General features: G+C 42.4%; 7 protein-coding genes across 13 annotated transcripts in view; 4 read left to right on the forward strand and 3 right to left on the reverse strand.

The window, feature by feature from the left end:
- Positions 1-4455: 4455 nt before the first annotated feature.
- tmem86a (transmembrane protein 86A) lies at positions 4456-20015 on the reverse strand. Of its 3 annotated transcripts, none has more exons than XR_015100745.1 (4): positions 19877-20015; positions 11601-11865; positions 7462-8171; positions 4456-7182 (listed from the first exon to the last, which is right to left on the reverse strand). XR_015100745.1 is itself a non-coding variant. In XM_086109587.1 (3 exons), the coding sequence occupies exons 1-3, from the start codon at positions 19895-19897 to the stop codon at positions 7744-7746; spliced, it is 714 nt and encodes a 237-aa protein (XP_085965713.1). In that variant the 5' UTR covers positions 19898-20015; the 3' UTR covers positions 4456-7743. The 3 variants fall into 3 exon arrangements, 1 of the variants encoding a protein (XP_085965713.1); XR_015100746.1 differs by having other exon boundaries at positions 4456-6973; positions 7057-8171; XM_086109587.1 differs by having other exon boundaries at positions 4456-8171.
- A 1573-nt stretch (positions 20016-21588) lies between these two features.
- On the forward strand, positions 21589-26916 carry spty2d1 (SPT2 chromatin protein domain containing 1). The gene is made up of 6 exons (XM_086110132.1): positions 21589-22068; positions 23000-23114; positions 23500-24948; positions 25597-25753; positions 25850-25927; positions 26017-26916. Exons 1-6 carry the CDS (start codon positions 22006-22008, stop codon positions 26108-26110), a joined length of 1956 nt encoding a protein of 651 aa, XP_085966258.1. The 5' UTR covers positions 21589-22005; the 3' UTR covers positions 26111-26916.
- A 346-nt stretch (positions 26917-27262) lies between these two features.
- uevld (UEV and lactate/malate dehyrogenase domains) lies at positions 27263-33907 on the forward strand. The gene is made up of 12 exons (XM_086109018.1): positions 27263-27387; positions 28966-29050; positions 29148-29213; positions 29287-29450; positions 29516-29654; positions 29729-29823; positions 30780-30885; positions 31249-31419; positions 31917-32081; positions 32230-32314; positions 32414-32537; positions 33289-33907. The coding sequence occupies exons 1-12, from the start codon at positions 27346-27348 to the stop codon at positions 33451-33453; spliced, it is 1407 nt and encodes a 468-aa protein (XP_085965144.1). The 5' UTR covers positions 27263-27345; the 3' UTR covers positions 33454-33907.
- Positions 33908-34428: 521 nt separating this feature from the next.
- Positions 34429-54177, reverse strand: LOC147205880 (uncharacterized). 2 transcript variants are annotated; one of them, XM_086109017.1, is made up of 14 exons: positions 53945-54177; positions 45062-45129; positions 44797-44856; positions 44602-44641; positions 44424-44504; positions 43940-44047; positions 43728-43837; positions 41849-41897; positions 40322-40442; positions 39758-39852; positions 39513-39578; positions 38673-38772; positions 37449-37601; positions 34429-37130 (listed from the first exon to the last, which is right to left on the reverse strand). In XM_086109017.1, exons 2-14 carry the CDS (start codon positions 45067-45069, stop codon positions 35914-35916), a joined length of 2208 nt encoding a protein of 735 aa, XP_085965143.1. In that variant the 5' UTR covers positions 45070-45129; positions 53945-54177; the 3' UTR covers positions 34429-35913. The 2 variants fall into 2 exon arrangements, with proteins under 2 accessions (XP_085965143.1, XP_085965142.1); XM_086109016.1 differs by having other exon boundaries at positions 44771-44856.
- Positions 54178-57716: 3539 nt separating this feature from the next.
- Positions 57717-76353, forward strand: cpt1ab (carnitine palmitoyltransferase 1Ab (liver)). 3 transcript variants are annotated; one of them, XM_086108210.1, is made up of 19 exons: positions 57717-57855; positions 62508-62672; positions 63113-63255; positions 63741-63912; positions 64219-64320; positions 64579-64716; positions 64825-64902; positions 65239-65346; positions 65934-66021; positions 71039-71234; positions 71611-71799; positions 71893-71998; positions 72108-72224; positions 72876-73040; positions 73462-73593; positions 73699-73851; positions 74496-74609; positions 74720-74812; positions 74897-76353. In XM_086108210.1, the coding sequence occupies exons 2-19, from the start codon at positions 62532-62534 to the stop codon at positions 74981-74983; spliced, it is 2322 nt and encodes a 773-aa protein (XP_085964336.1). In that variant the 5' UTR covers positions 57717-57855; positions 62508-62531; the 3' UTR covers positions 74984-76353. The 3 variants fall into 3 exon arrangements, with proteins under 3 accessions (XP_085964336.1, XP_085964338.1, XP_085964337.1); XM_086108212.1 differs by lacking the exon at positions 65934-66021 and adding an exon at positions 66492-66576; XM_086108211.1 differs by lacking the exon at positions 57717-57855 and adding an exon at positions 58231-58797.
- A 1802-nt stretch (positions 76354-78155) lies between these two features.
- Positions 78156-113406, reverse strand: LOC147205882 (SITS-binding protein). Of its 2 annotated transcripts, XM_086109937.1 has the most exons (11): positions 113387-113406; positions 112672-113122; positions 111119-111290; positions 98832-99039; positions 97804-97954; positions 93850-94047; positions 93472-93740; positions 93261-93397; positions 88698-88819; positions 82775-82954; positions 78156-82670 (listed from the first exon to the last, which is right to left on the reverse strand). In XM_086109937.1, the coding sequence occupies exons 1-11, from the start codon at positions 113389-113391 to the stop codon at positions 82497-82499; spliced, it is 2067 nt and encodes a 688-aa protein (XP_085966063.1). In that variant the 5' UTR covers positions 113392-113406; the 3' UTR covers positions 78156-82496. The 2 variants fall into 2 exon arrangements, with proteins under 2 accessions (XP_085966063.1, XP_085966062.1); XM_086109936.1 differs by lacking the exon at positions 113387-113406 and having other exon boundaries at positions 112672-113142.
- A 7019-nt stretch (positions 113407-120425) lies between these two features.
- Positions 120426-144179, forward strand: part of mrpl23 (mitochondrial ribosomal protein L23) — a 63624-nt gene continuing 39870 nt past the window's right edge. Inside the window, exons 1-4 of the mRNA XM_086109632.1 lie at positions 120426-120556; positions 124430-124552; positions 134879-134961; positions 141894-141967. Of these exons, the coding sequence (XP_085965758.1) occupies positions 120537-120556; positions 124430-124552; positions 134879-134961; positions 141894-141967 (300 nt within the window). The 5' untranslated portion in view covers positions 120426-120536. The remainder of the gene's footprint in view (positions 120557-124429; positions 124553-134878; positions 134962-141893; positions 141968-144179) is intronic.

The following is a 144179-nucleotide window of genomic DNA, read 5'->3' on the forward strand; positions in this document are numbered from 1 at the left end:
AAGAAGGGCAGCAATACGTGGCTTCCGGTTAATAAAAAGTTGACCACAGGTAAGTCTTTTAACCTTTTTTTAAAGTCCATTTTCAACAGAAGTATAAGCCATAAGATAGCAGTTGTGGTCAAAACGCTAATTTCTGCACGAGGCAGGGCAGCTGCAGTGCAACTAGTGGGAAATGTGTCCCTCCATTTTAAATAAATAAAATAAATTAATGCTTATGATGTGAGGTTTGGTGCAGCAGAGCAGGCCTGTCTTACTTTTCTGACGTTCTTGTTTTGACTCTCAGCTCCGGCCCAAAGTTAGCTAGAAGAGGCTCGGAAAATTGGGTGGATTCATGGGAGTTATAGATTTGTTTTGGTTTTGTTGTTGTTGTTGTTGTTGTTGTTGCTTTTGTTGTGACCGAATGAAGCATTGGTAGGAGTGAGGCTGTTGCCATATTGTATTGTGTGAGGCCACTGTGGGGGCTCAGCAAAAACCACTAGCTTTGCCTTTCTCAAAACCACTTTTTCTTCCTGGTGGGGCCACTTGTCACATTTGTTTTAATAGCTGTCACAATTCTTAACCGAGTGCAGCTTTCAAGTTATATTTCAACAGGATGCCCAAACATAAAAAATGCACAAATGTTGTTAGCATCTCTTCATCCAAACACTTGCATCTGCTCGATTGTTTGGTCGCAATTTGCAGGACGACAGTCTGACGCTGGCAACGCTATAAATGGACGCTAGAGGTCAGTCTCTTACTTTTTTTAAAAAGCAACTGTCCACATGGCCCCGTGTATATGCAGTCCAACATGTCCAGACCAGTACAGTTAAGAGGAGGGGAATAAATTGCAAAATTGTCAAAGAAAAAAAATTCCAATACGAAATAATAATGAGTTAGTATTTTAAGAATTTTAAGAGCCAAAATCTAGAACTAAAGGGCTAAGGTAGGATACTAGTGGCATACTAGACGTGGTTAAACCAAACACCAGTGTGAAGAAATCAGTCTTAATCCAAGATTTTAATATTTCTACAGAGGTAGCAGCACTAATTCCCAAGGGTAGAACATTCCAGAGTACTGGAGCCCAAATATAGAATACTTGGACCTGCTAATTTTCTTGTGGCTCTCTGAGTCACCTGAAAAGCAGCATGTTGTAGGTTCCAGATGCAAAAGGTACTTCGCCAGCAAGACGGGAAGGTGCTAAGCCATGTAATATTTTAAGTAAAATTAGATTTCATGTGGACCGTGACCCAGTGCAAGTTGACCAGTATAGGGTTAATTTGATCAAACTCTTTACCCAGTCAAAGGTCTTGCTGCAGCAATTTGTATCAATAACAGGCCTTTGAAAGTAGACATGGCACGACCAGAAACTAGAAATGTACAATCGTCGAGGTGAAAAATAACAAAGGCGTGCACTGTCATCTCTGCATCACTTGTGGATAGAATGGGTCTTATCCTAGCAATGTTGCAACCATTTTTAAAAAGCAAGTTCAGTGCTTTTGGCACAACTTACTGCCTAACAAGGAAGTGGACGGCAAAAAACAGGCGTCTGCACAATTAATGGATTTCCAAGGACGTCCACTTCAAGTTTTCTGAGACTCTTCTAGCTGCTGATGATGACATGATAAGTTCAGTTGCCGCTTGACTCTGGGAATGTTCTGTTTGAAGCTTTGCATTGGTGAGGTAGAGTGGATCAATTGTTAGGTGTTATCTTGGTCGCATGATGTCCAAATGTGAACAGCATGATGAAGAGGACTCTTTCAATGCCTATTCCAATTGAACTAGGTCATGTATGGGTTGATTCATGAATAAACAGTTGTTGTGTTCAGCTACTTATGAGAGAACAGCAAATTGTACCTATCACAAACCTTTTGTGAGTAGTGGATCTAGTGCCTTAATGAATTAATGGAATGGTTCTCGGACACGCGAGTAATGGAAACTGCAAAATGTTTTGTGGCACTGACAGCAGTGTGTGACAGCTTGTGTTAGGTCAGCCCAGTCCTGACAGCTGAGGTGCATGACACTGTGTGTGTGAGGGTTGCTCGAGTGTGTTCTGGTTACCAGCTTCCATTAAGTCCGAGGGGAGCTGAAACTGATCTCCGGACGTCGTCGTGCTGGCTCACACAAATGCGGAGTCAATAGACGCAAGTGTCAGGTTGCCAAGTTCCAATCAATTGAGCGCCGAAGGGCTGCAAAGTGATGTCATCGCTTCCTTTACTCCTGACTTAAATGACAATAAACTGGAAGTGGGGTCCAAGCCCGAACAGCCAATCTCACAGAACGTAATTGAAAACGAAGGCCGCTGCTCCAAAGTGGTGCAGCATTTCTGATTAGTTTGCGTTGCTTGAGTGCACCGCGTTCAAGTGACTCAATTGCACGTCATCCTTTTGAACGCAGAGAAAAACTACAGAAAATTCCAAAAGGCTCAACTAGTATTCAGTGTGACCGTGTCTTATATTTCACAGTAAGTTCTTCCGTACCTGCACATGCATTAAGTAGCCCGCATGCCGGTTTACCCATCACGGGACATTGTGAATTCTGAGGAACACTGTAAAAGTGAGTTCATATCTTGTAGAGGCTATCTCAGAGTCTTTAATTGAATTTTTTAATGCAGTTTGAATAGCAAACTAATGAAGCGCAGCAGTGTTATACAGCTAAGTCAATGGCTGCTGATTTCCCTTCATGGATTTGAGGTTTTCTGCTGACGTTTTTCAAAAGGGCGAGTGCACAGACGCTTCTTTTTAGCAGAAGAAAGGAGCTCTTTGATGGGACGAGCTTGGCAGTGAATGAATGACAGTCATTTGCAGAAAAAAAGGCCAGTTTTGTGTGTATTGAAAAAGCAATAAGCGAGGGAAAAATCAAAGGGGTAAGAGGGAGATTCGTCGCAGTCTGGGGGGCCTTCCACAGGGTTCCCCACCACAGCCAGACAACAAAATGTAGCAATCACTGTAACAGATCAGTGTGTGCAGTTCCTTCCACCGTAACTACACTAAAAGCTGCTGGGGGCCTGTTGACATAATAAACAGTTATAAATATGAGCTGACATTTTGGAGTCTGGCACTTTATCGCTGAAACACCAAGAAAGAGACTTTTTTTTTTGTAAGTTGCATTGCAATTGCATTTATTCCTCCAATAGATATTCACATTCATTGGAGTTTCACTACAGCAAAGGAACTATTTTGTCTATACAGTCTTGAAAGAAATAACAAATCACAAGTGAAAACCAAGGACAATAAGGGATAATAGACAGTATCATAGCGTAGAAATACAAGGACATTGTTTTTCCATTAAATAAAGTTAAATTATACATGGCCGTCTAAAGTGGGAAAGAGCATGCTTTCAGAAGAAGAGAACACTGATGGGTTGGAGAAACGCTTTCAAAACAAAAAATGCCTTGGTCTAAAAATCCTCACTTCCACATTGCTCTCTTGTGCTTCAACAATCATCGGTAAAACATTCTTTTCCTTTTCATGTCGTTGCTACAAGGGGGTTACATCATAATAGCAGCACAAACCGTGGATTCGTTTTAACATTTGATTGCATCGTTTTTACATCAAGTGAAGCCGGCTGAGTTTTTAGTGAAAGTGAATTGATATCGTCTGGCTAGAAATGACACAAGAAAGTAGAACCTTTTCTTGTTAAAGTCGCCCAATCTTCAACAATTTTGACAAAATACACTTTTGACTTTACTCAAACTTTAAAAAGTGATTCTACTAGCCTCTCACATAGCTACTTAAACAATGGATATGCATTAATTGCCATTATTTTTTTTAATTTGTGTCAAATATAAATAAAAATAAAATATCTTAACACAATAGCTTTCTCCTTTTCATCTCCAGCTCAAAGTGTTCAACAAGTACATGTGGCCAGCATCATCATTTTTGTTTGAACCTCACCGCACGTTTTACCTTCAAAGGGATGTTGGAAGTCTGTCAGTCTTACAATGAAAAACAAAAACAAAATAACACACAAACACAAGGTCTGCACTTCATCATTGAAGATGAGTGTTGACAGTGTGGATTCATTTCAGCCAATATTGTCATGCACGTGTGGAAGACACAGAGTGATGTTCTGAAGGTCAGTGTGATCAAGAGACGGAAGATGCAAGGGTCGCAAAATGAAAAACACAGGAGAGAAACAGCAAAGTGCACGTTGAAACCTCGACCTCTGTACTACACTAGCTACTGGCTCTGCATCGTTACGACAGTTGTGCACAGACCCAAAAGGCCTCCTGCGTCTCTCACAGGTTCTTTTTGTCCGCTTGCCCAAAGCTCAGAACAATCAGACCAGTGACAGCCTGAGGTGAAGCGGCCTTCCTAACTGTCTAACAGGCTGATGGACAGGGAGTATTCCACCACATTTAATTCCAGCGACATGATCATCAGTCGACGTCAACTTCCTTCCCATTTGGAAAGGCAGCAGGACACTAGCAGCACAGGAAAATGTCATCATAGAAGTGGAGCGGTTTGCTTTGGTTAATTGTGTCCAAGTCTAATCCAAACAGCAGTTTGGTAGGAATCAATAACTTTCAGCGCACACGACTTTACTACAGCGTGGGTTGCCGAAACAAAAATAACTAACGACTGTTCATCTTGTCTTACGCATTGAAGCCAAGAGGACGGGAGAAGACGAATCCTCATGCCTTTTTTTGGACAAAGGGCAAAAGGGCCGCTTACATAAATTGCCCACAGATGACTAAGAGCGCTTGACTCAATCTTCTTATTCCCGACATGGTTCGATCGCAGCTCAAGACTAAACAAGGAGAAAAACGCATGGATGAGCAAGAATCCCAAGTGGGACTCAGCCACAATGCTGGGTGGACAGATTAAAAAGTCATGGCCACGCTGATGAAACTGACTGACAAAGTGATTACCGGCAACCATGCTGACAGGCCAAAAGCAGATTGAGGAACTATCCAGCGAAACAACAGCCACAAATATAGTCTTGACTTAGTTTTCCAATCCTGTTGATGTCAGAAAAGTGAAAAACAAGCAAAGGCATCACTATGCTCTCGCTGCAGATTCCTTCTGGTGGAATGGAAACAAGTGTGTGTAAACATTTCTTGCCCGTGTGTGGGTGATTAAGTCCATGGGTCATTGACCAAGAAGAAACCCCAAATCCAGGTCAGATTCTTTCCTATTCCAGTTTGTTTTGTATGCTACAGTACATATCAGTTCGCTATCAAACGGACTAAACATACTATACTACTTACTCCAACCAGTGTAAATTTGCAGGGACAGTGATTCTCTTTTTATAAAACATTACATCATTAGTGTTATTAATCATAATGTATGAGTTCTGAGGAGGCATTTGCAACAAATATAGTGGAAACTCCTAAGTTGAATGCCTCTGAAGGGATACAATTTGGAATGGCGCCCATAAACACGCTGCTTCGCTGCCACAAAAGTTTAAAACCACTGTCATCATGCATAACGTCAAGAGAGACATCACTGTATCATGTGAGGCCTCGGTTTGATTTATTTATTTTGCGGGGGGGGGGGGGGGTTGTAGCAATGATTTCAAGATGGGTCAGTCTCAGTAAGATGTGTTGAAAGAGCCACATACACGCCTTCTATGCTTTTCACTCAATGAGTGGTTTGGTTCTTGTTGTATGTATGGCCCGTATTCTCTTGAAGTCTTCTTTAAATACTGAATGGTGAGACCTGTACACCTGCCCTTTGGAGGTTGGCAGGGATGTCACTGACTGTTGTCTTTGGACATTTCTTCACAGCTCCCACAAGCTTTCCTTTGGCTGACCTGTTCGATGTCTGTTGCTCAGTACACCGGTAATTTTGTTATTCAAATCGTTGTATTGGCAATGCCCAGTGTTTGCGCAATAGCTTTGATCTACTTTTTCCCTCTTCTGTCAGCTTCAAAATGGTTTGCTTTTTTCCGTAGAAACCTCTCTGGTCCCCACGTTTGCTTAACAGCAAATGCAGTTTTCATAGGCGAAGCCCAAAAGCCAAAAACATGCACTATCTAATGTTTAAGCAATCAATCTTGAAGGCAACGCCTGAGCAACTCGAAACACCAATCAGTCAAACAATTTTACTCACTTGAAAAGTGTGGGGCTTCAAACAGAAGAAGCTCTTTCCTGAGTTGTTTGCCATCTACTTGTAAATATGATGAAATAAAGATGGAATTCTGAACTATTGGTTCTTACTCATCTTTTGATCTGAAACATGAAAGTCTTCAGTGTATAACAGAAACAAAGGAATTCAACTTGCCGTTCTAATACATTTGGAGGAAATATTATTTCATCTTCCTTGGCCTTAGTTTTGGGGAAATAGGTCACGGCATTGTTTCTGTTTATTTGTGCAACCTATACGAATCAGCTCCGTAGATTCGTAGCATCAAAGCGGAAAATTTCCTCCTAGCATGACAAGACTGGTGCCTTTTTGGTTGAAGAAAAGGCCTCTGAGAATCCAGATACAGTAGATTAAGAAAACACTTTCATTGTATTCAACGTGACACAATTGCAGGCCATTAAAATAACTTTCCTTTCATAATGCACAACGCCAATATTTACAGCTCAGTGTTGCCTGTATCATACCTTTCGGAGGAGAGCTGGAGTGAATCTCAGATCAAGTTGGCGTAAAACGGACTCCACCTTAGACAGGTCATACGACTTATGATGATGACAACCATACACAAAATGATCACTGCGCTTAACCTGCTCAACAAAGGAATGCCACACAAAAGGGGATTGAGTTAAGAATCCTAATACAGCAAGACTGGGTGTGTTGCTGAGTTTTATAAGGGGAACGAAATGCAAAAATTAACAAGAGTATGTGGTATGTGTCCCAACTACTCTAAGCAATGTATTCTGACCAATATTGCATTACTTTACAAGGCTCACCTATTTTCTGGATGTGGTCACGTGACATTCACAATGCAAGCCTGAGGACAGTTGTGACGTCATTTTCAGTCGACAGCAGTGGGCGGTATAATGTGAAAATGGCAGCCCCTTGAAGCGGATGAAAACTGATGGATTAATCTGTTGAAGTTAATTAGGCTAGTTACAGGGCACATACAAAATATTCTTGCTAAGATAATTATTACCCTTAAAAAAAATAGCACCTTCAATTCCGTTAAAGATGAATCAGATAACGTTTGGAGTCCAATATGGGCAAGTCAGTAGGATATCCCTTTTTTAGACAGCTACAGCTACATCACAGTTGCCTTTGATCCGGGGATCACTTTGACCTGGTTACACAGATGTGGTAAAGTTACACATAAACTTACTGAAAAATTATATAAAATGTCATAAATATTGAATTGCATTTCTGGACCAAGTTAAGTTGATTTTTAAGTGTCTTGAGTCTGGAGATGATGTATTGCTAAAGTATAGGTGAGGTATAGGACCTGAATAAAGTAAATCCAGGACCCCCCCCCCCCCCCTCCAACACATTCCTTAAAGGTCCCCAATGGCATGCTCCCCTGAAACCAAATAAAATAGAACTAATGCTTGATCAGGTATGTTACCTATACCGTGCACATATCCACGGTCATCAGGTAGCAGGAGGCATTCCATTCAGGGATCAGAAGAAGCAGGGAGGACTGCAGTTGGGAGAGGATGAAGGTAATACTACCACAGCATCATAGTGAGGAAGAGGTGTGAGACTATCAGACGAGACTGTGGGGGTCCAGTTGCCATGGCAACAATGGAGCTGAGTGCTGAGGCCAGGTGATGTAGTCGTGAAATGTGTGTCCATGATCACGCGGGGAGCAGCTACCACCTTGCTGTCACATAGACAGAGAGGCCCCTCATATTCTCTTCCGCGCAACCTCCACATCCTGGCATTCCACGGCTGACAGAGCGATCAGCATCTGGGCAGCGTAGTAGGTCGCCATGATGATAGCACGCGAGTGGGGCACGGGGAAACAGAACTTGTTGACGGCTATCGTGAGGTCAGACACCATGAACAGGACAGCGCCCAGACAGGCTGACAGCTTGGTCCAGGTCCACAGGTCATTGGCTAACTGCAAGCCCGCAATGGCCCTCCAGCCCATGAAGCCAATCAGAGCGATGTAGACAGCCACCAAGTAGGTAAAAGGGCCTGACAGGTAAGGGTAGAGAAGCATGTAGCTCACACTGGACACAGCTGTGATCACCAGGCCTGCGCGCACATTGATGGGCTTCATTCCAAAGGCAGATGAGTAGAGGATGTGGGTGATGGCAAACATCAGCAGACCTGTGAAATAATTAAAACATCAGTCTTAATGTAGACCTACAGAACTAGCCAACAAAGTACGGGAATAGCTGGAGTGCACTGCATTATACAATATATATGCGGAATTAAATCTGTCCATCGTACGTAACATTCATTCATTCATTTTCCGAACTGCTTTATCCTCATTAGGGTCGTGTGGGGTGCTGGAGCCTATCAGAGCTGTCTTCGGGCAGTAGGCGAACCGGTTGCCAGCCAATCGCAGGGCACACAGTGACGAACAACCATCCGCGCTCACACTCACAGCGTGAGCATGTGGGAGGAAAGTGGAGGACCCGGAGAAAACACATGCAAGCACGGGGAGAACATGCAAACTCCACACAGGAAGGCCCGAGCAGGAATTGAACCCGGTACCTCTGCACTGTGAAGTCGACGCGCTAACACTCGACTACCTGGCCACCCTCGTTTTGCGTTTATAATTTCGGACAGCACACTCTGTCCTCTGGGAGAGGCTAACACCAATTGCTGCAGTGTGCTGAAATGACCTAGACATTGGAAGGAGTATTTTCATCAATAATATAACATGACTCCTTCTTGTGACTGGCTCCATTTCAGGCCTAAGATCCTTCAGAAGATTGCATTATTATGGGTAGATATGATGCGACAAATGTTGCTTCTGACATTTCAAATAAAATGATTACGCGAGACGAAAAGATTGGTTTTCCTTATTGCCTAATTTTGCGATGTGTCTCCCGTTCGTCAAAGCAACCACTGTCATCATGGACAACATTACCAATTTGCACATGCCTTTCAGATGCTGTATTTCAAGATGCAAAATCAAACTTAGCAATTTGTCTTAGGTTTGACAAATCACATTGCCTGAGTAAATTATTCTATTTGACTTTACTCCTCCCAGATTGCACAGTTCAACTGCGTAACAATTTTGCCCAGCATAATCACAGATGCACCTGGTTTGAAGATCAGCTTCCACATCTGGTCGCATGAGCAACCAAGTTCAGAACATTTTTTTCACAAACTAACCTTTACTCAGGCCCTTGGTGTTCTCACAATAAATCTATATGGGTTGAGTCTTTAGGTAAACGATGAAGTCTCAATGTTGGGCTGAATCGTTACATAATCTATAAAGTCTTAACGTTCAATGCTATGGACATCTAGCAGACAAATAAGCAAGACTGCACATGACATTTGGCCTATAAATTATACAGACCAAATGTCAGGTTGTATAGACCAGTATGTCATGGGCAGTGTGGCTTTGTTTTGCTGTCTGCAGTATAAACTCCCAACTTCAATCTTACCCTCTCTCAATTTGCAGCCTGGAACAATGAAATTGGCTTCCAGTAACTATTTGTTTCCTTATGTTGCTAATGTCCATTGAGCCAGAGTATAAACCTATAATTAAACTCCAAAGACATGCACTAAGCCCCATCATTCATGTGGTAAGTGGTTCCGTTTTAGGAATAGTGGTGGTTGCATCATCTACGTAAATATCAAGTGAAATACCAGATGACGGTGTGAGTGGGATTGGATTTTTCTTTTGAGACTTTTATTAAAGGACTCACAAATGTGTGCCCTTCTGTAGGGTCTACTTCTATTTTAAATCGATTTCACCCATATTTTATATATCTTATCCTGTTCAAAGGCGTTTCATTTTCTTCCATTTCCAGCCCTGTTTTCAAACAGAAGTGACAATTCTCTGTTGACCATTCAACAGAACCCTTGTGTTTAGGTTCAACACCGATGAAAGAGTGCTAAAGGGCACAGGCTTGTTTGCTTTCACAACAATGAAAATGGAAAAATCAAGCAAAAAACACTGCTCGGTGAAAATACCGCCTGGGGCAACAAAGGTACAGGTACCGTGTATTCCCAGGCTGTCACAATAACCTTTAGAGCTCTATTTCCCTCGGCATGAAAACTAGTCCATTTTGATTTTTGTGCCGGGGCAATCTAATTTACCGTGTTTGGGAATTTGGCAGACCATGCTGCGCCATGATTGCCGTTCCGGCAGATTTTTTCAGCCTTTTCTTTTCCACAGCCTCAGAGCGCCTGCCTATTTGGTGACTGAAAGTAGACTAGACCTTAGACCAGCTCAGAGAAGGTCTAAATTCTAGGCAACAGGACACGAACGATCGAGGTGGAAGGGAGTCTCCAAGTGGCCACTTCACATTGATCTGTGATCACCCTGGCCCATTTTACATGATCCACCCATAAAGGTCTGCTTGCAGTTCCACTCAAACCTTGCGTTTTTTGTTGTTTTTGTCTTTTGTTTTGTCACATGGTGTTGTTACGTCTTGTGGACCTGATGTGGATTGTTTTCAGCATTTTTGGCCATGTCATTCGTCAAAGAAGAAGAATCTGTGCTTGGTGGTTGCGCCTTCTTGGCAGCACACGTGTACCAGCACTGATTTTTTGATTGGGAGGAATGTCGGCCCCATCTGACTGTCGTTGCTGGACAGCCGAGGCACTTGTGTTTTTTGCGCCTGAAATAGGCAGCATTTTTCACAGCCCCGCTTTGTTCAGCGGAAAGGTCGATGCTGTTGGACTGTCTGTGGCTGGATGGATGCATGGCTTGAGGAGCCGACGATGAGAAGAAAGGAGCGTCAGCGTAGAGCGCCGATGCGTATGTGGAACTGGGAGTCGCGGCTTGGAATTGAAGCGGATTTACATGGGACAGGAGATGAGAGCCAATCTCTTTTTCGTTAATGGACACTAGAGCTTCTTGTTTGCTTTCAAACTTAGCTTGTAGCAGAACACTTTGATTCGCTCCTCTTTAATCTATAATTGCTTCAAACAACAAAGTGTATGTAGGAAAAGTGGTTAACGATTGTACGACTGTCTGTGTCTTATGTGTTGTGTTGTATTATTTTGTCATTTTATGTTAACTGTTCTGTTGATGGTGGCACGGGCACCCGCAGCGGCTCCTCTTGTTGTTTTGTTGTCTGGTTGAGAGGGAGGAAATTTCATCTGTGCTGTATGTATGTTGAACATCGAGTGCATTTGACAATAAAATTGTACTTGACTTGACTTGACTTCAGTGAGTCTAATTTTGCTTCCACAATGTCAAAGACTCTGCGCTGAATTTAAAGAGGATGAGGGGAGTTGCTTCCATTGGCCAGGAAACTAGTCAGTTGTGTTCACTTCCACCATGCCGAAAACACCAAAAGAGATAAGACTCTACTGAAGCGCTCAGTTAGACCGCGCTTTGCACTAAACTTGTGTTGGGCATGAAAATAGGGCAATGAGAATACATCTCCAGTGACAACCCGATTCTTACTATGATGACACTCAAGTAACGAACACAATTTCGGACCATTTCTGTTGGATTTCCCTGCTTTTTAAGATAAAATTACAACAATACATTGAAAACAGAATTGTCGGTTAAAGAGTCTAATTCATTGCCATCTGCGCAACTCAGCATGCAACATTTTTTCTCACCATGAACGAAGTAGCCTTGCTCCTGCCAGATGAGGAAAGCGTCACCCAGCGCAGAAAAGATAAGGCCGGCGAGGATCTTGCGGGCACTGGAGTGAGCCCCCAAGAAGCTGAAGCCATGCGCCAGCAGAAACACCCAGAGACAGAAGATGGGCAGACATTTGATAAGTGCGCTAAACCAGGATGGACTTGAGGTTGGCAGCCAGAGGACGAAGTAAACACAGGTTGACTTGAAGAATGGCACCAACTTGGGGCCTTCACTCTTGACCTGAAAGCAGATTAAATATGGAGATTCACCATTAGAGTCTTAATGTGATGTTCTTGTGTCTCTGATTTTTATGATGTTCTTTGTCTCTATTATTTATTAATGTCCATCAAAATAATACAGGAAACAACGTCTAGACAACCGGTAGTTCAAAGGAGAGTACTTCTCATTATGTGCAAGAGTGGTTTGTGTTCGGACAAGAAAAGCCTGTCCTCCTTGTGGTCTCCACACAGATATGCACATGATTGAGTACTAAAGAAAAAGACTGCACATCTGAACATCTATGTCTATGGAATCGTATGACTCCCAATAACCTTCTCTCTTCCTCTTTTTGGACAAACCAGACATCTTGTTTTTTCTTTCCTCTCGTCTTCCCACTACTTCTCCTATACTTGAGGCTCGTGCCCTTGACTACCCCTGACTATGCAAACAGTCCTGCTTGTTTCTGTTAAAATGCACGAGGCTCAAGTACATTGTGTTACACACCGGAAAAAAAAGAAATCAAAGCACTGTTTCCTAGCACCTGGAGAACCCACATCCACCCGCGGTTCGTCCAAAGGCAGAAAGCGATGGGTGGTCCGTGTCGATGAAGGTTGTTGATTTCAGTGTGAAAGTTGAGAAAGATGAGATGAGTGGGAAACAAAGGAGGAAAGGGGGCCATAGAGCAGGGGAAAACAAGGAGATATTGCAAGACCAGCAACTTCAAGTCCCTCTCCCAAACCATGCAGTGGGAACATTGTGTGACAAAGCAAAAGCGACACTTTGCACTGCTCACAAAAGAATAAGTGGGTCAGAAGAGAGGAAGCAGGAGCATGCATGAGGAATGGCTACTCTGAAGTAGGAGAAATAGGATTTAGCAAATGGTCAAGTGATGTGGCTCAGAGTTTAGGAACAAAAGCCCCTTTCATGGTGCCCATTTGTGTCACCTTTTTCACAGTTTTTTTTCCCAGACCTGCGGTAAGTTAAGACTTGAGTGTAAGTTACCAATGCGACATTGTGGGGTTAAACACTTAGACTGACAAAACACCACCAACGACTGACAAAACACCACCAACCATGAGTGGGAAGTCTCACACTCAAGATTCATCTCCCGCCACAGTTGTCACTGACCCAGAAACCGGCAAAATCATTATTTGGAAGACAGTGGTATCGACACTTACGAGCGCCCCAATTTACGAGTAGGTGTCAGAACCTTCTAACTTTGTATTTCGGTGAGTTAAACACAAATACGAAATGGAGAAAACTCACAGGGAGCACGGAAAAGACACTGAACAAACCGCGTGGGCAACCGTCCTACAAATCACAGAAACATTACATTATGTTTGTGACCTTCTGCCAAGCTGTCATTGGAAAAACATTTCATGTGTACAAAATATATCATAAGTCGATTAAGAACATTTTTCGTTTTCAATAGAAATGCAAAGAACCACAAGAAAAAAGGAAATATGACAAGTGTTGGAGCTTGTGTGTGTGTGTGTGTGTGTGTGTGTGTGTGTGTGTGTGTGTGTGTGTGTGTGTGTGTGTGTGTGTGTGTGTGTGTGCGAGCGCGAGTGCGAGCGTGTGTGTGCAGTGGATGAAGTCCACCCAAACATGCACACACCAGGATTAGATTAAGACCTAGAAACAGGATATGGAATGCACAATATTTTCTGATTTGCTTTACACTTAAAACTTGGAAATGTGCAGTAATAATCATAAAAAAGTTGATAATACTTTCAAAAAGTGAAACTTGTGTAATGCACACATCCATTCCATATAGACTGAGACATTTCAAGCGTTAGATAAGATATCCGTTATCTAAATTTAGATGATTACATATGAAAATGAATTTTTTAAAAAACGAATTCACTCTCTCAGGAAATTAGAATATTGTGAATCTTGTATGCGAGACATGCATTTCAGATGTTGCTGTGTGGTCCAAAGTCATGTTCTCTGAAGAAAGCAAATTTTGCATTTCCTTTGGAAACCAGGGTCCCAGAGTCTGGATGTAAGCGAGGGGAGTCATAGAATCCACGTTGCTTGACGTCCAGGGTCAAATTTCCAGTCAGTCATGAATTGGTGGCGCCATGTCATCTGCTAATGTTGGTCCTTTGTTGTTTTCCTGAAGTCCAAGGTCAACACAGCCAGACAGCTACCAGGAAATTTTAGAGCACCTGATCAGTTTTACAGAGATGCAGATTTGATTTTCCAACAGGACTTGGTGCCTGCACACAGTGCCAAAGCTATCAGGACCTGGTGTAAGGAAGGACCATGGCATTCCTATTCTTGACTGACCAGCAACTCGCCTGACCTTAACCCTATCGAAAATGGGGTGTTGTGAAGAGGAAGATGCGATACGCCAGACCCAGCAATGCAGAAGAGCAACATGGGCTCTCATAACACCTGAGCAGTGCCACACACTGATCGACTCCATGCCATGTCGCACTGCTGCAGTAATTCAGGCAAAAGGAGCCCCAATGAAGCATTGAGTGTTGTACATGTACATACTCTTCATGTTTATACTTTTGCGTTGGCCAACATTTCTCAAACTCCTCTTTGTATAGACTTAAGTATTAATCTAATTTTCTATTATTAGTTTTCAGATATAATCATCTAAATTAAAATGAATTTACACTTGAAATGTATCAGCCTCAGTGGAATGAATGTAAGCATTGCACAAGTTTCACTTTTGGAGTAGTATTACTGAACTAAGTCAACTTTTTCATAATTCCTTGACGAGCACCTGTATGTATCGCCTCTCTCACCAACAATCAACAATGGGTTTGCACCCCAAAATATTGTAGAATGTAGGATTATATTGCTATAATATTAGCTTGTTTTTTTTTTGTACTGAGTTTACGATATTTTAGTATATTATTTGAGATGTATGCCAATCCTAATTCGTCCTTCCCACGAGGACACGTCTGGTACTTTCTGGCAGGAGAGACTAACAACAGACATCAGCCGTGTGATGCTCATAATAGTGTACTATACTTACATTTTTTGGCATGATTCAAATGTTCATGAATGAAAACTGTTCCTTATTAACAAGTAAAATGCTCGTAGCTTGAAAGACAAAGTGCAAAACGTCCGTCGCGAAAGTAGCTGCCTTAGTGATCTACAGATGGTAACTTGTTCATAGTAACATCACCAAAGACTCTAATCATGCATTTTGGTGCAAAGACAAGGAACGGTTAATGCTAACAAGGCCCTAAAAGTGTGCTTGTGTGTTGCTACTCCCTTTGTCATTGACGCACACAGCCAAATAAAACTTCAAATCTCGTACCGAGTCTACCGACTGAGTGGCCACCACTGCTTCTCGTCACCATGATGTCAATGCCCACACACAATACATGCTGATTTATATAGCGCTTTCACATCAGCGGCAGCTGTAACAAAGCGCTTAACAAAACAGTTAACATAAAGTAAAATAATAAACACAACACATAACATAAAACACGGACAGTCGTGCAGTCACACAAGCCACATGAAGTGGAATGCTCGGATAACAAATATACAAATGTGAACAAAAGTAATAAATGCTTTTCAGGCACCTCCATTTTAGAGATTTTCCCCAACAATGAAAAGCTTTTGGGTCATTTCTTCAGGTTGCCTGTGTATCGTTGGCATATACACGTGCTGCCCCAGCCAAAATACCCTGAGAAGGAAAATATTTTCCACTCTGGGAGCGCATGCTTTGAAGCAGGCGCTACGGTCATGCACAGCAAACCTCACATACACAATAAATGGCTTGGTTGACTTGCTGCGCAAAATAAAGGGTGCCTTAAGGCCATACCAGTGCCCCGGAGAATGCGCCATTTCATCTGATCTTGGAAAGGGCTGTAACAGTTCAGGGACCACAAACTGGTGTACGGCGGGCCGGATGTGGCCCGGGGGTCACCTTTTGAGTACCCCCGTTCTAGCACTACCTATACCTGAGCTAATTAACTGCACAAAGCAGTAATGGTTAACTTCTCAGAGATAACGGTAAAAATGCCCATCAAGAGTTTATTTATAGTCTTGGGAGCAAGCGACAGACATCAATGTCCTTCACACTTGTGTGCTATTGTGTGTCCACATCAGCAGTTCTTGCGTCCTTCCTCTGCCAGTCAGATCGGTTTCGACCTGTCCTTCCTCCTCCACAACACCATTGCTTTACTCCATCAACAAAACACACTTCCCTTACATCGGCGTGTACATTTTGGGAGCTCAAGGCGTCACCGACTGAATTGTTTAATGTCGTCAAAAAACAAATTTCCCCACTGATTTCTACATGTGGCACAATTTCAAAATATACAGCTACCAATCAAATGAGGTGGGTACAGTTGTCCTCTTAAGTTCAAATACACTGGCAGAATTGGGCAATTTGGAATATTGGCAATCATTTTAGAAAATCTGAATGAAAATTGACAAGCTCAATTTCTTTATTGTTATGTTTTGTTTAATGACTGTGCTATTTTGAAATAGGGCGGCCCGGTAGTCGAGTGGTTAGCACGTCGACTTCACAGTGCAGAGGTACCGGGTTCGATTCCAGCTCCGGCCTCCCTGTGTGGAGTTTGCATGTTCTCCCTGTGCTTGCGTGGGTTTTCTCCGGGTCCTCCGGTTTCCTCCCACATTCCAAAAACATGCAGGGCAGGCTGATTGAACACTCCAAATTGTCCCTAGGTGTGGGTGTGGGCGCGAATGGTTGTTCGTTTCTGTGTGCCCTGCAATTGGCTGGCAACTGGTTCAGGGTGTCTCCCGCCTACTGCCCGAAGACGGCTGGGATAGGCTCCAGCACCCCCCGCAACCCTAGTGAGGATAAAAGCGGTTCGGAAAATGAATGAATGAATGAATGAATATTCTGAAATACCTTATCATGTGGCTTGAATTGAATCCTTTGAAACAATAAAATGTGTTTGGCCCGATCACTCATGTTTTCTCTGAAGAATGGCACACATCTTACAAATTCGGCCAGGTTGTGTCAACGTTAGAACACCGCTGTAAACTTGACACCGACTTTTAACGAGGAAGAACACTATCTGAACTGATGCAATTTTCTCTGCTTGTAATTGTTGTAAAAGTTGTAATTCAACTTGCAAATCAGACAGTCTTTCTTATTAACTACATATCCCCATGAGTCACAGTATAAGAAATACTGTAACGTCTGGCCCAATGATGCAGTGAGGGAATTGAGTAACTTTGGTCTAATTTATGCTGTGTTATAAGGTTATCTTCCTTTCTATTGTTTGTGTCGGGTAAACCTACAAAACGAACTGAGGCAGCACTGCATCAAGCATAAAAAGGCTTCATGCCTTGTAATAGAAACATGGAGAAGACCAACAGTGGCTCACGAAATAGAGACAATGCTTCAAACCAAGTCATTACTGGGTCATTAATTGCATACATGGGCTAAGCGCCTTCAGTCTTTTTTATTATTGCTTCAGTTTATTATCATCGATTATGCCACTCCACAGTTAAGTTAGAGCTCAGCATCATATTCAAATGTCGTTGAGAAATGTAGCTGACTCCTCTCAGTCTGAGTGACACTTCAACTTTGTCCGCGGGAATAGGCGTCAAGAATTCAGTGTATGCAGCAGAAAATAATGACATCAATTCTGAGAAAAATAAAAGTCATAGCTACTGATAATCAAATACTTATATTTTATATATTTTGTCACTATTTTCCTCTTTACCAAACAAAAGCTTGTCGTGGGATGAACAGTTCACAAAAAAACTAACGAAACAAAAAAATGCAAACGCATCAGGAATAAATGAGAACATCCTTGAGCCACAAAGAACACAAAATAATAAAAGCAAATAGTACAGCATTACATACACACAATTCATTTTCTGTGAATCCAATAACATTAGAGCATAGCAAGACAGGTTGTGGTACAGTAGACAAAACGTGAATACAGTGTCCTGAAAAGGTGTCACACTCCATCGGATTCATCATATACGAGGCATGGTTGCCAGCTAATTTCAACAATAAAACCCAGGTAACGCACTGAATGACATCCCTTAAGTAAGACATTCATTATTCAGTCTGACTCATGTCGCTCACGTGTCAGAAACATGATACAGAGAAACAGAAACCACCTGTAAATGCCTGTATAAATAGAAATGTGGAACTTAAGCATGGCCTTGGCAGACAAATGGAACAAGGGTCATATCATAAAGTAATTCCCATGTAACATCACGTTACTTCCTGATATAATATGTTAATTCAAAGTTGCTGACAATTTGAAATGCAGTTTTGGAAGCAAGCAAGACTGAGAAGAACATGCATGATTGTGAAGTAGGCTTGGGTAATTCAAGCTATCATTCAAAGTTGAGTTATGTAGGACCATGTGGGATGGTGTCAAAGTCCTCGAGGGCCACTATTCTGCATGTTTTAAATGTTTCCCTCCTCCAACACACCTGGTTTAAATGATCAGGTCATCGGCAAGCTCTGTAGGTGTCTGATAACGATCCTGATCGGTTGAATCGGGTGAACTGCGGGGGGGGGGGGGGGGGGGTCCTTCTAAAACCTGCAGGATAGTGGCCCTCGAGGCTCAGAGTTTGACACCTGTGGATCATAAGCCATCACAATATGGCTAACTTGTGAGGTGGCACAAAACTTTGAACTCAGCAGTATTTTTAACATGGTGTTAGTGGGGGTCTGTCTCTGCTGCAAACACTATCAGAAACACTTACCTACAGGTACATTTACAACCTAAATTCTAGCGATTGTTTCATGAAACTGCATTCATTTACTCCCTATTCTGTACTATTTATCTTGGCTGTATTACTTCCAGAAACGGAACTGCTCCGAGGCGGTGTGTTACATTATGCTTCGTATAGTTTTGATGGTTTCTATCACTGCAACCCGATACTGGTGGTATTAAGAGGTGGATTAAGTTAAGTTCCCACTGAAGGCCAAGGTACCAAATGCATGGCCAACAACCGCTTGTATACCTATTTTACGTTTTTAAAGAATGGTGCTTTGTAAAATACAGAATGTTGTGGTAAGTGATTGCCAGTACTTTTACTCTTGTGCTGTCTTGACATAAAGCGTTGCCCTTAGGTGAACTTGAGCCGGTGCCTCTACTTCAGACAGCGCATAACTCTATTTTCCATCTCATTGAAATCCTGGGGCTATGGCTGGGTCTAAATTAATTTAACAAATTCACACTGCCTGGGCAGCATCACCGTCGCTATGGGAACAAGTCTGCCTGGCACGCATTCCTTCACACAGGCTGCCCTCACCAGTAATCACAGGCTTCACATGAGGGTTTACTTGCAAGGGTCCAAGTTACGACACACCATCCATCCTATAATGGCCCCTGCAAAGGAACTATAGCCTTTCATATCGCTGCTCAGTTGGTGATGTTGGGGACAAGTTGAATTGAATTGGGTAAAATGATCATCTTCCCTCACTTGGGGCAATATGTTAAGGCATTAGGACGCTTCGGCTACGCTATAGAAAACAATGCTCACTAGTCCGTACAGCTGTGGCATTATTAGACCTAAAAGCATAGTTTCGTATGGCACCAACGTCATAGGAAGCGCAGAAAGAAAACACGCCCACAAACACAGACACACACAAAAGGTTGTCACGGACTTTTTCCCTTTAGTTGGTGGCGGCCTTTGGATATTGGTAGAAATGTCTCGATTGTACACTTGCTGTTGGAACTTGCCAAATAGCGTTGACGCAAATATCGTTTAAAACAACACCGATGTATGTCATCGTATACAAAGGGGAAACGACGAGATACACAACCTGGTTAATGTGCTGGAAGAATATTATCGTAACGATAAACTACCATAAACTGTTAATTACATTGTCCCCAAAAGAGATCACGTTGTAGCCTCCGACGGATCCATGTATGATATGACATGCAAGGGTGATGGCGCAAAAATACGTATGCTTTACCGGTGATTCGACAATGACAACACATACAAGCGTTGATAAGCATGCAGCGATCTGTTACGGGGCGATTGTGCTAATCAAACTAGCAATCACCAACAACACCGATCTTTGTGTCAACGCTAGTTTGAACGTGGGACTCACCACAGTGACCGGGGAAACCATGTCGAGGACGTTGGTGGGGACGTTGTGTCGGGAGATTTTGGTTATGTTCTCTTGTTTATGTTCTTCAGCGAGAGAGATGCCGATTGTTTTTGTCCTCTCTCCCAGGGGCAGGCAGACATCCTAGAGGTGAGCGGCTTGTCTCTGTTGACCAATAGCAGGGGACGCTGTATCTTAGTAGGCGGGACAAATGTAAGAGACGCCTAAATGGGAAGGACCAATCTCATGTTTACATCTGGGAGCAGATGGCCTTTTATTTACAATTGACGGAGTACTTGAGCTTGTTAGGTGCATTCGTCTGCAGGACTGTATCTATTGATGTCGTCATTATTGTGTCGTAAATATTACCCCGATATCAACGTGCTACTCTATTTAATTTGTGTCAGTAAAAATCAAATTATAAAAACGGCAAATCTCAGTCTTCTAATCAACATAATATGATATGTCGAGGCTCTTATAACACATCAATACTTTAACACAGCGCAGTATTCCATGCATTTGCTGATATACATAAAAATGTACGTTAAAATGGAACATGTAATGAATGACACAGTTAGCATAATGTGTTGCATATACTTATGTTTTATTAGAATCTGCTAGTCAAATAGTTTCAGATGAGAGACTATTCAAAAATAAGAAACTCGTCAAGTTGTACGTGTATCAATATAGTATTAAATAAAATACACGTCATACGTTCAGCTGTACAGTCCGACGTTTGAATGGGGAATAGCACAATAGTGCCACTAGAGGGAGACATCTAAAATCAACTTTGTTTCTTGGGAACTTTGACCATTGTGAGGATAAGAGAATCAGATAATGGAGTTATGGATTTAAAATCACTTTGTCATTAAATAATTCAACCCTTTGCAAGGGTATAGGAAAATAAATTCATATAGGTGCAGCAATCTATTTTCTTTACCGGGGTAAACACACACTCACACGGTCAGTAAATAATAAATACATTCATCTTATTGTATCCATACATGAGATGAATCACTTATCTTCCCAAATGAAACAAATAAATAAATAATGTTAAGAAGCTCAGTAGCTATCTTCATATAATTATCTATAGATTTCTTCTTTCTATTTCAAACCAAGGCTATGGATTTATAATTTGAGTTGAATAAAAATAATAATAAGAAAAGTTGGTTTTGAAGCCAGTTTTTTTTATTTATTCCTTTTTTGTTTGCCATTGAATAACAGTCTAAATGAAAGAAAATTATTTGCGAAATGCGGAAGTCAATATTTATAGTTTAAATGACATGTCCACAAAATTTACGAGAACGTCCAAAAGTCTAGAGATGGCCGACCTTGCAGGATATATTTTGCGAAGAATTTTAGGATTCATTGCTTTTACATGGTACCTGAAATGAATACAATATGTGAGGCAAAATAGGAGAAGGCAGAAAACCAGGACAGGGGAATTCCAGGTACCGAGAATGGCGTATGCTTAATGTTATAGCGCCCTCGAGTGGTGGAGACATGTCAATGCTATAGGCGGAAGTGCTTTTTAACTTGCTTAACTGTTCAACTGTTAATTCTAAGATCTCGTTCGTTTTTTAACACTGCGCTTGTAACACTGAATTGTGAAAATAAAAAAAATAATGTAATTGAAATGACATCCCGTTATCTTTCGAATTCATGGCGATTTCAAACACGGAAGTACGTCTCATTGAGCATGTCATTTCCGCAGAATTGCCTTCGAGTTCTTTGATATTTCCCTTCGCAATCGTCGACCAAACACCAGTCGCCTAATGTGTTTTGAGTTATTTATGGTTTATTTCAGAATTACTGAATTTGACTGAAGTGCTTCTAATAGTCTTATGTATCGGCCTGCTCACATCCAAAGCTTCTTGGTTACCCCTGACGTAGGCTTAGCTAACTTTGCTTCTCATTGCTAGCATAGGCTCGGGACGCAAAGTAGTTTTGCACATCACTGTTTGCCACAAAGTTGACTAAATAAATTTCTAATAAGACATACGTAGCGTTTACGTGTATCACGCCAAATCCAGTGTGACAGCTGTGTGAGCTGTTGGGAACGCTAACATCAATCTCCCCAGTGTTGGAGTTTTGGCCATCGAAAAAGACAGCTGATACTATATGCTGCTAAAATGATGGACTTTGACAACGTGCTGTCAATCGCCACTCAAAATCAGGGCGGCGGCAGCGTACAGGTAAGTAAAATGAGCAAAGATCTTGTGTTGAATTTCGAGAAAAGTAGGCTTTCGTGTCCGATCGCGTGGGCACACAAATGCCACCTCATCTTGGCTGCCAATGAGTTTCCGAATGGAGCATTAGCAAACTTGTTGTGAACGTTCACCTGTCTGAGCACGTATATGGTTACTGTGAATACGACGATTAAAATACCATGTATTCACGAAGTAATGTTCACGCAATTTATTGTCATGCACGCATAAACAGACCATAGACAGTCTATTCTCAAGCTAAAAACAATAAAGAAAAATAAACAGCATTACTAATCCTCCATGTGCATCTTATTTTTCGACATAACCTGTTTTACAACAACTTGAGGGGTATTTTCCACTAAAGATTTTGGCCGTATTTCAAATTGTACGTCACGTGGAGCGTTTGTACTCTTAGGTCCCACTGTACTTGAATATGTGTCTTGTCACCCCAGTGTACGTGAATATGTGTCTGTCACTACTCCCGCCCCTTATGTCATCCATCAATTTGCAGGTTAACGTTCAACTTGATAATAACTGAAAGCAGGGGCCATCATGTGACGTTTCAACTTTTAAAGTTGTAACTGGACCAACCTTAACTCAGAGTGTGCGATAAACAGGAGTTACACATCCCTTTTGGGCCGGTGAACTTTCTGTATGTTGTTTTGGGGATAATAAAAAGGCTCTTAATATTATATGCAAGTCTTGAGTTGTTGATTCAGCGGCTATTCTGGAGGATTTATTAGCTGTACAAAAAAACCTTGTAACTTAATTTAGGTTTGGACTGAACTTATGGGATAAGAATAAAATGTTCACATTGCTGACTTTCACTTGACTTCAGCTAGTAGCCTGTTTCCGTGTCAGATGCTGACCGGAGAAGATTCTTTCTAATTATTTTTTGTTATCCTCTTTTTCTCAACAGAAAAGGTATAGTTTACAAGCTGGTCCCCCTAAAAGGGACCCGAAATCAAAAGGGGTAAATCCTGCTGCTGTGCAGGCACTGCTGAAGAAGCGACAAAATGAGACCAGAATCAAAGGTAAGAAATGCAAGTTGTTTTGCATACATTGTGAATTAAGATAAGATAAGAAAACCTTTATTAGTCTCGCAATGGAGAAATTCCCGATTCGCAGCAGCAAAGTTATGAAAGGAAGAAGTAGAACAACAAAATATAGGAGCTGCTGGAAAGGCAGCCACTCACGCGGCGCCATTTTGAAGTCAAAATAACAAAAATAACACAACACATAGGACACAGACAGTCGTGCAATCTTCACCACTTTTCTGCATATACTTTGTTGTCTGAAGCAGTTATAGATGAAAGAGGAGAGGATCAAAGTGTCCTTTCACCAGTGGATCAGAGACGTCATGCTGAAAATGTTTTAATGTTGTTTTAATGATTACATTTATGTACTGTATGTTTTCAGAAAATGAATTGAAGAAACAGAAGGAGGACCTTCTGGCAAAAAGGGTTGAGCTGAAGTCTGATCGTAAAGCGAGAGCCATGGCGTCCAGAACGAAGGACAATTTCAGAGGTTACAACGGCATCCCAGTGGTGGATGTTCCAAAGAAGAGGAGGTCAAAGCAGGAAATTGAGAGGGAAAAAAATGAGAGTGAAGAAAAATTTAGAAATTACTCAGTTAACCCAGAGGATGATGAAGACAATTATGAGTATGAGCAGACAGATTCTGAGCCCGATCAAGATCCAGAACCTCTAAGACCCGGCAAAGACTCAGGTTTTGGTGGAAGCAGTAGTGGCTCCAGAGCTTCTCCTAAAAAACCAAGCAGTGCTCCCAAGCCTGCCGCATCCAGCATGAACTTTGCAGACTTGCTCAAATTGGCTGAGAAGAAGCAGTATGAGCCAGTCGAGCTAAAAGCAAAAGTGGTGAAGGAAGAAAAGCTCCGCACAGCCGAAGAGTTAAAGGAGCTCGAGATGGAACGCAGAGCAAAGAGCCGCAACAAAACTTTGAAGACAGAGAAGGAACACAAGCCTCAGTCTAGTTCTAATACCGTGAGAAAAAAGGTGTCTGAAAAAGAGACAAAGAATTATAACCCGTCAAGGAGTTTATCAGAAAGGCCAAATCAGTCCAATGGGATAGTGAAAAAGTCTGTAGCAACACCTTCGAAGGTCACCAGTGGTGAGAGAGAAAGAGAAAGACCCAAGATCCCAATTACTTCGAAAGCCACTTCTCAGGTTCCAGCCAAAAAGGGGGTCCCTAAGCCTTCATCTAGTCATGCATCTAGCATTTCCAGTGACCTTCGATTAAAAAAAGACAGCACCTTATCTTTTCAAGGAAGACCTTCAGGCATACCTCAGTCCAAGCCTCATGCTACATCTGTCAGAGAACTCAAGCCTTCAAATAGCAACCCACAAAAAAACAGACCTACTCAGGGTAGCTCAGCAAAGCAGGAGCGGCCAGTTTTCGGAACGGGAGGACCACCGAGGTGTGCAAGCAGTTCTGCAGTAAAATCAAGTGGTCATTCCACAGTCAGACCTTCGTCAAGTGGCCGTCCTAAAGAAGGGAACCAACCTCAGGCAAGGCCAGGGGTAACACCGCAGCCAAAGGCTAGTGGGCGTGGCTTACAGCCTCACCTTGCTAGTAGAGGGGGCCGGCCACCGGGTTTTGTACAGGGTCGAACCTCTAGCGGAGGACCAGCCATCGGACCAGGTCGAGCTCCTAGCGGAGGACCACAACCCTCAGGCAGCTTTGGATCAGGACCTGGGAGACCCAAGTGCACTGTGGTGTCTGAGACCATCTCATCCAAAAATGTCAGTGGAGCCAGACCAGGTTTTCCCCCTCGGCCAGGCATATCACAAAGACCCGGCATGTGCCGTAGACCAGAAGGGCCAACCAGACCTTTGAACAGACCACCAGGTAAAATATAAACAAGACTTGACTGTAGTTATCATTCATTTTGCATTGGTAAGTGGTAAATATTAGGGTTTTTTAAATTTGTTTTAAACTTTTTTTTTCTGGCAGTGCAGAAAATGTACAAATGTAAATTGATTATGATTCAGTTACTCGCTTGATCTGCAACATGTCATCAAATAGCATAAATATTGATCAAAATAAAAGCACATTGTTTGTAAATGTTTTATTTTAAATCAATCCAAAGATAACGAATCTGCTTTCATGGAGGGCAAATGGAGGAAATCTGAGAATATTTACTGTTGAGAGGCGGAAATTTTGAGGATCTGGACAATTTTAAATTAAAGTTTCTAAACCATTAATCCAATGTAATTATCGATGAATTTAAGAATTGATTAGCTGTCAATTATTTGATTCATCATTGTATCTCTACGTGTAATCAAGGTCGCACTTTGAGTTATGAAAGCTATTAAAAATTTTAAAAACTACAAATAATCGATAGTCCAACTGCAGGTATAGAGAATGTGTACAATTAATTGGATGCCCGGTGAGATGCAGTATGTTCTTGCCGACAATGCATTTCAAGTTCGATCAGTAAACACTACTTTATTATAACATCCGTACTTGATTCCTTTTTCTTCATCTATTATCTAGGTACAACTCTACCACCCATCACTATAGCATACAAGAGAAAATATGAAGAGGAAGACGAGTATGATTCCGAAATGGATGACTTTATCGATGATGGAGATGATCAGCAGGCAGAGGTTTCCAAACACATCAAGGAAATCTTTGGTTATGACCGAACCAAGTATGGGTTGCTAATATCCTTCTGTATTATTCTATCATGTGAATGATCGTATGCTTATATTTATTCTTTTTTTCCTTTTTAAACTATCCCACACAGATACAAAGAGGAAAGTGATTATGCTCTCAAATTCATGGAGAGCAGCTGGCGAGATATGCAGAAAGAAGAAGCAAAGAGGTAACTAAATGGATTACTTTGATTTTGCATTTTCCATCCTTTGAGCTGCCTTTACTGACTGTCATTTTTTTTTGTCTTGCCTGTCTTAGTCTAAAATTGGCTGTGCAAGAAGATTTGGAGGAGGAGAGAAAAGAGCAAGAGGCGATGAAAGGGATGAATACCAAGAGGAAAAAAATGAACTGAATCACTTGAAATTATTGTAACGGACAAGAAAGACTCCAGTTGCCTGGCAATAGGACATTGCTTTTGATATTACTTCATGTAAAGCACACTGGCACACCGTTATTTTCACTTTTCTCCTCTTGTTTTTACCAACACTGAAAGAAGTGATCATGACATTGAAACAGGAAAGGACCTTGAAGGATACATGATTTTGGTTAAAGTCAATCAAGAAATAACTTGTAAAAGCAAAATATGCACAGATGTCTCTGGTGTTAGATACATGTGGCATTCCCCCCTTATTTCTCCCCATTATTTATTTCCTTCCATCAAAAGTAGAGTCATTTTAAAAAAAAAGAAGAAATTGTTTAAAAAGTAACATTTGAGCGTGAACGTGTTTTTGTTGAAAGCTGGCATACAATGCCTGCGATACCTCTTTTTGAATCATCGACCGTATTTCACATAATTTGGATTGGTAATACACAAAACGTGTAACGATTGTTTGTAAAAGATTTCGAAACAGGTGGGGCTTGAAGAGTCGTGTCTTCTCAAAATTTGATGTGTAAAGACGAGGTGGACTAGTTATAAACAGGTCCAAAAATATGCATGATGGGTTACTTTAAAGATTCCATAATTGTTCCTATATGTGAATTTTGGTGTCAACGGTGGTTTCACTTTGTGTGCCCTGCATGGTAATCAGTTAAGAGTGTACCCCGAATCTATCCCAATGTCAACTGGGATATGCTCCAGCTCACCTAAGACCCTTACAACATTCAAGTGCTGCTTAAATAGATGACTGGAGTATGAAGACATTGATGTGAGAAAATGGAGTTTGTTTGTTTGTTTGTTTATTGAACATAAAACATATATACAGTAATAATTTGACAGAAAATAAGGTAGTTCGTCAAGACTGTCACGAAATTGGGGTACAGTAATTTTATGCCTGCTGTCAAAACATGATAGGAAAAAAAACAATGTATTTACAAACTTACCTATGCAAAAGCGGGGTGGAGATTTAAAGTCCACACAAGAAGTCCAGAGCCGACATTTTTATAGCTGTCAAACATTTTCCTAACTTTATTCGCAATAAATGTCAAGAAGCAAGATCAATATGTTCGTCACGAGCCACCGTACTTGACTAGGAGAGGGGAGGTGCTTGATATTACCTTAGCTACTCGAGGACGTTTGCGGAAGTTAGTGAAGTTTATCAGGAAGCAAGAACCTAGAGGGAGCTCTCTGTAAACGAAATCATTCCATAGATGGACCTCCGATCGGAGAAAATACAGCGGGTCATATCCAAGGTGAGTCATAAACGCCCTCCAAAATATGGGACTTTGATAGTAAAACTATGACCTACGATGTAAATTGCCGGCCGGCAAGCACAGCCTCATCACATAAGTTTACCGCTGTCAACTGGCTCTACCAGTTCCGTGACTCAGTCTTTCCTAAATTAACACGGAAGCGTTGGATCATTTTGAAAACAATGTATTTTATGTATTCTGTGTTAGATTTCCCAAGAAGATTTAACAATACCTGATTCCTTTAACATTCACTTGAATGCTAACGCAGGTGGTTCTGTCGTTGGTCATCTAGTACACCCGTACTAAATTACGACACAAATAAAAATAGCTAAACTCATTTTCACACGTTTGTAGCGCTTAAACATATCTGGCTATCTATCCATCGACCCACCCACCCATCCATCCTAAATACAGTGCTGTGAAAAAGTATTTAGCCCCTTCCTGATTTCTGTGTTCTTTGTATATTTATCACACACAAATGTTTCATTCATCAAATGAATTTTAATATCACACAGAGACAACCCAAGGAAATCCAAACATGTAGTTTCTAAATGCCAATTTAATTGATTAAGGCACCAAAAAATCCCAAACTAGCTCCCTGTATATGAAAAGGTAACCCACCCTTTGAAAATCACAAAGTAACTGTGACTAACGACAGTTTAGTTCAATTTCAAAGGCAACACCCTTGCACCACATTTGTTGAATCAAGAAATCACGTCAATAGAATCTGTCAGAAAAAGTGAAGTTGGCTACAAGATCTTAAGAAACAAACTCATCATGCCGCGATCCAAAGAAGTTCAAGAAGAAATTAGGAAAAAAAGTTATTGCTTGATGGGACAATGAATTCTGCTGTCTCCCGGAAAATCCTGAAGGAGAAAGTCTGATCATCAGTTTGCACCCTCAAATACAAGCGCTCTTAGATCTTGCAGTTGCAGTTCATGCGAGAAAACCCTCCAGTATGGCAGAGTAGAAGCAATTCTGTGAAGAAGAGTGGGCCAAAATTCCTCCACAGCGATGTGAAAGACTCCACCAATTATCACAAACGCTTGATTTCACTTATTGCTGTCAAGAGTGGCACAACTCATTAGTAGGTTCAGGGAGCAATTACTTTTTCACAGAGGGAAGAGTAGGTTTTGATTTTATTTTTCGTGCCTCAAATTAAATTGGCATTTAGAAACTGCATTTTGTATTTCCTTGGGTTGTCTCTGTGTGACATTAAAATTGGTTTGAGATTAACTGAAAACTTTGTTTGAGATAAATATGCAAACAACACAGAAATCAGGAGGGGACGAAGTGGTTCTTCAGCCTTTAAGGAGGCACACCTCTACAGCTGACTCTAGGTGAAAGGCAGGTACACTCCAGACAATCTTGCTCAGGGTCACAGGTGCCCCGGGATGCAACTCGCAACTTTTGGATTGAGAGACAACCGCTCTATCACCCTAGTCATGCTGCCTCACCTGAGCCAGGCCAGAGGAAGCACAACACAAGCGCCAAAACAAACAAGATTAAATCTGATAACAGCCAATAGGAAGAAGAAACAATTGAATTGATTCTATCTGCACATGTGTCTAACTTCAGTACAAGTTCCACGATGTTGCTCTCGAAGAGTTGGACAAAATTGAGAGCACCTTTCCTGGGATGATCCCTACTGTAGGCAGATATAGTGAGTTTTCTGCATGTGCACTACTCTCTCTCACACTCACACACACACATGTACACAGGGACTGCAATGTCCCACTAACCTTTGTTTCATAATGCAGCATTCAACGATGGCTCCCAGAAAGAGCTCCTCAAATTGAATGGCAACCTTCCAGTCAAGTATGAAGGTAAGATTTATATTTGAGAACGTCTGGTTGCTTGTTGTGTGATGAAGCACATCAATGTCATATCCTCTCCTAGGACGCTCCTACAACTTCCCCATCCAGCTGTGGCTGATGGACTCTTTCCCAGTCACTCCTCCCATTTGCCTCCTCAGGCCCACATCAGACATGATGATCAGGGAGGGCAAACACGTGGACGCCCGAGGACGCATCTATCTGCCCATGTTGCACAACTGGGATCACGTATGTTGTTCTTGTCTGTAAATGTTCAGCGTGACTTGATCTCATGAGCTCTTTCCCCGATGCAGCCCAAGTCATCAGTAATACAGCTTCTGGAGGAGATGATTTCCAAGTTTCAAGAGGATCCCCCCCTGTCCTCTACCATCACAGGACAGAAAGATCCACAGGAGCTCCTGGCGTTTGTCAATAATCTCCAGATCAATGAAAGTATGTCACTTGAAACTGCTCTGTTTATGCTAACCACTTGCCATTCAACAGCCTTTTCCTTTTTTCAATTTCAGGTACTGTCAGACACCACGATCAGCCGGTCCACAAAGTCTCTGTTATCGGAGGAGGGGATCTGGGAATGGCTGCAGTGATGAGCATTTTGGCAAAGGTTTTCAAGTTAATTAAGTACCATGCAAAAGTGTACGCACAAACACCATTAGAAGTACACAAAACCTAATTTTCCCAAAGCTGTGTAAGCCGAAGAAGGACCGTTACATTTTGGCACTGATCAAGATAAAGGAACAGATATATGAATTTATTTTCAACATTTAAGTCACAATGGTAGAGAATGATGTTAGCACGTTTCTGGGTTTCAATCTCCTCTCTGGTTTTCAAGTGTGGCATTTGTACATTATGTTCCCCCTTTTTGAACTTCCCACTTAATGTACTTCAAAGACTGTTAACCAGTAGTGTATTTGATTTGAAAATGCTTGTTTTGATGTAAATGGTTTTAGAGTATATATTTTTGCATTTGAACACACAATACGTACCTTGATTTCGTTTTAAGTCTTGCCCACAAGAAATACACATTTATAAAAAATACTGTATAGCAAAACTAAAAAAAAAAAAAAGACCCCTCACCCCCCCCCCCCAAAAACTAATAAAATAAAACAAACTTGCTCTGAAAGCTCATCAAAACTAAAAAAAACAACAACAGCAAAAAAAGTCAAACCTAACTATAATGCAAATTCCCAAACTAGTCTAACAATGCGGCTACAAGGGGGGAGAAAGGGAGAAGTTAGTGACACAGCATCTACAGCATCTTAAAATGGATGAGTTGTCACAGTAAAATAGAAAAAAAATCAATTGTTCATCATTACAAATGAAACTATGCCTAAGGGGCTTAATGTCACATCTTCCACGATGCTGAAAGGAGACTGCAGCAAACCTTTCGTTAACTTTTTGTCAACAGTCCAGAAGTTTGCATCAGCCCAGCGAATCATGGTTCTATGAGGTCATAATAGTTTACTGATGACGAGGAGTTTTGCGCAGTCACCGTCCTTCCTGTCATACATTTGAATTGATTCAAAGAGACAGTTCATCCCTTCTTCTGTTCTCCTGCAGTGTAAAGTTGATAAACTTGTCTTCATTGATGTTGCTGAGAGTTCCACTAAGGGTGGCAGCACAGATCTGGAGATATTCAGGCTGCCAAAGGTGGAAGTTTCCAGAGGTATGTAGTTCTTCACGCAGCCACACAAAATGTACACACTAAACCAGGGGCAGGCAAACTCTGTTCTATAATTTGCCTCACCAATTACATACATGATCAAGAATCCTATTATTCATTCAGAAAAATAATATACTTTATACAGTTTTTCCTTTTACCTCATGGACAAATGACCTGAAGTATCTGTGTTTTCAAAGTCAGTTTGGCCCTTGAGCACAAAATACCCCTGCACTAAATAACTTGATTATATTCCATTTACATAGAGGAATTGTGCTGGCAAGGAATTCCCCACATTCTTCATCTGCTTGGTGCTTTCCGTCTGCAACACAGCAGCCATTTTTGACATTCTGACTCCGCTCTTGTCAGATTTGTCTGCCTCCAGGGGCTCCAGGGTCATCGTGGTGACCGCCAATGCATGGAGTGGCGATCAGTCGTACGTAAGCGTGGTCCAAACAAACGTCGACTTGTTCAGAGGGATCATTCCAAAGTTGGCGCATCTCAACCCCAGCGCGGTCATGATCATCGCTTCTCAGCCAGGTGAGTGGATCCCCCGCTGACTGTTGTCGACAATGTTTTTGGGACATTAGGAAATTCTTACATCTACTGCTCTTGAGCAAGAAAGGGCAGTTTGTGTGCTTGGAGTTTACTGATGTAGGGTGAGAGGGCCAGTTGTAGTTCATGTCAGAGGTGCTCGATTGGGTTGAGGTCAGGGATCTGTACAAGCTCTTCCACAGCAAAAGCGTTGGACGCATTTCATTTAAAGGACCTTGCTTTGTGCACTGGTGGCCCAGTCATACTCAAACTGTTCTCATACATCCTGTAGTTGCAAACAAAGAGCTGTGTAATATTTTATCGGTGTGAGCAGAATATTAGGTACAGCTCTCTTGATGAGGTAGTACTGTTCTACACCGCTGCAAACAACAACTATGGAAATAAACGTATTCTTTAATTAAGGGCGAACGAAGGGCCAAATTAATTCAATAGATTGAGACTGTCCAAAATGTCATCTTGTTGTCTTTCAACCTTCTCTCCAGTGGACGTGATGACCCACATTGCATGGCGACAGAGCGGCCTCCCGCCAACACAAGTCATCGGGGCAGGCTGTAATCTGGACTCTGAGCGTCTTGGTCACATTCTGGATATTTCCTTGAATACTCACAAACAAGCCTGGGTCATTGGAGAGCACTCGGACAATAAAGGTGAATGTGAAACACTCAGTGAGCTGTTTGCATGCTTTTGATTCTTGGCGTGAGTTCACTTGTATTGACTTAACCAGCTATGCTGCTCTACCTGCTAGTTTTGTCCTGCTTCCCATTGAAACTAACTTATCAGCACGTTGTCACACAGTCCCTGTCATGAGTAACAATGAGCCGGGCTCCAAAAAGGGGCTGGAAATCCCAGGATCGGAGTCCACCAAACCACTGCTCAGCAGGTTAGATCCTCAGTTATTAATTTCATTCCAGCATGGTATTCAAGAAAGGACTTTTGAAAATAGTTGAATAATTGACATGCCTGTGTTGTGTTCCTCCAGAGCCTTTGATATCATGAAGAATCGAGGTCAGCGTTCATGGTCTGTCGGTTTATCTATTGCTGACATCACAAACAGCATCCTAACAGATACGAAGAAAGTCCACTCCATTACCACTCTTGCCCAGGTGACACATTATGCTAAAAACACATACTCTCACCACCAGCACCACAACTGAGAAATCTTTGTTTTATAATCAACCTCTCTGGTCCCTTTTATGGGGTAAAAGGGCGCACACATTAACCTTCCTCGAGCAGGGATGTCCTTGCTGTGCTGGTGGCCATTTGTGGCCTGTTGCATGTTTTTCATTGTTCCGCTATATATTCTGAGAACGAAGTTAAACGCATTAAGTAAAAATTTTGGAAGAGAGTAAGTAAAAACAATCCAATTTAAATGTGACAAGACATCATAAAAAAATAAATACATAGTTCAAATTGTCACACTAAATTTGAAATTATAAATGGATTTGATTGTTACCCAATGTCAATGTTGCTTATTAAAAAAAAAAAGTGGAATGTTAAGATATCATACAATTTCATCATATATTCTCCATGGCTTATCTGGGTCGTGGGGGCATTAGCATTAGCTTTAGCAGGGAAGCCCAGACTTCCTTCTCCCCAGCCACTTCTTCCAGCTCTTCCAAGGGGATCCCAACGCATTCCCTGGCAAGCCAGGAGACAGTCTCTCCAGTGTTTCTTGGGTCATCCCCGAGGCCTCCTGCTGGTGGGACATGCGCAGAACACCTCACCAGGGAGTATTTTGGAGAGTTAACTGTGCGAATATTTCTTTATATGTAGGCCCACAATGTGTGCTTAATATCTTAAGTGTGTTCAAATGAGAGCTATTTAATGGGTGATTCATGTGCACGGTTTGTCTAGGGCTGGAGCGGCATAGGAGCAGAGGTGTTCTTCAGCTTACCGTGCCTTCTGGGGTCGAGCGGGTCCATGCGCCTGGCTGGTGTGTCACTGGGGAAGGAGGAAGACTCTAAGCTGAAGGAGAGCATTAGCTCGCTCACGAACCTCATGAGTCAGCTGAGAATATGAAGGATAGTGATTGTATTGTATTTCAGTGAAAGTTGCTGCATTGATCAGTCGGAGGAGTGGCTTGTTACTTGTTGGCCTTCAATCACAAATTTGTACAAATTCTATATTTATACGAAACACGTGGAAATATTTTGTGACAGAAATTGTCATTTGTTACATTTTACATTAAGCTATGCATATTTACAGTGACTGCAAAACACTTATTTCTGCTTAGAATCATTTTCAAGGAATTATAAGTTTGATGTGATTTTTTTTCCCAACCTCATAAAGGTGGCAATGGGGCAAGAAGTCATTGGGTGAAGTGCAACCAAGTTATTTCAGTTTTGTTTTGTTTTTTAATTATTGAACAGAACTTGCTCTTTGCACAGCTGGGCCATAAACAGGACATGTACATGTTTGTGGGAGTGCAATAAACCAAATAATCACCCAGGTGCCTGAGTGACAAGGAAGAAAACATGCACAATTTCTGTGTTTCTAAAACTTATTGCTGCACAACAAAAAGCGACTGGACATCACCAAATTCCCACTCAGTGACTATGAATGTTAATGTCTCCGTGTTTGACTGGGGACCACCAGTCCAAGAGGTTATCTGCCTTTATGCAGATGTCAGCTGGGCTCGGCTCCAGCACCAGCAACCCTCATCAAGATGACCCATAAAGAACATTTATGGATACAATTTTTCATTGGTCAGAAAATGAAAATAAAACTCAAAGCGAAAGTACATCACCTTTCACTGGACAGTGACAAATACTGGTGAAGAACACGGAGCCTCCATTTGGGCTGTGGTCAGCTATCCACCACAATGGATTGTAATACAACCATGTAAAGTTCCATATTGCAAGTCTTGAAGAATACAGAATTGTCAAATCTGCCGCATAGGAGTGAAAACATATAGAAACCAGTTTAGCAGCACCAAAGAAGGGCAGTTTTTTGTGCTGTTTGTGGGTCATAAAAAAAAATAGCACTCACTTAAGATATTTTTTTGATATGTCAATTAATTTAACAGGCAATACAATATTTACAGCAATAACGTACAGTATATATTGTGGGATTTAGGATCAACCCTGATAAATAGTGGGCTCCACTTCAATCTCTGACTGCCTTTCAAATAAGAGTAAGGCTTAAATTCCACATCTCCAGAACATTTGCAATGAGCCATTACCATAGCTTTAAAATGACCTAACCTCAGACTATGCATAGACATAAAAGATATTAAATATGTCTTCATATTCTCACAAGGGTCTCTGAAATGCCTTCATAGAGAAAAATAACTATGCCCATACGGCATGTCATTTTATAAGCATCATCCCTGAACATGCAATACAGAATGTAACAGACAAAAAGACTACCACTAGAGGGAGATGTTCATAAGCGATCATTTTCTACTTCATGACATGTTTGCATTTTACTTCATTTTACAGAATGTCATTTTCTACTTTGACATGTTTGCATTTTACTTCATATTACAGAATGTGGGATTACTAATTTACACACTGTAACAATTAAAATTACAACAACAACAAATGGTAACAGCTTTGTAATCACTGCTTCGTGCCTGTTGATATGGTTTTCAATAACAAGAACAAAATGCAGGTACGTCAATGCACGAGCAATATGCATGGTAAGGCAAACAGCAGTTTTAAGTACAAAATTTAAAAAAGACCTTCTAAAAAAAGGTTCCGTCGTAGAAATGTGGGCATATTGATAACAAAACACAAACACCCTTGGAACCACTATGGCAAGTTGTTCGAGCATTTATTCAATGTCTCACTTGTGTGCTGAATTGTCTTGTGTGCTGTCTCTGCAAGAGGAAGACAACATATTTCCACTACTGTGTGACATGACTGCACACTTGTAGAATGTATGGGGCACGCTAATCGAACAACTACATGTGCACTGCTTAACAACTCTGTGCTACTAGTGACAATATAACATTCTTCAGTGAATATTTAGCGCTTCACAAGTGGAACTAAAAGCACGCAGATATTAAGTTGTGCAGTTCTGCCTCACTAGTAACATGACTGATCTACTTTTGTGCCATAGTTGATCTACTAGTGTGTGGTAATGTGATACAAGAATGAAAAGTGTGTTCCTATTAAAACAGTCATTCTACTGGTGCGTTGTATTTGTTCTACAAGTGTGCAGATATGTCAGACAGTAGTGGTGAAAAATGTTACTAATTAAATGGTTGCTCTACTGATGCACCCCAGTTGTTTCACTAGTGGACAGAAATATTATTCAGTGGTGGAAAAACACCACAAGGAAGACATTGTACTATAATGCACTGAATTGTCTTACGAGTGAGGACAGAGGGTGTAGTAGTACATGGAAACTTCCGTGCACTAGTACAATTTGTGATAAAAGCTCAAACGACTTGTCATGGAGGCCCACTAAATACCTACTGGCCTTTTAAGTCAAATGCTTTAAACTGGTATGATCAGTCAATATGTGAATTCCACTTCAAAAGGTGATCGACTTTGGAAGCTGCTGTCGAGCAGGAGGAATCCTGCAAAAGTCTGGGCTGGATTGAACCTCCGGCACCCCCAACTGTCCCGAGAAACTGGGGTGACCCGGGGGAGACCTGGTGTACAGGAGTGGTGCCGGGAAGGCAGAACGGTCCCTGGGGCCTCGAGAGAAAGGCTTGGAGTAAGCGGTGGGCGAGGTGGCTCTGTGACAGCGCTGGGGAGACAGTCTGTCGGCAAAGTTGGGCGGAGGAGGGGGGATGATGATGGAGTCCTCCACCCAGTGGTCCTCTCCTTCATATTCTGGTTCCTGAGGTAAACTGGGAAGAGCAGAGTGCAAGGGTGGGAGAGGAGAAGCTGATGGAGGGATGAAAATGGGAGGTGGAGACAGCGGATAGTGAGCGGGGTCATAGTCTCTGTTCAAAGGAACCTCCTCGGGGGTGGAGCCCAGCAACCTCTCCGGGCAGCGATCGTCGTCATCTGCTTCGGACAGGTTATCATACTGGGAGGTGTTGGAAGGTCGCCTGTTGGCTGAAGACGCCGGAACATACAGGGACACGGGGAATTTGGTGGGTTTGAGGGGAGGGAGCTTGAGAGAGGAAGATGTTGTGAAGCCGCGGGGCGAAGACACCAGCGACTTGGGGGGCACATCTGGACATGGCTTTAAAGTTGCCACAGATCGGGGAGAGGAGCGGTGCTGGGCCAGTGGACTAACTTTTTGCTCCTCTTCTGTAGAGTAAAACAATGGTGGAGGTGGCAGATCTGGAAGGTCCAATATCTCTGTATTTATGCTAAGATCATCCAGAGGAGGCGCTTCATAAGGTGGGGGCCAATACATTGGCTCCTCCTGGGCATCTGGGGCGGCACACATTTTCCCTTCTTGTGCTTTTTCAGGCACAAGTTCTTTCACAACACTGACATTATTTACCACAGCACAGGATTTTGCTGGTTTGGGAGGTAATGGCGGTGCTCTACAAGGCACCAAGGTAGATAATGTCGCTTTCGCGAGCAATGCAGTCGGGTCAGGTAATCGCAACGAGGGTGTGCTCGACCTGCTGGGGCTTTTTGAATCCTGAGGCTTGATGCTCTCCTTATTAGACTGGCTGAAGGGCTGCTGATCACTCTTCATCTCGTGAGGCGATGCAGGCTGCAGAGGGAGTAGGAGAATCGGCCTCTCTTGACCGAGGGGCTTCTTTGGTAGCTCCTCTGACTTTGCTTTAAAAAAAAAAAAAAAAAGGAAACACAAAAAGTCAGCAAGGGCAAAAAAAAAATGCATATGGGGCCCCTCGGTTTTCTAACCCCGATTTATAGGTAAAGCGAGGGACATGCATCATGATAATCCGGCCAAATTTGGGGCTTTTTCTCTCCCTTGCGATCTAAAGTCAGCAAATGCCTGATTCTCAGATAGCTCCAAAAGATTTTCCAAATCACTTACCCTGTGGTGTGTGGGAATGTTTAAAGTGCTATCTCCCCACCGATCTGTACTGAAAATGGTTACATATCTTAATATATTAAGGTGGGCAAAGAATGTACCGGGAGGAGGTTGGTCCAACTTTTTACTGCGTAGCTCAGACATGGCAGCCTGCAGTTGCTCCACCACTATGTCATCTGGAAGAAGGAACGAAGCAGCCAGCTGCTCCTGAAGAAACTCCCTCAGGTCCTCCAACTGAAACTTCAGCAAACGCTCTGATTGGACACAAAGAATAGGGACATTAAGTTAAAGGGGGGCTACAAATCAGATGCATTATTATTATTAGGTTTTAATAGTATGATGATGATGATTGTTTATTATTATTATTATTAATAATAAATCACTGGAGGAGCCATTTCATTTATGTATATGTAAGTCACCAAGTTACATGTCACCATTGTATTTATTTGCAAGTTCATAAACCTATTTAAGTTGGAGGCATTTATGAGTTGGCAGGTTTGCAAATAGACATAGGGAGCAATACAGCTTTTGGACTGTCATTACTGGACCAATGTTGGGTTACCGGTAATTATTTTGTAGCATTTGATTCTACTTGTCAGATCAATAACGTTTGTAATTAAAATATATTTTCATAGGACTTATTTCGCCAGGTGTTTCAAACACTTCGGGTCGAGTCACCCTCAGTGGCTGAAAGATGGACGTAGCCACGACAATAACGATAGAGCACAGGTGTCAAACACAAGGCGCAGGTGCCAGATCCGTTCCGCTGCATCACTTGGTGTGGCCCACTACAGCAAATAAAGCGTCTATGTCATATTTCCACATTTTCTGTGATTTCTGATGGGAAGTCAATTTTTATGTACAGATACATATACAAATCAATTTTGGGGGCAATTGTGCATATTGCAATAACATGAAGTGACTATACGTTGACTATATTTTCTGAAAGCCAAAATGGACCTCTAAGGGAAAACCAAACTACAATATGGCATGCGACAACAATTAGATTGTGACCCCTGCTACCCCAGCTATAGAACAACAGCAATTCATTATTGTGTTCAAGGTGGGAGTTTCACAACAGGTTTGTTAAAGTATCGACTGTAGAATCAAACTGTAGAAGCAATCAATGATAAATCTGCCTTCCAATTTTCTCCACAGTAACCACTTGCATTATGTAAGCCATCCGGTGAAGAGGCAGCCAACCAGAGGGCTGCGTGCGGTAGTATAGCAACAGCAGCCATGTTGAGTTCAAAAAGCTTTGTATCCTGTGTCCAACACATACAGAGACAAGTCACAGAAGACCAGCCGATGGGTCTCATACTCACTCTTGTGTAACTTGAGGGTTGTGTAAGCCATGGCAGTCAGCATCTTCTCCCCCTCCAGAATATAGATGTCCCATAAGCGTAGGGTGAGGGTGAAGGGGCTCTGTTATGTAACAAGACAGGACAGAGACCATTTGATTAAAAACAATGATTTCATATGCTGTGAGAAGGGACTTCCATGAATTATTTATACCAAATTATTTCATCAGTAAAAAAAAAAAAGTCTAAAAAATGTACCGGTACTCATTTTCAAGATTTTTAAATGTTCATTTCTTGACATGGTGGTTGGTATGATATGAGTTGAGGGAAAGCAGGGCCCATAGGTGGTGTAATGGTTCACATAGCCAAGTCACCAGCTGGAATATGTTACAGCAATGGTTCTCAACTGATGAGTCGGGGTCCCAGAAGTTGGCCACAGGCCAATTTTGAGTGAGTCGGAGACAGCTAGTAGAAATGTTGCACATTCAGGGGTGGAGCTCCCTGCGTTCACACACGGAATATATTTGGAAAGTGGCAAGAAATGTTACTTCCTTGTGCTCTAGCGACTGGTTTACTCTGTAAACAAATACAGTGCTACTCTGCTTCTGGCTGGCGGACGTCATTGCTAACAATAGGCTTTAGGTGGTACACCAAAATCAATTAAAACAACGTTTTGAAACTATCACGTAACATGCATGTGTTTTCACAGGCTATTTAAACCCCCAAAATGTTCTTTGAGTCATAACAATGGGAAACAGGGAGACAACAGTTGAGAACCACTGGCCTACCGAACCCCTGCAATTGTGCACAGGGCAAGGCGAATAGGAAAACGGACGGAATGGGAAATCGAAGCAAAACACTCACTCTGTCAATAAAGCACTGGAGGAACCACTTGGTGGTGTAAACCCCACATGACATCTGCTCCTTGTCCTGTAAAGTAGGAGTTCATGAAGAAAAGGCTAGTTAAAATTTTCAGTCCAAATGAAGATACATCGTAACCTTGACAAAAATGAAAGCACTGGTGCAAGCCCCTGAAAGATGTCTCTTAGTCCTCCGAGATTGAGAGAAAGAGGAAAATAGACGATTGATCTGAATGTGCTGCCACTCACCAGGTGCTTCCTCAGTTTCGGCAGCATTTTGGAGAGTATCCGCTCATGGTGGGCCTGGAAACGCTGCAGTTTGGGAAATCCCGGGATGAAGAAACCTGGCGCAGTGGAAAAACACGCATCAGCAGACCATACATGGTGGCTGGGAGAGACATCGTATTTTAAATGAAACAATCTTACACTAACTGCGCTGAAGAGCACGGTTATATCCTTAACAAATGTGTTTTCACGGGTTGAAAACCTAAAGCTACTGTAAACTCCTGCACAAAGTATTGGAGCAAAGCATTTCGAAAATATTTTCCTGGCTTCTAAAAGGAAAAAATATATATATATACACAGATATACCTATCTATCTATCTATATCTAGATATAGATATAAAATTTGACGAGATTTCCTCCTGTATACATATGCAGGGTCAGAAGTTACAGTATTACATGACCGGATCTGATGTAGATTTTACTTTTGAAAGATTGCGTTTCAATATTGACTAACTGAACGCAGATTGTAAATACCAAAATGCTAGTGTTGGTCCAGTCATTTTTCAGCTCAAATTTGTGTTGTCTCACCATGCATGGCATGTTTGCTGTTGGTGAGCAGCTGGGAGAGAGCCCAGAAGGCGTCCTCCTCATTCAGGTACATGAGCAGGATAGCAGCGATCTGACTCATCCCCTGACAGTAGCTCACCTCCTGGGAACGGGGCAGAAGAGACAGTTCTACTCTACTGGCAAATAAGAGGAATAATTCATAATTTATCAGAGCACGCACAAGAGCGAGAGACGAGGTTTTAAGAGCATACTGAATGCATGATGGGGACTTGTGGCGGCTTTGTTTTGTTTTTTTTGCACTTAGACCACACAGACCTCCTCTATGTGCTGCAGTAATATAAACATTTACACTAAGGTTGTTCAAATATTTACTGTAGAGTCAACACTTCCACAACTGTCATGTTTTCATCTTGAATTTCTACCACCTTGAACCGACATGAACGAAACTGCCCTTGTCCATATTTGGGCCTAGGAATTGCCCATTCACAGTACCCTTGAAAGGATAAAAGTAAATGTGATTGCACTGAGGTTACACAACATTCTCCACATTCTTCTCTGCTGTCACATAGGCGAAAGGACCCCCTCTCCCCCCACCACCATCACCAACAGGACCCTTCCTCCAATTTTCGCTCCCGTGCTCTCTAACTGACCCACTTTCTTTTGAGCAGTTTGTGAGTGGAGGGAAACAGGGAAAAGGGAATTAGCACATGCCCATTTCCTATGACTCAAACACCTCTTCCACACAGGAACTGCAAGCATCCCTGTGAGGGAAAAAAAACTGCACTGGATGGTGAAAAATATGTCATCCCACTTCAAATGACAGCCGGCTACGCGTTACACACACTATATTGTAGTCTGATTTGGTTGTCTTTAATTGAGTTTATTTGTTGATTGTTCACTGCAGTTGAGCTGATATGTTTAAAATCCTTACGAATAATAGCAACGTGGTATACGTCTATGGAAAATATGCAGTGATACGTAATGGCCTTTTCAAATGCAGTCCACGCAAGGAATTACAATGCGCCGATACATCTGTTTCTAAGATTTTGTGAATACACGTTATTCAACTTTATACAGTCTGTGTAAATGTACATAAACTGCCTCGAACAAATTGGATAACTGTTGTGCCAATTGCTTCATTTGATTTGACATGTCATATGGCTCGCATGAAGCTGATGAAGGGGTTGGTGTAAAAGACTCCTGCATGCATATTCAATTGATTGTTGCATTGTATTTACTGTACATACAGTACTTTGAAGTGAAATTCATAAATCACATGTTGCACCAAAAGATTACCAACTCGACAAAAAGAGATGACTTTGCGGTGACTGTTCTTTTTTGCAATACTCACACTATTTGTAATAACATTTCTTGTACATATTTATTCGTAAACCATAGTAATGACTTGTAACTGCAGCACCGCTGAGGCGTTTTTTTTGGTAGGTTTTTTTTTTTTTTTTTTTGCTTGCCTCTGTATCAATGCACATGAGACGGCATGATGTGATGTCATGCACTTGAGAACGTGGAGGCTGATCTACTTTATCTTACCGTGTTGTAGACAGAGTAGGCTGCGAGTACATGAAAGAGTGCCTGTTGCCTGAAAAAAGAGAACATGGAAACCCACAATTACTGTGAGAAATATGACTGGTTTACAATTAGCGAAGCTGAAATACCACTGCTGGTTTCATAGTGTCACGTAAATCAAGATGAAATGAGCATATCCCCAAATTAAAGCCGCCGGCCAGCACATTGACACATTAAAATAGCTGTAAGAATCACTTGAGAGAAACGGACAACACCTGGATGCAGTCTCGCGTTAACAATTGTGTTCGATTAAATTAAAATGGAATTTTATAAAAACGAGAAGAGACCCAGCAGCATCATAAAGTGCTTCACAGAATACGCTTGATGTTTTATGATTCATGAAAAGTGAATTCACCTAAACTGGAGCCAGGGATACATGCAAATATCTAGAATTCAATTGTGTTAGAAATATGAATGTGATTATTTATTTATTTTGGGAGGGCGTAAAACTTATTTTTTTCTGATGCCAAAAAAAAAAAATCTTCATTAACAATCAAATTTTGGTCAGAGTTTCTACATAATGAAGGATTAACCATCAACGAATACAAAAGATATGTTGGTAATTATTAGTTTCGGGCATATACAGCATATACAGTTCTAGTTGTAGCATGTAGGCTACTACTATCGGGGAGAACTTCCCCTTCCTTGTCTGTTTTTTCAGTTCCCCATTCAGATGAAAAGGACCTAGAGGGGACGTAATACATTGACCAGTCAATCACCCAGTGAATCAATCAATCTCTTTCTTACAGCCTGTTAACCACATTAACTCAACCTCATAAGGATAAGGAATTGATGCATTGTGCTGATTGCGCTCTGTACAGGTCAAGATATAAAACCCGTCATCAAGTCTGAGCATGTGTGTGTGTGTGTGCGCGTGCAAACACGTGTGTGGAGTTAACAAATACTGTACGAACAACAGAGGATATCTCCCCTCCAGAGCCCCATAGAATATACACATCTCACAGACATTGACTGAGACAGGAAAGGACCTTTAAATAGTAGCCGGTGTTGATGCGCGCATGTGTGGAGGTGTCTATGCATGCGTGTATGCCTGCATTTGTGTGCAGGTGTGTGTATGCAAGTGGTTGGCCGTGTGTGTGGGGGAGAGCTGTTGACTTGTAGGGAAAGAGTGGGCAACAAAGCAGGATGGAGCTGTTTTGGTCTCAACTGTGGGGGAGAACACTGTGACGCATGCGGTGCTCGATCAACCAAACCCACCAAGCAAATGACAAAAGCCAAGTATTAAAGCCAGGCATGAAATCTCATGCGTAAGTTTTCTTCCATAGCCAAGTCTATGTGATGTCAAATTATTAGGCGGTTGGAGATGTGACTGTTCTGTATGAGCGCATTTGTGAATAAATGTCATTTCCTGTGGGGCTTTGTGCACTCACAGGAAGGCTAATAAAACAGAGAGAAGAGGAAACTGGTGCTTTAGTCTGTGTGCCCGTGTGCGCGCGCATGTGTGTGTGTGTGTGTGTGCATGTGTGTGTGTGTGTGTGTTGGGCATCTCCCAACACACACACAAGCCAAAGGTCACGCCCAAACGGACACCAGCATGAACAAACCCGAACTTGTGATGTGGAAGGAAACAAAAACAAGAACTCTGGATGGTACTGGATATAACCAAAGACATTTGTGATGAACATTTTTAGCTCTGTCACTCCCTTTGAAAGGACAGTAAAAAAAAAAGGTTTGAATGTAATGATATAAATCTGCAGTGAATTCAAGATTTTTATAGTGCCCTCACAGCTCTGCGTATCTAATTTGAGGCAATTATCAAACAATACTTTTTGACGGTTCAAATAAAAGAGGCTCCTCATAACCTTGTGAACGAATGACTCACATGACTCCAAAGCGTTCCATGAACATAATGTGGTTCCGGAAGGTTCTATTGACATCCAAGTCAATCTGTTTGATCTCTGTGGAGAAGTTGCGAGCCTGCAGCTTCATTTTCTAAAAAAAAAAAAAAAAAAAAAAAAAAAAGGACAAATGCCATAGGACAGACAGGCTGGTGGGAACGAATGCATGACAGAGCTACTCTAGTATCATTCATACCTCATATTTTCCCTCGTTGTCCTTTTTCACCTTCTCTACGTCCAGAAGTAAGGCCCAGGCCTGGCCTCTTAGCTGGAGGGGGATTCCTTTATAAACACGCTTCACCAACTGAAACGTCGAAAACAGTGACAAACAGAAATAAGGACATTTTTAATGTGAGAGAAGAGCGTGGCTTAAATAGACAGCTCTTGAAGATTCCATTGCAAATCAGCCTTAGACAATTCTGGATAAGACAATTAGACACAAATGAGTGAACATTTAACATCTGACAAGTACTTAGCCAGCAGTGGCCAGGTTGTCGCGGTAAATGAGAAATAGTTCTCAGCTGACCTACCCGGTTAAATCAATAGAGTTAGAGATTAACTGATTGTACATGTACCGTATTAATCCTCACTCACGCTCATGCGGTACAATATTAAAAGTGTGTTCGCAATTTGCACCAGGGGTAGGTGAAGAAAATTCAATGGCATGTCTAAAGGGGCACCTTGTCGCTGTTCTTATACTTGCTCCAGTTCTTCACCATCTTTAGCCACTTCTCCACACGCTCAATCTCCTGCAGCTTTTGCTGGAGTTAGAAAACATGGACAATGCAAAAATGCCAGGACATACAGACAGTGGCATATGCGGCGGCGTAATGGTTAGAGTTCCATTTTAATAAATACCTTTTCTTCAAGCACGCTGGGTGTCGGTAACTCTTTCTCACTAAAACAAAGATCAAGACATAAAGAGCATTACAAAATAAACCATAGGTGGCATGAATTAACAAGAAACGGCAGTAGGAAAACAGGAATACGGTGCAAGGAAAAGCAAAGTTACAGCGGGTTAACTTACTGCAGGAAGCCAAAGCGGTCCATCACCTTATAGATGCTGTAGTCAGCATCCTCCCAAGGGTCAATACTGACACCGTCTTGCCTGCCCTGAAACAAAAACATGCCATAAACATGAAAAGAAAATGTTGTGGTTAGAATAAAAGGTTCAGGTGCCAAAGAAACTGATACAGTATTTTCAAATCCATTACAACCCTTTACTTGGGCTTCACGGCCACTAAACCTCAAGTTTAACATTGCAGGAAATTGCCGACATAGTTAGACGCAACAGTTTATGCGTTTGTGTTTCTCTCACCTTGTCATATTTGGAAATGATGTCAGCACGTTCCTCTGCTATCAGCGTGTCTATGTCCTTCTTCATGGCTACAACAAAAGAAATGGTCGCGAGAGCTTATTATTTGGGATACCAAAAAATACCAGTCATCTTATTAACAAATTGACAGAGAAATAGTTACAGATCAACAAAGACAAGTAGTTGTCCACTCAGATGCTTTCTGGATCAACATATCCAACTACCGGGTATGAAAAAAACAACGGTGCTAAGAAAAAGCGTCATTAACTTTCTCTTTTACACTCTGCATGTAGACAATGGCCGTGTGTCTCTACAACTAAACACTGATGTTTACCGGCATGTGTTACCAGCTACGACCTCAGGCAATTTGCATGTTGCAAAGGAACAGGTGTCAACACACCTGTCAAACACACAAAGACCTTTTACTTGTGTCTATGAACCATGTTCGACAACTGAATGCGCTTCCTGCAACACGAAGGTTCATCATCAAAGTGGGCACTGAGCAGGAGCAAAATAAAAGAGTAAAAATAGACAACATTAAATGTAGGAGTAGGGAGCAAGAGGCGACCGTAATTTTCACGACCACGGGATAAACAGTTGAACACAACAGCTAACCCTCTTGTCCAACAGGTGGGCAGTTTAACAAGATGACTCAACAAAAGTATTTTGCTGTTCTATGCTTTCCGTCAAGCAGCTCTCCTTTTCTCGGCTGTCTGTGACCGGGCAATTTTCTGTTGTTTTTGAGTGTGTGTGTGTGTGTGTGTGGGGGGGGGGGGGGGGGGGGGGGTGCGTGTGCGTGTGTGTGTCCGCAACGTATGACTGTGTCATCATTTGCGCTGCCATCAAGCATGTGCTGAAGAACTGAAAGGCAAACAACAGCAGGGGTGGGCAAAGTATGGCCTGGGCGCCATTCTGTTCTCTAATTTATTATCAAGAGTACTGCAATTTGGTGCATTAATGTAGCCATTTTTTTGTGATGGGCTGAAATACATCATTTCATTTACGGTAGTTTTTATTACCGGTAATTAATTAGTTCTTAAATTATTTAATTAAATTATTCCAATTTGATTATTTGATTATTATATTGAACCTGGACTCACCACGACTCACCCATTTTTTTAATATGCTTATATTTTATATTTATATTTATTTATATACTTTTTGTCTTCTACATTGTCCATTTCATAATTTTGCTGCTGTAATTTGGCAATTTTTCCATTGTGAGACAATTTTTCTTATCTGATCGTATTTGTTACATGTTAAATTGTAGTTAATAAAACAAGTAGAATAAATAATTTTACATTTATATTTAACTTTAATTTAACTTTGATTAGATTTTTAATTGGTTAAATGTTGCTAACTGAATGCATTGTAAATACAACAACTAAACACTATCAGCAGCTCAATGTTGTAGCGGGTAACATGTCTGCCTCACGGTTCCGAGGCAAAATTAACTGCGGCTTCCTTCTGAGTTTCCATGCACAGGGAGGACACTGAGACGCAACACAGAAAGGCCGCAACTCTGATTCGGACCCCAAACAATTCTGCAGAGGCTGAGACAGTGCAGTCAACTTCTTACTTTAGCTGCTAGCAAGCTAGCTGTCGAATTCTTCGCTCATTGGCACGTGTTATCACAGGTCAATTGTCTTACTGTTTTAACATGTTCCCATTACAAGCGGTAAACTTTTTTGCATTCGTATTATTTGTCATTCAAAACATTGCCTGCACGGTAAAGAAAAATTCTATGATGACAAAAGTATGACTGTGGAATTACTCTTTGCCCCCAATTTCTATTATTTCCTATGGGGCAAGATTTGTGAGAAAAAGCTGACAACAACGGAAGCCGTTTTCATTCAATTCTAAAGAAGTTGATATGAAAACATGATCCATGGTATGTAATTTATGGGGTTTCCAAGGGCTGTTTTGATTCACCATATAGGTTGAAGCATTTTACTTCCCGTGTTGGGTCTTCTGACTGCAGATAGTATTGTTTAGGGGTCAGGAAGAAAAGGAAACCAGTGACTGCCACTCCTTCAACAACAGGTTGATCACGAACTGCACAATGTGTGAAACAAAACCTTCAGCTGAATAAAGCCTCAAATTACCACTTCACATTTTTGCTTTTGTTATTTTGCCTGTACTACTGAAACATTTCAAACTTCCAGATGTTGAAATGTGAACGCAAGTTAAGAAAGACTTAAGACTAACTTGTGTTTGAAGAACATTGTGTCAGACAGGAGGAAACTCCAGAAAACACAGAGACGAAGCATTTCACAAGGTCACTGAGTAGAATATCAAGCATCACACCTAGAGTTGTATTGTGGCAACTGCAGTTATTGGCAGTGCATTGTGACAAAGATGCATTTTTAATTAGCACACAAATACAATCTGCAAACAAAAGAAAGTGTGTGTCAAAAGAAAGTGAGGGGAATGTGAAGTTGTGAGCAAGTGGTATAGCTTTTTTTTAAAAAAGAAATTAAAGGACCTTGAGTATCCAAGCAACAATTGTTCTCTGTTAACTAGATGGTGAGAACCTGGTTGCTTCAAGGACACAGGACTTTGAGACAGCGGCCTGAGTGACATCATGTCCTGTTATGACATAAAGTTCCAAATCTAACTTGTTCTCAGCTCATATCTGTAACCACAAACAGTTTGCAAAGTATTCTGAATTCTGGCTTACTCATGATGTGGCTTAAAGACAACATGTGGTCAGATGTCCTTAAAAAAGAGAGAAAACAGCAAAAGTTTGTGGAGCTCAGAGCAGGTGGTTGGACTGGCATTTGTCAAAATGTCTTTAATTGATTGAGGGAATAGAATGACGGATTATCTGATTAAGTGGTGTTTCTGGAAGAGTAGTGAGAGTACTGTATTCCCATAAATGTTGTCTTGTTGTAGTGCACAGCATTTTGCACCAGACTCAGTTAATCAGTACAAATCAATTAAACTGTTTTGCTTAGTCCTAGGAACAGGGCTATTAATGCATGACATCTCAAAAATGCTTCCTCTTTAAGGAGAAAGCTAATGCTCTTAAAAAGAGAGGGAGAGAGAGCGAGAGCGAGCGAGCGAGAGAAAAAAAGCCTAATCCGTATACTGAGTCAATGTGCACCATCCTAGTTTGTAAACACAAAAATGTCTATTGACTAATCCAAAATGTAAGTCATCATTGCACCTCTCTACGTTTCCTTCATCCCCCGATCATCTATTTTCGTGTCTATCATCAAACTTTATCTGATTTGGGATTTACAACAGAGGATTACATTCGGGGGAAATGAAAATCATAGATTAAGAGTCTGGCATTCGTAAAGTAACTGAAAGACCTGAGAAGACCTTTTTGCCACGGGATGATAAATCAATCCTCAGCGGCCGTCCAAACGCTGTCAGCCATTAACCACACATGTGCAGACTTGCCTCGGTGTGAGCGCTTTAGTTCCAGCACAGGAAGGATTTGTATCTCTATTACAAGAGGTCCACCCATTTGAAGGTTGGATTTGAGGGTATTTCCAGAGATACACCACATTCTTCACAACAAAAGCTCTCCAATCGTCACAAAAAGCCACATTTGCTTTAAAGGACAGTAGGAGTCGTCACCATCTGGTCTAATCAAGCCCAAAAGCTTTTGTCTGGATGGTGTCGTTCACTCTGCTGTAAACCAAAAATAAAACGGGACCAGTTCTGTCTGTCTGTCTCAGATCAGAGAGGCCGCATAGTTACATCTGATTTTAATCAATGTCAGAGACAAAAGGGTGCACACTTGTTTTGAGGAAGCATAAAAATTAAGGACAAGATGGTGATAAAAGAGATGGGGGGGAAAGGGGGATGGCCCATTTCAGATTGTGTGTGCTTCGTCTTGCTCCACTGTAGAGATGATGGGCAGGAAGCTGGCCTCAAGCTCTTAAATACAATAGTTCCTGTGCATGTTGTTCATGTGAGCAAATTGTTTTTCGGCATGACAAGCAGCCTATATTTACTCATAGGTTCTGGTTATGTTATCATCGTGGCACAACACAGACTAAGTACACTTAAAGTTGCACAGCACAGTGGCTTGTGATCAGCACATCTGCCCCATTTTTCTGAGGTTGGCAGTTGTCATTATTTCTCGTTTGTATTATGTCCAGAAGAGAATCTCCGCAACAACTAATGTAGAAATTGCAGAGATGCTAGTTTGTTTCTTGACTACTGCTGAGATGCCCGAACAAAGGCACCGACTTCCACCCTTCAAGCTTAAGAGGTGCAGAGCAATGTTCGCTTTCTCCTTCACTCTGACATCTCTTCTTGCATGCCCGTATGTGTGAGATATGGTCCTTTTTGTTGTCTGTAAAACAATGCAAATCCAATTCCAATGACGTGACGTCGTCATATTAAGCATTAAAAAAAAAAAAAACAGAATACGGAGATTTGTTCATTGAATTGAATACACTACAAAAACACTTGCTTACTTACCACTGTGTTCGATCACCGTTTCTTTTAACATTCAATAAGCGTTTGGGAACAGAGGACACTAATTGTTGAAACGTGTTAGGTAAAATTATTTCCCATTGTTGCTTGACGTACAGTTTGAGCTGTTCAACAGTCCAGGGTCTTCATTGTCATATTTTAAGATTCATACTGTGCCCCACATTTTCAGTGGGAGACAGGTCTGGACTGGCTCACTCTTATTACGAAGTCACACTTTTGTAACGCGTGCAGAATGTGTTTTGCCATTGTCTTGGTAAAATAAGCAGGAGTGTCCATGAAAAAGTTGTTGCTTGGATGGCAGCATATGTTTCTCCAAAATGTGTTTGTACCTTTCAGCATTAATGCTGCCTTCACGTATGTGTAAGTTACCCATGCCATTGGCACGAACACGGACCCATACCATCAGAGATGCTGGCTTTTGAACTTTGCGTCCATAACAGTCCGGGTAGTTCTTTTGTTTGGGCCAGGAGGACACGACGTACACAATTTCTAAAAACACTTTGAAGTGTGAATTTGTCAGACGACACTTTGCATCAGGCCATCTTCCATGAGCTCGGACCCAGAGAAACCGACGACGTTTCTAGGTGTTGTTGATAAATGGCTATTGCTTGGCACAATACAGTTTTAAGTTGCACTTACCGATGTAGTGCCAACCTTGATTTATTGACATTGGTTTTCTAAAGTGTTCCTGAGCCCAGGAGGTGATATCCTTTCCAGAGGTGTTTTTTTATTTATTTTATTTAATTTTTTTGCAGTGCCGCCTGAGGGATCGAAGGTCACGGCATTTAATGTTGGTTTTCAGCCTTGCCACTTACATGCAGATTCTCTGAACCTTTTGAAGGCATCATGGATCGTAAATGATGAAATCCCCAAATTCCTTGCAATTGTACATTGAGGAACATTATCCTTAAGCTGTTCGACTGGATAAACCTCTGGAGATTGCACTACTTGCACGCTAAGCTCTACTGGAACACATTTTTTAATTATTATTTTTGCTTTCTCCCTTTATATGGTAAAAGCTTTTTTTGTTTTCGTATTGAAAATAGCAGCAACATAGGCATTGTGTGACCCAAGGGTGAACCATCCAAAGGGTGTCAGTGGAAAAAGAAAAAGGCTCAGAATAGCTTGTGGTCCCTAAAGGAGAAGAGCCACCACTGTGGCAAAGGCCTTATCATTCTTCCAAAGCTGATAACATAGCAAGCTCAGACTCACCAACACCACCCGAAACCTACCCAACAATTTCCACATATTAAGGTTTCTATGGTGACACTCATGGCGGGCTCTTTCACTTCACGTTGCATATGCGTTAGGCCAGAACACCCGTGGTCCTGTCCTTGCTTCCCTATCATTACCTTGGGGAGGGGGTGGGTTGTCTAAATATAACAATGACCACTAAGTTATAGCCACTGGAACGGCTGGCCAGCCAGTTGTTTCCCAGACGAGAAGAATATTTTAGTGGGGTGGTATGAGAGGGACAGGAATGTCAAGGGAACATTATTCTTAAAACCACAAGATTGTATTCAAGACGTCAGACTCTCATAAATGAAGCATCTTCTCTTCCTGCCAATGATACAGTCACGCTAATACAATAAATAAATAAATAAATAAGAAACAGAGAAGTGAACAAAAAGCTATCATCTGCGATTAAATGACTGGTGCAATGTCAATCTAGACCACCTTAAAAATATTCTTGTAAACTGGCCGGTCTTTCTAAAGCAATCCCGGGCCATAGACAAGCACAAAAAAAAAAATGGTGAACCACACACGCGATTGTCTTACAATGCCAAACAGACTAAATAATTCATAGAGCAAGGGAACCATAGTTAATATGAAGTCAATCACTTCCACCATCAGCAGGTTAAGTCAAAAGCTTTTTTTTTTTTCTGCTGATGAGTTTTCATGTACAGTGATGTTTGCAAGCACAGAGGGGAGATTGCGGTACTATAAATGAGAAGGGACATTCCTACACTGGAGGAGAATGCATGATCCTTCTCAACATGATGTATTCCCTAGCAGAACCAAACATAAGAGTGGAAACAATCACAGGGATTTTTCCAAATCGCCTAATATAGCATTCATATAAACACAAACAGCTATTTTGGACTTCATGTCACGAACCATTGGGTCTTCTCAGTAGAGCATGGTTGAATTTCAAATGTGAGTTCTCATTTTGACTCATTTAAAAATACATTCTGAAATTCTGTGGTGTTTTGTTGCTGAGGAAAATTACAACCAATTAAAGTGGCAGCATGCCCACAACACAGCTTGTTTGTTACAAGGTGGCACACGTCGTGCTAAAAATAGGCTGATTGTTGCTAATTCAATTCCGTTTTTTTCAACGTGACAACATTTTCAGAAGAGCTGCATTTCCATTGTTCTGTTGACTGGGTGGTTAATAAGTCATACAATCTATTTAGTCATTTGTGTTTTACCGATAGAACAATTGTGAAATTGTGCAAGGATGACTGTGATGTAATAAAAGTGTCATATTTTCTCTTTATGATGTGGATTATATTCAAGTAATAATGTTATCTTTTCAGATCAATAATGCTGTGGGTGTCTGTTCACTGGCCATTATAATTACTGATCCTAAACATCACCATCCTTAGGTGATGAGGATGGCAATAACTTCATAAATAACTCATTCATAAATAATCAGTGATCTCAAAAGAGCACCTCCTTATAGCTATTAATGAGAGAATCCGATGACATGGAATGTGATCCTGCGATTAGTTTGTCATTCTAAGAAACTTGAGTCAGTCAAACACCGATTAGCGTTACTCTTTGAATACCAGGAAAATTGCACCGTTGGAACAACAAGAAATCGTCCGGGCCTAACTGAGGAAAACGACTGAACTTGTTCCTTCACCTTGATCAAAAGTGAGCCTCTTACACAAGCTATGCAGAAACCTATGATGCAGCACACGTCTGTGTGAGCGGGTACAGTGGATCGTGACAAATAAAACAGCCTCCAGGTCATATGGTTGGAAAGTAACCAAAAGAGGTTAACTGCTATCATGCAAGATGTCAGCATAGCGTGAAAGACTTCGCCGTCTTCCGTGGAGAATTCAGCTCAAGGATTAACTACAAGTGTAGTTTGCTTCTGCTTCTTGCACGGAAAGAAAGGTAATGAAGGCAAAGAGTAAAGCTTGATGACTGACCGGAAACTTAACTGTGATGTCCCAACTATGGCCAAAAGCAATTTGGTGACATGATAAATGATATAAGAATGGAATGTGCAGTATCAAATCCCCTGGATTCCTGTTCATACGAGGAGACTCACTTCACAGGAAAAGTAATGCTTCCTCCACATCAATGCATAAAGGTGACTCACTTTCAGCAAGCTCCCTTTTCCACTCAAAACACTACACCTGTTACATTTCATCATCTGGTGAGTACTTTTATTTTACTGTTTTCCAGAGATGAACTTCTTACACTCATGTGACAATTAAATTGGAAATGTCAAAATGTTTAAATGTCACTTTGGCTTTACAGGTTAAGACGACAAACGAATCAGATGCTGTCCAGTGTGACAGAACCAGTCAGCTCTTGGCCTTCTGTCACTCTTGTGATCGTTACAACAGTGCGTCTCTGTGAACTGTTACAGTGCAGGGAGAGGCATACACATCTGCTACGTCACACTGAAGACCAAAACACACAAAATAAACAACAACATCTGGCATGGGATGGAGGACGAGCGCTGTCCTCCAGGAGATTTCCAATTCAAATGGTCTGTGGCTGCCCCCCTCCCCCTATATGAACCAGTTAGACGCCCAGTACATTCTAAAGAGGACTGTGCACGGATGAAGTAGCACAGCAAAAAAAAGCCACTGGCCTACTTGTAATGCTGAAGCATTGGTGGTCAGTGCAAAACGGTTATCAGCCCACATACGAGAGTCTGACTGGGAAAAGATCTGCACACATTCATGCCAGCACAACTCCTCTATGTAAAGTAAGCACTTAAATGATGCCCAAGATTGTGTGTTTTTTTTTACTTCTCTACCTCTACATCACTGTAAATAGATATTGTAGGTAAAACAGGAGTTGGCTATCAATGACGTTTGCGTGCAATTCAATCCGTGGGAACGTCTGACTAGACAGTGTCTCAAACTACACAGGGGAAACGAATTAACCTCTAATCTTCACGTTTAATTGTACATTTTTAACTTACTATATTGTACATCCCAATCGAAGTGTTTCCTCGGAGCGTTAACAACAACTGACAAGTGTTAAGAACTCAAACCCCTTTCCTGGTTTCGTTTATTTTCAAGAAAAACAATCGAAAAGGGGGATGAAGCGCTACCTGGTCGGGGACATCAACTACACTAGGTGGCCACCCAAACACGAGCTTTAGCAGTCCTGCTGTCAGATATTTATCAAACGAAATGATTCACATTTACAGTTCGAACGCTAACGCCTACTTCCGCTTACCTTTGGAGTGAGTTCTCTTTTGCGCTGTACCTCCGAGTGGAAACAAAATCCGATATTCTCATTCTCTCCTTCGCCGTCCAATAAAGCCGCTCATGTCACCGTTCGTATGCTCGCTCACTACCCACCCCACAAAAAAGCAGCCTCCAAATCGAAGCTGTGGTCAGACTTAATTCCCCTCCCCTGCTCAAGTCAAGTCATCTGCACATGCCACGAGCTGGCAGGCAACAGCTGTTAGGCACGCTGAGAGGCTCTTTGGTGACAGTTGCGGCGCACGCGCGCGCTCGACGGAGGCGCGCTCCACTCACGCGCACAGCGGTTTGGTTTGATGTCAGTTCACTTCCGTCTCAACAAAAGGCTTCTTCGCGTAATTTACTCCCCATTATGTATTTACAGTAGTTCTTCTAAGCACGACTAACCAAATACCGTACCAAGATGAAGCCAATTTATTCATTTCTTTATGTTTTTATTTTCACGTGTATTTGTATGAACAACATTAGTGTTGTTTTGTTGTTCAAATTGATGTTCCACGATTAAGTGAAGTCAAATGTCATTCATCCGTTGCAGCCCGCTTAAGACTTCACAATTTTGTGCAACATGTTTGTAATAGATAATGTATTGTAAAATATAAATGGAAACAAATAAGAGAGCATGCAAAGAAAATGAACTGGTTTTATAAAGTGTAATCAAACAGAAAGACATCCACCAAACAAGTGACGTTTTTCAGTGTACTTTGAACTTGAACTCAACACAACTCTTTCATCCTCTTTCATCTATTGTTTCAAACAACAAAGTGTATGCAGAAAAGGGGTTAAGATTGCACGACTGCCTGTGTCTTATGTGTTGTGTTGTATTATTTGTCATTTTATGTTAACTGTTTTTTGAATGGCGGCGCGGTCACCCGCAGCTGCTCCTCTCTCCCCTGAGGAAAGAAATTTCATCTGTGCTGTATGTTACACATGTAGCACATTTGACAATAAAGTTGGCATGAACATGAACTTTATTTAGAGAGCACTTTAACGAGCTGTAACAAAGTGCCGTTCACATTGAAAATAAAACATAAAAAACAAATAATAATAATATGACATTTAAAATTAAAATATTCAAAAAGAGTTCCATTTATCTTTAGCATAAAATAGGTCCAGGGATTCATTCCTTCTTGTTGCACAGCCTACATTTAGTGTAAGGGAAAAAAAGCCTGCTAGAAAATAGAGAACATCTGAAATGCATTTGGGGTTGATCAGAGGCACTTTAAATTCGTGGCAAATGTGTGCTGACTCACATTTAACAAAAGTTTAATTGTGATTACATAATTCTGAGCACACCATTATTAAGCGAGTGTCTGAAGATTGACTACGTAGAAAGAGCTTCAATCCTCACACAAATGAATACACTTTGTAAATCACATGTATTTGTCTCGTCTTGAATTTATTGTGTCGGCACCAATTTATGACGCCCCCTAGTGATGATTTATTGAACGTGTGCATCGTGAGTACATCTCATCCATCCATTTTCAACACCGCTCATCCTGAACAGCGTTGCGGGAGGGTGCTGGAAACCCATCCCAGCTGACCTCGGGTAAAAGGCGGCCTACACCCTGAGCTGGTCGCCAGTCAGTTGCGAGGCACATATAGAGACAAATAACCATTCACACCCACATTCACACCGTCACTGGGAACTGAGCCCACACTGCCCGCACACATATTAGGCGAGTGTACCACTCAGTGAACTGTACATCTCAATTAATTTGAATACTTGAAAACTACATACCGTATCACTAGTTCAGTGTAAATAGCGAAACTCATGTTGTACACTGTACATTGAGACAATATTATTTTTCATAATATGGGTTGAACTAATGAAATAAATCAACTCTTCTATGATATTCTACAAAGTAAACTACTGAAATGCATTTATCCTTTGCAATTATTCATGTATTTACTTATTTGCTTATTTATTTATTTACTGTACCTGTTTACCTGAAGTTGTTCTCTTGCCACTTATCACAGATCGGCTGCAAGTGTATGGGACCTTTTGATTGTATATTATTATACTTATTATATTAATTATTATTATTATTATTATTATTATTATTATTATTATTATAGGGCAGACTGGTAGTCGACTGGTTAGCGCGTCGGCCTCACAGTGCGGAGGTGCAGGGTTCGATTCCGGCCTTCTTGTGTGGAGTTTGCGTGTTCTTCCCGTGCCTGTGTGGGTTTTCTCTGGGTCCTTCGGTTTCCTCCCACATTCCAAAAACATGCGCGGCAGGCTGATTGAACGCCCTAAATTGTCCCTAAGTGTGAGTGCGGATGGTTGTTCGTCTCGGTGTGCCCTGCGATTGGCTGGCAGCCGGTTCAGGGTGTACGCCACCTGCTGCCCAAAGACAGTTGGGATAGCCTCCAGCACGCCCCGCGACCCTTGTGAGGATAAGTGGGATGGATGGATGGATTATTATTATATTACTTAGAGCTGCCAAAGCAAAAGTGAATAAAGCCATAAACCAAGTGGCTCTGTGACCACCTTGGAGCCCCAAACATTCATTAACATTCAAAAGTGCCTGATGTAGTCTTTTTTTTCCTTTTTGTCCACCTTGTTTCAGATACCTCTGTTTAGTTACATCATAATTTAAGTATCTGCTTGTGATATTATTTTTATTATATTTAATTCAATGCTCTCTTTTGTACATGTACTGTATATACAATATATCCTAATGATTTTATTGGACTGCCCGAAGACAGCTGGGATAGGCTCTAGCACCCCCCGCGACCCTAGTGGGGATCAAGCGGTTCGGAAAATGAATGAATGAATAATTTTATTGGTTCTTGCACTTAATTGTTGTTCTTGCTGTGACAGTTCAAAGCCGAGAAGATATTTGGTATCCCACTCAGTCCTTTATGACTTGGAAACGACACATACTAAGCACAATAAAAATCTGATGGCCCCCCATAAAAGTGTATTTAATACAGTGAATCCCTGTCAAATTGTGTTTTGCAACTCATTAATTCGTTATTTTATTATTGTATGAATGACAGTGTGGTTCTGGGAGTGCAGAGCAGCAGACAGGAGAGCCCTGCAGAGGATCGTCAATAGTGCCCAAAGGATAATTGGCCACTTTCTACCCTCTTTGGACACCATGGCCAGCTCTCGCTGCCTCAGCAGCGGATAGGGAAATTAAATTTCTAGCCAGGTTGCAAAATGTTGCAGTAATTTATCAGGGCAAATTATCATTTGAAGTAACCAGGAAGTAGGATTACCAATTTCTGTTGGGAATAGAAATATATCATACATATCTTCCTTAATTTGCTGGCAGAGAAAATCGGACATTTAAATTGCTAGTGAAATTTATTAATATTTCCATACAGATTTGAAATATTGAGGTCTTGTGGCACAAACAATTCTTTACTTACATAATCATACTAACGCAAGTTAACCACACATATTATACTATTTTCCTTTTTCTTCCTAAAAGTGCTTTGCTGAGGTTTTTGGGACAACAACAGCAAACCTGTTCAAATCAAATGTAGGACATTTTTAGATTATACAGTTGCCCATATGTGATCATGGGGGGCTCCTTTTTGCCTGTGACCCCTAGGTGGACTAGAAGCCCCCCTGGTGATCCACGGTGTTTAATTGTCAAGAAAGTGGAGTAGAGTCGAGTGCACAAAAAAGAGCTCACGACGCTCAAGAAAAATCCTGACGTCACTTTTTAGTGTCCTCACTTACCTCTTACAGTACCTTATACCGGGACGGTCCTCCACGTGGCGCTGTTTCACTCGGAACGAACGTGACGTAGCAAAAGAAAAGGCGGTGTTCACAAGCTCTCATTCACGTAGCTTTTGTCAACGTTTGCGGTCCACATTCTTCAGCAGCCGAACGGTGTCACATTGTGTCCAGATCCATAGGAAGGCTCGGTGAGTAAAAGCTTTCCATGTAATCGCATCTTTCCATGGTCTTGTCTTGCCCACGGTGCGGTGAAAGGACGCACTCATGAAATATGGCTGCGACGTATTTGACAACACAAACGCTTTCAGATAAATGTGGCGAAATATGGTCCAAATTGTTTTACGATGCCGTCCATTCGAATATTTGAGTTGAGTTGTCAGTGCAGTGAGCCACTCGTGTGGCCCTTTAAATGCGTAGGGGAAAGACTCCCAACTTTTGTGCCAGGAAAGAAAAACACATTAAAGCTGTTCAGAGTAGAACATGTTTGACTCAGTTTAGCACGCACTCGTCATTCTACCACATGTTGTTGAATTCGGTCGTCAGAACCGTTGGTGTACCTATTCCTTTTATAACACTCCTTGGTCATTGATGAATTAAAACCATGCGTTACATTGTCCAGGTAGTGGGCAGTATCGCTAGGTAAGATGTCCTCCACAACACTTAGGTAGGCAATGGTGCAAATAGAGGTCATTCATTGTCATGGACACACACAGGGCACTTTGTCGTTCGGTCATAATGCATTGCATTAGATCTAAGCATCACAGTGGGGCGTGATGCAAACAAATAAGTCACAAACTAGGAATTAATTCCATTATGCGTTCGCCTGATTGTTAAACTCTGAAAAAGGCCAGTAGCGTTGCATTTCGGACTTGTGTATCAACACGTAAGAGACATGATGCACCGGAAGGCTTTCTTATCTTCCTGAAGGCTGCAGTGCATTATTGCATGCAAAACACACAATTTGGTTATTTACACCGGGCTACAAGCGAGTGACCCAGTTTTTGATGGACCACATGCTCTCGCTGCTCCTCCCATACCGCCCCATCAATGGCAGACACGTATGGTGTGTGTCTTTGCCGATAAAATTGTGTGTTTCTGGAGAAGTTTGGTTGTGACGGCACCTTTGAATTGTGAGTAGTTGATGACTGTGGGGGTGGTTACCATCGAGGGAAATGTTTAAAAACATGGACAATTTGACTAAAATGATGTATCTCTAAAATGGAAGCAGCACAGCATGTACGCTTATAGGTCTGCATAGGACGGGTTGTTCGTGTTGTTTCCAGCTTTTACTCGGTATCCAAGCGAGTAGCACTGCTCGGCGACCTTTCGCCCAGTTTCCGCAGTGGAGGCTGTATCACGTGATTAAGAGGGGGAGGGGCGGTCTGCGGAGACACTGCTTTCTTGGTTGATTGAAAATGCCCACGCGACGTGTCCTTAAACCCGGACTTTCCCTCTGTTGGTGTCAGCGTGAGCTTTCCACAACAGTGATAAGCTCTTTTGTAATTACACGTCCAAACGTAAAATGATTGTTCAAATGCATTTTTTTTTTGCACCGGGCAGCCGTAAAGCATGGGGATCCATAGCCTAAGGCCTACTAAGACAGTGCTGTCGTACATATGGTTATCATCCAACATGATTATACCAGCTACTAACTAGCGCTAAACTAACCTGGGTATTTACATATGTCATCTCCCATCCTAGGAGCGCCTCATGATCAGTAAATGTATTTCATAGTTTATTTGACCTTTGATGTTTTGCATTTTATGCAAATGTTATGATCGGCTGTAACGTCCTAATCCGCTGTCACTGATTGGATCGGTAAATTAAGACACGCTTGGCAACACAAGTTGGTTTATTATGGGGAAGTTCTGCACCCCCGTGCATATATTTAAATCCCAAAACTATCTGTGCATATATTTTTGAAATAACTGTGTCACATGTCTTGTGATGTCACACATACGGTCCATGACAGCCAATAAAGTTTTCTGTTTAATCTTGTCTGTGAAAAAACAAGTTGGTTGTGTGGGACTTCTTTGCGTTATTTGCATTCTGTGCAACATTGCAGGACTTTGTGGGAGAGCATTTACAACAGGGGTGCCCAAGTCCTGTCCACAAGAGCCCCTTTCCAGCCGGGTTTAGATGTGTGTCTCTCTCCTCCAAAACACACAATTCAACTGATTAATTCGTGACCATTTCAATCAGGTGTGTTGGAGTACAAAGACATCTCAAAGAGGCTGTATGGAGGCTCTCAAGGACCGTGCTTGTGCATCCCGATCCTCAAAATGGTTCCACCAATATAAATTGAATCTGTCACCTGCATATGGAACACAAGGAAGACCTTGCAAAATTCAAGAAATGCAGCATGGAAAAAAAAATAATCAAATAACAAAGTGGACACTAAAGCGAACGGCGTTAGATATTGCCCGTCTGTCTAGCCATGACAGCAAGAAGGTAATAGTTTGTGCTGGGAGTTTATACATTTAAATGGTTTTGCAGTTAACCAATCCTCTGAGGGCAATTTATTATTATTATTTTTTGTCCTGTCAGATTTCAGCGTTGATGTGGTATCGTCCACATACTTTTTCCCAATGCCTCAACCACACGCACCCACACTTTTTTTTTTCTCTATTTGGTGTACATTATTTTGTGATGGCGGTCCGGTGGTCGAGTAGTTAGCGCGCCAACCTCACAGTGCAGAGTTTGATCCCGGCCCTGGCCTTCCTGTGTGGGGTTTGCATGTTTTCCCTGTGCTTGCGTGGGTTTTCTCCAGGTACTCCGGTTTCCTCCCACATTCCAAAAACATGTATGGCAGGTTGATTGAACACTCTAAATTGTCCATAGATGTGAGTGCGGATGGTTGTTTGTCTCTGTGTACCCTGCGATTGGCTGGAAACCAGTTCAGGGTGTCCCCCGCCTACTGCTCGAAGACAGCTGCGATAGGCTCCAGCACCCCCCTTGACATTTGTGAAGATCAAGCTGATTGGAAAATGGGTGAATGGATATTTTGTGATGTGATGGCGTTGAGGAATGGATTAGGTCACTAAATGTCCATCGAAGGCCCAGGTTTGAAACTCACCGCTCGCCAACGGCTCTTCCAGTTGTTTCCAACCAAGAACTTTGATAATGTAGCAGGAAGTTAACCACCTTTACCCTAACTAACTACCATGGAATCTCAATCAGGGGTAGCAATCATTTTCATCCCTGGCCACTAGAGTTACGGTTTCCCTCGGAGGATCGGTTAACTGTGAAACAATTTAAATGTAAAAACTCCTTGTCATATTATTACATAGTAACTTTGCTAATGCATTAATTATTTTTTTAAAATAATTTATTTCCACCAACAAACTGATGAGTAAAGTGTTTATGAAGAAATATGTCAAGAAATATAGTGGCAAACATACTAACATTTACAACTCCTGTATAATTTATTAACACTTGGTTTAGAGTAGACAAAATCCAATGGAAGTATGAATTGGCTAAAAAAAAAATACAGGGTTGAAAATTTTTTGAAGCCATTCTCATCTGAACCACAACGTTGAGCCGAAACAACTGCATTGGTTTGTTTGTGGTAGTTTTGGAATAAAAGCAGGCAATGAATGCAATTTTACAGGTCATTTTTGAAGGCTTTAAGAGCTATGTAAATTTATGGGGCAAGTTTGTGTGTGTGTGTGTGTGTGTGTGTGTGTGTGTGTGTGTGTGTGTCCTTGTTTGGCTGACTTTTCACTGCACTGCCCTCTCAACATGTTTCCTTTAAAGCGGTAACAATGATGAGACAGTCAGCCAAACTTGTTTTCATGAGCCAGAAAGATGAGTGTCTTTGCTCCTTTAACTTCCACATGTTGTCAACCAAGAATTGGAGTACCATCCAAACAGGAAAGTTGGTAATAGAAAATGGCTCACACGTGATTACAATCTAAATTTAGCAACGGGGCTAATTTCCGATTGTCACTTCGTGCTCCTATATTTGTATTTTACTGGCAAACAACGCCAAATCAAACATGTATAGAACAAATTAACATACAGCGATGCACTACTCGATCATTGCGTTGTGAAGGGACCACATTAGCCAGTGAAAACAAATGAGTACGCAGCAATGTTGTGTTATTTTTGTTATTTTGACTTCAAAATGGCGCCGCGAGAGTGGCTGCCTTTCCAGCAGCTCCTATATTTTGTTGTTCTACTTCTTCCTTTCATAACTTTGCTGCTGTGAATTGGGAATTTCTCCATTGCGAAACTAATAAAGGTTTTCTTAATCTTAATACCAAACAGTTTCAAACAACAAAGTGCATGCAGGAAAAGTGGTTAAGATTGCACGAATGTCTGTGTCTTACGTGTTGTGTTGTATTATTTTGTCATTTCATGTTAACTGTTCTTTTGATTGCAGCGCGGGCACCCGCAGTGGCTCCTCTTGTTGTCTGGATGTGAGGGAAGACATTTCGTATGTGCTGTATGTTGCACATACAGCGCATTTGACAATAAAGTTGTACTTGGCAATCACTGATTTATATGATGTGGGCTTCTTCCTGATTTTACTGTGCCTCTGCCTTCTATGAGTCTGCTTGCTACTTTCAAAGCTTAATAACAAGGTTCACTTTCACCAAGGCAATGGCCATAAAGGTCCTATCAGTAACTTAACATTAACAACAATAACACATGATGCATCAATCACGTCAAAGGTGTAACAACTTCCATTATGCAATGCATCCATTTCATCACTCTTGCCTTCCACCTCGGTGATTATCTATTATAAGGTGAAACTAAAATGCGCAAGGTATGCACCTGCATCTCAGTGTTTTCTTGCGTCATGAGGGCATTCTTTCTCTTTGTGCTTCCTTCACAGTGACTTTGCACAGAAACAGCCACCATGGCAGAAGCTCACCAGGCAGTGGCCTTTCAGTTCACTGTCACCCCAGATGGCATCGACTTGCAGCTGTGCCACGAGGCTCTGCGCCAAATCTACCTCTCTGGTCTTCACTCATGGAAGAAAAGATTCATTCGCTTCAAGGTGAGCGGCGCTCTGTTGGCTTCAATGTGGCGTAGTCAGACTCTTGAACCAATTGGGGCCATTTCAAATGCACTTACTGAACTCGTGCAACCTATTATTAAAATACTGTATATTAGTCTTTTGTTTGGGCAACAAATTGCTCCATGAAAGCTCTTTCTCAGCAATGTTTGACAACATTGTTCTTTATAATTGTGCGGATTGTTGTAGATTACCGAGCTTCCGATAGGTCACACATTCTCAAATAGCATGCCTGACATTTCTCTCTGTTACACCTTTGTCGACTTGGCTTTTTACACACACCACTCTCCGAAATCACTCAAACATAATAAACTGATAACATTCTCTTCATAATCAGCTACCCGACTTTGATAAATAAATCAATGTCAATCTTTGTTTCCTGGCTTGACTTCACCTTGTTTGTCCTTTCTAACCTTTCACAGAATGGCGTTATGACTGGTGTGTACCCAGGCAGCCCTGCTGGCTTCATGGTTGTGGTCGTGTCTTACATGTCGTACAATAAATACAACCAGCTGGATCCATCTCATGGCTTGTTTGCCAAACTGGGACAACACATGCCTATTAGGTAAGCCCTGTAGTAACTGCATTCAAAACAACAACAGAACAGAACCAGGGTAGCATTGTTGCCAATGGTAGAATCTTGGTTGGTTATTGCACCTTTTGGTGCGATAAATAGTAGATCCGTGTTACATGCTAAACTAGCGAGCAAGTCGGGAAGATGGCCCCTTCATTTAAAAGCATGTGAAATTATGTTTTTATTCGGGCTGTGTTTGACTCAGTGGTGACTCAAATTAAGCTATTAAAATCTTGTAAACAAGAACCATATTTGGAAAGGCACCTGTTATAACCCCCCCCCCCCCCCCCCAAAAAAAAGCCAAGATCGAAGATTACTTAATTTGTTTATGCTCTATGAATTGATGCTCTAGCCAATTTATTTTCAGAACAGGAATTATGATTGTGTTAAAAGAGAGTTGATATACCTGATACAAGGTGCTGGTAGCTGAATGCTGGTATGGCCTTTGTGTCACTTTTTCTTCTCCTCCTCTGCAGTAAATATATGTCCACAGACAGTCAGAAGATTGTTGGTGGGGTATTGGTGGGCACAGGTCTATGGGTGACCATAATCATGATCATGAGGAATGTCCTCAAGTGCCTGTTGTCGTGGCACGGTTGGATGTACGCACGCCACGGCTCAGTATCCTGGTCGACGCGGTTGTGGATGGTGAGGCACACTGATTGCGCAATGTTCTCGTACGAGCTGTCTCCATATACTCAAGAATGCAGACATTTTGGAAGAAAATTGGTCAATTTCAAACCTGTTATTTCGTTCTGATTCTTCAAAAATGGCCATCTCTTTAACCCACTCTCCAATTATTTTTCTTATAAGTTTATTATACTTTAATGATTAATTTGCAGAATCAGTGAGACCTGATATGTGAGCTGTCTTTTAACAAGATGAATGAGTTTTGTTGACTTTTCTGTTTGACGCCACCGCATTCCAATGAACAATACTGCTTTTCTTTTTCAGCTGTTAGTTAAGGTGTTCTCTGGAAGGAAACCAATGCTCTATAGTTTCCAGAACTCCTTGCCACGGCTGCCTGTTCCATCTGTTAAGGATACCTGCAGAAGGGTATGTTCTGACAGGGGGAGAAAGGGTTCTTGTTTCCTTTGATAAATTTTCATCAGAGCAATGACAGGAGATCCAAGTTCATCCCTTCTGTTGTATCTATTTCAATTGTTATAATATGTATGCTCAGACGAAGGTTATGTCATCAACACGCTTTTTTTTGTACCTTAGCAATTAAATAACACTGTAGCTCTACTTGTTTTCCTGACTTACTATTTACACTTAACTGTTACCTTTTCCCCTGCATCTTTTAACTCTCAGTACCTTGAATCAGTCCGCCCACTCATGGATGATGAACAGTTTAAACGGATGAAGGGACTGGCTAAGGACTTCGAGTTGAATCTGGGTCCTAGACTGCAGTGGTACCTAAAACTGAAGTCATGGTGGGCCTCCAATTATGTGAGTCACAAAGATTTATTTTACCCCTTCAAATTGTTGTGGAAAGAACGTTCTCTCGCAATATTACCTAATGTTCATCTCTGCCATTCTTCACATGCACCATCACAGGTCAGTGACTGGTGGGAAGAGTACATTTACCTTCGAGGTCGAGGGCCCATCATGGTGAACAGCAACTACTATGCCATGGTACTAAATCTCGCCCAGTTATTTATTTGTAGAGAAGTATAGGCCTGAATAGAGAATTTCATTCTGTCTGTTTCACTCACAAATCAGACCTCGTACGCTTTCGAATTTGGAAATATTCTGTGTCAGCAAGGTGGCTTTAACTACACAAATGAGTTGACCATGCAGTGCCGACCTTAAACCATTGATAATTTTGGGAATCTGCACAGCAGTCCAACTTTCCCATCGTGAATGCAAGACTTCAATAGCAACATAATTTGATTCGCTCTCTCTCTCTCTCTCTCTGTAATGACGTTGGCACATCTTGTACCAAGTGTATGATTCCTCTTCTGTCTGCAGGACTTTCTGTATGTGTTCCCCACCTCAATTCAGGCCGCCAGAGCAGGTAATGCTATTCATGCCATCATGCTCTACAGAAGGAAGCTGGACCGAGCCCAGATCAAGCCCGTGAGTATGGAACACCATTAGAGTTCTCGCATCCCCCCCCCCCCCCTCTATTACGTACAAATGCTTTGTCAAAATGATTCATTCGTCCAATCAATTCAGTGGTACTTTGTATGTGTTCACAATGCGCAACACTTCGAGCCGTAACTGTAAACTGAGTGATTGTGGAGAGTGTTGTTGGCTCACAGTTTTTGCTTGTTTGAATCGAGATGGTGTCCTGATTACTGACAAAGCGAGATGATCAGTGTATTTTTAACCTGTCCTTCTGCTTCTTCAGAGTGCAGTTGAAAGAATTGAAATGAATTTCCTGATGGCCAAATGTACTGCCAGCTTGACCTCCACCCCTTTCTTTCCTCCCTTCCCCCTCCAACCCGCATGATGCCCACATGCAAATTTCTAGTGTCCTAATGGAGTCTTGGCACATTTTCTGCAGTATATTGCGTGAACTCACACTGGCCCCAGCTACAAAGACTCGCTGTCTGTATGAATCTGTACAAATCCCCACGCATGGGCTTGCGATGTTAAACACTCACATTCAGTTGTCTCTGTCTTACTGTCTTGTCCTTTCGCTGTGCCGGATGCTGCGTTAGATATACTTGCTGGCAAACAAGGTTCCTCTGTGTTCGGCTCAGTGGGAGCGGATGTTTAACACTACCCGCATCCCCGGTTTGGAGACAGGTAAGATGAGGGGACCTGTGCTGTACCCTCTGAACCATACCCTTCCCTCTGACCCGAGCCATCACAATGGCAGCAGCCATTGGAAACCCCTGCCTCCTTGATTCTTTCTCGACAGCAAAGCCCTGAAACAATACAACCTCTGATTGGCTGCCATATATACGAGTTTGAAAATGAATGCAAGTAGTTCGTGATGTATTTCTGAAAAGTCTCCACATTGGCAATCTCGGCTTTGCCGTTGGCATTGAAAGGGTTGGTCATTGGTTTCTGGTTCCTGTTTAAATCCCTCTCCCCTGGCAGCCTTCTGAGGTTCCTCCTGCTGCCTATCAAACCAATCGTCATCATTTCCTCTCCACCTCATCCATGCTTCTGTCCCTGTAGGTGTGTGTGTGTGTGTGTCTGCTGCTTTATCTGGATTATGGCGATTTAGAATGTCCTCTCGATTTGTTTGACTCTCCCCTCTTGCTTTTCAGCTCATGCTCCTAAACACTATTCCCATGTGTTCCGCCCAATACGAGCGTATGTTCAACACCACTCGTGTTCCAGGTGTAGACACAGGTAGAGTCTGCAGTGTTGCCTCCTCCTCGCTACTCTGACTGTAATTGTCATTGGGAAATGTTGTCTCTCTGTGGGGGGGGGAATCGGACCCAGTAGATTTCGTAATACTGTACTCATGTGTTCTGCTCCTTGCACATGTGGTGAATAATTTGCATGTGGCTGAAGTCCAGGTTCATTGTAAAAAAAAATGGTGGGTGAGATCTACAAGACCAACTAACCTGACCTGGCATGATTACGGTGTTGAATGCTAATGGCTTAATTGTAAATGTACAGCCAACGTATGAGTTATTTATTGCATATACCTACTTGGAAGCGGTTGTGCATTTGGAAGGGGTTTAATTTGTCGTGTTCAGAAATTAGTCAGGGGGTGTGTTTTGTTTCATATTGAGTGGCATGCAACACTTGTTGGCAATTAGTTGACTGGGCCATATCCCAGAGGCCATATCTGTTATATTGGATTGAGCTGTGTTTAAGGTGGAGGCCATTTTCGTGTAGTTTTGCTGTGGCCTTGAAATAATGCTGCATGAAACCCAAACTGAGGCTGAAGAATGACCTACTAACAACACCATGAGACAAAACTGTCGATGTGGTGCAGCACTGAGCCGTTTTTGATACTGCAACCTCAGTTTCCTGTTCTAAGCTGACACGGTTGTTCTCTGGTTTGTTCTTTTCCTGCTGTTGCTCCTCTTCCTCATCTATTAATGCATTGCGTGTTCAGAGATGCCCTTTTGTTTATGTCAGTAGTTGACTTAGCGGCACTGTCTTTTTGTCAGCTCTAACGAGACTTACCAGGCACCTCCGATACGGATGGTGGGTTTTCCTCCCTGATTTTCTCTGAACAATAGAGAAAGAAGTATGCTTCCCAGTGACAACTCTGCTACGAGGTGACATGAACCTCTGTTGGTTCCTCGTCATTGTCTTTGTCATCTTCATTATCAGCGTTTGACAACATACAGCTAGGAGTAGCAAAAAACACTTAACATCCTCTGGAGTAAAATTCGTCGACTTCCATGGCCAAACCAGAGACCTCGTTCTGCTCCGTGGGCGTCTCATCTGATTGCCGTGTTCAGTATGGAAAACTCACTGCTGATTGCCCCATTCTGAAGCAATTACAGTGCTGTAGTGAAATACGGCCTGTGAAAAGAAAGTGGATGAGCAGTGTCTGAAGTGCGCGCTACCAATTCCACAATGATTCCTTTCAGGTCACTTGAACTGCCTTGAATACTTATTTGAACCTCATCAGTTTGGCCATGTGCCCAAATCTATTTTGTGACTGCAGGTTGATTGACTTATCATGACATATTTGCATTGACAAGAAGGGACATAGGTATACCTTTATAAAGTAGCTGCAGAGTGTATATTCGATAGTGAACACTTTTTACCTCAGGGCTGTGTTAGGTATCTGAGAGGGCACAAATAATTTGCACTATAGATTAGATCGTGGTTGTCACAATCATACAAACTCCAATTCCAATCAAGTTGGAATGTTGTGTAACACCTAAATAAAAAAGCATACCATGATTTGCAAATCCTTTTCCATCTATATCGAATTGGATACAATACCAAGACAAAATGTACCGGTGTGTAACACGTTTCCAAAAAGGGGCGGCCCGGTAGTCGAGTGGTTAGTATGTCGACTTCACAGTGAAGAGGTGCCGGGTTTAATTCTAGCTCTGGCCTCCCTGTGTGGAGTTTGCATGTTCTCCCCATGCTTGCGTGGGTTTTCCTCCCACATTACAAAACCATGCATGGCAGGTTGTTCGTTTCTGTGTGCCCTGCCATTGGCTGGCAACCAGTTCAGGGTGCCCTCTGCCTACTGCCCAAAGACAGCTGGGATAGGCTCCAGCCCCCCTCGTAAAAGCAGTTTGGAAAATGGATGGATGGATGTTCCCAAAAAGGTCGCATGAGCAGCAAAAGACTGGGAAAGTTGTGATGATGATTGCTCAAAAAAAAGCCACCCAACCAAAAAAAACAAAAACAAAACTGGAACATTCCCCACCTGAACAGGTTAATTTAAAACAGGTGACTGATACAATTGGGTATAAAAGGAGCATCCCCAAAGCACTCAGTTTTTCACAAGAAAAAATGGAGTGAGATTTACCACAGCTGCATGAGCAAATAGTCCAACAGTTTAAATAGATTTCTCAACCTATCGTTGCAAGGAATTTAGGGACTTTCATCATCTACGGTCCATAATATCTTCAAAGGATCTGGATACATCTGGATCTGCCTGTTAGCTTCGATTCCCTCAGGTGGCACTGCATCAAAAACCGACATCAATTTGGAAAGGATATCACCACTTGGGCTCAGGACCACTTCAGAAAACCATTGTCAATCAACACAGGTTGTGACAACATCTAGGGATGGAAGGAAATTAAAACATTAGCTTGCAAAGCAAAAGCCATATACATATCAACAACACTCAGAAACGCAGCCGGCATCTTTTGGGCCCGTGTACATCTGAGATGGCCAGATGAAAAGTGGAGAAATGCTGTGGTCTGAGTCCATATTTCAGATTGTTTTGGGAAATATTGGGTGTTGGGTCCTCCTAGCCAGAAAGAAAAAGGACTGTCCAGATTGTTACCGAAAGTTAGCATCTATGCGGTGTGTTCGTGCCCATGGCATCTATGAAGGCACCATTGATGCTGAAAGGTACATCCACGATTTGCTGCCATCGAAGCAATGTGTCTCTCAGGCACATTCCTGCTTATTGCAGCAAGACAATGCCAAGCCATTTTCTGCACTTGCTTCAACAGTATGGCTCCTTAGTAAAAGAGTCTGAGTACACATCTGGCCTGCCAGCTGTCCAGACCAAACACATTGGTAAACACACCCATGTCCCATCTCTTTTACAAAGTTGCTCGCATCAAATTTCAATTGAGTGGATATTTGAAATAGTTGACCTAAAGTTGAAAAGGGTTTGCAAATAATTGTATTCTGCTTTTATGTACATTTCACGCAATGTCCCAATTTCATTGGAATTGTGGTTTGTAATGTACTTTTAACATGAACTTCTAATGCAGGGGTCACCAACTCCAGTCCTCGAAAGCCTCTATCCTGCAGTTTTTTTCGATGTTTGCCCCCACCACCCCACCTGCTTCAAATGATCAGGATCATTATCAGGCTTCTGCAGAGCTTGCAGATGACCTGATCATTTGAATCAGGTGTGTTTGAGGAGGGAAACATCTCAATCGTATCTAATCTGAATTATTTTGAAATTGAAATGCACAAGGAACAGTTTGTATTACCTGTTTGAATTTGAATTAATGTGAGGATTTAATGGTTTTATGGTTGAGCATTGATAGCTTGTGTAGGTACATTTTAGAAAAGAAGACGGGAGTCGATAAATTGTAGAAAACACTTACTGTGCAATAACATTTTCCTTGATGGAAGTGAAGAAAGCAGAGCAGACTAACTATAATATGCATGTGTAGTACTTGGTGTTTTGGGGTCTATTCTTAGTATATGCGCACCCTTGTGTTGCCTGTAACAAAGTTAATTGCTGTTTGAACACTACAAGCATCACTGAGGCAATATGATTATTTACTTTGCATTGAACATACCAAAGCTACTTTGTCTCATATCTACACGGTACTGTTCAAACATGCATGCATCAAACTCTTCCATGTTACATCCTCCTCCTTGCATGTCCTTCATTTCAAGCTCCCTTTTACTACACCCAGGTACACCTTTCCGTTTCTCGCAATGACCTTGTTTTACATCGTTGTTTCACATGTGACATTAATAAATGCCACATCTACATTTTGAAATAATCGCCGTAAATGTTCCATCCAAACATGGACAGCTGTATTTTTGCGTCGGATCATATTTACTGTTTGGTGCACTCAGAAAGGATTCTGATCCCCCTTGAATTTTTCCACAATTACGTTTTGGATGAAATTGATGCCCTGAGGGTTCCATAAAAGATGTACTTTTTCAGACAGTTATAACACCATAATGAAAACAAAACTCTATTTGATGTAATTGGAGCACCTTAATGGGAGTTAAATTAACATTAATTGTTTGATGCCTCAGGACAGTAACCCAACCCTGAAAAAGCAACTCGGTAAAAAAGGTGACGTCAAAAGTTCTGTGCATCGTTTAACAAATGTGGAGCAGAATTTGTGCCTTTCAATATTCCTGGATGAGTTTCCAGAATGTTCGCTCCTTCAATATGGGGGGGGGGGGCTTAAAATGCTTTCTCAGGTGCAAGGCCTTAAATATACTTGTACTGTATTTGCCTTGCTAAAGAATTTCCTGAGAAATTAGTTTAAACCAGCTGATTTCCAATCAAATTGTACAAACATCTCAAAGATGATGAAGATGGCCTGAATACTCTCTGAATGCACCGAGATCTAATTTAGTTTGAATGAGGTTGTCTAGAGTACACAGGCAAACAGCCAATTACAGCCTCGCCGACTGTTTGCCCTTCCTCAACTTAGCATTGGTGCTTGTCCTCTAGATATCCTTCAGCACACGAATGAGAGCAAACACATAGCCGTGTACCACAAAGGCCGCTTCTTCAAGGTGTGGATGTTTTACGATGGACGGCTTCTGTTGCCACGGGAGATCGAACAGCAGATGGAGAGGATCCTGGCTGACCGGTCTGAGCCCGCGCCAGGAGAGGAGAGGCTTGCTGCCCTTACTGCGGGGGACAGGTGGGTGCATGGCCGCATCAGTCATTTATTTATGAGCTCTGAATTGCAGAGCAAAGGGCACGCGTGTAAGTAAAATTACACATCACGTGATGATTTTAGTCTCCGCGATGGTGTCCAAATTAGTAGCTATAATTAAAAGAAAAACTGAAGAAAGCCTCCAAAATGTTTTCACTGTGATAAATAGCTTTTGTGTCCACAGATACAAATGCATCAAAACATGAAGACCTACGGTATTTCTTCATTTACATAAAGTCAAGACAAAATGCTACATTTTTGAAAAGCCTAAAGATGGGTTTCTTATTATTTACTTTTTGCAAACAACAAATTGGATCCATTTTTATGTATGCTTTTCTTCATGTCCATTGTCTTTGCGCAGGACGCCATGGGCAAAGGGCCGCGACACCTACTTCAGCCGTGGCAAGAACAAGCAGTCTCTGGATGCCATTGAGAAGGCAGCATTCTTTGTGACCCTGGACGAAACAGAGCAGCGGTTTGATGAAAGCAGCCCAGTCAAGTCTCTGGATAGTTACGCCAAGTCTCTGCTCCACGGAAAGTGCTACGACAGGTTTGAAAAGATGCATGGGGAGGGGGGGGGGGATCATTGGATGAAGCACAAACCTGTTGAGTACCCTGACAGTGTTTTCCCCTTTTTACTTAGGTGGTTTGATAAATCCTTTAACCTGATCGTTTTTAAGAATGGCACCATGGGTCTGAATGCTGAGCACTCCTGGGCCGATGCCCCAATCATTGGTCATCTGTGGGAGGTGTGTCATTGTCCCTGAGATGATATTGAATTGAGTTTTTGTGTTTTGTAACACCAACTTGTATTTAATCAATAGTCATGCTTAACCATGACTATTACTTGTTTGGCAGCATGTGCTTTCCATGGACCCATTTAAGCTTGGCTATACTGAAGACGGTCACTGCTGTGGGGAGCCCCATCCCAACCTGCCTGCCCCCCAGAGACTGCAGTGGGACATCTCAGATGAGGTAAGATCAGCTGTAGTTGCGATTTGCATGACCACAGGACTTGCCTTCCCCCTGCTGGTTACAGCTTGCAGTACAGTGATCCCTCGCTATTTCGCGGTTTGTTCATCGCGGCTTCAGTGCATCGCGGATTTTTCAAACATATTCATAAAAATGTTTTTATTTTTTTAAGTCCGCAAAAGGTCCGCCAGAAGCAGCGAAAGTCGGCAAAACAACAGCGAGTCACATAGAGCAACATATACAGTCCTACATGTCTATGTTTACTGGTTTTTGTTATTCATAAACTAACCTAACTTATATATTCTCTTGTTTTATGTTGAGAGGCAAGAAATTCAATCTGTTATGTTACACATATACACATGTTAATCACTTCAAAATTTCCTTCTACATGCATGTATACCATTTAAATTTGGCCTTATAAATATAATGTACATGTACCTATATGGAGGGGGGGTCGCTACTTCACGGATTTTCGTTTATCGCGGGTGGTTTTTGGTCCCCATTAACCGCGATAAACGAGGGATTACTGTCGTCTTAGCTGTATGCAAAGAGCTAAAGCAATTTCCATTTTATGCTAACTGCAGAGTGTTCGAAATATGTTGTCAACGGTGTACATATGTTAAGTCAAGCGTGTCGCCTTTGCATTTCTTCTAGTGCCAAGGGATCATTGAGTATTCTCTGACAATTGCAAGGACTCTGGCTGACGATGTGGACAGCCACATTTTCCCCTTCAGTGATTTTGGCAAGGGCCTCATCAAGAAGTGCCGCACCAGTCCTGATGCCTTCATCCAAATTGCCCTGCAGTTGGCTCATTACAGGGTTTGTACTTTCAGCTCCCTGGCCAGATACTAAACTTAAGGATTTTGTAAAATCAGTTTCTGCGATAGTACTTATGTTGAAATGTATTTTCCCACATATTCTCTGTCTTTATTTCCCATTTTTTCTGTGTGACTGATTAATTGGGATTTTATTTATTTACTTATTTTTATCCCTATCATAAAGGGCTTCACTGAAAACCAAAAGAAGCAGCATGCCCATTGACTGTCTTAGAATTCCAGCAGAGGGCAGTCAAAACTTCAAATCACAATAAGATGCTATAAATTATCAGCAAACAGGTTTCATCAGGTGTGCTTCTGGAATGTGTGTGCGTGTGTGTGTGTGTGTGTATATATATACACACGCACTGGAATATGAGATTTTAAAAAATGGATAACAGCCTAAATTTCTTATCACCAAACAGGACAAGGGCAAGTTCTGCCTGACCTACGAGGCCTCCATGACACGTTTGTTCCGTGAGGGTCGAACCGAAACGGTCCGTTCCTGCACTACGGAAACGTGCACTTTCGTCCATTCCATGATCAGAGATGAGACTGTAAGAATGGTTAAGAATCGTCTTTTTTTTTTTTTTTTTTTTGCAGTTGCTTCTACAATGGATTGCGATGTACTTCTGCTGAACAACACTTCTTCTCTTTCTCAGAGAGACCAATGTCTGAAGTTGCTCAAACTTGCAGCAGAGAAGCACCAGAACATGTACCGCCTGGCTATGACCGGCATGGGCATTGATCGCCACCTCTTCTGTCTTTACGTGGTTTCCAGGTACCTGGGAGAAGACTCGCCCTTCCTCAAGGAGGTAGAAGCGTTTTAATGTGAATTTTTAAATTTTGTCAGGGGACTGTTGGAAGTCGCCGCAGTCCAATTCGACATTGAGACTGTTCAATCCTTTATTTGTCCAAATTAATTTTCCCCCCTCATAAACCTTTTGCCATAATATATTCTAGTTAGGCAGCAATATGTACTTGTGGTTAGCATGTCTGGTCAAGGGAAAGATGTTCTAGGTTCGAATTCCCTCTCTCGTCCTTTTGTGGGGAGTTTGCACATTCTCGCTGTGCTTGCATGTTTATTTCCCCAGGTACTCTGGCTTTCTCCCACACTCCAAAAACATCCACCTTTCTTTTTGTAACACTCTCAAACTAAACCAAAGTTAACTTGATGATCTATGTCAGAGATGGAAGGTCACAAGCAGAATAATTAATTGCTCTTCCATTCAATGCTGGTAGCTTCGCATCCACTTTTTGTGACAGTTTTATTCGCCTTGACATTTTTCTCATTTAAAATATGTCTTGTCTCGACAAAGGTTGGGAAATGTCCAATTTGAGCATTTACTGACAGAAAATGAAAAATGATCAATAGTATTTTTTTCGAGGAGGGGCAGTGGGCTCCCCCTACCTGTTTTTCCTGAGCAGAATGGTAATTTTCAGGTCTTTTGGTTTTTAGGTGCTATCTGAGCCGTGGAGGCTATCCACGAGCCAGACGCCGCTGCAGCAGGTGGAGCTGTTTGACCTCGTCAGTCACCCTGAATATGTGTCGTCTGGAGGCGGCTTTGGACCGGTAGGTTGCCCACACGGCTCAACGGAATCGACGAAACATGGATTGTTGTGGAATATTTCAACATAGCAGATTGGGAAGATCCTCACTTGTCTTTTTCTTCCCTCGTCAAGGTGGCCGATGACGGTTACGGTGTGTCTTACATCATCGTTGGAGAAAACTTGATCAACTTCCACATCTCCAGCAAACACTCCAGCCCAGAAACTGTACGCTCGCCTGTGTTTTACCACAGTGACTCTTGATCTTTCTGTTGACTTGTTTAAATCTTGCTCTTGGTTTCTTTTCGACAGGACTCTCACCGTTTTGGTGGCAACATCAGACAGGCCATGTTGGACATACTTGACCTCTTCCAGCTTGAGAACAAAGCTTCCAAGTGAGGGCCTTTCTCTGGTCCATCTCACGATGCCTATTCTTCCTGAAGCTGTACAGAATCAAATATTGGTTTGGGTTATTTTGAGGTGATGTTCCACGAACAAACTGGTGTATTGGGATGTTTTTACAAACCTTGCTCTCGTTTTATTTGTGAGGTGTTTATGTGGACTGTACGTACATGGCAAATTGTGGATTCTAGTGGCGTTTGCTGCACGTAGTGCGCACATTCACATTTCAATTTACAGGACTGTACGCACCAGTGCCTTATGATGAACTGCTTGTGTGAAAAGGGCAGGAAGGGAGGAGCGATCAGATCTGACATCTCTTTTATCTCCCGTCATCTGAAGCACTGAGCAATATCCATATCAAAGGTTTTGATTTGCAATGTGGTGTGAGATATATTTGTTGCTTTGTTCCGTTGTTTGTTTTCTTTGAGGTCTGCTTCCATTTCATTAGTTGCAGTTGCACGCGACTTCCACTTGTCAAACTTGCCTTGTCGCGATTTAGTATCGTGCTGATTGTCAAGCATTTCAAATCGAAACTCATGATCAGCTTTGGGCCAAAGAGTGAGCTGGATTGTAGAAGACTTCGAGCTGTTTCCATCAATGGGCCCCATAATGCCTTTCTGACTCATGCACATATGATTAAACGTGTTGCGTGTTCATATATGATGTAGCGACAAATGTTTGTCTTGTTTTCATCCTCAGGGTTTGCTAACTTGGTGTAGAAAAGTGCTTTTATTTCCAGCATGTATATGTACAGCGGTAGTTGAGATGCAGTTCGATGCGGCCACGATGAGCCGCATCAGGGATGACGGTCCCTCGCGCAGTCACAACTTATGGCCACAATTGTTCATTAACGAGTTAGTAGTTGTACACTCCATGAATGAAATGGTTTTCTCACATCACATCAATTCTATGTATCATGAGTCCATTTGGAAGTTGTGACATGAGAGCATGTGTCGTTGCTACTCCATCATGCATGCAACAGAAAATGGGGTCTGGACATCTTTCCAGTCCATCATGAGCGGTTGTCTTGCCTAGAGTGCATTTCTATTGTGTATATGCTGACGGTACATTTTATTTATTTTTACCAAATTTTAGAAACGCACAGTGAACAGATGTCGACATGCTTATTTACCAAGGCTTTTTCTTTTTCTGCTTCGAGTACTTCTCCGATCTGTTGTTGACTGCCTTTGCCAGTAAATATCTTCATATGATTTATCGGAAAACATTCTTGTTTATACCGCTTGCATGGTTTTTGAAGATGATGCTGTAAATGTTGGCTTGTAATTTAAGGTAAGAAATGATAAGCAGCTGTTGCATACCAAAAGTTTTAACAATAAAGTGAATTTCAGAAAAAAACGGAGTGTGAATAGTCTCTTGTGTGTTTTTGTCAAATCAATCAAACTTTTAGTTTCACCTTCATCATGCATCATTACCTATTTGTAGCAAATATACGGCACATACAGTAGCTGTACTGCTTATATTAAAAAAAGGTAAAGAGATCCCTTTTTCAATGTATTCATCTACAGCAGTTACTCTGGAGCAAATCGTAAGGTTTTCATTATTGCATTATAATTTTTGCAAATAATTTTTTACTCTGTCACATTAACCTGACACCTCACCACATGGTTGCACTAGCAGCTCTCAGGTACTCATTTCCATTTTGGAGAGTACCGTTTTTAGTAATTGTCCCATGGAAGGTTCAGCCAGTCACTCATATTGAAGGAAGATGTTTGAAGGCGTCACAAGGTGACACCTGTCCAAGGAGGGCACGGGCAGGAAACGATTACATGTGACACTGTCTGCCATGTGGGCAGTCGCCTTTTCACTCACTCACACACACTCACACCCAGCCTGATGTCACCCTGGCTCGGGCTTCCGATAGCAGGCTAACATTTCAAGACTGCATTCCTGAGGTCAGCTTACTCTTCTCATCTGAGAACCTTCCGTTTGGCTGATTAACGGTTTTAAATTTTTAATAAACGGTGATTAAAAAGGCCTCATTTTCATCGCCGAATTCACGCGTTTATGTTTTCATACAGCAACGTTTATGCTGACCCTGAATGACCTCAGAAAGATTTGATAAGTGTTGCTCCTGAAGAAAACATTCTCATTGCAATTCAAGAATAAAGAGAGAAATTAGGCAAAGCCTTACCAGCCTAATAAAGAGTTTCCTTCTGAACACCACCACCGATTCAATTGTAGACTTAATTGGCAAGCTTGAAGACCAGACACTGATACTTAAAGCCTTGACTTGCACTTTCTAAAAGTAGACTTTGAGAGAGCTCTGCAAGCTGCAGTTGTCACCGTCTTAATTCATGACCTGCTTTTGCTCCCTCAAAACAAAAGAGGTGACGTGACTTTGTCCTGTTGTGTTTTTTTTTTGTTTTTTTTTTCAAAAAGGTCATTCACTCCTGCGTTGTGCAGCAGTGTTCCATCGCAATTGCCAGCATTCATTTCTAGTTATGCTGGACAATATTTTTCTCAGGCACGATTGGACAATCGTGTAGATATACCGAATTGTGATGTATGATTACATGAAAACAAATGGTTGGTTTGTAGTTGTCTGGATGAAACTATCTATGTGTTGTCTTCAAATATTATAAGTTTTGGCATTGTGAGTGCTTTGTGTGTCCAGAGTAGTATCCTTCAAAGAGATCGAGGCAATAGCACACAGGATCCTTCGTTTGTCCTATCTTCATCAGCTGACATAGCATGGAGCTGCTTTCCCCACATCTTATCTCGATTTAAAAAAGCGCCTTCTGAAAGTGAGCGATTAAATCCAGGGTGTAAATGGAGAGTGTGAGCTTGTTTGTTGGCACTGAGGAACCACGCATGACTCCGGCCAGCTGCACCTGTCTTAATGCGGGAGAGGAGCGAGGCCCCCTTGGCCCCAAGGGGGAGAGGAGCCAAGACCGCAGGGTAAGGACGAGGGGCTCAGTGGAGATTGGGCTGAATGTGACAACCGTAAGCGAATCTTTCCCACTTAAAGCTCTCTTAACTATAAATATTTTTTACATTTGGATTACAAGCAATTTGTGAAGATTGAATAAGTCTTGCGCAAACTGCTCATGTGTGATGTGGATGGCATGACGAGAGAAAAAACTTCAGTGTTCCTCGCCTTTAAAAAAGCATACAGGCGTTCCATAAATGGCAAGCAGCAGACTCGAGGTAGTAAGAAAATGTAAACTTTATTTGAAAATTAGTCATTCTAGATTCGCTGATTTACAGGAGAGAGAAAAGATAGAAACAAACATTTGTAATGGCACAGTCATCATCATATGTACTTTGCTGATACTGCAATAATCCAGGCCCTCGAATTGTCCATATTAGATTAAGGCACAGTCTGTAAAGCGAATAAAGCATTTCTGGCAGTTTACACTTAAACATACCACGACATTTCTGCAACGCATGACGAGTGGGAACTGTACAGCTCCTCAGGTGGGCGGGGGGAAATCACAGTTTGTCCATTGTACATTCATTTTTAGGGGAAATTAAGACATGACTGTGTTGTACTAAGACATTTGGTGATTGGATAAACTTCAGTAGACCTGAGTGTTGGTACAGTAAACGGGTTGGTTACAGAAAATGGAGTGGTAAATAAAGCATTCAGTCTGTCTGTATCTCCACACCACCGACAAAATAACCATCAGAATAATATAGAATAGGAGGCGAAAAGCAGAGCAAGTGCAAGGTGATGACTTCTGTCAATTTGAATGTGACTCCAAATAAACAAGAACATATAGATCACTGGATAATGTATCTCATTAGGCAGAGTATTTTAGTCCAGGAGACGAATGAAAATGAAACAGTTCACTGTACTGAAGAAATGGATGCGATGTCAAGAGAAGCTCAGCACAGTGTGGCCAAATTACATGGAAATGCCTTTAGTCATAAACCCCAGCGAAATCCTGTTGTTATTGTTGTTGGTATTTCACTTGTAGTGGATAACAGACAAATCGATGAGGGCGCGTCGTGACAACGTGATTGATGTACACACAGCCTTACTAATCCTTTGCCGACCCCATTTGCATCCACAGGAAGGCAGGCCTGTTATAAATATAACGCCATCTGGCTGAAGACAATTACTAACACAGTAAATGGAAACGAGAAAAGCTCAGTGCTTCTGGACAAAACATATTTTGCCATACAAACATTTCTTTTTCTGGTAAATTCCTCCACTGTGCACTTCCTATGACACATCTGCACAACATGTGGGTCGCCATCAGGGGTGGCCCGCTGTCCTGCATGTACACCAACACACCCGATTCAAATAATCAGGATCGTTATCAGGCTTCTTCACAGCTTGCTGATGAGCTGTTCATTTGAATCAAGTATATCAGAGGAGGGAAACATCAAAAACATGCAGGATAGCGGCCCTCCAGCCTTCTCCGCCTGTGATCTAAATGGCCTTGACAATGATAGAAATTCTCACTTTTGATCACCTGACACTGAAAGAGAGTTAATACAGTGGTATAAAGTATACACACCCCTGTTCAAATGGCAGTTCTTTTGTGATGTAAAAAAAAAAAAAAGGCGACCAAGATTAATCCTTTTTTTTTTTTTTTGGTTAACGTGACCTATAACATGTACAATTCAGTTTAAAAAGCAATCCTTTAAGGAGGATAAGTAAAAATAAACAATTGAAATGATGGAATTGTAAAAGTATGCACACCCGCTAATTCAGGGGTGTCAAACTCATTTTTCTCGCGTGCCTCTTTGGAGTTACGTCTTCTAAAAGAGGGTCGTTAAGGCAATGAAACCAAATAAACGTTAAACCTCTTATCGCATTATTACTTGTACACGACAGATTGATGGATAACCAGTTTTGAAGTCAGTCAAATCCACTCTAATGGTTTGATATATTATTGTTCAAGTGAGTGTGCACAGGGTAAGAAACTATTGCAAAATCTTAATGTTATTTTTTACACATGACAATTTGACATTTCGGATTTTGGCAAGGATCATGCAAGTTGATGATTTGCTTTCGAGGGCCACATAAAATGACATGGCGGGCCGGATCAGGCCGGATTAGTTTGATACCTCTGCTCTAATTGGATGTGTCCGTATTCAGAATCAAGCAATCACATTGAAACTCATGTTGAATGAGAATCAGCGCGTGAATGCACACCATTTAAAGTGCCTTTAATTAACCCCAAATAAATGTTATCTGATCGAGTATATTATTTTCTGACAAATCTCCCCAACGCGTGGAAAAATGTGCTATGATCTGATGAAATCGAGTCTGAACTTTTTGGCCATAATTCCAAAAAAAATGTTTGGTGCAAACACAGCACTGCTCATCGCTAAAAGAACACCACATCTATGGTGAAGCATGCATAGTGGTGGCAGCATCATGACCGGGGGTTGGGGCCTGAGACAAAATGGGAAAACAATTTGACCAGTTCAAAATAGCAGTCGGTGTTCATGCAAAAGCTTCAGGCTTCCGCAAGACAAAAAAACAATTGAACAAAATCGGGAAACGCCTACTAGAACAGCTGAAACGTTTCGTGGTGGCAGGTGTACTTTGCTAACATTTAACAAGAGTTTGGATGTGATTGGTTGTTTTTGAACATTGCCATATTCCATTGATAAAAGTGTGTAGACTATTGCAAACACATTATCTTAGTTGTTGACCTTTACTTCCACTTCTCACAAAGATTCTTAAAAAAGTTGACTGAACCGGTTATAGGTGATAATACTGGTGGAAAAAGTTTTGCTTTATATTATATAGCTCATCCTTTTAGATCACAAAAAAGGTCATTTGAACAGGGGGTTGTAGAATTTTCATTTCCACGAACAACAATATATTTATTAGTGTTGTTGTAATTTACACTATACTGTATCATAGGGCCGTGACAAGACTCCCTTTATTGCCATTCAGTCTATAGTAGACAGCAGGATGAAATTCCCGTGCAGCTCGCTCAGTTAAGAAACAGAATGTATTTGTTTTGAAAAGATGGGATTTTCAAGTTAAAAAAAATCCATGATCAAGAATTTACCTGTACAATAAAACCATATGGCAGTGATATGCTGCAGTGAGTATTATTTCAAAAAGAAAGATCTAGCTGATTGAAGTAGCATCGAACAAATACCAGCAAATCCAGTATATTGTAAAAAATATTGCACCTAAAGGTTGAACTGTATAAAGCTGAACCCTTCTCATGTCACGATACAGGTGCATCTCAATACATTTGAGACTATCCTATTTATGATATGCATACATACATGTGCTTTGCAAATTGTGAATTGTGAGTTGTCATTGAAGCTTTTATCATCAAAATTATAAAAAGTAAAATCAAAATTCCACTATGTGTAGTAAATCAATAATGCGAGTTTCACTTTTTGACTTTACCTAGTAAAACAAATTGACTAAAGTTTTCCACCATATTGTAATGGATTGTGATGCACCTGTACAAAATCACCAAAGTTGTATCTCTCTTTATAATATAGTTCATTTCACCAAAAACCTCAAACTGAGCATTATTTTCTTTTTCATGGCAGACGTTTTGATAGATGTAATTCAATTGCGTTGGTCTACAGCAGAGGTTGTTTTATGCATTTCTGTTTGATTACTTTCCAACCACTGTGGTACTGTGGAGGGCAACTTTGGACAAAATGGACAACTTAGAAAATTTGAAAGATGGCTATTAAAAGCACTTACTGCAGCAAGTTAGTAATAGGTTCAAACGAAGCAGAGATACTACAATATCAGTGGCTTGGCCTCAGATTCGTGATGTGGCCTGCAGCACTACGGGATAATCAGATGTCAACAGACTGGCGTGTGTGTGTGTGTGTGTGTGTGTGTGTGTGTGTGTGTGTGTGTGTGTGTGTGTGTGTGTATATATATATATATATATATATATATGTGCGCTAAGGAGGTGTTATACTCGGTTAATACTGAAAAACATTTGTGGGCGAATTACATTCATTGAAACATCAGCTCTGTGGCCTAAGCGGTTCAAGTAGACGCCTTCTTTCAAAACCTGTGAGCAAGGATTGTGTCTGCACAGTTTCTGTGAGCTAAGGTTCCCTCAATAAAGCCCATTCCAACACCATATTCATTTCACTTCATTTGGTCTTCTTGAGAGATTCAAATTCATTTTAAGCAACAAGGGGCCTGTTTTGCCCCTCCTTTTCGAGAGAGACAGCAGCAGCTCATACCTTTTTAGACTGTAGAAAGGCAAAAACAAGTATGTAAACGCACATATTTCTCCAGAACGTACATACAAAGAAGCAACACAAAAAAACCCAAAATGAAATCAAAATCAGCCAAGAGGTAAAACTGATTAACAGTCTTTAAAAAAAAGAGAAGAAAACTACACCCAAAGAAAAACAAAAATAGAAATCATGTCGAAATGTAAAGTGCAAGTTTAAAGATATATTTTGACAAGTTGTCTCAATTCATGGCATTGAGGCAAGGTCAATGGTCTCTTGTGGAAAAAGTGCAAGTTTAAAACAGCACGAGTGTCAAATATGATTGGAGACAGTAACAGGATAAGTCACATGTGACTCATCTTCGCCGTAAGAAAACACCCACCGCCTCCAAGGGCACAGGGTAGTGCTGTAGGAACGTCCCTCCATCGAACACCTGAGCGTTTTGACTGTCCTGCCACTGGAAGCCCCCGTCAGGTAAGTAAATGTCCCTCCTCACTGCCCCCTTCTCCACCACAGGTGCCACCAGAACCTGCAACGTGCAAAAAAAAAAAAAAAAAAAAAAAAAAAAGCCAAAACAAAAAAAGCTTCGATATCTGGATACATGCACAGCATGAGATTGTGATGGAATGTTACCTCATCTCCAATGAGGAACTGGTCGTCAATGGTGAAGGTTACGGGATCTTCTGGATTGAGCCACCACATGGGCCGATAGATGGGACTTCCCGTCTCCTGCCATTCCTTGGCATACTTCTCGATGAGCGGCACCACATCCCTCTGGTGCTTTGTTATGTATATCCGAGTTAAGTTTAGCACCTGTGTTACAGAAGAAGGGCACAGCACATACCATTGGTACGGAAGCATGCGCACGTTCTGCATTAAAAACCCACATCTCAACAAACAGGATGTTAGCTGAGATGGCTGATCTAATTGTGTTTTCTCAGCCATTTAGGCTACATACCAGTAAAACTGCACGACTCTCTTGTATTTGATTTTAATGTTCAAACTTGTCTGCAGAACAACACTGCAGTACAAAGCACCGGCAACAACAAATCATGTTGGTTGCATTATAAACCTTTGCCCATGCAGTGAGAGAAAAAAAAAAGTTCTATTCCTCCATCTCATAAAAGTGATTAGCCCCCTCACATTCGTGTTCATGTCTTCATTGGACAGCAATGAAGAAACCATGCTTGACTACATTTTGAAGTAATCAGTGTACATTTACTGCCCCCTCAAAATAACTCCACACACAGCGATTCAAGTCTGAACTGCTGGACACAAAAAGGACTCCAGTACACCCTTAATTGAAAATGTCCAAATTTGGCCAATATTTGGTATGGTCATCTTTTCCCCCCTCCTTGGCATTGAGTTCAGCAGAGCCTCAGAATTTTCCACTGGAATCCTCTTCCACGAAGCTGACGGATGTTCAAGACCATGTACTTCTTCACCTTTTATCTGTACTCAATAGGATTTAGGTCTGGAGGCATGCTTGGTCTTACTGGCCTACTTTCTTGATCTATTAGTCATCTCCCCTGCTATCATCACACACACACGTCACTCGGGCTCATCATTGTGTATTTTCTCCACTTCCAGGTCCACTAGTGGGGAGACTGAGTCAGAGTCAAGTATGTATACCGTCGACTGATAATAAAAAAATAATAATAATTAAAAAAGGATGGCTGTCCTGCTCAGAAGCATTTGTTTATTTTTCATCTAATTCTATTCGACCACAAACATACAGCAATGCTTGATTCACAGTCATTGCTTATTTTAACCTTTGTCCTTTTCGGGTTATGTCAGGGGCGGCCCGGTGGTCCAGTGGTTAGCACGTCGGCTTCACAGTGCAGAGGTTCAATTCCAGCTCCGGCCTCCCTGTGTGGAGTTTGCATGTTCTCCCCGGGCCTGCGTGGGTTTTCTCCGGGTGCTCCGGTTTCCTCCCACGTTCCAAAAACATGCATGGCAGGCTGTTTGAACACTCTAAATTGTCCCTAGGTGTGAGTGTGCGCGGGCATGGTTGTTGGTCTCTGTGTGCCCTGCGATTGGCTGGCAACTGGTTCAGGGTGTCCCCCGCCTACTGCCCGAAGACGGCTGGGATAGGCTCCAGCACCCCCCGCGACCCTAGTGAGGATTAAGCGGTTCGGAAAATTGATGGATGGATGGATGGGTTATGTCAGTGACCATTTTGGGTTATTCTGTCTTAAACAAAAGGGACAACTTTGTCCATCTGAGATTTTGTCACTTTAAGCAGTAGAGGTTCACACAGGATGTCAGTGTTGGCTTTGTGTTTTTGACAAGGTTCAAGTTGTTCTTCTTTTTCCATCTGGGTAATTTACTTGCGCATACCATTAAGGGTCACATTGTCTACAGTATTCCGTGACAAAAACAATAGCTGATGCGCCGTTAATAAAAAATAAAATAAAATAAAATCAAGAAAAGAAATATGGAGAACATTTGTAGGAATGTGCTGAGTTTGACTGGAGCATTGAAAATAAGAAGCCAAGTGGTTTGTGTTTCTTATGATCTTTAACGCTTCCATTGTGACAGTATAAATTGTGCATGATGTGCTCGGCTTAAATTACTTTGGAATGCCCACAAAAGAGCAGTGATCTGTACTCCTCCAAAACATCTCCTTTGTCTCACCTTATCCAAACTTGATGAACGGAGAGCAATGCAGAGGCCAAAATGGAAAACATTAACACGCTTCCCAAACGGTCTATTTTTATCTCTGACATCGCAACACAAGTCACAACCAATATCATTTGCGGAGTGGAAAATAAATTGATTGTCACGCTTGTCAACTACTCATGGAACGTTCAACTAGCACAATAAAGCCATGTTCTTTTCTGAGTGGTGTTCTTAAATTCATTATCATTCCTGCGCCGATGGCTCTCCAGCGTGTAAGTTATAAATCCAGAGCAGGCATTATAATACAGAACAGATAGACCCCAAAACCAGGGGTGATGTTGGGAAGGGGCCAGTCAATCACTCCTATTGGGTGCATGGAGGACGAGGTGGTACGGCTTCCCTCTCTTGACAAATATCAAATGTTGTCTGTTCGGGAAACTTGAACCTTAAGTCCACGTTGTGAGAAGTCACCGGATTCTCTGAGACTGTACGACATGTTTTGATGCCATGCAACGAACAGCAGGAGGGATCAAGTAGATAAGTAGCCCTCCTGCAGGGGGCAAAGCCTCTGTTTGGATAGAGCATCTTCTCGTGGGAACCAACCTGCACAGCAATGAGGAGGCCGTTGGCTCACTGAACAGCCTAAGCCGGGCTCACTTTTATTTGCAACATCGGTCTGCCATTGTGTGAAATGAGCAAAGGAAATATTCCACTTCTTTTGAAAATATCTCACAACCTGGGGGTGTCGATAAAGATGTGGAGGAATAATAATTTTCACAATTTCGTTTGCTGCCCGCCTTACAATTAAAATGGTATAGTCGCACCTGCTAGCACACGGTGAACTTTACACAAAATTGTGAGGGAAAGTGGATGAGGGGTCAAGGAACAATCCTTGACATTTTGATGATGATAAGAATAAATTCATGGATGCTGGAATTAATTTTGGACTTTTGGGCCCTGATGCAGAGGTTTGAATGAATTCCATCCTTGATCCACAAATCTCTTTATTATTTTCAATGGGATGAAGGAATCTCTGGGTGAACGTTTGTGACTCCTGTTTTAATGTCAGTATTTGTTTTTGTGTAGAATGCCACCCACAAGAGTTGTGTCAGAGCAGTAGTTTGTGTGGATGCAGCTCTCCTTCCCAGGTTGAACATCTTGTTTGCTTCTTCAAACCGCGTACGAAGCGAGAAAGATTGAATCAACAGCGTCTCTGCTCACTGAAGCCAAGTCATGTAGTGCACTCTATTGTGCGTGTATTGCTTCAAGAAGAAATTAAGCAACAAATAATTCTCCAATATCAACTTCAAGGGTTGTTACCCTCCAGTTTGAATAATAACGGTAAAATTTATGAATTCGCAGCGGGTTGAGAACCATCAAAGGTGTTGTCCAACCAAGGATGGTTTGGTCCTGGCAGAGGACTGCCAATATGTATTGAAAGTTACCGTATAGTTAATTTAACTGTTAATTTAACTGGTTTAATGTCTTTACAACGGGGAGAGACTGTTGATGCTAACCAGTACCAACGGCCTCAGCATTGGCAACACCTTTTTTGAGCACAAGCGGATCCACAAAGTAACCTGGGTTTCACCTGGTGGCGGGACCCAGAACGAACTGGACTACATCTGCATCAACACAAGGTGGCGCTCGTCATTGCTCGACGTTCGCTCCCACAGAGGTGCAGATGTGGGTTCAGACCACTTCCTTGTGGTGAGTAAAATCAAGCTGAAGCTGAAGAAGGTGAAAAAGGTGCAGCCCAAGAGACCTTACGCAGTGGACAAGCTAAAGGATAACAACATCTCAGAAAGCTTCTGTGAGGAGTTGAGTAGGAAGCTCAAGGTATCACAACACCTTGCAAACATTGAGGAGCAGTGGAGTATGTTCTCTTGTGCCATTGCTGAAACTGCAGAAGCAGTTATCAGCAGAAAGAGGGGTACCAACAAAGAGAGATGGATAACAGACAACACCTGGAAGTTGATTGATGAAAGGAAAGTGGCCAAGATAAAAAGAGAACAAAAGAGGAGGCTCCGGAGCTGGAGGATGGAAGACGAGGAGTACAGGCGCTTGGACAGGGCAGTGAAGAAGAGTTGCAGGAAGGATAAAAGACAGTGGCTAGAAGAGAAAGCAAGAGAGGCACAGGAAGCAGCCGAGAACAACAACACGACGACCCTATACAAGATCGTGCGGGAGCTAACCAACTCCAGGAGCAGCTCTAGCGTGCCAATCAGGAGCAAGGATGGCAGGACACTTCTAAGCGACGAGGAGCAAGAAGCAAGATGGCTGGAACACTTCAGGGAGGTTCTCAACCAACCAATGCCTCCCGTGCTCTTCAATTTCGATCAAGAGACACCAGCTCCAGCTCTAAATATTACATCGAAAGAGATATCCGAGACTGAGGTTGCCAAAGCAATCAAGGGCCTTAAGAACAACAAGGCACCGGGACTCGATGAGGTCGCTGCCGAGATGTTGAAACACGGCCAAGACGCTGTTGTGGAGAGCCTTACCCACCTGTTCAACCTGATTTGGCATGCTGAAGAGGTTCCTGCCGACTGGAGACGTGGGGTCATTGTCACGCTTCCTAAGAAGGGAAACCTCGCAGACTGCAATAACTGGCGGGGCATTACACTGCTGTCAATCCCCAGCAAGGTATTCTGCAGTGTCCTGCTACATTGCCTTAAAGATGAAGTGGATAACATCTTGAGGGAAGAGCAAGCCGGTTTCAGGAAGGGAAGGTCTTGCGCCGAACAGATCTTTACCCTTCGAAACATCATAGAGCAGTGCCAAGAACTTCAGACACCACTCATGATCAACTATATCGATTTCAAGAAAGCCTTCGACAGCATCCACCGGGAGTCACTGTGGCAGATCGTCCAGCTGTATGGTGTACCCCTCAAGTACATCAACATCTTCAGGTCATTGTACCACAACTCAACCTGTTGTGTCAAAACCAACAGTGGCACAACTGATGATTTTGACATTGTCACTGGTGTAAGACAGGGTTGCATTCTGTCACCCCTACTCTTCATCATCATAATTGACTTTGTGATGAGGAAGTCCATCACAGGGGAAAAAGTTGGTATCAAGTGGGGAGGGAGCAGACTAGCTGACCTGGAATTTGCAGATGATTTGGCTCTGTTAAGTCACACCCAGCCCGCACTCCAGGAGTTGACCAACAATCTGCATGAGCACGGAGTTAAGGTCGGTTTACGAATTAGCCAGGAAAAGACCAAGGCCATGGCCGTCGGACAGCACCAACACCTTCAACCACTCACTCTACACCAACATGACATAGAGTACATTGACAGCTTCACATATCTTGGGAGTAACATCTCAAATACAGGTGGTGTGGAGAAAGACGTCAACAGTAGACTTGGTAAAGCTGCGGGAGTGTTCCAACGCCTCCGCAACATCTGGTCATCGAAAGCCATCACTACGACCACCAAGCTACGCCTCTATATGTCAGTGGTTATCCCAACAGCGATTTACGCCTGTGAGACATGGATGAAGACAGCCAACATTACCAACAAGTTAGATGTCTTTCATCGGCGTTGCCTGAGATCCATCCTGAGGATCTCATGGAGAGACCACATCACCAACGAGGAGTTGATGAAGAGGGCAGGAGTGGCTGAACTGTCAGACATTGTCTCTGAAAGGAGAAGGAAAATGATCGGCCACGTACTCCGGCTGCCAAGAGAGAGACCGGCAAGTGTGGCCATGGACTGGATGCCAGAGGGTGGAAAGAGGAAGAGAGGTAGGCCAAAGAAGACGTGGAGACAGACTGCCAAAGAAGACCTCAGTGAGATGGGTGTCAGCTGGCATGGAGCAAGAAGGGTCGCCAGTGACCGGAACAAATGGAGGAGGCTCGTCGCCCAATGTTCCAAATAGGAGCGGGCGGAACTAACTAACTAACTAACTAACTAACTAATGTCTTTACCTGTTCCTCTCCGCAGACCCATGGGGGTGTATGGAAGCTGATTACAGGGAGGAAGGACACGATCTCCAGCCAACGGATGTACAACTCCTCATCTGTGACCATGTCTCCAGATAAAGACCCACCTATACCGATAAACAGATGCAGGATATTTTATGATGAGCGAGACCGGGAAAGCTGAAATTACTGCATGCAGGCAATATTTACTATTCATTTTACCAAGAAACAATTTGGAAAAAATATCTGCAAAACTAACAATTACACTAGAAAATTGATTACATGCATGTTTTGACATTTATGTACTGTATCTGGCAGTTTAAGCCAAATGCCATTTTGGACTGTGTGCTTAATAGCACAGTTTTTTTTCCTTTCTTTTTTATTTTTTTGCAATGTGTAATTTAGGGTATATTTTTTGCAAGAAAAAGTCACTGGATATTAAAGTAAGCACTCTCAATTTACCATTTTTATGCAAAATAGATTTTTCATTTGTTGCACTATGACGTGTTTTCTGGCAATAGTACATTGAGCAACCCATTTGAGTTGATTCAGTCATTTGCTGGCAACGCCAATACGAATGCAGAGTTTTGGTGCAAATCCCAGCTCTAAAGGTTAGGATGTCTGTCAGACAGTTCTGAGTTTCATGGCTCGAGTCTTGGCTACGGCCTTCATGTGCGAAATTTGCATCTTCTCGCTTTTCTTGAGTGGGTTTTCTCACATTTATTTTAAGTCAACCAAAGACTAAAAAATATGTGTCTACACTTAATGATGACTTGTCTTTATGTTCTAGCCATCGCTCGCACAAAAATTAGCTGAGATCGTCGCCAGGATTGAGGGCTACATGGATGGACTTCCACTGCCTGTAGGATGCCCACCTCGGCCATTGTTTTGTATATGTATCTATGTATGTATATATGTATGTATTTATATATATATACAGCGATCCCTCGCTACTTCGCGGTTCGTTTATCGCGTATTCAGTGCATCGCGGATTTTTTCAAACATATTAAAAAAAAATTGTTGTTGTTGGTTTTTTTTTTACATATACATGGAGTACAGTACTGTATATGTTGCTCTATGTGACTCGCTGTTGTTTTTCAGCTTCTCGCGGACCGTTTGCGGACTTTAAAAAAAATATACCTGTATATATTTTAACCTGTTTATGTTAATTGGACGCTACTTCGCGGATTTTCGTTTATCGCGGGTGGTTTTGGTCCCCATTAACCGCGATAAATGAGGGATTACTGTATATATATATATATATATATCCATCCATCCATCCATCCATCTTCTACCGCTTATCCGGGGCCGGGTCGCGGGGGCAACAGCTTTAGCAGGGAAGCCCAGACTTCCCTCTCCCTAGCTACTTCTTCCAGCTCTCCCCGGGGGATCCCGAGGCGTTCCCAGGCCAGCTGGGTGACATAGTCACTCCAGCGTGTCCTGGGTCTTCCTCGGGGTCTCCTCCCGGTGGGACATGCCCGGAACACCTCACCAGGGAGGCGTTCAGGAGGCATCCGAATCAGATGCCCAAGCCACCTCATCTGGCTCCTCTCGATGTGGAGGAGAAGCGGCTCGACTCTGAGCCCCTCCCGGATGACCGAGCTTCTCACCTTATCGCTAAGGGAGAGCCCGGACACCCTGCGGAGAGAACTCATTTCGGCCGCTTGTATCCGGGATCTCGTTCTTTCGGTCACGACCCATAGCTCGTGACCATAGATGAGGGTTGGAACGTAGACCGACCGGTAAATTGAGAGCTTCGCCCTTTGGCTCAGCTCCTTCTTCACCACGACAGACCGATACAACGTCCGCATCACAGCAGACGCTGCACCGATCCGCCTGTCGATCTCTCGCTCCCTCCTGCCCTCACTCGTGAACAAGACCCCAAGATACTTAAACTCCTCCACTTGGGGCAAGATCTCTCCCCCGACCCGGAGGGGGCACGCCACCCTTTTCCGACTGAGGACCATGGTTTCAGATTTGGAGGTGCTGATTTTCTTCCCAACCGCTTCACACTCGGCTGCGAAACGCTCCAGTGAGAGTTGGAGAGCCCCGTTTGAAGGAGCCAACAGCACCACATCATCTGCAAAAAGCAGGGATGCAATACTGAGGCCACCAAAACGGACGCCCTCAACGCTTCGGCTGCGCCTAGAAATTCTGTCCATAAAGGTTATGAACAGAATCGGCGACAAAGGGCAGCCTTGGCGGAGTCCTACCCTCACTGGAAACGATTCCGACTTACTGCCGGCAATGCGAACCAAACTCTGACATCGGTGGTATAGTGACTGAATAGCCCGTATCAGGGGGTTCGGTACCCCATACCCACGAAGCACCCCCCACAGAACTCCCCGAGGGACACGGTCAAACGCCTTCTCCAAGTCCACAAAACACATGTAGACTGGTTGGGCGAATTCCCACATACCCTCGAGGACCCTGCTAAGGGTGTAGAGCTGGTCCACTGTTCCACGGCCGGGACGAAAACCACACTGCTCCTCCTCAATCTGAGGCTCGACTTTCTGATGGACCCTCCTCTCCAGCACCCCTGAATAGACCTTACCAGGGAGGCTGAGGAGTGTGATCCCTCTGTAGTTGGAACACACCCTCCGGTCCCCCTTTTTAAAAAGAGGGACTACCACCCCGGTCTGCCAATCCAGAGGCACTCTCCCCGTTGACCACGCGATGTTGCAGAGGCGTGTCAACCAGGACAGCCCCACAACATCCAGAGCCTTGAGGAACTCCGGGCGGATCTCATCCACCCCTGGGGCCTTGCCACCGAGGAGCTTTTTAACCACATCGGTGACTTCAACCACAGAGATAGGAGAGCCCACCTCAGGGTCCTCAGACTCTGCTTCCTCCAAGGAAGACGTGTTGGTGGAGGAGGTCTTCGAAGTACTCTGCCCACCGGTTCACAACGTCCCGAGTCGAAGTCAGCAGTGCCCCATCCCCACTGTACACAGTGTTAGTGGTGCACTGCTTCCCCCTCCTGAGACGTCGGATGGTGGACCAGAATTTCCTCGAAGCCGTCCGGAAGTCGGCTTCCATGGCCTCACCGAACTCTTCCCACGCTCGGGTTTTTGCCTCGGCGACCACCGAAGCTGCGTTCCGCTTGGCCAGTCGATACCCGTCAGCTGCCTCTGGGGTCCCACAGGCCATAAAGGCTCGATAGGACTCCTTCTTCAGCTTGACGGCATCCCTTACTGCTGGTGTCCACCAGCGAGTACGAGGGTTGCCGCCACGACAGGCACCAACCACCTTACGGCCACAACTCAGATTGGCCGCCTCAACAATAGAGGCACGGAACATGGTCCACTCGGACTCAATGTCCCCCGTCTCCCCCGGAACATGGGAAAAGCTCTGTCGGAGGTGGGAGTTGAAACTCCTTCTGACAGGGGATTCCGCCAGACGCTCCCAACAAACCCTCACACTACGTTTGGGTCTGCCAGGACGGACCGGCATCTTCCCCCACCATCGGAGCCTACTCACCACCAGGTGGTGATCAGTTGACAGCTCCGCCCCTCTCTTCACCCGAGTGTCCAAAACATGCGGCCGCAAATCCGATGATACAACCACAAGGTCGATCATCGAACTACGGCCCAGGGTGTCCTGGTGCCAAGTGCACATATGGACACCCTTATGTTTGAACAAGGTGTTCGTTATGGACAGTCCGTGACGAGCACAGAAGTCCAATAACAAAACACCACTCGAGTTCTGATCGGGGGGGCCGTTCCTCCCAATCACGCCCCTCCAGGTCTCACTGTCATTGCCCACGTGAGCATTGAAGTCCCCCAGTAGAACAAGGGAGTCCCCAGCAGGAGTACTCTCCAGCACACCCTCCAAGGACTCCAAAAAGGGTGGGTATGCTGAGCTGCTGTTTGGTGCATATGCACAAACAACAGTCAGAACCCGTCCCCCCACCCGAAGGCGGAGGGAAGCAACCCTCTCGTCTACCGGTGTGAACCCCATGTACAGGCACTGAGCCGGGGGGCAATGAGCATGCCCACACCTGCTCCGCGCCTCTCACCATGAGCAACTCCAGAGTGGAAGAGAGTCCAACCCCTCTCGAGAGAACTAGTACCAGAACCCAGGCTGTGTTTGGAGGCAAGTCCGACTATATCCAGTCGGAACTTCTCTGCCTCACACACCAGCTCGGGCTCCTTCCCTGCCAGAGAGGTGACATTCCATGTCCCAAGAGCTAGCTTCTGCAGCCGAGGATCGGACCGCCAGGGTCCCCGCCTTTGGCTGCCGCCCAGCTCGCATTGCACCCGACCCCTTTGACCCCTCCCACGGGTGGTGAGACCATGAGAAGGGGGACCCACGTTGCCTCTTCGGGCTGAGTCCGGCCGGGCCCCATGGGTGTAGGCCCGGCCACCAGGCGCTCGCCAACGAGCCCCACCTCCAGGCCTGGCTCCAGAGGGGGGCCCCGGTGACCCGCGTCCGGGCAAGGGAAACTGAGTGCCATCGATTTTATCTATCATAAGGGGCTTTGTGAGCCGTGCTTTGTCTCTCTCTCTCTCTCTATATATATATATACCTGTATATATCAAACAAGTGACCTATAAGATGCAGTATTACCTACTGCATCTGGAATGAGGAAGTTGTATCCCAGCACAGTGTGGTGTAGCAGAGAGGGAATGATGCCCTTCAGGCCCATTGGGCTCCAGTCAGACAGCAGAGGGGTCATCCTGAGAAAGACTGGTTTGTTGCTAGACCTGAGGAACAAACAGGGTTACAAAAAGCAGAACATTGATTCAGAAATAGGTCGGAAACAAATCTGACAATGCACCTTGTCCCCGCTGACATGATAGTGGAATCTCCAATTCTGGCAGCCACGTCAGCCAGCAGGCTGATGTATGTGTCCCCACCTAGCGCCTCAGGTGGCCGTAGGGACTGCTCCTCAAAGAGATTCCTCTCACCACCCTCCAGCAGGATGTACTCCATTTCCAAATGGGCTTGTATGGATCCCACTTTGTCCAGGAACCAGCTTACCGCTCCTGGGTTTGTGACATTCAGCTTTACACAGAATTTCCCTCGCCACTGAGTCATCAAGGGGACCTTCAGAATGGAAACACATCGACGGCATTAGCAGCTAAATAAGATGAGAACAGCCGAGACTATTCAGTGATCACGGTAAACCTTTACACGCACACACGTTTCCACTCACCAGATGTCCATGAGGCGCCGAGGGGAGACTTAGCCAGAAGGCCTCAGTGCCGTCCATGAGGGATGTATGGAACTGCGTGGTGTCCACGCTCAGGAAAGGGGACAGAGTGATGGAAATGTTAAGAAGCTTCACAAGTGGGAGTTCCCTGCTGAGTCTCTTGGACGCCCCCCTCTTCCTGCTGTTGAGGTAGTCATGGTCCTATGGAGAGAAAAGCACGTTGAGGACATTTTATGGCCAAAAACGTGTATTCCTTGTGTACCTTCGGCAACAAATTGTTGGACATTTTTTACGCTTTCAGCCGAACATTTTGAGCGTGGCCGTTTTCTGTTCCAGCGCAATTTCCATTCACTCATTTTTTTGTTGAGTTTTGGCAAGCAAGAACTTCAACCCCATCAAAAATCTTTGGGAGAGTCAACAATGTCAACAAGTCTGGACTCCATTCTGGATGAAAGGGAAAAACGTACCACAGACTTGGGAGCCGAGAAGCTAGTTTTCCCAGAAGCGGCCAAGCTGTTAGAGCGGCAATTTATTTCCCAATAAAGGTGAGGTGTCCCAAATTTTATTTTGTCCAGAATAGTCAGTCTTGCCTAATTTATTCATTTTCCATTTTGCAATAAAGTTGGTGTCCCAATTTTTTTTTTGTCCAGAAGAGTCACTCCAGCCTGACTTCACACTATTTCAACAATGATTTCACAAACACAGTCAACACATTCAGTTGTCCACAATCTGGTGTTTGGTTCTACATTCAAATGTCTCCCAGTTCGTATTGCAATAAGGCAGCTGTGTCAAATGACCTCAGCCACAGGCATTTAACACCTAAATTAATCCTTTGGAATGTTCATGTAATGTCAGATACTAATTCTAGATTACCTAAAGTGTGATTTAAGAACACAGAAGGGTAAGACCAGGTTGTGAAACAGCAATGGGAAGAAAACGGTTGTTAAAACATCCAATATTATGCAATAGATTTTATCGGGCACATTTTCGATTCACAATTTGGATGTATAAATGAATTTCTATGCAAACATTAAAAGCAATTGCTTTACAGAAAAAAAAACAGATGCAGACTTGAGTAATTAAATTTAGAAATGACGCAAAATGATTGCATGACCCACATTTTCTCATGCCAACAGTAATATAATGTGTTTTTGTTCTCCATAAAACTGCTATGGAAAAGAACTGACCTGTGACTGATCATTTCAGAATACCAATAAAACTGGAGGGAAATAAAAGGATCATTGTTGCCCGTTTCATTGCTGCAGATTTATTTCCATCATCAACACTGCGTGCTCGGCTCAGACTTGATGAAAGGAACATAACTGGTGTTTTATATCTTCAATATACCAGAAATGCATTTTCTTGTGGCTATAACAAATTCTTCTCATCAAGGTAATGAATTATTCCCCTTCTCTATTTTCATGCTTTCACACCTCCTGAACTGGGAATGGGCTCACATTTCAAGGTGGCGTGCACGTGTTTGGTCAGATGCTTGAATTCAATGGCTTTCATTATCATATTGCTTTTATACAACTTAAATCCAACAATCCACGTGGCATAACTCTGCATGGAAGCAGGTTAGAACAGATGTTGGTAATTTTGCAGACAAGTGCAGGCTGGCTGAACTGTGAGAGGGAGAGCTATGCCGTTGTGGGAGTGGTCAAAGCCCACATTCATTTTTATTTAATGCCCGTTAAATGCAGCGCGATAGCTGCACACGAGGTTCTCGACATGGCGGAAGCACTTCTGCGCCACATGGGCACTTGGAGGCTGGAAACCACCCCCGATTATTTGTGTGCCCCCCGTAGCTGTGCTAACCCATTGGGATGAGTTCAGAAATAGAATAGAATGATTCAGCGGTTTTGATGATCCCTGTTCATATTGACAGTATGAATGAAATACATCGTGTTCGACCATCTGCCTACCCTGTGCCAGTGTTAAGTCCTTATCCGACTGAAGGGCAAACCTTTCTGAGTGTTGGTGAAGGTAACAAATGTGCATTCACGTCAGGATTCATTCAAGGTCGCAAAACGTTCGCCAAATCTTTGCCAACAGTCTGAATGTTATTTCTTGTTTCCATCGCTATGGTAAAACATTTCCTTGAATTTTGAACATGTTCAAAATTTTCTTGTGGCAAAAAAAATAAATAAATAGAGGTGAGTCTGGCGAGTGTCTGGAGAATGTTTGGCGAAACTATATAAATCAGCATGTATTGTATTGTATTGTATTGAAACTCATCTCACATCACACATCTCCAGGGCAGTCCTTGATGTGCTAGCTCTGCCAATATAGCAATTGTGCAACAAACCTAGTGCCGATCTAAATATCCGGATCCACTGGCATTTGCACCAACTCTTGTTTTTCCTGCTGTAAGGTGCAGATGGGGGGGGCGTCAGCATCTCACGATTACATAAACTTCGTTCCCATCCAGTGTTACATTCCCAGTCAGCAGTCTGATTGTTATCTCTTTTTTGTTTTTATTCCTGGATTGATTTTGATACACTCGAAAGTGATCCTGCTGATCTTGTTTTTTGGGAGTGTTAAAGAACATTCAGAGAAAGGAAAATTATGTACACAATATTGGGACTGTTCAATCTAACAAGAACCCAAATTTATCTATCTATCTATCTATCTATCTATCTATCTATCTATCTATCTATCTATCTATCTATCTATCTATCTATCTATCTATCTATCTATCTATCTATCTAATGACCATTAGCTCAGTATGCTGCCTCATACTCCCTCTGCTTCCCTATATGCTCTCTCTCTCTCTCTACTGTGTGTGTGTGTATATATATATATATATATATATATATATATATATATGGTAAGGCATCGGTTTGGCGTACGGGAGACGGTGGTTCGAATCCCGCTTGGGGCAAAAATGAGCACATAACACCATCCAGTGTGGGTCCTTGGGCAAGATCCTTCACGCTAATGCCTACCTCATACAATGATGAGAGACAATAAAACGAATGACATGCCGGCTCAGACGTCGCCCGGCCAAACAAGGTCTGCGTCAGGTGCTGGGGAACCAGAGCACCTTGATGAAAAATGGGCTACTGGAACAAAGCGGAGATGGGCGAGATGCGATAACATGGCTCTGTTGGAATGCTACTACTCAAGCAACCCTAGTCAGAAGGGTTACATGCAGAGAATGTGGGCTAAATGGTTACTTCGAAACCCACAGTCACGGTTGACCACGAAACAACTAGTAGCTCAGTGTTCCAACATCCATAAACGGCAACTGCTGTCACAACTTGAGATTGATGAAGTACAACGCAGGTTCCATGGTGAAGGGCCCCAGGCTGCCAGATCAGAGGAGGAGGTCATACCAGAGATTGGGAGGCAAGCCCCAATGAATGCATATGATGAGATTGGGAGGCCAGCCCCAATGAATGAAATGCTGAGCGAGGCAGCAACTGACCTGAAAGCTAAGATCATGGCGCGAATGAAAGCTGGGCAACCTAGAAACCGATTACAATGGCTATGTGAAGTACCACCTGAAAGCCTCATGGAAAGTGTGAATGCAGCACTGAGGGCGATCCCTACCGTAACGATCACGGAAACCAATGAGCTGATATACGCTTCAGCATCAGTGATCCTAGAGATGCTTGGCTATAAGAGCAACCATGGAAGCCATGAGATACGTTATCCACCATGGAAAAGACGGTTGCAGGCTAAGATCAAGGCGGCTCGGAAAGATGTGAGTCAATTGACGGAGGCCCAGAGAGGTGTGATGAAAAGGCTGACACCCGAGAGGTACATCCAGATGACCATACCTGAAGCACTCGAAACTGCCAAACAAAGGCTCCAAGCCTTGTCCAGCCGCCTAAAGCGGTACACGAAAGAGAATGAGGCCAGCCGGTTGCTTATTTGCGATTTTACCAAGTGAAGATAGAAGTCAGGCATCTACTATGTTTAGCACTATACTATTGATTGAAGAGCATGTACCATTTCAGAGAGGAGGTTGGTGGAATGTTCATTAAGGCTGATGATTCCATCCCCTAGCTGGTGTCTTCTAAGTCGATTGGAGAAGGTCCTTAGCTCCCTCTCCACCTTTAGTCCTGAATCCACATTGCTGAGGAGCTTCCAAGATGGAAGCCTGTGGGACACACAGAGAAATGATACACAAATTATCTGAGCAATTTGTACAGTGTGAATTTTTTATGACTATGACTGTTGATATAGTATGCAGTTCCAATTAATAAAAAATACACACTTTAAACTAGCAGCATGGTAGATGACTGGTTAGTACGTCTGCCTCACAGTGTAGGGGTGCAGGGTTTGATTTCAGCTCCGGCATGTGTGGAGTTTGCATGTTCTCCCCGTGCCTACGTGGTTTTTCTCTGGGTACTCCAGTTTCCTCCCACATTCCAAAACATGTTTGGCAGGTATATGGAACACTCTAAATTGTCCCTAGGTGTGAGTGTGAGTGCGGATGGTTGTTTGGCTTTGTGTACCCTGCGAAGCCCCAGCACGCCAGCGACCCCGGGTCACGGGGTGTGCTGGAGCCTATCCCAGCTGTCTTCAGGCAGTAGCCAGGGGACGCCCTGAACCGGTTGCCAGCCAATCGCAGGGCACACAAAGACGAACAACCATCCGCGCTCACACTCACACCTAGGGACAATTTGGAGTGTTCAATTAGCCTGCCATGCATGGTTTTCTTTGGGAATGTGGGAGGAAACCGGAGTACCCGGAGAAAACACACGCAGGCCAAGGGAGAACATGCAAACTCCACACAGGGAGGCCAGAGCTGGAATTGAACCCGGTACCTCTGCACTGTGAGGTCGACGCGCTAACCACTGGACCACCGGGCCGCTACAACAAGATCATTATTTATTAATTTATTTTTTGGGAAGGATTATTTTTAATCCAAGTAAATCGAAGATGAAGTGGCCTCACCAAATTGATTGGTTTGAGTTCTGATGGTCCATCCATTCTCTCTCTGCGAACGCCTCCTCCTCCTCCACAGCACTTACCACAGCGCCTTCATGTCGGGTATCTTCCTAGTGAACTGGGAAAGCTGCTGCATTGCTTCTTGGTGCACAGCCTTCACGTTGTTGGCAACACAAACGGTGTACTGCAGGGGTAGAAGCGCCATACTGGGCAGTGACTGTAAGCAGAACTGTTGTCTGCTGTCCAGCCCCAGCTGCAGAGGGTGGTCAGGAGACACCAGCACTGCAACGCCTGCATGGCAGAAAACAGGAAAGACCTTAGTTTATCGACTCATACTCTCACATCAATGATTTGTCTTTGAAAGAACAGATCATATGAGCACCCTTGAGTGACAACTTTGAACAAAATAAGCAGGTCTCCATAAAATGGTATTGCTCCAAAATATTTTCTGCAGTCAGATTTTACAGCATGTGCTGGAAGTATGTCAGCTGTTCCTGGACGATAAATACACTCATGCTCTTGACGGTGCCGACCCCAAAGCGGAAACCGATTGCGCGCACACACACACACGAGACAACATGTCACCCTGTCAAAACATTGTGTCCCACTGTAAACTGTCCAGGGGGCAGAATGGTTCTTGGATACAGGTTTGGGAGAAAATCTCCTAGGACACAATCACTTGGTTCATCAGAAGCATGCCTAGATGTACGCCATTCTTACATACACCTCGTTAGATGTGGTTAGAGATGACAGAGGAGAGAATCAAAGTCCTCTTTCATCAGTGCATCAGAGATGTCATGATCGCAGCATGCATGACGTCTCACACAATATTCTGGAAAGCGATTTGTTACAGCTGCAGCTGTTGTGAAAGCGTTACATCAATAAACCTATTGTATTGTATGTATTGTGTACACAAACATGGGCCTTGAGAGTTTCCTGAAACAAGTACGCATCGGGTTCATGTTGTGGATTGCCATTGAAAGTCCTTGTGTTTGCGAAAGGCAACTTACGCAATATAATAAACTGACATATTATATTCGCCAATTTCTAGGATGTACAATATTACTGATAACGTTAGTGTGCACTGCTAAAGGCTACAAATGGAAAGTGCAATGGGATCTGAATGACTGCACAGGATCAGGAATGCGACAATGACATACTGTAAGTTCCAGCATGTGTTCTCTCACCTCGTACACTTAGTGCAGCTTTCCAGGGAGAGTGTCAAGTAAAAATTAAATAAGATAAAAAAGAATTGTGTCTCCAGACGCACGTGCCTTGTAAGGAATGTCTCTTTGGTCTCCAACTACCATTCTACCCTTGCCGCTTCTCAGCTGTTGACTGACTCACAGCTTTTTATCACCATTAGTCTCCGTTTTCTATCCTATCAAGCCATGTTTTGTGATTGTTTCCATTCTCAGACAGTGTTGGCCAGACACCTAATCTGCGATTCCCATAATCTTGCCACAATTAGCCAAAGAAGGATTTTGTTTAGAGGAGTTTAGTTGTTAAACAGATTAAGATGTAAGAGTGTTCTCTGGAGCCGGCAGACCGTCTGAGAACTCAGGTTGAGAGTTTGGCTCACTTCTGCTGCCCTCTCTGGTTTCAATAGGGTCACTGTTCTCAGGCACGCAGAAACCAAGAGCAGACAGCACACGGTTTATAATCCGATTCATAGTTTCACAGATTGCAAGGTGTGCAAAAAAGGCGAGGGAGCAGCTCCGACCTCAGTTGCGCACCTCTCATGTGTTTGCAACGGATAATGTCAAAGAGATACTTGTATCACGGAAGCTTCCTCCCCTAACCACACAGGGTATCGGATCTCGCTCTAACTCCTTGTCACATCTACCTTAATGCAGATCGCTACAGAGAAAAACAAAACGTGCACGACATGAACTCAAAAGGTTTCATGAGGTAAAGACAGAACTGTACGACAAAGTTGTAGCTGGGCGAAAAGTAGGACAGTGGATAAAATGTGACATCTTTATGGAAGGATGGAGGTGGAATGCAGGCAGTGGAAAAAGAGGCGACCGGCATACACCAGACACCCAGAAGCCTCGTGCAATGGTGTGCAGTGTGTTTTACTCGAGTGCACGCGAGGTGGAAAGTGTTTGCAAGCGTGGTTTCTTGAGTGCGAATGGGAAATGACATTGTGGGGCCTCACGGAAACTGGACAAGATAATCAATGGAGGCTGTATATTTATTCCTTTTTATGACCACAAAATTCCAATACAACGTGAATACCTCAAAGACTGGTATGGTGAGCGCCTATCAAGCTGTCGCTCAAAAAGAGCTACAACTTGTGATTTATGGAAGTGCAGTCGTGTCGAACACAAACACACAGCTCTGAGTGAAGAGTATCCCTCGATCACAGACGAGGGGGACTTTGTTGGTTATTTAAAGAAAGGGAAGCAGGTTTGGAGCCTTGGGTTACAGCCAAAGTGGTGTGCCCCAAGAGTTCGAGGGGAAGCAAATGGGGCGGCAAGCTATTTTTAGAACAATTCCTTAAACACTCCAAGCTTCCGCTGAATATTTTCCATCATCCCTCAGAAGAAAAATCATACGCCTGACTGACTGTTTGCGGGCCTTCAAATCCGCAGGTAATAATAACGGCGAAAGCCTCAAGTCACGGGAAGTCACGGGAACACTCAAATCAACTTTTTACACACAATTAAGAGAGTATCAGCATTCTCTTTAATGGGGCACTCATTTCTGCAGGATTTTTAGTATCATAAAAAAGTCTGTTCTTCATCTGTTTTAGAGCCGGACCCATGCTTGACCCGATATGGCTTCGGAGGGGTCAACACAAATTTAACGTGGCGTGTGGACCCGAAGACAGCACTGCCATTTGAGTCCCCGCTGCTTTGGACCAGATGGCCCACGCTGTCTTACCTTGTCACAGTTCAATGCATAGCGGATAATGCACAATACCTGTGCATGCTAACAAACTGGACTGGGATTATAAAATGCACTTTGAAATATGGAAGCACATGTGTGTGCTCAGCACGAATTCCCTTACAATGGAAACTTCATCTCAATGCCCAACCTCAACAAATTGATGGCCACAGAACTTGGATTATGCTCCAAAATTCCAAACCAATATATGAAATATAGTGACACACTTAATTATCCTTGGCTCTGTTCCAATCATCGATCTGTTTTAATGTTCAAAGCGTGAGAGAATTTGGTTTCCGAAAGTTGCATAAGGTAAATTCAGTATTGTAAGAACGTTCCCAATACAGTCATCCTATTTCCTTTAGTTTGATCTCATCAGATGATTCATCATTTGTCATGATTCTGTTTTTGTTGAGATTACATTTGGGGGTTTTTTTCCCCTAGTTTTGTTCCCTCATGTGCTTTTGATTTTCTCGTTTGGTTTTATTTCCACCTGTTCTTGTCATCCGGGTCCCTTGTGTCAAACAATCACTCCATCAACCGTTTAGGTCTTTTTCAAGTTTGCCTTGTTGTCTCGTCAGTTTGCTTGTATTTAGGTCTCTGGGTTGTGTCAGTCTTTGTCGGATCTTTGTGTTGCTGTCGCATTGTTTTGTATTTCTGCCATAGGTTTTTGTTTGTTACTTTGGTTTCTTGTGGTTTTCAGGACTTTGTTTGTGTTTTTTTATTTCGTTTTTCCAGCGTACCCCTGCAAGTGGTTTTTATTAATACATCTTCTTCAGTACTCCCTGCCCATCCTCTCTCCCTGCTTTTTTGGTCCTTTACCATCCCACACCATGACATCATTATGTTAATGTAGCTTCTACCTAAAGATGGATGCTATGTTTTTTTTAGAAAAGAAACAGAATTCAAAGTCTGTCCACATTCCGAAGTAAACCAAAATGTATATACATTTATTCATTTATTTTGCTTATAGTCCATGATGGAAACATTCCATTGGACTTGTGGAAAATGTTCTTACAGTAGCCCTCGCATACAGGAGATGACAGCTCGCGATGAACAAAGCACTGGCTGGCTAAATGAGTCATTCTTAAAGTGTTTTGCATCTCTTCAGTGGGCAGCTGCTCAGTGACCTTCTGAATGACACGCAACATTTGTTTTGTCACTCAGTCTCCTTGTTGTATGTACTGCATTATATTTGTCTTTATACTGGGCATAATGTATGTGCCCAAGCTTAGTAGTGAGACAAGAAAACAATACAGTGAAATGCTTCAGGTCAAAGATTCTAAGTGATTTCAAATTCAACTTCCATTTTTTTCTGGAAATATGTGCTTCTGAAGATTGGCCGTGGGTGTGAATGGGCACTTGTCTCTATATGTGCTCTGTGACTGATTGTCGACCAGTTCCGAGTGTAAGTCTGCCTTCCACCCGTAGTCAGCTGGGGTAGGCTCCAGCAACTCCCCGCGACCCTCTTCAGGATAAGTGGTATTGAAAATGGATGACAAAATAAATATATGTATATGAAATTGGATGACAAGATAAAATATATATATATATAGAGAGAGAGAGAGAGAGAGAGAGAGAGAGAGAGAGAGAAAGAAAGAGAGAGAGAGAGAATCTGAACGCTTATCCCCATGAACATTGCAGCATGCTGGAACCTATCCCAGCTGTCTTTGGGCAGTAGGTGAGGTACACCCTGAACTGGTTGCCAGCAAATCGCAGGGCACACATAGACAAACAACCATTCATACAATCACAACTAGGGACAATTTTGAGTGTTCCATCAACCTACCACACATGTTTTTGGAATGTGGGATGAAATGGAAGTACCCAGAGAAAACCACACAGGAAAAATTGAGTTTTATTTTTATTTTTAGAATGGCTAAATTCCTCCCATAATCAGATGACTGTGGCAGTGACAGTATTGGCATGCATTCTCAAACCACGTTGCAAGAAATTCTGAAGAACAGTTGCAATGTAGCCGCACAGCCCTGAAAAATTATAATGGAAAAGCAACTACACAGGGCGGAAACACGGTTTTCGTGGAACCGGTCCAGTGGGAAAGGGGCTTTAGTTGCCATTGAACATCATCACTGATGGTGGCCCTGGGCATCAACACACCTTTGCACGCCACTGGTTACAATACGTCCTTAAAGTGCCCCATCAGGACCAACCGTTGCAAAATATACAGTAGGCTTGATGCTGTTGACCATTGGGTGAATTCTGCCTCTTCGGTAGCCTTCCTGTTTTTGTATGGATAAAGACAGATGGATCAATAAGCTCTTCGAGTTGGCCTCACGATCAAATGTCACAGTCTACTTTAGAGCATCTTTTTTGTGTCTCTGCTTCACCCGTCCACTGGGTCTTCACTTTACAGTACTGTACCACGTTCATTAGGTTTTCTGTCTTTATTTTAGTCCGCTGCTCACTTTGACTGTCTGCCCTGCTATCTTTAACTGCTCCACAAGCCACTTTTAGGTTGTCGGGCACACTTTCCTCTTCCCCTTTGCATTGAAAATATATTTCACAGTGACAATTTTGCCAGCGAAGAAAAGCCTCACAGCAACACGGCGTCTCACATGTTCAACAGATGATATCAAACACAAAAGTAACTCCATGTTTGCTTCCCTAAATTAACAGCATTTTAGCTTGGGACTGGGATATGTGCCCAGATGCCATCAACACTTTGTCTATTTGAATGATCAATATTTTTTTTACTGTTTAATCAAAAGAGCATTGCTCTTTGTCAGATCTATCCTGGGCAAAACACTCAAAATAAAACAAAAATTCTCCATCAGTTTTTTTTCTATCAAACAAGTATGTCTATTTTTCTCTGTAAATCAGAACAGTACATTGTTATTATTATTATTATTATGATTATTAATACACAGTCAGTTTGTAGCGTGGTCAATGAGCAATCAGTCTCAGCTCAGTTTGGATAGGCTGCAACGTCTCTGTAACACTGAGCAGAACACTGAGCATAAGTGGCAGGAAATGGATGGATGTTCACTGAGTGGGTTTTTAATGTGCAGGTAATGAGTCAAAGGGGAGCAGGATGTGGTAGAAAAGCTGGTATGAATATTCCATCCATCCATCTTCTACCACTTATCTAGTGCAGTGTCATGGGTGAGCTGGAGCCTAACCCAGGTGACTCTGAGGTTTGCAGACTCGGGTCAATTAGTCAAGGCTAGAGTTCAAAGCAAACATGATGAAGTAGCATTTAGTTGTTATGCTGCAAATGAAAATGAAGTCAGTTTTAAGTGTGAATGTTTTAAAATGCAGGTTAAAAACACTGCTTTCCTCCCATACCTGCAATCGAGTTCTTTTAAAGCATTTTTTAAATCCATTTCCCCCCCAAAAAATTTCTTGCACTGTACAGTCTTTTAATCATTTTAGGTAGTGAAGTCTGTATTCTGCTCATATTTAGTCATGCTGTATAACCTTCCCTTGCCCACAGCGTAGCTTGGCGTCCTTGTAACAATCATCTCCTAGAATTGGAATACTCTTGTATTATTCCTCTCTTCTTAGTTAGGTTTGATGGTTAAGGTGTTATTCCTCTCTGTTAGTTGTGTTTGTTCAGACACTTGAAAGAAACAATGTAGAATGCTGTTGAAGGTATTTCCTGCTCACTGTTTTTACAATCACCTTTAGTGCCCCTCGACCCCCACCACTTTAGGGCCCCCCTCCACAGGACATGTTTAACATCAAAAGAGGAACTGTTATCTCAAGTATCTGTGTTCCTGCCATCACACCAAATGGTGGGTAGTGGTGGTCTGGTCTCACCTCACTGCTCCCAACTTCTTCCAGCCACACCGGGTCAGATGACATGTTACTTTCTTTGTTTCGGGGATTTGCATGAGAGGCGTACCTCCCCGCCTCTCATTATCATATCGTCTCTATATAATCTCATGAATGTGTTTCTTTTACGCTTCCTGATTCAAATCTGGACCCCTCAGGAGCCCGAATCGATTCGTAAACTGCAGAAAAATAAAGTAAACCCTTCGAAGGAACTGTTCATCGCCTCCAGCCTTTATTTGGTTTATCACCATTCTCCTCGTCCGAAATTCAACGAACACGCGGGGAAGAGGAGCCCATTCTTCCCCCAACAGTAGCCACCTTTTATTTCTGCACTTTGCTTCTAGACGTATTTAGTTCTTTAGTTTGTAAATGCTTTTAAATGTTGTACTTTTAATGATGTGAAGCACATTCAGTTACCTTGTATATGAAATGTGATATTTAACTAAAGCGTGCCCTGGGCAAGACACACTCGACTTTTCACCCATCATTTTCCGGACTGTCAATCATAGACAAACGCCCTCCAACTCACATTCACACCTGTAGATAATTTAGAATAAACGTGCATGTTTTTGGAATGTGGGAGGGGCTCAGTGTACCAGGACAAAACCCACGCAAAACACATGCAAACACATCAATATGAGAACATCGGAAAAAATATTTTGCTGATGATGCAGATGCAGTAAATACATGTTCTAATGTGTCACAAATTGCAAAAGTTCAATGTTAAATTTGAAAGATACAGTATGCATACACCACTTTAGTTTTTCTGTCATATTGTGTACATGTATGTACAGTACTGTGACATGTGGCGCATATCATGGCTGGTGAGCCACTGACCTAAGAGGCTGATTTGTACGGAACATTTATGAGCCAAACAAAGTGGCATATTTACCATCAAATTATCTGACTGACATTAAAAGCTGCAATAAATAAATACCGGTAAATGTAATTGCATCAACATTCATTTCTTGTTGGGCAGACTCACAGCCAGTTCTCACGGGTCAAGAAAAGACACTTCTGGAATTGCACTCTGGACTTTGAACTATGCATTATGTCAGCAAATATTGCAAGAGCTCAGTCTAGCCAGCCTGAAAGGATTAACTCTGCAAGTGTTTTTGTTTGTGTGGGGACTTTTTTGCAACACTTATTTCAGCATGTTTGACGAAGAGATGAATAAGAGTATTGATGAGGGATATTTTTTACATTAAGTTCACTTACATTCAAGGCGGTACGACTCCAACATGCTCACGTCCCATGACTCATCCACAGGGTTGGTAATAACGTTGTGGATAAGTATAACGACGTTACCAATGGCGGTGGAAACAGTTTAAAACACTGTAACATGTAAAACTGCTTAGCGTGGCTAAGCGTCAGAAAACTACAACCAGTCGTTACCAAAATTCATATGCATGTCTCCACTTATGCTCACTTCAACCTCTGCAAATACCAAAACAATCGACAACAGTATTTTGAATTTTATGGGCATCCATCTTTTTCCTCCTCATAGACATTCACTATAGAGAAAAAGCTTATCGTGGCTTAATGTAAGGACATTTCGACCAATCGCCACCGAAATTCATGAGCACATTTCTTCTACCCATGGCCACGTTGATGTCTGAAAATACGAAAACAAGTCAATTAAGCTCAGCAAAACCTGCATGTGTTACGGATGTGGCGCGTGTTGGTTCTGGATATATGTGAATTTTGTTTTGGGGAACGATGCCTTTCTTCTTAAAGAACACAGGCGGCAAATGCGCGTGCTGTGGCCTGTGTATGTGAGTTTAATCAGTGAGGGCTAAGTTGTGCACACAAGTGCAATTCCGAGTGTGTGCACAACATTGAGCGGTGATTGTGCATACTGGTGAGGAAGTCAGTTCATGTTACCAATAATAATGGACTTGGTTGCTTGGAAATGACTGTGTCTGTCCCAAGTATTGAACAACCTGCGGATACCATATAGCAGTGAATTCATATCCCTATAAACATGTTTGTTCCTGCTGAATGTTTAAGTATTGGACAAAGCTCAGAATACTGTGCAATAATGTACAAATACAGAGAACATTATATCATAGATTTTCCTTTATTTCTAATTACATTTACATTTATGTTTGCGTGTCTTAGTTTCGGACTTTAATGCAGTGTGTTAATGTTATTTATTTTCTAGTTTTAATTTTTATGCATTTTTGTTTCGATGCATGTCGCAAGTTGCAATCTGTTGAGTTGGAATCATTACCAAATGTTCTAAACTATATTGTTTTTCTTATTCATAAAGCTATTAGACGTCATTTACACTGTCGATAGAACACAATAGAAAAACACCATAATTACTTTGCTGAGTAACTCATTACTTTTACAGTCATAGTAGCTGAGTTTGTAATTCTCTTACTTTTTGGGAGAAGTCATTTATAACTGTAACTAATTACTATTTCAGAGTATCATGCCCAACACTACTTATCTAAGTTAGAATGCTTTTTTAAAAATGTTTATTTCACAACAGTGCTGAATTTCTTTCCACACGTATGGGAAAATTTAGAATGTTAAAAGGGTAAAAAGTGAGAGGCAAATCTGCAAAGCCACTTGCCCAAACGTTATGCCTTTGTCATTACAGTTATGAGAGCTTTTTTGTCCATCCATCCATCCATTTTCAACACCGCTTATCCCGAACAGGGTCACGGGGGGAAGCTGGAGCCTATCCCAGTTGACTTTTAGCGGAAGGCAGACTACACCCCTGAACTGGTCACCAATCAGTCACAGGGGGCCTGAAAAGACAAACAACCATTCACACCCACATGCACACCGTCGCTGAGTGGGAACTAATCTCCCGCTGCCCGCTCACAAGTCAGGTGAGTCTCCCATTACACCATCAGCGACTGGGTTTTATTGTTTTATACAAAATGTGATTGCAATTTAACATTGATTAACTGACATTTGATGCTTCCAAAGTAACTTTGACCCTACAATGGCTCATTACCATAACAGTACATTCAAATCAAACAATTGTTTCAAAATCTGGTTTGAAGTTGGAGGCTGATTCAGAGAACACCCCGCAGAATCCTCCCATTTAAACGAGTCATGATTAAGCATAATTATGGTCATTGCATTTTGTGTGATTCTCCAGTTGGAAAGTTTGAAATATGTTATATTAAAAGAATATTGTTGATTATTTATTATCATAGCTTCGTCATTACAGTGACTTTTGTAAAGATCAGGAACTGAAAATCATTTTGAGTACCGTACTTTAAAAAAAAACTATTCAAGTGAACATATTGTTCCCAGTGCTTTCCTCTAACTGGAGCTGTTCACTTTTATATGTCTGTGAATGCTTCCTTCGTGACATTTGTTTTTATTCTTTCTCTGCAAAGCTAAACTAAGAAACAAAGGCTTATGGGGTTGCCCTCTTTAAAGTTGGAGAGGTTAGGCATGTGACACCTTGTTCAGCCTGCTACTGTATTACATAACACCCCAAACGTCTAAGTGTGTGCATTCATGTATGCTTTGTCTTCAGTGGGGGGTGAGCCTATCAAAGCTGTCCTATGAAAAACACGTATGTCCATTTTTGTTATTTCTTACATTGTTATGTTAATGGGCATTCACATATAGATGCGTGATCGGGGTGCAAGGCAGTCTCCATTTACCCATGTCACATGCACGTCCAACAGCATCATCTGCCAGGGGAAATCTTGCAGTTTACCTTTATAAAAGCATTTTGAGCATGCCAATCTCATGTATTGACCCCATGGAGTCAATTTCTGCTTCCGCATCATCAAGGGCCGGGTGCACAACGACCACCATGATTTTAAAAGGAACGAGGAGATCTGCTTCAATTTGCCAGGAGTCGACTGTGTTCCATCCCACAATGGCACACAATGGTGCAAATGTCCCCTTTGTGCTGTGCGAGTCTACACAAACATCAAAAGAAAGAAAACTCCCCACATGCATTAGACTGCGGCTTTTCGCCAGATTTGCGACGGGCATGAAAATATGGTCCTTCAACTTCGTCTGCAAAATGTTATTTCAAGGAATACTTCCATCCATCCATCCATTTTCCGAACCGCTTGATCCTCACTAGGGTCGCGGGGGGTGCTGGAGCCTATCCCAGCCGTCTCCGGGCAGTAGGCGGGGGACACCCTGAACCAGTTGCCAGCCAATCGCAGGGCACACAGAGACGAACAACCATCCACGCCCACACTCACACCTAGGGACAATTTAGAGCGTCCAATCAGCCTGCCATGCATGTTTTTGGAATGTGGGAGGAAACCGGAGCACCCGGAGAAAACCCACGCAGGCCCGGGGAGAACATGCAAACTCCACACAGGGAGGCCGGAGCTGGAATCGAACCCGGTACCTCTGCACTGTGAAGCCGACGTGCTAACCACTGGACTACCGGGCCGCCCCTCAAGGAATACTTACTGATATTAAAAATACGTCCTAACAGTCACCACCTGACAAAAGAAACTGGAACTATTGTCACAGTCCAGCATAGGGCCCTACTATGCTACAAGTGTGTGGACATTTTTTAGCACATATGAGACCAGTAGTACAATCAATTGCAAAATATACGAGTCTCTTTGGAAATACAATAAAAGCACAAGTGAAATAGGAACAGTGAATATTTTTTTGAACACAATGTCACGTCTTTGACAATTTGACAATAAAGTTTATCCAATCCAATCCAATCTTTGAATACAATATGCTTTGAAACAAACCAGTTACTGGTGTAAAGCACCTACTGCCTGAAAACAGCTGGCAGAGGTTCCAGCACGCCCACAACCCTCGTGAGGATAAGCGGATTAGATAATGGATGGATGTTATTGAAGATAATATCACGCCGGCATGGCAAAGCAAACTTTACGCAGGGCTCCCATTAATTCCAATGAGTATACTCAACATAAAAGTGAATTGTATATTTTATCATTAGATTTTATTTGTTTTGGTTTGTCACAGTATATGTACTGTATGTTTTTATGAAATTGGGGCATACAAGTTTGTTGTCATTGAGTAATCAACTTCGACCTGACTTTTGTCACATTACAAAAAGCTTTAATCATTGAACAGCAGTGTGACATTTACTGTACATACATTGTTTTTATTACCACAATTCCAAGTCTCACATGCACCACGTGTTCCTCATCAGCCACATTAAACCATTCATGTCCACCCATGGCCCACATAACCCCCTTTTTACCACCAGGATAAAAATTGAACACCTCTAAAATAAAAGGACTCCCATTCAGCCTATTCTTTTAATAGCGACAAAAGGCAATTACCACGATGTATGTAAGAATTGATTTCACATGCAAATGGCTACTGGTTTTTCTTTATAGTGTAATCTCTAAATTAATAAATCAACATGTCACGGACAGTACGTTTTTTCAGTCTATTTATGGGTCACTGGGTTATATTTTGAGTGTGCTTTTTCCATCCACATTATTTGTCTACACTTGCACACAAACCAACACGTTTGTAATGCGAGGTGGGGAGGTGGAATGCACATAAAAATCTGAGGGGGGTTACGCCACACCCTGGCATTCACACCACGCTTTGTGTGTTCCCTGAGGTGGGGTCATATTTCTTAAGCGCACCATGATGCACAAAAGGCTGTGTCGCAATTAAGGTTTAAGTCCAATAGTGCATGAACATAACATGTTGAGTGATTGGAATGATTTAAAGTACGAGCTCTTACCTGACGAGCCAAGGAAGTATCGCTCGAGAGCCGAGCCGTAACCGAAGGGATTCTCCTTGAGATCGCTGACAACGAAGGGCTGCATGGTGGCGTTTTGATCATTTATAGGCCACGTCTGACCGTTGACACTGGCGCCGCCATACCAGGATACGTTTGTCATGGAGAAGCAGTCCTGACAGGCCCAAGAAGTTGTCATGTATGAAAACACAACAACCAAAAATGTTGCCACATACAGAAAATATCTTTTTGTACTTTCTTTGTCAACTTTTTTTTCTGAGACAAAAACAGACATCTCTTTTATGTTATATAGGTCTGAGCCCTATTCAAGACTTGTCGAAGGGCTGCCAAGTGGTCAGCTGAGTGGCACCCAGCAGGATTTTGGAAATTGTGTGTTTGGAAAGATTTTCTGAGCCCAAGCAATCACGCCACATGACAGGGAGTTATAGTGGTGGGGACAGATTAACCTCACCGAGCATGCCAACAGTGAAATGTCTTTGAGAATTAAGCCGAGGGAAAGTACAATATGTGCTAGTCTTGTTAAACACATAAATGATTTGATACGGCATGCTTGAAGTGTCTATACAGTTATATAGAAGACTTAAAACATAATAACAGTGGATTGTTGCCATCTACAGTATTTCTATATATCTATATCTATATCTATATATACTGTATATATACAGTATATATATATATATATATATATATATATATATATATATACCTGTGTGTATATGCTTTAAATGAACAGAAAATTATGATTATATACATCGTAGCATTCAAACACAATCACACAATGCAATGCAGCTGTACACTCATGGCACACCTCTAACAGGAGCCGAATTTTTAAAAAGATCTGCTGATACGATGTAAGATAATAATGCTTAATTCTGATTGACACTGGCACAATACAGTGTTTTAAACTGAGATTGTTTTAGAAATTACAGTTTGCCATGGTGTGCAATATTACATCAGACCAGGGATCATCAGACCATTTATATTTTGCTTTCCTTAATTGTAGCTCAATGAGTGAGTAAAACGCTCTCATTAGGATTTAGTTAAATTGTACACAAATGCAAAAAACCCTACCCAGGATAATACACACATTGTCGTTTATTATTATCAATTAAATACAGCTATCTCAAATGGCATTATTATCTTTTATAGGCATATTTTCTTTCATTGATTGGTTCTTACGAGATGAGTGTTTCGTCAAACGTTTTCTGTCTGAGAAGCTAAATGAGCTATTTGCTTTTACTGGGGACAAAAAATAAATTACATGATACAACACCAAACATGATTCAAAAAGCCAGTGAAGCAGTTGCCTTGCAGCTGAGGCTATGACTGAGCTTGAGTTCCCACCACTCTCACATTAGACTGTGCAGGTATATGTGTTACTTTGGCGGGTGAGTGGATTTATGTTGCTGCAAATTTAACTTTACAAATAATCCAAAAAACAAACAAACATTGTTCTCTGCTTTCGGGCATGCACGTTAAATGAGAAGCGCAAACCCTTTCTGCATGAACACGAACGAGAGTGAGAGGAAACCTACCTTAAGCTGCACATGGCACTGCACCGGCGTCCATGTCATACTGTAGCACTCGGTCTCCGTGTCCTCATTCACATCCAGGGAGATTTTGATCTCGGCCACCGCGTCCCACGTGTAGCAGAACTCGGTCTTGTTGAGCCAGCACAAGTTCCTCACGAAGGGCACCTCCAGGTCAGGGTTCCCCACGTTCCCGACGTCTATCTCCACGTAGGTCTTGTCCTCCGTCAGGGTCTGGATCACGAGCGAGTGGGTTCTTCTTTCCCAGATCAATCCGCTCAAAGTCCCCTTAAGGATCCAGTTCTTGTTGGGCTGGTCCACCACTTGCCAGTATATGATCCCAATGGTCATTACAAAGAAGACGGCCACCCCGAGACACGCGATCGCTCCTTTCCACGTCTCGTTCATCTCCTTCAAGCCCGTGTCCCATGTTACCTCTGGAATGGGGCTAGGGTTCCTATTTCGAGCGTGAGGCATGTTGTTTTTGAGATCAGCAAAAAAACAAACACCAAGAAATACTGCAGAAAGCTCTGTGCGCCAAACGACTCTGTTGCTGCTTCATCATGCCATCACGATGTAATGGTATATGCTCTCTTTTCTTGTGTTATCTGCACACACCATACACCGTGTGGCACTTTGTCAATTGTACCAGCAATAGAGACATGCCATGTGAGGAAATCGGCGTGGGTAGCAAAAGAGCAGGAATGGATAGTTGACTTACCACATAGCGCCGCTTTTTTTTTTTTTAAAAGCTTGACTTGACGTGCATTGGCCGCAGTAAAGTGGTGAGCTGCCCCAAGCGGAGTTTGGCAGCAGTGGCCACTAATACCCTCTAAGACGCGCTCTCGCTTACCGCGCACTGTCTGACGTAACGCTGCGCTCTTTCTTCACATGAAAGGTAGAGGGAGGGAAATGGGGGTGGGGAGGCTTGAGGGGGACCGGGAGGGTTTGCCAGAGTAGTAGAGTTTCCCGTGTGGGCGAAGAGGCCAAGGTCGACTCGGAAAAGGGAGAGACCCCCCCATGCGTGGCCGCGCACTATCCGTGCGCTCAGCGTGCGTAAAGGGTGTGCAGTCCAAGCAGCCGGGATAGGGGCGCGTCGGGTGCGTGGTCACAGGCGTCATGACACGTGTGGACTTTTTCCATACCTTAGCCACATTTGATCTTGTGGCATTTTCTTGGAGAGCAGGGAAGGATGTGAGCCTGCCAAAAACGTGTGAACGCTGAAATTTTACAGCCGATATGCAATATTTCAACAAAACAAATATCAGTCAACTGTCCAGTCAGTACAATTAGTGAAGATGCACCTATAATGAGGTGAAACAACATTAAAAAATTCACGCAGCAAATTCAATGTCTGGATGTAACAGCAAAAAGCACAATAAACGTGAGTGAGCAACTTTTGAAATGAAGCATGCTCTTTAACATTTAACCATACTGGTAATTTCCAAAGCAGTTCACAGAGCATCAAGTAAATTGAACAATAGAAGTGAAATAATTTTGTGCTCATGATCAATCACTGTTTATTGTAGACATGAGAATTGTTGTTTGGTTCCGGTTTTGTATTTGTACGAGACTTGATGGCCACACTGTTGTTTATGTGTGCCTCTAAGGGACCGATGCCAGCGCGACTGGTCCAAGGTGGCAATCGTTGGTATTTGGACTGTCACCCTCTATTGTGTCTGGAATCACAGTGTCAACGTTGTGCCACTGAACCACATTTTGACATATGCAGCTCAACCATGAATGCATTGCTTAAGACAGCGCACTTTTAGTGGCTGTGCAGAACACGCTGACACATCTTAAGTGCTTTGTCAGCACGTCGCAACCGAAATGACATGGCTCAGATTCTCGTTGTTAGGTTTATGATGGTAATCTGATGCAAAGAATACATCAGGAGTAGGAAGAGAGAGTGCGCTAAAACATGTCTCGGTTCACAATCTCGGGGCAGCTCTGCAGCTGGCTCTGCCATGTAAACCGTTACAGGTTCCGAGGCAACTCTGAAGAGACAGCGTTTGTCTCCTTGCATTTATTGAAAGGATGTCCCTGATACACGATCTTCTCATGGGCGTGGGGAGTATTTGCACATTTCACAACACTTTCAGTCGAGGAGTATTTCAATGAGAACACACAGTTCATTCCTGAGGTGTCAGACGGCTCCTGCTGGAGGTCGGTGATCCGCGAACACAGCTGTGGATGTCCCTCACATTATGTCCTGGGGTTGAAGTTATCTTCTCACAATCAACAGTTAATTTGATCAGAAGCCATTAACTTAACAAAAGGATGTTAACTTAAGAGCCAGAACAGGAGCCGTCTGGGCTCTCACAGGCCGACAAGTCTCCCTTAATAAACCTACCCCATTGTAAATGAGGTATTTGCGAAATCGCACTCTGGAACAAAGGTTTTGTAGTTACACTCAGAGTAATTATGGGATAACAGAATTACATTTATTCCAACAATCATCATCCAACAACAACAATAATAATAATAATAACACCAGGTTTTAGCAATAACTCTATGTTTAGTTGAGGTTTTCCACGGTGACACACCAGATGTCCGAAGAGGTGCTGGCTGACATAACTTGAAGATCAGTTGCTCTTGTTCCTGTTTATGCATGTCAGTCCCCCCTCAGCTCCTAATCCATCACATACCTCTGTCAGAGGCAGGAGTGCGGGATAATGCGTCCAAGCATGCGTGCCTGCCCAAGTTCAACATGGGTAGTGCAGCGGTCCAGCTCATGGGTTAGAGGTCAGGCTTATGACTTCAACGGAACATCCAGGGGAGGGGGGGGGTGTCTGAATTTACAGACGATCCCCCCCACCCATCCCTTCCAGCTATAAATAGGCAGAGGACTGTTGAGTGGCATGCTCCACTCCCTTAGAGAGTGTGAACACGGGGCATGAAAAAAAAAAAAAAGACAAATCACTCCCGAATTGGCCATTTTTTCTACCACTTAATTAGTCTTGATGGCAAAGGGGCGAGGTGAACGTGACAGTGTGCGCAAGAAATAGCTTCATCTACTCTGTGTTGGAATCTTTGTGCAAAGTCTCGCAGTGCTGAAACATAAGTGTCACAAAAGTGACATTTTGTTTGCAACATTCTTTAAGATGATGTAATGTGCTTGAATCATGAATATATTGATGACATTTGATTCTCCCAATTAACTTTTTTTTTTAATCCAAAATTGTGCTCTTTTAAACTAATCATTCCATCAATGAATGGTTGATGGTGATGGAAAAGGACTGATTTGTTGCCCTAACCAAATGACAGTGCTACCAAAAGACATGGGGCAGACAAACACACAAGACAACATACACAACACAGCCAGGCCCAGGTACTGACTAGACACACAAGACAGGGCAAGTGTGCCACGTGTTGTGTAGTTGTGGCCTGCCACGGCCGCCTCAAAGGGTACCATGGCTGCCCACAACTACACCGACGGCACGCTGAATTTCAATGCAGCACACACAATGAAGAGACATGGTGGCCAAAAGACGGCCACATGTCGAAAGCAATCAATCAAAGGAAAGCTGTTTTCCATGAGTTTACTCGTAAATTCCCCCAAAATGCACGGTAGGTTAAGTGGTCACTCTGAATGGGCCAATAGGTGTGGTTGTGAGTGTTAATGGATGTTCATCTTTGTGTGCCCTCCTATTGGCGGGCAACCAGTTTCGGGTGCATCCTACCTATTGACTGAAGACGGCTCGGGTAGGCTCCCCCTTGACAGTCATGAGGATAAACAGTTCGGATAATGGTTGGATATTTGGTATTACTATTGGATGCATGTGGGTCTCTTGAATCTAATTGGTGTCTACTTACTACTTCTTTTAAAGTAAAAACATTTTCAACATCCAGTGATTTTTTTTTGTATTGGAGCAACATGTCTGACGTATTCAACAAACTAAAACATTTCTAATCCTCGAATCGCTGCCTCAATGTTATTTTGCTTCGTAGTTTAAACTTGACATGCAGATATCTTGAATTGAGATGGTTCAAAGATATCTTGAACTTCAAGAGTCAAAATGGCTATATCATAGCTACTAATTCACAGAGCCGATATCTGCAACCGATTCATAGATATCTGCAATGAGAAACCACAACGGTACACACGAACGTAAAATGTGACGTAATTTGTCCTTGGGAAAATGATACTGCAGATATCGGTTCTTGAGACAAAGTGGCTTCAGGGAAATCGCTCAAACAGGAGGGCTCACTATTTATTGCAACCGTTCCATCTCCGGTCTGGATCTTTAATTTAAAACGTCCCTTTATTTTCTCTCCATGTTATTCAAAACCGATTTATTCCCGGCTGCCTTTAAGATGGGAAATTTCCAAGCACCCACTCTTGGCAGATCGACACTGCTGTGGACCCGACTGTTTCCGTCTATCCTCATCTCTCTTTCTGCCTCTTTGTCCAGTCGGAAAAAACAGCCGCTTTCCAATGCCCGAGACCTGAAGCTTCATTGTCGATGCTCTCTCTCTCTTTCACACACACACACACACACACACACACACACACACACACACACACACACACACACACACACACACACGCACACACGCACACACACACACACGCACACACACACACACACACACACACACACACACACACACACACACACACACACAACAGCGGTGTCAGTAAAGTTTTCATTTTTCCACCTCCGTGGTGAACATTGTGGTGCTTGCCTATTTAATTTCAACAAGTACAAATAGCATGATGATCACTCTCTCAATTACCATGACAGTTCGTGTTTGAAGTGTGAGAGGCTGTACGCCCATGCGTTTTAAGGCGTCACATAGTCTGCCCTTTATCAGGCCATTAAACACATTATGACACCGACAATCCTGACCTTTCAGAAAAAAACATTTAAAATGGAAGCTAATTCCAAAGTGAGGAGAGCCGTACTCCTGTTACAGGTCTTCAGAACAGTCATAACACATTTCATAGCTTTGTGGTGTGCTCAACAGAAAGAGAGCTTTAACTATGAAATGTCTATGATACTAATTTACAGTTTTTTAAAAAATGTTATTAATTTATTGTTTTAACGGTCTTTGTTCTTGTATGACTAAGTTTTGCTCAGTGTAGAGCAACTTGTTTGCAGCTTGTTTTAAAGTGCTCTATAAATAAAGTTGAGCCATTATCAGACAGGTGAAGGAGACTTTTGCTGAAAGGCTTGGCTGCACTGCAGGTGGTAGACCAACATGGAATGTCCGCACTGGTGATACTACATTGATTGCAGGCTCTAAAGTAGAAACAAACAAGCTCTGGAGCAGTATAGCCAGAAATTGTGTCAACACATAAAATCTGACATGCGTAATGATGCGCAAGCAAAGAGCAAGTCTTCCTTGGAAAAAATGGAATCAACCAACCAGACAATGTCAAACATCTTGGCCCCATGGTCAGGTTTGATACAGACTGAACACCCGAGATGAGTGCTGGATTAGCGTTTCCACGAGATGCCACCAGTCAGCTAATTAGCGTGTGGAAGGCAAAAGAGATGGGCCTGAAAATAAATGAATAGGAGGTGAAATCCTTAGTATGGAGCATCACCTTGTATGGTGGGGAACACTGGACTTTAAAACAAGGTGACATGAGTAAGATTATGTGGGTATGGTGCAGAATGCTACAGGTCAGTTGGAAGGACAAGACCAATTGTGTGTTTGCCAAACGGGAGAAGTATAGAGAATGGCAGACTGCTTGCCCAGTTAGAGAGAGAAAAGGGAGAAAAGAAGACCTGTATGAAGAGACAATGGAACTTGCTTCCAGATAGTGTAACTACAAATGACCATCGAAGGAGAAGTTGAACGAAAGGGGAGGCCAGGAAGAAGGAAAACAAGAGGGGCTGATAACATCAGGATGTGGACAGAGGTTGGAATTAATATGGCAAGGGAGAATGCACACACAAGGGCCAACAGTTCTTACGGGACAATGGCTAAATAGCATCAATGTTCTGCCGGCTTTTGCCTCATCCAATAAATGGAAATAATGAAGTTTCAGTCACATGCACACATGGATCTTCCAAGCCATTATAATCACCTTAGTCCCCATCCCAAGCGAGCAGAGGATTTGTTCTATATTGCTGCAACTGCCTGGAGACCAGTTCAGGTTGTAGCTCTTGCCTCTTGCCCAGCTCAGCTGGAATAGTCTCCAACTCATCAAACACAGTATAATGATAAAGAGGAATTAAAAAAAAAAAAGGACACAAATTACTCTATATATTGTATTGGTAAGGATATAAATACAAACTACCGAATTTTGGATTTGCTCTTTTGTCACACAAAGGGTGATTGTTTCCTCGTTGTCCATCCCATTTATAAAAACTGGCCCAGTAGTTTTTGCATGAGCTATATTAGTGACACTCAACGTAACAGTCTTGACTAAGTTTGCAGTAACAGAAATAATTATGTTGTCCCCCCCAGATATCAGGGTGTGGTTTATTTCAAGAGGCCCTTCTATTCAATAACATCTCACCTGCCTTCTGCTGTAGAAGTGGGACCGAGTCTCCCTCTGCTGCTCCCTCTTTAGGCCTACATGTACTGAGTGATAAAGTGATGAAGCGTATCCGGAACGTTCCAACAACGTTAAGTATTCTTAAAAATAAACGACCTCTGATGTTCACCGTTCAGGGCATCACAGTAGCAAGTCCAGATTGATTATCCAAAAATACATGGTGTTGTATGATATGATAATGTGAACAGCAAATAATTAAAAAATGAGTTTGCAAGTAAAAATATGTCTATTTATAATATATTTGGTCTTGGCCAGTGAGAAGCTTGTAATCCTTTAATAATAAATTTAATTTTAATAAATTTTAATGCAATTAGAATAAGACTAAAATTAAATAAAACGCCCATTCGCAACCCTGTTACTACATTTTAATGCAATTAGAATAAGACTAAAATGAAATACAACCGATCTTTTTTAAACATTTGATGGTAAGGGATTTATTCTGCAGTACTTGTGAAATATATGTATGTCAGGTTCCGGAGTGTGTGTTCCAGTGCCGGCAAAAATAGACAAGAGAACAAATATCTCTTAAAAGTGTAATGTTGTTGGGTGCCCTGGATGCATGTTGTATGATAGTTAATTACCTGCTTTTCTTGAGAACGCAACAATTGTAAAATAATGATCAGGGTTTCAAAAATGCTGGTGCCTATATAAAGTCGGGCCGCAGGAATATCAGGATTCATCACGCACCGTAAATTCAACATTGTACACAAGCATATACATACCTGCCAACTTTTCGGAGCGCCAACCTGTATAAACTACCAAAAAAATCCTTATAAAGAGCAAAAAATCCTTATAACATACCAAAACATTTTATATGTCAAAATAACGGCAGAAAAAAACCCACGAAATTTTGATGATATTTATTGTAGATCTCCATAATACAATGTCTGGTTAATGTAATGCAATGAATACTCTGCTGTTTTCAACTATGAACCATGTGATTTACTGGAAAGTTACCGGAAATGAAAGCATTCGAGTAGACTCGCACCATTCTGGGCAAAAGCAAACAGAACTACCTGTTAGGGGGGGGGGGGGGGGGACGGAAATTTTCAGAATCCGTATGATTTGTGCGATACGGCCATATACGTAAGATTCACCACAAAATCCGTATGAACTATGGCTAAACCGTATGAGTTGACAGGTATGCATATATCAAAACATAGGCAAGCAAAATGGGCAAGCCTTGACGGCACCCCAATGTTGCAACCTGGCACGACCCAATGCGGCTGTGCAGATTGGTGCGCATGCGCAATGAGTTTGTTCCCGGAAGTACGCGCACATGTCCTGCTGAAACAACCTTGGAAAGCCTGCAAAACAACTACTTATCAAGCCTATACCACAACAAACCATAACAAAGATGCCAGTAACGAGACTACTGTAAGTTATCGTGTTCTATACTGCTTCAATTAGAATGACAAGCGCGAATATAGTCATTTGATCCATTTTTTCATGCTATGTCTCCAGCTCAAGCACTTGATTTATGAAGCGAGCATAACCAATTTAAAGTTTGCAAGACTTCCGTCCGACTTTACCCATACACTGTGCTAATTTCGTGTTTTTGTCTTGTCTTTGCCTGAAGTAAGGCGGAGGATGCGTTGTGAAGAACAAACCATACGAGCGTTTTGCAAAATGACTGTCCTTTGTGTTAGCCTGGTATGCTAAAAACATGCAGTACCTTAACGCAGCAGTGGCTGTGCTCCAGGTCACAATACAATAGATCCTGATTTATATAGCGCTTTCTCAAAAGCTGCAATGACATAAACGACAAAGTGAAGATGCAGTCATCTGCTGTAAATTTGTTTTGAGAATGGGGTTCTATCCAAAGCTAAATAGTTTACTTGTCTCGCTTAGAAATTATATGTTGTTCTAGGATCCTGTGATCTATTTCGATAAAATGTGTGTCCTTTAAATTCTGCGGTGTCAGTGTTGAGTAGCCATAGTTGTTGTTTTGCGGGAATTTGTGCTATCTATCTGTTTCGTCAACTACATGGAACACTGGTGCACAAGCACGACCCATCCTAACTAGAATAAACTGTACAGCCTACACTGGTGATTCCCAAGCACGTTAGCGTGTTTAGATGTGTCATCGGAATTATCCAATTTCACTTATTTATTTTCTGTAAGTAATGCACAACAGGTCTTTTTGGAGACTGATAAATGCCAAGGGCTCACGGTTTGTTCAAATTACATGGAAATACACATTTTTAACAATCAATGAAATTCATCGGGCAGAATGGTGGTCAACTGGTTAACACGTGTGCCTCACAGTGGAGAGGTGCAGGGTTTATTCCGGCTCCGGCCTTTCTGTGTGGAGTGTGCATGTTCCCCCCGTGCCCGCGTGTTTTTTCTCTGGGTACTCCGGTTTCATCCCACATTCCAAAAACATACATGGAAGGCGAATGGAACACTCTTAATTGCCAATTGAGTGTCTCTGTGTTGCTATCCAATCTGTGTGCCCTGCGATTGGATAGCAACGAGTTCAGGGTGTCTCCCACTTACTGCCCGAAGACAGGTGGGATACACTCCAGCACGCCCGCGACCCATGTGAGAAAAAAGCGGATTAGAAAATGGTTGGATGAATGGATGAAATTCATGCATGTGAAGACACTGAACAGTGAACACGTGAATGATTTCTTGCAATAATTGTTAACAAGGTCAGGAACATATGAATATCCGTATGCAATGCTTCATTTCTACAAATGTTTGCATGTGTTTACGTTTTCAAATGCTCGCTTCTACAACATTCCTAGGAAATCACAATGTCCCATCACTTGAGAGCTTATTATAGAACAGGCGATGATGAGAGCTAATGTGGTCTTTGTGGGCTACGTAGCTCCCCGTGCCCACAGCTTTGTGACCACATTGCCTTGCTCTAGCCAGGTGCAGAGCAGGGACAGATGGAGAGCAAAAGAGCGCAGCTTTGTGACTTGAGTTGGAAGAAATGGAGAGAGAGAGAGAGAGAGAGACAGACAGACAGACTGCCAATGCCAATTTTTTGTTGCCAAAGTGAAATTTGTTTCACATAAGGGGTGTTCACACGGCACACATTTGTATCGGTGCTGCACCGATGTATTTTGTTGCGATATATCTTATACCGGTGTAAATTCTGTGGAGCGTTCACACGTATAAAGCTGCTTACTAAAGAGAAGCGTGTTAACCCCGGTGCAGCCCCACTTGCGTTCACACAGCAGTTTCTGCGGCCGTGCAATACGATATAAACCATGCGAATACGTAAAGTGTACTTCCTTTTCCCCGCCTTGTTTGTGACATAACGAAAAACCATGGTTTATACTTCTCCAGTCAAATCAATGCTGTGGTCTATCAGACCTCTCATCATCAAAGGATGAGAGAGGGAAAGGAAAGATGACGGAAGTATAACAGAGCACGAAAGCAACGCATTCCACCCGTATGTAATCAACTCATCCCACGTGTAGCAAGTCTACTCCTGTAGCGTTCACACGTCCCATTTTACAACGGTGCTGCCCCACAAACTAGCATTTACTCCGGAGTAAATTTTTAAACCAACCACTTCCTGAGCAGGGTTAAATTTGCTCCGGTTTAAGCTGTTTTCAGGGGCTACACCGGAATAACTTTGTACGTGTGAACGCTCTACGGGGACAGCCCCGGTGCTACACCGGAGTAACAGTTGCCGTGTGAACACCCCTATAATATTCTGTATAAATTTCCCATCTCCTCAGGCTCACAAGTGGACGTGTGCAAATAAAAGGCCGAGTTGAATCGCTGAACGTAATGGGTGGAACACCAGAAATGGCTGGAGGGGCAATCTCTTCCTCTTTAAAAACCCCCCACAAATTCGGATAACATTTGCACCTTAAAAGCACCTTGAATATACAGTAGATATTACACAAACCCACTTTAACCCACATTTCAAGAATGAGTTTTTTTTTCTCCAGAGGGCATCCCAGTAGCACATAACATCAACAACAGCTTTGTATTCAACTAAACAGGCTCAGAGTAACTGAATTTGTGAGTGAAGTGAAAAAGCTCATTATTGTTACAAATAATATGAACTAATGATGGCGAAATGAAGCTTCATTCAGCACTGAAGTATTCCAGCCAATTGGTTTGCTCATGGTTTAAAGCTTCATGATGCTTCATTTGTTCAAAAAGACGAAGCAGACAACAGCGTTGAAAATTTTAATCATTGCAATTTGATAAAGACCCCTATTAATATGCATTGAATACGCCAACATCAATGGTGACGTTATTTTATGTCTTGTCTCACTGTATAAGAAAACCTTTATTAGTCTCGCAATGGAGAAATTCCCAATTCACAGCAGCAAAGTTATGAAAGGAAGAAGTAGAACAACAAAATATAGGAGCTGCTGGAAAGGCAGCCACTCTCGCGGCGCCATTTTGAAGTCAAAATAACAAAAAGAACACAACACAACACATAGGACACAGACAGTCATGCAATCTTCACCACTTTTCTGCATACACTTTGTTGTCTGAAGCAGTTATAGATGAAAGAGGAGAGGATCAAAGTGTCCTTTCACCAGTGGATCAGAGACGTCATGCTGAAAATGTGCACACGTCTGCTCCAAGCTAAGTTTTGAAAGCAAACACGAAGCTGTAGCGTCCATTGACGAAAAGAGATTAGTTCACTTCTCCTGTCCCACGTAATCCGCTTCAAACTCCAAGCCGCGACTCCCAGTTCCAACGCTCCTTTCTTCTCATCGTCGGCTCCTCAAGCCTTAAATCCATCCAGCCGCAGACCGTTCAACAGCACCGATCCCCCCCGCTGAACAAAGCGGGGCTGTGAAAAATGCTGTCCATTACAGGCGCAAGACACAAGCGCCCCGGGACTGTCCAGCAACGACGGTCAAATGGCGCCGACATTCCTCCCAGTCAAAAACAGTGCTGGTATACCCATGCTGCCGAGAAGGCTCAACCACCAAGCACAGAGTCTCCTCCTTGATGAATGTCATGGCCAAAAAAATGCTGAAAAAAGTCCACATCAGGTCCACACGACGTAACAACAAACACAAAGTGACAAAACAAACACAAAAACAACAACAAAAAAAAAGCAAGGCTCATGAAAGCACTTGCCGACGGCTGCCTACTCGGGCGCCATCTTGACTTCAAAGTATGCTAGCAATTTAAAAATCCACCCACCACATCTGACAGTGGGGTACACCGTTGAGTGGTCATCAGCTAGTTACAGCAATTCAAAAGTAAATTTTCTATGACAGGAACCTTTTAAAAGAGTTGACATTGTTTTGCTTGCAGATATCCTTTGTACCAACTGGGTAACCCACAGCTGAGACTCTTCAGACCAAACTGGTTCTTGAAGCTGGTACGGCCTGGAAGAGAGCAGCCACCTGACACCGTCCAGTTCCGCATCCCAATGGAGTAAGTCTTCCAATTTACGACTTGCGAAGATCCATGAGGCATTAGGCCAAGCTACATTGACAACCTTACAAGAGTTATCATCTAAGAAAGAACCCTTGAATCTCAAATGTTTCAATCAGTTCAGTGTTTTGTCAAAATCAAAAACTACTACGTTACGAAATGCCTCCCCACTTTGTCGGCCAAAATGTTTTGACATGAACTGCACTTTGCGTCATGGCCACAAGGTGGTAGAGCAACCTCAAGAACAGAAGTCAGACGCATCAGTCAGCAGTCCAGAATTCATTCAGCGCCTTTTGGTCCTCTATATTGAGCTGTGTTGCAGCGATGGCTTGTGAATGGCTGACACAGGAAGTAGAGTGGAAGATTAAGTCCACACTCTGTATTTGGCTGTATGACTCATATTTTGGCTCATTCTCCAAAACTTCATCCCATTGTATTTCCCAAATAAATGCTCCATTTTTAATAGTACCTCTGGATTCCAAATATACATTGTACTTTTCATATGTTGTGTCTTATAATCCTAAATATATAATACAAAGAACAATTCTGCAATTAGTTCGGAAGTTCGTTTTCTTTTCTTCAATCTTCCCATTTTGGTAGTTGTCGATTCCACTTAATGAACACGTTTGTAAGTTGTAATTTACTGTGTGGTAGTCCACAAGGCTATGTTGCACTTGGAAAGCTCCCTCATGTTTATCCAATTTGTCTGTCCAGTTTACGTCATTAAGGCATCATCTCAAGCTATCTGTCCTCTTGTGTTTTTACACACATTTACCGATTGAATCATCCATTCAACGCCTTGGGAGTGTGATAAATTTGCAAAGCAACACATTACAGTATTACTCTGTGTCATGAAGTCCAACAGAAGATTGTTGTTGTCAAGGTCACTGAGGTTAGCAGAACTGAGAGGTCCAAAGCTTGTGCTGTGCTGGGGAGAAAAATAGAAGATTAAGATGGGTCTCTGGTGGGGTTTTTGACTGTAATCTGTTCATCCAGGTGCTTGGCCTCCTACGAATGTGACTCTTGTCTCTTGTCTGCTGAATTCCAAGAATGCTTACATAATTTGGTGTGTGCGCGTGCGTGCGTGTATGTGTGTGTGTGTGTGTGTACCAAGTGGACACAAAAGTGTTTGTGTATATTTGGAGTTTAGAGAGAGGTTTGGCAAAATGCTGTCATGGTGGGTGGGTGGGGGGCGGGGGGTAATATATGATTGGACACAATACCTGACTTGACCCATGTTGAATTACAGTGTTGCTGGAAGCATTCGCTTACATTTTGTGATCACGTCTCACTGTATGGGAATGAGCTTTCTATGTAAACACGCAGTACTTGCATAAACATGCATTCTGCTCGACCAGAGTAACCTCTTCAGTCCAAGGTCAGCGACGTACAGTTCCAAAGTTGACGTCAACATTGCACGTTTTTAAAAGAATTGACTTTGTGAAAAACTTTCAAAATCCGAACAAACTGGTGGTTGACCAAGTCCCCCAGAACAAATTGTTCAATGCTTCAGAGGTTTGGGTGTGCCCAATTTATTGATTTATTTGTTATTATTTTTGCACTGCCTGGTGAAGGGCCAAGGCTCATTGATCTAGACAAAAGCCTTAGATGGACAGATGGGCAGTGACACATCAAATATCAACTCTGATTTACTCATGAGTTATTATGGCAATGAACGCTGTTGTTAGGCCTATTTAGCGTAGGCAATGTTTGTGCTGATAAGTTGTAATGCTCAACAGCTGTTAATGCGAAGTAGTAATGATGGCGTTCTCAGGCATTGAACACAATGTGGCCTTTGTTTCAAAAGCCGCTTTCACACATTCACAGCAAACTTGAACTTATGAGGATGTTTTCCCCAAAGGGGCTGCTTGGGAGAGAAGAAATGTCCGATATACTCTCACTACACTCTCCTGCTTTCTGCACAATGGTGTTCACCCAATATTTCCAATGGGTAAGGGTAGACATTAGCTTTTAGCAGGCTGTGTGTGTGATGGACACACGAAGTCAGACAAAACCCAACGATTCACCCTCTTTTTAAGCATGTGTTCATGTAAGAACAAGGATGCATGATAATTGTAGTGCTTTGAAAGGGGGTATTTATCTACAAGATAAAAGGTCAAAGGCTTTGCGTTCTCTCCACATTCAAGGTTTGTGGATAGGTGACACCGGTGCATGGCAAGAACCGTTCAAATGTTAGTTAGACTTTCCAACGGATCTTATCGTCCGTATCTGATATCAGATCGCTGTGTTCCTTGTGTGCACCTCACGTGAGTCAGAAAATAAATACCGGTACCGCTTTTCACTTGTGAGTACACTGTACTGCAAACACAGAGTCTCGAATGACTGACATTTCAAACATCTCAATGTATAACTTGAAGAATCAATCTTAGTGGTGTCAGGAGCGTCCATAGCTCAAACAGTATCGTTCCGTATTGGCCATTTTGTCACAGCACAGTCGGTACTCTTTTTGTTGCCTGAATGTGTTTTCGCTTGAAAGCACCATTCTATTTTGGGTAAGACCGTGTTCAGGATATTTAGAGTTTACATCAAGCAAACCAAAGCTGCGGCGCCAGACTGCGCACTACGATTGATTAAGCGGAACTCTGTTAACTGCATTGCACTCTCCACAACTATGCAATTTGTATGCTCTGTAAATCAGCCTTGTGAAACAAAGATAGCTGTTAAGTCCCATGTCCGCTATTGACAAATACATGTGTCTTGACTATTGTATATATTTTCATCTTATTTATTTTATTTTATTTTATTTTTTTAGCCCTTTTTACAATTTCACGATGTGGCTTTCACCTCAGTGTAAATTTGATAATGTCACATTTCTTTGTGGGTCTTGCTGCATGGGCCACAAAATTGCGCCCTGAGTAGACAGAACCTTTCCTCTTTCTTTTCATATTTTTCACCTACCTTTTGGTGTAAGTACCTTTAGTTTAGTTATTTCATGACCTCTCTGACACTTGGCTGAGTTACTTCAGGAAATTTGTTTTCAGGCACATACTTTCACTTGATAGATCTAACAAAGAGAATAAAACAATAAGTGTTAATCTGCCAATCTTAAATTGCCAACAACCTTTGTGTTTATATGTAGACTTTCATCTTTCCACTTTCCATGTTCTGCTCTTCCCCGCTGATTTTCTCAGCGCTTTACATTTTCATTAACTTTCTCTTAACTATAGCTTTATATTCTATTTTATGGCCACACATGGTTTTTTTTTCCCCCCAGTGTGCTTTATGTTCTCGGTTATTTGCATTTTCATCAACTTTCTATTAACTTTACATTTATTTTTCCAGTCTGCTTTTTTAAAATTACATTCTTTTGCAGAACACCCTAAACCAGTTCGTCTTGGGTACTTTCTGTGCCAGACACCTGGATTGTCCTACCTTAGAGACACATTTCTTTGTCTTTGGATTGTTCTTAAACCTTTGTGCTGTCAGCATTTTCCCTTCGCTCTCGAAGGAACATCATCAAATTTCTAGGTTTCCTCCCACCACCCCTTAGTCTCAATTTATAACCCTCACCTGGCATGGGTAAAGACGCATGCACACAACAGAGAAAAACAACGCTGAACAGAGTGTTCAGTCTTCTTCTCAGTCACATTTTATGCAACTCTGCTGACTAATAACTATGAAACCAGACCATGCTGTGGTTTCTCACTGTAATCTGATTTGAGAAAACTGAGCCTTTGTAATAGCAGCTACCATTGTCTGGCAGCTGTACAATACTGTACCTGTTGGATCAAACGATGCCGCGATTACCGCTGTGATCACTCCATGTTTGCGCGTTCCGCTTCACAAATGCATAAGTGAATTTGGAAACCCTTTGCAGGCTAATTAACCTTCCAAGTATGTCACGAGCAACTACTTCATGACGGCTTTTTAGGGCGACTCTGTCAGATCTTTTCTCAGAAATGAATCTCAACAATATTTGCTGAAAACTATTCATCTTAGTTGAACAACGAAATTCGACATCTATTAAGTGTCCATTAAGTGCTAGACATACAATTTAATTTGTTCCACGACGGTGCTCACTACTCCAAGCATCCATCCATTTTCTGTCGCGCTTTATCCTCACTAGGGTCGCGGGGGGTGCTGGAGCCTATCCCAGCCGTCTTCGGGCAGTAGGCGGGGGACACCCTGAATCAGTTGCCAGCCAATCGCAGGGCACACAGAGACAAACAACCATCCACGCCCACACTCACACCCAGGGACAATTTAGAACATCCAAACAGCCTGCCATGCATGTTTTTGGAATGTGGGAGGAAACCGGAGCACCCGGAGAACATGCAAACTCCACACAGGGAGGCCGGAGCCGGAATCGAACCCGGTACCTCTGCACTGTGAAGCCGACGTGCTAACCACAGGACTACCGGGCCGCCCCCTACTCCAAGCACTCGTCTCAAATCATCTTTCCTCATTGAAATGAATTGAAAACAACCAAAATATTTTCAGTGTATATTTAAATAAGAAAGATCACACGCTTTAATATTGCATTTTATAAGAACATACGTAACACAATTAAATAGAAAAAAACAATAAAAAATTGAACAATTTGGACTGTTTATTACAGCTTGTCGGCCCTTGGGAAGCGTTTCAGTTTTTCATGGGGCCCCTTTGCAAAATGAATTGCTCGCCCTTGTTTTTGAGCCACAAATTGTCATCTACATCACATTAAATATCTTCTCTTGCGATGAGCAATTTTAGAAAACTGCTTGCTCAGTGGTTGATCTCATGCTTCTCACATTTCCCTTTATTTCCCTTTTGTTAAAGAAAAATCAAGATTCACCTGGGAAAAAGGCGAATGAAAATCTATAGAACTATGTTTGCGAGGTTATAATTAACAAATATCATAATATAATGAACACAATTACTTATAACTATAACATAAGCAGCAGAGAGTTGTATATTACGGAGCAATACAGTTTGCAAACTTTTCTCGATTTTTTTTTTTGTGTTGCAGAATTTGCCCTTGTTTTTTTTCTCTCACACATCACCATTTCCATTATTATTATTATAATTATTATTATTGTCATCATCATCAACAACATTATTATCACCATTATTATTATTATTATTATTATTTTAATAATATCATCATCATCATTGTTATTATTGTAACAGTCATGTCATATATAACAGTAATCTATTCAGGAATACAAATTTACGGTTAGGTGCTGCAACAGGTGGATTTTTTCAGAAATGTCCGAAATCATATAAATTACGAAGGATAATAACATCCATATTGCTCAAAGTTTTATCGGTCGAACTTAAAAATGAAAATACCACAAAAACCTGATGTAAGGAAAGCCATTTCTGTAATTGCGATCAGATATGCCATCTTGACATCTTGACTCGTGTAATCATTTGCGCAGATGTGCCAAAGCATTTGCAACGTATTCAATTAAATGAAAAACAGATTTCATTTGTTTTATGTTGCACGAGTGACACTAATCTACGCTGTGAAGATTGAATAAGTAGTTCTGAGAATTTAAATTCTGCTCTGAGAACTGTACCAAAGCCACAGAGGAAAAACTAGTTTAACCACCACAGTTTTTTGATGCGAAGTTTTTCTGCTTAGACCAGGCAGCCACATGGAAACCTCAAACTGAATAGCTATTTGAGGACTTTTGAAAGTGCTGCCAATTCATTTCGTGCGCTTTGTTTAAGAGGATGTATACCACAGGTATACTTGTCCTCCCGTTGTGTTGGCTGTCTTTGTACTTCATGCCAAGAATTTTAAAGCCCTTTGAGATGTACTGCATTCGAGTGCATCTTGGACAGCTTGACTTACTTGCTTCAAACTTGCCAAGATACAGACCATCTCTGTGTTGGGACTTCCACTTTCCACTCTTTGATCTATTTCTGTTCTTTTGTCTGAGCAAACCCCAAACAATTAATGTAATCCTTCACACGCCGCTCTTATATTCTCAACTTCTCAGCTGTCCTTTCTCTTGTCAAGTCTCAGGTTTCTCAGTGGCTGACTCTCGAGACAAAGTCTACTATTATCATGTTGATACTTAGTGTTGGGTAATTTCTGGGCAATACATATTGTCTTGTGGATGGGATGAGTGTTGAGTCCACCCAAACTTGACAAGAGGGCAGAATGACAATGAGCGGCGGCTTTGTTTGGCCAACTCTCCTGTTTCATGCTTAGCACTAAACCGCTGTGATGTGATTTTCTTCACCATTACAGCGCGTGCATTAATGATACAGTTTGTGATGATTTATTTGGATTTCACCTCGAGTTAGACGTGAAATAACATCATTGAACCACATGGCAATTCAAAACATCACGTATGATAGCATCACTCATTTGAAGACATTTAAAGCATTTACACATTAAAAATGGGTAGTGATATGATTGAAATATAGTACTTTCAGATGTTAGTATAAGCTGTATAATTAAGAATCTGAGAATCCAAGAGTCGTTTTCCATTCCCACCCAGCTTTTTTTTTATGTCCGCAAATAATTGACAGTCCCCTAAAATGTATTATAATTGCCGATATTATCCCTTTCATGTACCCTGATAGCATGATACGATGCCCACTCTAGTAAGCCCGTCCCTGAAAGGGTTAATACTTTCAAACTTTGAAATGAATACTTTAAAACACAAGTCAACAGTTGCTAAAGCCTCAATGCAATGACATTAACCCACAACAGAAATGCAAACTCCACAACACAACAGCCACAAGCTCAGATATGAAGATTCGTGTGCCGTTCAGTGATTCAGAATGCACCTTAAAGGAGTGCCGTAGAGCGCTCTCGAGGCCTTATCCCACTGAGCGGGAAAGGTTTGCGAGTGTTTGCGAATGTAGCGAATGTTGAGTTCTCGTCAGCATTCGTTCAAGGTCGCAAACATTTGCCAGACGTTCGCCATATGTTCGGCAACAGTTTTAGTGCTTTTTCTTGACGCGAAAACTGTTTGCGACCATTAAAATGGATGCCGATTGTCCGGTAAACGCCTTTGCGACCGTTTGCGACCTTGAATGAAACCTGACGAAAAATCAACATTCACTCCATTCGCAAACACTTGCAAACCTTTGCCGCTCAGTGGGATACGGGCTTTGGCGCTCCAACTGGGGATACGGTGCATTTAGTGCGTCAGGCAGTGCAGGTAGAAACAGTTGAAGCATGAGCCGCTGATTTGTTTTATAACATACAGTTGGCTGGATTCAGAAATTGTGAGGGGAGCACGCTTTGCCTCTTCAAACACATGCACTCGCAAAGTGGTGTTAGTGCGTCAGTGAATTTCTGAAATTGCCCTAGATATGCCAGTGCATTATAGCAGCCCAGCTAATCACCGTGCCGATATGGCAGCCATGTTGGCAGGGGTGACTTTCCGGTCAAAGGCATAGACATTAAAAATAATTTATAACTTGCTCATTTATCAACTAATTTTCTTGCAGTTTTCTTTTTTTGTCTGTGCCAAATCATGTGCTATCACTACCAAACATGTAGGGAAAAAAGACCAAAAAATATCTTTATCGTATCATAAGATTTTTCAAATTGTTTTTTTTTTTTTTGCAATACAGTAAATGTGTACTGTATTGGGCATTTTAGGCCATGAACCCCCCCCCCCCCCCCCCCACACACACACACTTTTGTACTGTATTGTGTGCTTTTAGGCCATGTAAAAAAGTACTTTAATTTAATGGACAATTGGTTCTGAAGGAGAGACCTCTTGCCCTAGTTATTAGTCCGTCAAATCAAGGTTCCACTACACTGGGAAATGGTTCTCTAAAAGACCCCATTTTCAATAATTGTTGTTGTACGTTACTGTTCAATAATATACCGGTACTTCTAATCTAAATTTTGACACCCCAATTATGACTAGCTAGTATGAGTTGGCGATTGGTCAAAATATCAGTACGCTTTAATAAAACTCATGCGTACTGTGGACATTTGTTTTTGCTAATGTCAATTCGTGTTCTTTTAAAATGTACCAATTTTAAATTACTGCTTATAATGTGTATTGTAGAATGATTTCAGTCCCTGCTATATTTCTACGGGTGTCAGCTTTTTAAAGCAAGACAATTTAATGCTTTATATGAATACACTAAATGATTGTAGAACACAGAAAAAGTTAACATGCTGGCATGGCCCTTGACAACCATTCCAGTTTCTGATGTTGCCCATTTGGAAAATTCATTGCCTACCATTGGTCTACTCAGTATTGTTGGCTATTATTCCATTAACCGCCCTTGTCATCATATGCTGTCAAATATGCTTCTTTCTTGTTGTGTACGTTTTGGGCTGTGCCCTTTCACCTACCTCGTGCTCTCAGAGCACAGGTGTAATTAGACCGCCCTAAACCTCTTGGAACTGATACTCTTAATCTTCTTGGCTCAGTGTAAGTCCACCTTTTAGAAACACCCTGAAGCTTTAAAGGCCACAGCATTGGATAAATTTCATCTGGGATTGTCTGTCAGAAGAATGCAGATTAATCTGTACAGCAGGCCAACCAGTCAGAGACGAAGAGCCAATTTTTTTTACTGTGTTCCTGCAAAGAGCCACATCGCGCACCTGCACATGGGCGCGCGCGCACACACACACACACACACACACACACACACACACACACACACACACACACACACACAGGCACGCACACACACGCAGGCACGCACAGACACCGAGATGAGCGAGAGCCAGAACGTCACTGAACACGAACGAAATCGAAACACACAGACATACCCCCCTACCCCACCCCACACCCATTTCCACCTCCCAACGCTCGCGCTTGACTTGGGACCAGTCCGCCGGCTCCCTGTTTGTCAATCATTTGCGCTAAGCACCCTTGTTTGCGCATGAGCGGTGATTGAGTTGTCATCTCATTGGTTGCCCTGTATGTCAATCAAGTAACGAGATTGATGATAGGCTGACGTAGTTAGTTCTGTGTATTTAGCGCCGACAGCGCCAACAACGAGGCGTTTTCGACGCTTGTCTTGTGAAAGCCTGGGAGCCGCATTGAACCAGCCAAAGAGCCGCATGCGGCTCGCGAGCCGCGGGTTGGCCACCCGCGCTGTACAGTATGTAAAGAATAATAGAACAAACAAAAATCTCCTATAATGCCCTGAAAGCTGTCAAATAATGCCTCACAGGTCAAAACCTGTGTTTAATCGATGAGCTGTCTGTTTTTGAACCATGTGATATTATATTTAAAATCAACATAAGCACAATATACTGGAAAACAGTTCCCAATTGTACTTTATGTGTATATAGAGTATCCTACAAATATACCTGGCATTTGGTCCCCGGGTCGTACCTGAAGATCCAGGACTCTGGTTTACATCATCACGTACTCTGCTTATTGCTTGATAACCTCACACAGAAAATACATACTGAACTGAAGAATAAAAGGATATGCAGATAAAAGCATCCATCCATTGTGGGATGTTGCTAAAAATGAAATCGCTATCGACAGTTAAGATTTGTATACCATTTTGTTCAGAGGAAAAATGTGTTTTTTTTTTTTGTGACACCTTCTAAATTCAAAGGAGTTTAACCAGCCCTTGACAAAAATGTCAGCTTTGTTAACATGCACAGTATGCCAGTATAGCGGAAAAGGCAAATTGTTGTACAGGATGGAACACATATTACCTCATCCTGAGTTTGAAAGACTCTTTGTGTTCCACAGAATCGTTTATTTTTTATTTTTTTGGCCTCACCTAATATTGTTCCAACATTTGGAGATATTGTGTTGTATCCTAGTGAAATTCAGGCATTCACATTATCCCACTCAATCAAAGAAGCGTGTAATGTTGTGTGATAGAAGACGCCATATCCGAGGTACTTATGTTAGACCACAGCGTCACTATAAAGCACTTTGTCAGACGCATTTGGGAAGTGCTCTCTACCAGGCTAATCAAATTCGCTAAATTGATTAGCAGTTAAAAGCCTTTCTTCCTCTGGTCAAAGCAGTATGTTTCAAATGCTGCCCAGTGGGTTAGTGGAAACTTGAATGGTCCAGCACAGTGGCTGGTGCCAGGCCTGCTTCCTGTATAGGATTTCACTGCACTCGATCAATACACACAGCGAGCTAATTGGGTGAAGACCGACGCTCTCTTTTCTTTTCTCCTGCCGTTTTATGCCGCAAAGGGATAAAATCTGAATGAGAGTATGATGAGTATGTTTGATGTAGGGCCTTCTCTTCAGTACTAGATTTTAAGGAAATAAAAGCGACTGCTCATCAACCGTTTCTATATAAAAACATTATAATCAATGGTAAAAATGCCTTCTATAACCAATGTTTTTTTCTCCCTTCCGGAACCTACCTGCGGGTTTTACCCCCCTGTTGGGCTGGCATCTGTGGACAGAATGACAAAGTATGATGTCAAAAACTATCTGGAGAAGATATACAATGTTCCAGTGGGAGAAGTTCGCACAAGGATACAGTATGGTGAGTGTCTTTTCACTTTGTCCAGACCTAATACATCCCGGAGAGTTACTGACTACGGTTTAACACTGTCTAACGAATATCTACTATGTACTGATTATGTCTTATAAAAAAAGATAAGTGGTACCTCTGGAATTATTCATCCATTCATTATCGGAGTGAGCCACTTATCCTCACAAGGGTCGCAGGCATGCTGGAGCCTATTCCAGCTGTCTTCAGGCAGTAGGCGGGTTATACCCGGGTTATACACTGGATGCCACCCAATCGCAAGGCACACATAGATGGACCAACATGAGCCAAGTTGCGGTGACCCTGCCACAGCTGGCCTTGGATGTCTATGATGTAGTTTGGCAAGTTTTAAATAAGGATGCACGAGAACTATCGGACAGGTAACTATCGGGCCGATGTTGGAGGGGAAAAAAAAAAGATGTCACATTCATCAGTCCAGCATCAACAGAACTAGACCGATAACAAGGCATGCCTCAAATAAATACAATCACACCAACATTGGTCAAGTTTAACTTTAAGCAAAAAAAATGAAGAGTGTCACACACCAAGCCTCTGCTGCATGATGTAGCAGGTAAGCATGGCGCGGCCATCACTGGTGTTTTTTTTTGTTTTTTTGTTTTCCTTCCATTCTATTGTTTTTGCATGCTATTTTGTTGTTTGAAGTTGAATATTCTCCTCTCGGTTCCAGCAAGACATCGGTGAAAAGTGGACTTGATCATTCCCCACGCACTTAATTCCAGTGTTGGATGCGCTAGCAGTGTCAGTCTTAGGCTAGATAAGCAATTAGCCTGGCTTCTCTGTCTTTGCTCGTCATCCCTCGGTGAGAACAACACCGCAGACAAACACATGAGACAGGCGGGGCGTGTTTCTCTCAGCAAAACGGGCGTTCATCAGTGATAGACTGAGAGGACTGTCAGCATAGCATCGTGCTTTTGCCAGGTTGTTGCTGTCATGAAGGTCAGAAACTGAAAATGCACTTTCTGGAAGGAACCGACTCACCTTTCCAATATCATGTGGTTGTCATTCTGGCACTTCTCATTTTTTCTGAGAATTTCTGGGACTCAGGCAGTTTCATGGTCACACTACTTACAAAGGGTCTCCTACCTCGATTGCTCAGTTTAGCCGGGCGGCCACCTCTAGGAATTGTCCCGGTTGTTCCAAAGTTCTGCCATTTAAGAATTATCGAGGCCGCTGTGCTCTGAGGAACATGAGTAAGTACAGCGGAAAATTATTTGTAATTTTGCCCAGTTCTGTGCCTTGCCACAATACTGTCTCTGAGTCCTTCCAGGCAGTCCCTTTCACCCCAAGGATTGTTTTTTTACTATGATATGCTTTGCCAGCCTTTCCAATTCATGTCCTCTATTTCAATTGAACACAGATGGATGCACGTCACACACACATTACTGTGAGGTTTATACTGTATGTTTGCAACGTTGTACTGTATACTATATTTGTATATTAAAAATAATTGGGAGAATGGAAGGTGTACTTGAATATCAAATTCAACTCACAACAAACAGTCACAGTACTTGTGTGCTTAAAATATTGTAGCATTTAGTCTTTGCTGGTTGTAAATGGCTTAGGGCTGATGGGCCACATTTTTTTTAAATTGATTTGAAGGTACAACAGAAAAACAATAAACAGAATTGTAAGTAATACTTTCTGAATGTGCTGTTTACATGTTTCACTCCAATACCCAAGCTGGGCGACCACTTTGCAGGCCTACCTTTTGCCTGCCCCTGAGTTTCCTCAGATTTTTGCCTGATCATGAGAAATTATTCTCATCAAGGTCCGAATCCACGAACTCAAGGTCTACTTCCTCAACGTTGCATCCGTGTCGAAACAATTATGGTTCGACTGAAAAGCATGTAGACAGATTTGAACCATCCCCTGACTAAACTACTGTGACCCACACAAAAGCCCTCTGTGAGTGAGTGACAGTGTTTTTTGGGTCTGTTTTGATGAGGACTCATACTACCACTATACTGCACAGTGAGACAGACTAAATTTCGTAAAACGGTTAAATTGTGACTTCTAATCTTAGCAGTTAGATGACTTGAACTTTGCATATCTGCCTCCCAAATTAGGCGAAAGAATTTTACTTGAATGCAGAGTAGTTCTAAACAGGCTGTCAAAAAATCATTCACTCATTCATTCAAGCCCAGCTGTCTTCGGGTGGTCGGCAGCATCCAACCTGAACTGGTCACCATTTGCAGGCCACAAATAGACAAACAACTATTCACAACTACAGGCAATTTAGAGTCTCCTTTGAACCAAACATGCATGTTTTTGTTGTGTGGGAGGAAACCGGAGTCCCCGGAGACAACCCACACAGGCACGTGCAGAACATATAATCTCACAGGTGGGCTGGGGCCCGGATTCGAACTAACAACCTCATCTTTCAAAATCGCCCAATTAATGTACAAAGCACACAATAACCTGCTCTGCCAAAACATTCTGAAGTTTTTCGAAATTCGAGAAAGCTGCTATGAATTAAGAGGTACCAACTTATTCAAAAAACTCAAAATAAGAACAAACATCAAGCAAAGAAGTGTATCTGTCAAAGGTGTTAATCTGTGGAATAATTTCGAAACGGACCTGAAAATAAGTAAATCGCTTGCTGAGTTCAAAACAAATTCAAAAAATAGTACAAACAACCTACATCAATCAGAGTTAAGGTGATAAATTCCAAACATGAATTAAATATAATAATAAATCAGAATTAAGTTGATAAATAGCGAAATGTACTGCAATATCCATTATGAATACAAGAGAAAATTGACATAAGAGTGCCAGGGTGTGCATGTATAAAATCCTGATACAAACCAAAAGTTGTAAAAATATCACGGTTAAGGGTAAAGCATGAGCCTTCATGGAGACTTCTTTCTTCTTACTTTCTTTCTTTTCTGATTGATATAAAAATGATCTATTTATACTGTATATAAACACATAACACGGGGTAGGACTAGATAAGTTTTTTACTTCTTCCTACTCCCTTGAACATAATAATTGTGTTGAATGATGACTGATTCTCTTTCCTTTTTACTATTTTACTTACCTTACTTTCTGTCAAATTATTACTGTATATGTTTTATGTTCAATAAACGAACGAAACAAAAATGAAACGAAGCTTTGTGAGGCAGATGTGCTAGTCGTCTACATTTCCACCCATCTAAAAATAGTAATATATTATTACAAAAAAAAAAGGTACAAATAAGTTGCTGGATGCTAAAAACCTGTTTAAATGAGCCATGCCACATCTTTTTTGAAATTCGTATGGTCCTGAGATTTGTTATGGTAGTACAGAAGACAGAACAAACATCATTCAACTGTGTAACTAAAAATGTGTCACGATATATTTGTACACTTCTGGTCCTAATGGAAAATGTTGTTTATCCAACCTGTAACTATAGTAACAGGGAATAATATTCCTCCTATCCCTAGCCTACATTGTGAAAGATTCATCAACACTGTTTACTAGGGTGGTGTCATTAAGGCTTGACAAAAAGGAGAGCCCCTTAGGAGGAGTGTAGATGGAAACATGAGGACTGGCGCATTGGCAGAGTTGGCTAGAGAAGAAAGGGGTCTTTCGGGGCTTCTGTGATCCTGTAGTGCGTCAGAGAAGGTATCCCTGTCTATGTTGAGAGTTCCACTCCATTGGCAGCATAAAGACAGGAAGAGGCAAAAAAGAGTGAGGGGCGCACACGGACCCTTTCTTCCCTCCATGGGCAGGAGGGGTATTTTGGAAGGAGTTACCATGGATACCCTACTGGTCTGGGATTTGTAATGTGATATCTGGCTGCCAAACCGCAATCTCTAAGTGGGAGAAAGTGGGAGTGGTTGCATTTGCGAGTGTTTTATGAAAGCGTTGCCTGTGTTTCCGTATATGTTTGGAAAGGATTACCTGAAATTGAAATGTTTTTCCAACATGCTTGTGTGTGTGTGTGTGTGTGTGTGTGTGTGTGTGTGTGTGTGTGCGTGTGCGTGTGCGTGTGCGTGTGCGTGTGCGTGTGCGTGTGCGTGTGCGTGTGCGTGTGCGTGTGTGTGTGTCTTTGGATCCACTGGGTGGGTATTTAATTGTTTAAGGAGGGACAGGTCCGTGTCTTAGAAAGGTAGTCATATTTCCCTTTGGATTTTCTCAGCAATGTGACCACAAACACACACAGAGCCACACACATCTTACCTCTGTCTTCCACTCACACAGGGACCTCCAGTTGGCTTGGGAAGGGAGGGTATTAGCGTTTTACAACTTTGCTTACGGTTTTCCCTGTGCAGTGGGCTGCCATTCTCATGAATGCTTGCTACATGTACCACACAAACACACAGACACTCAAATGTCACAGTGGAAAGTTTCTTTTTTTTTCATATTGTAATATATAACTGTTCCGATGGCAACATCATTGACATTGCTTTTTGACCTGACCAACAGCAAGCAAGTTGTCAAAAGCAAAAGGATTTAAGCATTTTGATGACCTGGCCATTGGCCTGTCATAGATGTTGATTGATGACTTATTCTTGAACTCCTTTTCTCCTCTACGTACTGTACTAGGTTGGTACTAATTTATGAAAGAAATGGCATTTGATTTATGTATATGATGCAAAGCTGCTCGTCTGACAACTCTGCTCCCCGCCTTACCACACACACACACACACACACACACACACACACACACACACACACACACACACACACACACACACACACACACACACACACACACACACACACACACACACACACACACACACACACACACCACTTTCACTCCCCAAGTCCGCTATCCTCCCTCCACTTGGTGAGATCTGACATGAAAGAACATGATGTCATTATTGTCTCCAGCTGGGCAAGTGGTTAAACGGCATTCCCTTGTCAACAAGATAAGTCTCTTGTTTTTCCACCTCGACCTACTATGCAGACCTTTGTTTGACCAGAAAATGAATCAACACATTCTTGTTATTCCAGTAAGACTGAAAGCTAACTTCATCATAATGCTTCTGCGTGGTTGTCCCAATTTGTTCTCACTAATCTTGCGCAAAGTAGATTGAGTCCATTTGCCATTCACGATTACCCAAATATCAATTCCATACTTTTCTTTTTTTTAAATACTGATTCATAATTGGTTTATACTTGCAGAGATACAGAGTGTTACGATTTGGCAGAATTTTGTTATGGGAAGATGCCATGTGTTACGCTGTTCCAGGGAAGTTAAACGTTCCACATAGGACATGCGTGGTCGGTTAACTTGGAGTTTGCCTGGATGTATTGACTGCTTAGCCCAGGGGTGGCCAACCAGTCAGAGATGAAGAGACAATTTTTTTACTGTGTTACTGCAAAGAGCTGCATCATACACTTCCTCATCATACACACGCGCGCGCGCGCACACACACACACACACACACACAGACACACACTTTTTTGGCCAAAGATCGACTTTTGAAGCGACCAACTTCCCACGAACGACCTGATCACGCACGTGCAAGCACACACACACACACCCACACACACACACACACACACACACGCGCGCGCTCGCACTCGCACTCGCACGCACTCACGCAGGTGCCCACCAGTGCACACGCGCACATATGCACGCACACCACGATGAGCAACAGTCGAAACGGGCCGAAAATGAACGAAAGCTAAAGATACAAACAAACAAATCTTTTTTTCCCCACCCATTTCCTCCTCCCACCCCTTGCGGTTGACTTGGGACCAGTTCGCTGGCTCCCGGTCGATTCTGATCGACGTATTTGGCACCCCTGCCTTAAAATCTGAGGTAATTCGCTGACTAACTTTGCGCCATTGTTTGCGCATGAGCGGTGATGCAGTCATCTGATTGGTTGCCCTCTGTGTCAATCAAGTAATGGGATTGATGACAGGCTGACGTAGTACGTTCTGTGTAGTTAGCGCCTTCGTTTGAATGGCATTGCCATGCCGAGACATTTTCGACGCGAGTCATGTTAAAGCCCGGAGCCGGATTGAACCAGCCAAAGAGCCGCATGCTGCTCGCGAGCCGCGGGTTGGCCACCCCTGGCGTAGCCCATCCGCCTCATAGTACAGAGGGGATAGAGGGGTTGGTTCATCAAGGCTTGGCCAAAAGCCTGAATCCAACCCTTACTGAAAACGAATCTGATTTACTGCCATCAATCTGGACCGAACTCTAACATCAGTGGTACAACAAACAAATTGCCCGCATCAGGGCGTTTGGTACCCCGTACTCCCGAAGCACCCGCCTTGATTCCTATTTATTTTATACTCATATTTCAGTGAAACGATTCTGTTGTTTCATATGGGCCACCGCTACCACAAATGCGATCGCATTTATTGGGCCTTAAAATAATCAACATTAATTAGGATGCGATGAAGCCACTGTTTCCTTCCCTTCGTTCTGTATTCTGTCCATTTATTTGTTATTTTGGTTTTGTTTTAGGGGGAAATGCCCTCTGAAATGTATCCTGATATCAGTACTTGAACATTTGTCGAACACCCTCTTATTATGGCAACACTGAGGTCTCGTACATGAGGGCAAGTTGCACATGCATCAAAATACATACAGTATTTTACATATTTTGAAAAAAAAACAACAGAATAAATCTTTACACAACTGAAAAATAAAGAAATATTCTGTACTTGACCCGGTGTTGATTTAACATCATGACTAAGTATATATCGTATTTTGTGATGGAGAGTTAATAGGTTGCTTAAAAGTATACAGTTTTTCATGGGGACTTAAACAGTATTTTTTCTGTAGCCTGTAAGCTCAGTTGTCTTTAAATGTATTTTAAAAGTCTGGTTTCAGTTGGGCCTGATGCACTCATAAGATTTGCTCTTATGTCATGTAAATGTAATTCGTGTCTCATAATTCATATTTGCCTTATGTGATGATTACACATTTAAATAATATCAGCTGTTCTTTATTTCTCAGGTTCCAACAAGAAGAGGAATCACCTCAACCAGAGGGTGAAGCAGCCTGACTACAAAGTAGCTTATGTTCAACTGGTAAGAAGACGCACATACACGTCTACTTTTTCCCAATCTATGTGTTATTTGCAGAATATTAGCCCGTTGACTCCTGTCTTGTTAACGGTGGGGGGTGGAGACCTTTCAACACTGAAGCCCCTTTTCCACTGCACTGTACGTATTCAGTTTTCCGCAGCCTTATACTTGGCTCTACTTGTCTCAGTTTGGGGTTTTCAATTTTCCACTACAACAGAGGACTGCCTCAGTAGTTGCGTGGAACTGATCTGCCCTCACTTGTTTAAAACTGCATAAAATGTATTAGTCGGGGAGATGGTCCAAAATGCGAGATGTGACAGTGTGTGTCTTAATTGGTTTCAACTAGATATAGGCGTGCCATGAGTGCAGATAGACAAGAAGATGGTGAGGCAGAAGGAAAGGTCACAGCAGTGACACAACAGCCTAGCTCAAATCACCTATCTAATTATTAAGAGGCCTGGTCTAACACAGGTCAATTTACTGTTGGCTCCTCAAAATTTTCTTTGAGTACTCCTAAATTTAAGTTAAGGACTAATTTGCTGACTTCAGTGGTTAAAGTTGAACATACTACTACTACTACTACTAATAATAATAATTATTGGCCGGCCCGGTGGTTGACTGGTTCGAGCGTCGGCCTCACAGTGCAGTTTGAAAGTGCTCTATAAATACAGTTGAGTTGAGTTGAGTAGAGTATACTTGTTCTCCCGGTGCCTGCGTGAGTTTTCTCCGGGTACTCCGGTTTCCTCCCACGTTCCAAAAACATGCATGGCAGGTTGATGGAACACTCTTAAGTTGTCCCAAGGTGTAAGCGTGAGCGTGAATGGACGTCGATGTGTGCCCCACGATTGGCTGGCAACCGGTTCAGGGTGTCCTCTACCTACTGCCCGAAGACAGCTGGGATAGGCTCCAGCACACGTCGTGACCCTTGTGAGTATAAGCGGATCAGAAAATGGATGGATTGGTGGATGGATGGATTATTCTTATTCTTATTTTGTACTCCACTTTATTTTGAAGAAAGACTAAAACTCAGAGAGGTGTCCATTTTATTATTTATACATATGCCGATTCAGTTTACTGCACACATTTGTTGATGCTGTTCTGAAATTAGAAACAGAGCTTCGAAAAACCTGTGTTGAATGAGCATGAGCATGAGTAAATGTGCAGAGAAGGAATTCAGCAAGTAGGACTTCCATCTTTTCCTCAATTTCAGGCCGGGTCTGCGTTCCGTATGCCGCCCTCGTCAATTCTGTCCACTGTGTTCATAAAATATAGTTCACATACAATGAAAAAAACAAAACAAATTAAGTCCGCTTTTGGCGCGGACCAAATAAGCAGACCAAAGGATTTTTCTGGTGTAAATATACGTCTGAATTCAGAGCAAGTTATTGTGTTTTATTTTGGATTTAAATTATCTGTTGTAAATAGACTGTTCTGCCTTTAGTCAGAACTAAACAAAAGTTCCACTTGCATTGAGGCCCGAACAATTGCGACTTGGCAAAGAAGAAAAATGTGTTAGGGCCCAGGAGAGGTGGAAGTAGCAGTGGATCCAAGAGCGAATGGGGAGCAGGATAATTGTAGAATCTAGTGATGGGTCCAGCGACACCGATGTGTTGACGCATGCGCCGGGCTCACAGAGCAAACCACGTGTCGGTGCATGTGCTGCTTCATTACGTCACGTGATTGACACGTGAACTGCACCGGCGCAGTTTAGACTGCATCGGCTGCGTTGACACAGTCCAGGCTGCTAATTGACACATCGGCTGCGTTGACACAGTCCAGGCTGCTAATTGACACGTGAACTGCACCGGTGCAGTTTAGACTGCATCGGCTGCTTGGCACAGTCCAAGCTGCGCCACTTAGTCCAGGGGGCGTAGACTCAGTGCAGGGGCCGTTGACGCAGCAAAAGCCCGCACAGTGTATCCTAAGGAAGTGCGTCTGGCGACACGATGCCGATTGCCGAAACAAGCCAGACCTCACCCTCGCTCGAATAAAAATATATGTTTGGGCAATACGGAAAACACACTGATTATCAGAAAAAATGTGTCCGTCTGACTTCGAGCGTCATGTCGGCTGTCATATAATAGGCTATTATTTTATGAGAAGTGCTTTATGAACGTTTGTACTGTACGTCATACTCCAGTTGATTGAGAGGTCCCGCCTATAAGGGGGAGTTCCAGAAAGTGACTGCGAGTGAGCACACCGCATGTTTGATGAC

Source organism: Hippocampus guttulatus, chromosome 4, assembly GCF_054856545.1.
Source record: "Hippocampus guttulatus isolate MCC_2025c chromosome 4, RoL_Hgut_1.0, whole genome shotgun sequence".
NCBI classification, from domain to species: domain Eukaryota; kingdom Metazoa; phylum Chordata; class Actinopteri; order Syngnathiformes; family Syngnathidae; genus Hippocampus; species Hippocampus guttulatus.

Coding starts and splice junctions, on each gene's coding strand:
- tmem86a (XM_086109587.1), bottom strand. CDS start 19,897: ATGGTTTCCCCGGTCACTGTG. Junction 11,866..19,876: donor TGGTTTCCCCGGTCACTGTG/GTGAGTCCCACG, acceptor ATCTGCTTTCAG/GTCAAGAGTGAAGGCCCCAA. Junction 8,172..11,600: donor GCAAGGCTACTTCGTTCATG/GTGAGAAAAAAT, acceptor ATTATTTCACAG/GTCTGCTGATGTTTGCCATC.
- spty2d1 (XM_086110132.1), top strand. CDS start 22,006: ATGATGGACTTTGACAACGTGCTGTCAATCGCCACTCAAAATCAGGGC. Junction 23,115..23,499: donor AAATGAGACCAGAATCAAAG/GTAAGAAATGCA, acceptor GTATGTTTTCAG/AAAATGAATTGAAGAAACAG. Junction 25,928..26,016: donor CAGAAAGAAGAAGCAAAGAG/GTAACTAAATGG, acceptor TGCCTGTCTTAG/TCTAAAATTGGCTGTGCAAG.
- uevld (XM_086109018.1), top strand. CDS start 27,346: ATGGACCTCCGATCGGAGAAAATACAGCGGGTCATATCCAAG. Junction 31,420..31,916: donor GATCATCGCTTCTCAGCCAG/GTGAGTGGATCC, acceptor CCTTCTCTCCAG/TGGACGTGATGACCCACATT. Junction 32,082..32,229: donor AGAGCACTCGGACAATAAAG/GTGAATGTGAAA, acceptor GTTGTCACACAG/TCCCTGTCATGAGTAACAAT.
- LOC147205880 (XM_086109016.1), bottom strand. CDS start 45,127: ATGAAGAAGGACATAGACACGCTGATAGCAGAGGAACGTGCTGACATC. Junction 44,642..44,770: donor GACCGCTTTGGCTTCCTGCA/GTAAGTTAACCC, acceptor TCTTTGTTTTAG/TGAGAAAGAGTTACCGACAC. Junction 38,773..39,512: donor TCCAGTGCTTTATTGACAGA/GTGAGTGTTTTG, acceptor GTTACATAACAG/AGCCCCTTCACCCTCACCCT.
- cpt1ab (XM_086108210.1), top strand. CDS start 62,532: ATGGCAGAAGCTCACCAGGCAGTGGCCTTTCAGTTCACTGTCACCCCA. Junction 71,999..72,107: donor TCATTGGTCATCTGTGGGAG/GTGTGTCATTGT, acceptor CTTGTTTGGCAG/CATGTGCTTTCCATGGACCC. Junction 74,610..74,719: donor CTGGAGGCGGCTTTGGACCG/GTAGGTTGCCCA, acceptor TCCCTCGTCAAG/GTGGCCGATGACGGTTACGG.
- LOC147205882 (XM_086109936.1), bottom strand. CDS start 113,142: ATGCCTCACGCTCGAAATAGGAACCCTAGCCCCATTCCAGAGGTAACA. Junction 111,291..112,671: donor AGTGCCATGTGCAGCTTAAG/GTAGGTTTCCTC, acceptor TGGGCCTGTCAG/GACTGCTTCTCCATGACAAA. Junction 82,671..82,774: donor AGTTCCTCATTGGAGATGAG/GTAACATTCCAT, acceptor TGCACGTTGCAG/GTTCTGGTGGCACCTGTGGT.